A 110,811-nucleotide genomic window follows, 5' to 3' on the forward strand; every position below is an offset into this window, starting at 1 on the left:
ACCGGCGCCGTCTCCTCCCGCCGCTTAACAGCCCGGCGCGAAGAGCGGCCGTGGAGAGACGGGGCGGGCCTCCGAGTGCGTCGTGGTGACGCAGGAGCGCGGCGCATGCTGGGAGTTGTAGTTCACCTCCTCACGCCCCGGCGGCAAGAGCGGGGGGTCGCCACCCCCAGCGAGGACAACAAGTCCCGGCGTGCCCCGCGCGGCCCGGCGTGTGGTCCCCCGCCCCGCGGGACGCTGAGGGGCGGCACTGAGGGCAGCGGTGGCGCAGGGCGGGAGGCGGGGTGGTCCGAGCGAGTGCCGGGCCAGGCTGCGTGAGGCCGAGCGGGGAGAGAGGGGCAGCCGGTGTGGCAAAAAGAGATTGCTCCCCGTGCAGTGATTGATCTAGCTCAGTCCTAATGATGGGGCAACCTCACCTCTTGTTCCTCTTTCTCCCTCTTGACATTACTGCCATGGTTTCCCCCCGGGTTGACGGGAAAGGGGACAGAAGAGCCACCGGCCCTTGGCCAGGGCAGCGTTTCTACATCTGCGCCAGCCCAGCACGGTTCAAATTCCACATGACCTTGGCTCTTGCTCTCTGTTGACGTTGTAGCGACACATCAAAGCTGGTCTTCCCCTCTTAAGAGAAATCTGAGGAAATAGTAACTTCCAGGAGTCGTGAGATTATCTTGATTCTGACACGGACTTCGCTTTTAGAACTGGAATAAGGTTATAACTTTCATTTGTTGTGTAGGAGGTGCTGGTTAATGTTTCTAGAACTACTGAAAATGTTTGTTTAAATCCGCTACTGCCTAACTTCCCATGAAGATGTCACCATTGCGGTGAGATGTCAGAGAAAGATAATCCAGTTCTCCTTTGTGTTTCTTTTAGGGATTATTTAAAAGTCTCCCCCTTTAAGTGAAGCTAAAAATCATAGTTTTTCCTGCTCATCGAGTATGCCACATATGTCCCCTCCTTTCAAGAGACCTGTAAACCAAAATTATATGTACATGCAGTCACCCATTCACATCCATGAATTTGCTGTCACTTCACCAAATCAAACCACAGTTCTCTCTTTTTCAGGAACAGACTGCTCCAGCCTGGGTCGCCCACAGGGTCACAGGTTCTGGGAGCAAACCTGTTCTGGCCTGGGCGCCTCTCTGCCTGCTCCGGCATGGGGTCCTCCCCGGGCTGCAGGTGGATCTTTGCTCCACCATGGACCTCCATGGGCTGCAGGGGCACAGCCGGCCTCACCGGGCTGCACCACGGGCTGCACCACGGGCTGCACCACGGGCTGCACCACGGGCTGCACCACGGGCTGCAGGGGAATCTCTGCTCCGGCAGCTGGAGCACCTCCTGCCCCTCCTTCTTCACTGACCTTGGTGTCTGCGGGTTGTTTCTCCCACATATTCTCACTCCTCTCATCCAGCTGCTGTTGCACAACAGTTTTTTCCCCACATTAAATATGTTACCACAGAGGTGCTACCAGTATCACTGATGGGCTCAGCTTTGTTCAGCGGTGGGTCCATCTTGGAGCTGCCTGGCCTTGGCTCTATCAGACATGGGAGAAGCTTCTAGTAGCTTCCCACAGAAGCCACCCTGCTACCAAAACCTTGCCATGCAAACCCAATGCACATAATGTTATGTATATTTTATCTAGGACTTTTCTTCAAACCAAAGTTAAATTATATGAACACAGACACATCCACCCCACTAGATATCATTTCATGTGTTAATGTACTAGAAATCTGTACCAACATCAATGATGGTGCATTTGGGATAAGTGAGCTACAGTGCGGATATTGTTATTTTTCAGAGCCCATGAAATAACACAAAAGAAAAAAAAATATTCGTGTTGGACAGATGAGATTTTCTAATCACTGAAGTTCAGAAATAAGGTTGTTCATACAAATCTAACTTGTTCTATCCAGTTCCTTACGTGTATACGCACAACATGGAGTTACAGAAGTGAGAATAGCGCAACCGTTCCCTGAAGATGATGGAAAAACTCACTGGCGATATCATTATCATCTTTTATCCATTATTTTGCAACACTTGCTCACTGCATACCATCAAAATGCTACATTTAATACTTTCTCCTATGATGCTCAGCACAGATCAAGCTTTTCACATCTTCTCATGCAGTGTGTATGACGCGCTAAGATGTGTTTTGGGGGTGGAGGAAAGAGGGTGGTCAGGCCATTCAGCAAGAAAGGGGCTGCAGCACAAGGCTGGTGAGCAGGCATGTAGAGGGCCTCTGCCAAGCAGCGCACCAGACCATGGGTCGGGTCAAAGCAGGAGCATTTGACTTGCTTCCATAGAGCAGCAAGGCTGTGCAATGGTGTAAATCAGAAAGATCAAGACCAGCAAAAACAAGAGAGATGCGGATGCTGAGGGCACAGGCCTTATTTTCAGGGTGTGAGAGCTAATGTGTCTAGACTAACCAGATGTTTTGCAGCAGTCAGTTAACTGGTGTTTATGTTTGTGCAGCAAGACCAGGTGAGGAATGTGATTATCCCTCCTTCACCAGGAAGAGGATTGAGGCTGAAATAGATGTTCAAAGTATCAACGTATTTCAGATGTGCCTCCTTTTTTTTCAGATGTGCCTTGGCCTCCTTTTCAGCCAGTGTATAGGAAAAATCTCATGTTTCTCTTGCATTTAATTTATTCGTAGCATAGCTTTCACTGATGTCAGGTGCAGCTGCTCAGCACTTTGACAAATGTACATTTAGTTACCCTCAGGCAGCCAGCAGAAGGAAGAATAGAATCTTTGACTAGCTGTAGAAAAAATATTTAAATGATCTCCCCGTAACCACATGGAAATTATGTTATATAAACTCTGTATTCTAGTCCAGAAAAGGAATTTCAGCCACTTTAACGAGATTATCTTTTCTCCTTTTCCAGGTCCTTGCATCATTCATGGCCTCCTGTTTGTTTATCATCTGCACCATGCATTAATGTAACAGGAGTCTTGCTGAAGGCTATTGTTGTAAATAAGGATTGTTAAAATGAATATGCACAAGAAGAGTAAGTTAAAATAATCCAGGCAGTTTTTGTTCTCCAACATCCTAATCTTTTAATCCTTTTCTAGGCACATACAATATCTTCAAAGGTGACTGGCAACCATGCCAACTATTGTGGTCAAAACAACATATAGGGGCTTGACTGCCTGTCACTTGTACCCCAGAAGCTGGCCAGGTAGTGACAGTTCATGCAGAAGGAGCAAAATGTAGCTCTTTCCTCTCTTCAAAATGCACTTGGTGACCTTCCCCCCACTACCTTTCCTTTGGCATTAATATATTTCTGTTTCCCAGGGCAGGAGTAGGGAGAACATCTTCCTTCCACCCCTTTCCCTCTGTGTTATGATGATGTGCATCACACTGTCAGCTCTTTGGGGAAGGACTCTGGCGTAGGTCTCACCACAGCAGGACCATGATCCCAGACTGGGACCTCCATATGCCACCATAATGCTAAATATGGAGAGAGCTCATTCACATCCATCTACAATTCACAGCAAGTTAACGCCACCAGACTCCTCAGAGGAGATGGGCAGACAGTGAGGGACAGAGCATCTAAATATGGTTTTTTGTGACAATTCAGCTCCAGCTTTTGTTTTGGAGCCATCAGTTTTTCCCCAGTTCTTGGCTGACTTAAATGAACAATATGGACTATTTAAATAAAGATGATAGGCATAAGAGGGATGATAAAATTCTGTTTATGTAAATTTAGAAAATAACAAATTACACAACCAAACTGTATCTGTGACTGCAGCCAAGGACTTCTCCTGGACGTGTTGCAATTGCATTCCAGCTTTAGCAGAGCCTTTAAGAGTAAATACTGGCAGTATTATTGTGTTCCAGAAGAGGGTGCTAAAACATAATACTTATTACAAAAACTGCAAAGCTGCGCAATTGCTCAATTCCATGCTTCCCCCAGGATAAAATTTATTGTGGTATAGTTTTTATTTTACATGCTCATAGCTGGCAATGTAATACAAGTTTTAGCTTTACCTGTACAGACATGTTACACCAGTTTCAAAAACTAAAAGCATAGAAAAAACTACATTACAGAAAGAACTAATCATACCAGAGAAAAACAAGAGGACAAACATTAAATTCTGTTTTGATAAATTACAAAATCTTTTTGCTTTAGCTTGATACTGGGATTTGATTCAACACAGTTTTATTAGTGAGAGTTCTTAAGCACTCACTAAGAGTTAACAAAAATTCTGTCGCATTAACCTCTTAACTCCCCACGATGTCACTAGCAGAACCGAGATCTTTAGATACATAGTCATTGTCCTGTGCCAATAAAACTAGAAAAAGAATGGATAACAGGAGGAAGATAACCTCTTCCATCTCAGCTCAGGGAAAGAAGAGACATTTTGCCGTTGAGTTGGACAGATACTACTGACAGGACAATTTAGTGAAACAGGCAGGTCCTGAGTTTAAATCCCAAGTTTTGGAGGAGATCGTGATCAAGAGCAGTGATTTGCAATGGGGAATATGGCTCATTTCACTTTTCTTTCTTTATCCTGCTGATTGAAACTTAGCAGGAGTTGAGAGCTGCCAGTAGCTGGCTGATCAGTGGTACGTTGTCTATCTTGTTCCTTGCTGAGCTGCAAACCCAGTGGGACCTGACAGCTTCGAAGTCATTGCAACTCAAAGGTTCTGTTCCTAAGATGCAGAGATATTCAAAACATGACTGAATACAGACCTGGGCAGCCAGCTCTAGGTAGCCCTGCTTGAGCAGTTGAGTTGGACCAGGTGACCTCCAGAGGTCCCTGCCAACCTCAACCAGTCCGTGATTCTGTAAGTTAGGTAGCTTGTGATGAGGTCCAAGCTACAACAGCCCCTACACCAGCAGGACTCAAGCTAACTCCCTGTGGCATTTCAGCATGAACAGTAGTTGTTGTGTAACAGCAACACCCCAGAATGAAGTCCTGGTTAAATTGCCTCCACTTACTCTCCGTGTTACCAGAGAATTTCAGCTGGAACTAAGCAATTCCATTTTTCCACATGTTGATTTATTTTTCTGCCTTGCCTGTCGGCACAACGTGCTGTTCAGCAACCACTCAAAGCTAGCATGCCTGGTAGAGATCCAACTAAATATATGGCATTGCCCTCCATACAAAACAGATGAATCCAAATCCTGCCACAGCCCTTAAATCTCTAAATTCAGGTCATTAGATAGGCTTTAAAAATATCCGTAATACTATTACATCTTCTTTTAAATGCCACCAGAATCCTATTTGCTTCCTATGTGTGTCTTCATTGGAGACATTATTGTTTTGATAAAAAATAAAATTGCTAGTACAAAAGGAAAGGACATTAATTAATATTAATATAATGTGTCAGGTACAAGGAACTCGAAAAATTAGAAATGTGACATCTTTACCAAACTTGAACATCTGTTTCCTTTCTGTTTTAGATAAAGAAAAGCAAGATTAAAGAAAAAAAATGTTTTGTATTGCCATGTTCTTATGTCTGAATTTGGCTTGACAATCTAACTCCACCCTGTTTGAACTAAAAAGAAATTGGAATAAAAATTGTGGGGCTGAAGCATTCCAATGCACTGAGTCACTACCATGTTTCTCTGTCTTCCAAAATGCTCCTTGGTCTACAGCATCTAAAGAGTAAACTCTTGGACAAAAAGGAAAATATTCTGCTTAGGTAACAACTTTTTGGGGGATGGAATGGCTACAGAAAAAGTATTTCTCTTAAGTATTTCAAGATGGTCTGTACTAACAGAGAAATAATTAAATGAATAACCTATCAAAAAGATGAATTAGAGGAAAGGCTGACAGGTTGACCTCAGGAATTGTGGCAGTTTAGTGTAGACTAACATGCCAGAATTTGGAAGCTCAAGCAAGCAAGTCTACGTCTATAAAAGTGGGCTACAAGTTACATGAGGACACGCTTTCACGTGAAGTTTCTGAAAGTATGATTTCTGGGCAGGCAGCCCTGGGAAGACAGCCATTCTCACAATCTTTGGTGTATCTCTGCCTCTTGGTCCAAGAGAAAGCAAGGGGTGAAGTAGTGCATGGACAAAGAGCCTACCAGGAAGGAAGTCTCAAGGTTCAGAACATCAGTGCTACATTATGGACAAATATAGCCTGTCTGTACATCAAGCACACTTCGATTTGTGAAGGTATTACCTGTCCTGCACCACACATGGTCCCCTTAGCTTATTTCCCCTGCTTGTGCCACTGAAACCAGGAAAGACTATTCTCTGAGCCCTGGGCAACAAAATCCTGAACAGCCAGAACTGAGAGGGCAGCAATGGGAGTGTGTGTACGAACATGTCATTTTTGACAAGTCCTCATTGACAAAATAAAATAAAAATGAATAATTTTAATATTTAAAGAAGATTATTTTGATTTCACATGCCAAAGACTGCTTTATTGAAAACAGGGGAAAATAAGCAGGACATTTTCAACAAGCTTCAATAGTTCAAATAAATGTTTAATAGGAGGTATAACGCTTTTTTAGCATTTAGAAAAAAAAAAATCAGTTTTGAAGGCATGAAATTTTGTCCTTGTGCCACCAAGCACAAAGCCTCTCATCTTCCACAACATTTTTCTGGTTAATACCAGTGGTGGAGTTGGGGTCAGTATCTCTTGCTCTGTGTGATTTTTTGCCTTTTCTAGCCAGCCTAAATAAACAGTTGCTTATCAATTCCTCCTTAACAGACAGATTTCCAGGGAGCTGCCACAGCTAGATGGTGGAGTGACATTGATCTCGCTTTGGCACGGTGCATGGAGGATTCAAGGCTTCAGGTCAGAGGACTTCAACTGCAAATACGAGTGCTGGGCTATAGACCAAACCCTCTGTTAAATACAGCCAGTCACGTTAGGGTCATGGTAGCCAGCCAATGTCCTTGACTGCTCCCAAACTGGCCTGTCATGGAATCATAGGATAGTTTGGGTTGGAAGGGACCTTCAAAGGTCATCCAGTCCAACCCCCCTGCAACGAGCAGGGACATCTCCAACTAGATCAGGTTGCTCAGAGCCCTGTCCAGCCTGGCCTTGAATGTCTCCAGGGATGGGGCCTCTGCCATCTCTCCGGGCAACCTGGGCCAGTGTTTCACCACACTTATTGTAAAAAAATTCTTCCTCATGTCTAACCTGAATCTCTCCTCCTTTACTTTAAAACCATTACCCCTTGTCCTGTTGCAACAGGCCCTGCTAAAAAGTCTGTCCCCATCTTTCTTATAGGCCCCTTTTAAGCACTGAAAGGCTGCAATAAAGCCTCCCCAGAGGCTTCTCTTCTCCAGGCCTCAACCTCAACTCTCTCAACCTGTCCTCAAAGGAGAAGTGTTCCAGCCCCCAATCAATTTTTGTGGCCCTCCTCTGGACCCTCTACAACAGATCCATGTCTTTCCTGTACGGAGGGCTCCAGAGCTGCTCCAGGTGGCTTCTCACCAGAGCAGAGTACAGGGGCAGAATCACTTCCCTCAACCTTCTGGCCATGCTCCTTTAGGTGCAGCCCAAGATATGATACACCTGGTCACATCAGGATCATGGTAGCCAGTCTTTGTGTGCTCTCAAATCAGCCTGTCAATGGAGACTCCTCTGAATTGAATCTTCCCAACAGTTTTTGTGAAAGGCCGGTGGCCCCTATCCACAGTGTCACCTAGGGTGGTGACACACCATCTCTAACCTCTTCCCTTGCCCAGCTATCGCATTCCCACCTCCCTGCGGTTGCTCAGCGCCATCTCCCCATCCTCTTCGCACTCCCCCCGGCCAGGTGCACGGCGGGGACCCAGAGGAGCCCAACCAGCACACCGCAGCGATGCCGCCGGCAGCCGGGATCCGGCCCCCCCTGCCCTGCGGCCGCCGGCTGGGCCGGGGAGGAGGCGGCGCCGGGGAGGAGGCGGCGCCTTATAGCGGGGGCGCGGCGGGCAGCGCCGGCAGAGCCGCGCCGGCCGATACCCTGGACAGCGCCTCGCCGCCATGGTGAGTGTCCCCCCCCGGCCGCCAACCGGGACCCCCTGTCCCCCCCCGCTCCCCGCCGTCTGCTGTACTCCTGCCCCCCGCTCCCGGGGCTGGATGCAGACGAGCCGCCGCTGCTCCTCTTGCATCCCTGCCCCCGGCTCCTCTGGGGCCAGCTGCAAGCGCGGCCCCGCTGCCCTCCCCGCTTCTCCTACGGGTCAGGTTTGGGGCGTGCTTTTTCGGGGGGTGGGGAGGCACCCCCTCAGCTGCCCCCCCACCCCACAGCGAGGCACCAGTCAGGCGGCGGAGGGAGAGGAGGGACCCCCGTGCACACGCATGCAACATGGGGAGCTGAGCGGGGAGGGCAAAGGGAGGGATGGGGCTGGAGTGGAGGGAGTAAGTGGGGGGCAGCCCCCACACATACGGGTCCCCGGGGGGCTCCGGGAGCGTGGGGTGCACCCGCGGCCCCTCTGCCCTTCCCCGCTCCAAGCAGGTGTATTTTTCTCTATTTTGAGGTATGCTTGAGCATGTTACATAAACAGATTATTCCCAGCAGTATGTTAGTAGAAGGTCTTGTGTTAGTCGTGCAATCTGTAGTGGAACACTTCCTTTTTTTGTCCATGTAACGAATGAACAATAGAGTTTTACATTCCAGTTTAGCATTTATGGCAGTTAAAGTGGAACAATGCAGTCACCTATTTAGCGAGTAGGACCATTTCCCCACAGCACATTGTATCTTTGCAGTCATAGTAACTCCCTCAAAGGAGCTCACCCTGTTTATAAACAGTAATGTATTAAGTGTAACGCTGACCTTACAAAGTAGAACAGTATCATACAGGTATTTTGCAGCTTTAAAGTCTGAGGTACAGTGGGGCTGGATAATTTGTCCAAGCTTGTTGTATGAGAAGCCTGGTACACAATTAACAACAGAACCTAGTTTTTCTTTCATATGATGTAACATTCCTTTTTTTTCAAATGTCTTTGCATCATATATCGTAAATTCTGACTTCCTTGCATAAAAATCAATTTGGATTCCCTCTGCCCTGGTTCGGACATAAATAATATTCAAATTACCTTTCCATTAAGTTACTTGAGTCCTCTCCTATTTAAAGTTTTTGCAATCAACTCAGACTTGGGATGATAAATAGCAGAAGACCCTGTTGAAAAAGACCAGAAATGGTGCAGCAGTTTATTCTATCTAGGACCCCAGAATGACTTTCCACTACATTTTTAAATTTCTATTTCTTATCATCCAGGGTGAGACATAAATACAAAATATGTGACTAAATTACCATAACTGCACAAAGCCTAAGTTAATACTGGCCATTGATAATGTCTTCCTTATGATACAGTGAAGGAAGTTACAAACACACCTGGTGTTCCAGAAGGAAATGTGCATTATTTATCAGAAACTGGTACAGCTAACATACAGGTGCTCAGAAGTGCCAAGTCAACCAGAAAGAAAGTTGAAACCGCTGGAGCCAGTTAAATATTTCACTTTGACTACTTCCAGGACTGAGATTAAGTCAGTTATACTGGTGCAAATTAAGGAAAAAATTGTTGGTAACATAGGCATTTTCAACTCTGTATTTGTAGTAATGGAAATGATAGCTGAGATCTATCCTTAACCTATTATTTCTGGTTCTTAGAGCTGTTTAATTAACCAAAAATTATTTTTGAAGCAGCTGACAGCAGTATCCAGAAATCACCACTCAGAGCTATGCATGTGTTTCTATTAGCAAGTTTTGCTTGTCTGTTTCTTCAATAACCTTAGTGTTGAAAAGTTGCTGAGATTTCACAAGCTTGTTACTCACACATACAAGCATTCTGGGGGGGGAGAATGGCTGATTTGGGAAAATCCTTTAAGTGGTACAAAGGCTAAAGGTTGCTTTGGCCCTGAAATTTTTAGACAGTACCATTGGAGCATTAGCTACCAAAACCAAAATTGAACTTTTGTTGAAAACTGCTGCAATGACACTAATGCAGGGTTAAAAGTTACAGCACATCAATGTCTAAGTGTACCTGGAGCTTGGGGGCAGGAGAACACCCAGACACCGAAGGATACTACCAAAGGTATCAGGACCAAATGAATTACAAACATAGATTTTGGGGCCAATTAATGGGAACAGAATTTTAGTGGTCCCTTCTCTAGTGGCATAGAAAAAAAAGCAGGTGTATGTTGCTAGTATCCCTTCAACTCAGCTGAGAGAGTGTCCTCAGCATCCTGAGTGTTAAATCACTATTATTTGTAGAAAGACGCACAAGGAAAGCTGTTTTTTTGGAACTTCATTTTGCCGAAGCAGCAAACCATGGCCTTCACCAGGCTTTAAGCATTTCCTTGTCATCCTCACCATAGGAGGGCAACCACAGTGGGACGGTTCTTCTGTTTATGTAGTTCATTGCAGCTCTACTTTGGTGAATCTAGGTCAAATAACACTGGCTCAGGATTTGGCTGCACCCTTGAACTTTAAACCGATTATAAATTTTGATTTGTCAGCGTATTTTCCATGGAGTCAAATCCCACTTTTATGGAGTAAGAGAGTGTATAACCTTGCACAGTGCATGGCAACTAATGCTTACAAAGAGGCTAGGTAACACTAAGGTAAGCATAAACAAGAGAATGGTGCGAAGCTGTATTTAATAGGTTCAAGTATCTGTGCCTCTACAATAATTCAGTTACAGAGGGGATATAAAGACAGGAGCTAGAATATCTTTTAAATTCCTTAACAGACTTTGATAACCAGTGTCATCTGAAATCAGTGAAGAAAGACACCTAGCTCTTCTCAGCATTCAGAAGCATCATGGCGACCACATCAGGGTATGATGCTTAATGTGGACATGCATTGATTGCAGGGCATACAGAAAGAGCCCTCGACAGCAACAAATCTCTCTGCTTTGTTGGCAGTAACAACAACAACAAAAACCCCTTGCCTCATCGTCCATTAGTACTTGTTAATCACCCTGAGCACCTCCTGAAAAAGAGTATTGCAAAAACAGTGTTCCAGCCCCTTAATACTGACACACAAACTGCAAGAGGAGGTTTTCTGTAGACAGAGATCAATCCAGCACAAATCCATGGCTTCCAAAAAGAGCCAGTGCTACAGCACCCACTGTCAACAAGATCTCTCCAGCTCCATCAGAGTGAAAAGGTAGCAGACCAGCCACCCTGCCATCCAGAACCATGGCAGCAAGCCAGAGTTTTGCCATCTGATAGAGAATTAATAAGCCGTGAGAAAACATGCTCATAAACTGCCTATAGAACTGACAAAAGGACATAAATACTTGCATAGAAACTCAAGTACAGGCACTGAAGATATTTGCACATGGTGCAGTGACAAAGGAGTGGTTAGAAAAAATACTCCGGGACATGAAGTAAGAGTCAAGTGTTTTGTTTGTATACTTACTTGTAGATACGTGCTTATAAAAACTGGCATGCTGGCCTTGATGTTGATTCCTTTCGCCTCTAGAAAGATCCTTTGATTCTTCAAGAAGGATAATTGTATCTTCATTACAAGCACTCTGACCTGTGAAGATAAGCAGAATCCTGTTGTTCATCAGACACTCGATTTTACATTCATTTAGTTTAATTGCATCTCTTGATTTTATTAAAGAAAGAAGTTAAACAGATGAAAACACTCTACAGTTGAACTTCAGACTCAATTAAAAGTTTGGGGGAAAGAAACCCCAAACCTGCAGTAATATTTTCTTTAGGTATTAGCAAACTCTGGATTAAGGTAAATATAAAGAGCTGTTTTATTCCCTTATTTAAGCCAGCTTCAAGTGTAAATCCCATCAGGTAGGATTTTTGCCTGATTTTTCCACGCTGTGTTTTATGAGAGTTTTTGTTAATCACTGCCTGTAAAATTGATTTAGAAGTCCAGGCACAGATAGACATTTAAAAACAAATCTCTTACGAAGGGAGCCTGTAGTCCATATTCAGTGACAAAGTAGTATGTCAGAAGTGCAGCCTGATTCATAATTAAAGAAGGTAAAGGAGAAGGGAAGGAAATTAGGAGGATGAAACCAAGTGTACCACTGGTTGTTCAGAGCAAGAAAGCTGTTGGGATGACTCTGCCGTGTCTAGGAACTCTGGAGGGCATGAGAAGGATGGCCCATCTGCAACAAAGAAACACCTTGTGAGGCTGTAACTCTGCCAGGTTATAAATGCCACACTTCAGGCTTCAAGTGTATCAAATTTATCAGCCGATTTGTCGGTGCTTGGTGGCAGCTGAGCTTATAAATCCATTACGTGCACACACCCCATAAGGCTTGTCTTATGGGCCACAGTGTCTGACTGACTGCATCTTTACCCACAGGACTGCTGCACAGCTGACAAGTCAAGTTCAATATAGAGTGAATAGTTACATCTTCTGTGGGGTTTCTTATCTGCCTAAGTAACACCAAGAACCACTTTAGTTTTTTTCGGACTAGTTATGCTCAGATCTAGGAGGCTAAGAGGAAAAAATTTACATCCTACATCTTCAAGAATATGATAATTAACTTTATATTGTCATTAATACTGAAAGTACTCTGATTAGATATCAATATAACAACAACTGAGTGATTTTTTTTTTAAATGTTAAGTTCTTCCAGCTAATGTCTTCAAACTGTGTTGCATTTCCTCTTCCTCAGTCAAAACTGACCACGATAAAATATTAATGGTAAAGGTCAGATGTCCCAAACTGAAGGAAATAAAGCTCCATGTGGCAGAAATTACTATATGAAGATGTGTAATTAGAGAATAAAAAATTAAGATTACTTTAATCACTCTAGAGAGAAATTTTGCTTTTTTCTCCCAAGAAGGACAGATATAGAAATGAAACAAGAAGTACTTCTTATTCTGTGCCTATATTTGAAAGCCAAACATAGCAAGAAATTGCAATTGGAAGTAGGGTGGCCGAGTTTTAAATAAATACCCTAAAACCAAGCATAAGGAATACAACGAAACCATTTTTTTCCCAGTTCTTAAAAGCCCCCTAAAGTATGCCAGTCATTAGTTACCGTGCATGACACTTTGCAGCTAGCAAAGACAACATAGTACAGCGACCTAATGAGGGGAGTAACTTACATAAAGAAAAGTCTACAGTTGTTTTTATTTCCCCTGTGTGACAACAACGGATGCAATTTCCAGGCATTTTTGTGTCATTAATGCTGTACCATTCAGCACAGTCATTAGCATTTTGGTTTTAAGAGGAGCCTCAGTCTGGGTGTTTCCATGGTATAGTGGGTTTAAGAGTTTCGGGCTTTCAAATTCCAGTTATACATGGATTAAACTCTAGGATACCCACTGTTGGGGTTAGCGGAGGACGGGAGCTAATTAGCTTGTGCACCCTCTTATCCAGTTCCAAAAGACTGTGCTTTGTTACTGGGGTTTCATACACTTTTAAGAAGAGGTGTCCTTGAAGTTGATTAGCCTGACTTAAGGTTTTTAAAGAGGTAAATTTAGAACTGTTTTGAAGGAGGAGATGTAAGTGAACTTCCATACTTTCTTTTTGTCTTCCTTATTAAGCTTGAAAACCAAATGTCATTTTCTTTCCTTTCCTCACCCAGTCTTCTTTAATCATGATTGAAGTCCAAAACATTAATTAGCATTTGAAATCCAAGTTTTTGGCCTCAAGGATTTAAGGGAGAAATAGAAGAAAAAAAATTAAGGACCAGTTAACGGAACAAGAAGATATTTTCATATTTAAATGTTGGTTTGTGTTCTCAAGTGACACTTTGGAAAACACGCATCGGATTCTGTTTCTTCATTTCCCTACATTACACATGTATTTTCACAGCCAGCTTGAAGTAAAAAAATACTTTGTTTCTTGCATTTGGCTGTAAGCATGGATAAAACTGTTCCAAAAAGCAAAGTGCCTTCAAACTGGCAGGGAATAAATGGTTGGCAAAGTTGTCAAGGGTGATTTCCACGTCAGGAAATTGGCACATCTTTTGGTGAGGGGGTTCTGAATAATACCATCCACACCCACTTTCTCTCCAGTTGCTGGCTGCAGCCAGCCAAGTTACTTCTCTTGCTGTTTATAAGGTCAGGTGTGAAGTTGTGCGAGTTCTGCATCTGCTAGAAGTTGGTATTTGTGGCAGAACACTGTTTTATTGTTTACACAGTTTAATTTTTTCATTGTTTGTCAGTATTCCATGAATTCCAGAGGGAAAACACATGAAGTCTGTTTTCGTATTTGCATGATTACCAATCTATTATTCAAATCTCTTGATGTACAAAGCAGTTTTATCAATTTCCACTGCTGACTGGCTACTCAAAATTACCATCCTGCCCAAATTCAGAAGCTTTTATAGTATGAAAAATATCCCATGCAATGCTTATAGGAACAGCTGCATCTCTCAGCTGTTAGGATTACACAATTTCTTAGTTTTATGGCATTCTCTGCAATTTCCAGAGCTCTTTTCTGGAAGAAGGTTAGTTACATATCCTCTTTAAGATTTGTTTAGTTTTTCTGATACATGTCAAAAGTATCATAGGTTGTTCATGCTCCCCTTTGTGAGATACAGCTTGTGTTTTCTTGGTGCTGAAACACGTTTGAAGCTTGGATCAAAACCAGGCAATTTGTGCAGAAAAATAGGAAAGGTAGCATTTAGTTTTATTCCTCTGCAAAGTAGCAATAGCTTTTCATGTCAGTGAAAAGCAATACTGAGAATCTTAGTTTTAAAGCAGTTATTTCTTTCTTACTGCTGGAGACTTTGTAGGCCTGGATTTTAATAGTATCTGCAAAAAAACCTTGAAAGATAAAGAGACTACAGTGGAGTTATTTTGCTTACAATAACTAAAAGAAAAATTAAAAAATATTCCCCACAGCCTACCCTGGAGGAAAAAGCACCACTTTTTTCCCCTTTTACATGTACTAAATTACCAGCATTTTATTTCAAATCGGGTAGCACTGAAACGTACCCTCAGGACTACATTTAATACATTTTTTTTCACAAAATAATTTATTTTTCATCAAGCAGGAAGTAATTTCCTTCTATTTGCCAGACACCTTTGGGAAATGGCAGAATTCAGATCAGTGTTTTAATGGAAAGAAGCAAAGTTGAAAGCCAAGGCAGAGAACAATGTCACTGAGACAGGTGTAGAAGGGAGAAAAAAACCACAGCACTATCCCGTTTTTCCTCCAGGTGTGTTTTCATGAGTTAAAAGGAGTGTAAGTTTTTAAAAATTCTGGCTTGTTAAGTCTTAGGTCTTGCTGAAACTTGGTATGCATGCTGCAAGCACTCAAAAATACTCAACAACTCCTGAGCATTCAGTAGGATAAGGAACATCCTGATCAGCTAAAACCAAGAAACTCATACCAGTCCCCTAGTCTTCAGCAAATCTGGGGGTTCACGTGCTCTTGTTTCTTTTACAAAGGCATCCCCATACCCCTCAGTGCTTCTCCTGCAAATATGGATGACATTGAAAAGACATGGGTACAAATGTGATTCTCAGCACTTCTCGTTGGATGCAATAGGGTGGTTATTTAAGTGACGAAGACACAATATCGTTGAAACAATGTTGTCATGTAAATTAACAATACTGAGCTAAATAACAAAGCACTCGCTGCAACATGGGCACCTATGTGGCAGAAAGAATAGTGAGTTCATTAAACACCTACGACGCTTCATACATCAATGCAGATTTATAAAAGGTTTGAGAATTTGTTACCTGAAATGGTCTTGTACTTGACTCAATAAGCCAGTTTGGGATACATTTTAATCAACATTCAGTTGATCAGATCTTCAGGTTAATACTGCAGGTAACTGAGTCTAAAGGACGAAGGAGCAATGTGCATAGTCAGAATGAAGGAAGGGTTCAGTTCAGTCAGAGCCCTCAAATAACACAGTGCTTAGACCTAGCTGGGAAACGTACCAAAGAACATATTCAGACATCACCTCCTGGTTTCTTTCTTAGCATCTTCCTAAAACAAATAATTTCCCGTATATAGATTTTTCTTAAGAACTAGGAATAATTGCATTTCTTTAATTTTACTTGCTTACTCAACTCTCATGGCTATCACAGCATTTCTCCCGTACCACATTTACAGATTGCACAGACTTAAACACAGATGTTTATTTCTTACTATAGTCCGTTTTCCACAGGAAGGTCTCTTGTTGCTGCTTTTTTTGTTTGTTTTGGTAACACCTTGATTATTCTCCATTATATTTGAGAACTAGATTTACCGTCATTACCTTTGCCATTTCTGTCAGACAACACACTTTGCTGGAAAACATTCATTCTATGTCTGCTAGTTAGTTTTGCTTCCTTTTTTTGGAGGAGGAGGAGGATAGAACCTTCCCATTTTATCTGTCTTCAAGGATATGTGTAGTTTTACTTACATCGGCTGCAGGTGCCATCAATGCTAATTCTAACTTGTCCTGTAAAACAAATGTACTTATTACATTTACTTGTAAGAGGTTGCCATCTCTTCAAATAGTTATTCCCGACAACACACATTTAATGCAAATGAAACTGTAGTAAAGCTAAAGAGACTTGGAGCATCTGCTTCACTTATTGGAAACTTGACCTCGTGAGGATATTCATTTTCTGGAAAAAGGTACTTGATCAGTGCCTGTGATGTATATATCAGGTCTCAGACGGTTCAAGCTGACCTTGCCAGCAACTCTGTTTTCCTCTTGACAACTGTCTGTCCACTACAGGGCAGCATTGAACCTCATCAATACTTAACCATCAAGGGAAAACAATATTTTTCCACATTATCTCTATCTTTCCTATGGCTGTTTGCTCTACGGATTGATTAATAATTAAATCAGTCCACACAGGTGTGGCAGTCACTGTGGCGCAGCACTCTTGCGTAGGTGATGTCGCATGGAATTCCCAACTTCGATAACACTTGATTTTACAGGTCGGCTTAGGCTGATCCTATCAGATGATGTCCTGGAACGATGAAGAAAGCTGTGTGAAGAGCTTTCTACTGAGAAAGCCCATCTTCTAATACTAGACATAATCAAGAAAACACAAAAGTTATTGCAAGACCAGCGTACCCACTGAAGCAGTGAATGTCTTCTAGCTGTGCTTTCTTTCCATAATATTAGATATTGTGACATGCTTATCACTTGGAATTTTTCTAGTTTTACTTTTCTTCTTTAAATCAGCAGTTACTTGTAAGTGAAGTTCTAGCATCAAACCAATAAATTAGAAGATAAATGTTTTTTAAAACTCAGAAGCTTGAAATCTGTTTGATTTTAAGTTTTATGTACAGATCTTAGGTTTTATAAGCACATATTTTGCCTTAAAACCTCAAGTTTCTTTCCCAGAGTCAGTTATACCCAAAGCTAATTGAAAAGCTTCCTGTACTGAGTTTTTTACCTGCATTCCTGACACAGCAGTTAGACTGTTTTGTACATGGGTAGTGAACTCAAAGTGAAATTGAAAGGCTTTGCATGTGTTGGAAGATTAAGGCTGAAACCTTAGAGGCTTGGATCTGGTCTCTCTAATCCACAGCAGCATGCTACAAACGCCTCCTCCTCTTCCATTCTTTTCCTTCCCCTTTTTCCACTTACATCCCTATAAATAGTTCAGGAAAGGCTCTGTGTATTTGGGCAGCAACTAGGCAAGAAACGCAAATGACTGCAAAACAAGAACAACCTATTTCTCTAATGGGCAAATAAACACAACCAGATTTCCTTCACCTAGACTATAAGAACAAGATCAAATCTATAAATTGAGTGTTGTAACTCTTAAGGCTGTGACTAAAGCAGGCTACAACGTGACCTGTCATACCAAGTGCAGGGCAACAGACAGAAAACGTGCATACACGTTAACCAGCAGTGCTAAGTTACTTTGCCAGATTCCTTCATTCCAAGTTGTGAAGAGGAATTAAAATATAAGGGATCCACTCCTGGCAGTGGATCTGGTGAGTCTGGCCAAGTGAACCATGGCACCTGTGTGGAGTTCTGCTGGTTCCTTCAGCAGCCAGTGCAGCATATACCTGTATGTGTTGGCTTATAATTATGCAATGAACCCACTCCCTTGTAAGTCTCCTGCTTCTTCGAGGTCCATTCCCACATGACAAGGCAAGTGGGACATGTCCTGTTCTATACCTTTTAAATTCAATAACATGAGCAGTTTACACAGCGTGTGTATATATATATATATATATGTATATGTATATACATATCAGGGTAGATTTTGGCACATCGTGCCTTTGGGAAAGTAGTTAGTTCAGTTCCACTAAACGTTTACAGATACAATTTTTCACAAAGGAAATATAGCTGGGCAAAATTCATCTCAGTAACTTTACCCGAAGATTAGATAAGACATTCAATAGAGGGTTTGGGAAACAAAGCAAACACGTGGGCATTACTATAGATTTGATTTCTGTGGTTTTTAATCCCACTTTGTTCCTTCCTGGGTTTTCTGACTTTACAGAGGTCAATAATAATCTTAAATTACAGGTATTCTTTTAAAATATAATTCTAGTTCTACAGTGGCAGTGAAAACACTACTTTAACCTCTAGAGCAGGGGTGTCAAACTAATTTTCAGCGGGACCCACGTCAGCCTTGCAGTTGCCTTCAAAGGGCCGAATGTAATTTCAGGACTGTATAAATGTAGGAGTAGTTACATTTATGCAGTTCTGAAATTACATTCGGCCCTTTGAAGGCAACCATGAGGCTGACATGGCCCCCGTGAAAATGAGTTTGATACCCCTGCTCTAGAGCGTGTGAATTTATGAAAACAAGAACTTGGTGTTTTAGCTCAGTAAAAATGCAGGATGGAAGGAGCTCGGTTTGGGAGCTCTATACTAAAAAATTTACTGCAAAAGCCAGCCAAGGATGTGAACATCTGTCTGCTCCTATTCCAGCTGTGTCAGCAGATGAGATTACCACTTTCAGTCACACAGCACCATCCCTTTGCTGCAGGTCACTGTCCTGCACAGCATCTCACACAAGCTTTGCATAACTTATTTTAAGAGCTCCTATTTGGATAGTTTCAACTAACCAGAGTCACTTTAACAGAAATACAGAGCAGTCATACAACCAGCATCGCCAGGAGGCCTGAGATGGTGTTCCCAGCCCAAAGGAAGCCAACTCTCCAGCCACAACCGAGACTCTCAGGGTGCCTAAAACACAACAGCTCTTTAGCTTAGATTTGGGGTTTATGTTCAGTAAGGAGTTCAGTGCATTTCAATAACTGCATCAAGTGGAGATGGTTTTGCTCATGAGGATGAAAGTATTTTCAGGGTCATTCCTGTTTTCTGAAAAAATAAGGTATCCTGTGCTACAATTGTCTGTGTTCTCCTAGAAGTTTTTATACTTAAAACAATCTTCTGTACACATTCAGTAGCTATGGCAATGTTAAAATACTTTAGAAGGGTGAAATAAATAGTAGTGAACTTCAGAAATTCATAATATGTTGATTATAAATACAGTTAAATGATGCAAACGAAACATGCTGCATTTCATCCACTTTCTTATGTGAAGTACCTGTAGCATTATATATATATTAGAAGCCCATTTTACCTCATACGTCTTGACTGGGTGAATTTGTTGTTGGTTTGAAACAGGTATTAATGACATATATATGTATAGCTGTCAGTTTTTCCAGTAGATCTCAGAGTATTTCTTTTTGTTATATGCTTCACAGGCTGTATTGAACCTTCTAACACTGTTGTCCTTAGCATAAGTATGTCTGTAAAGGGAATTAGCATTGCGAGAAACAGTCTTAATTAAGCAATTAATTAGTTAATATTTCACAAGTTGAGTTTCTGACTTAAGAGTTTTTTGAAGGGCCACTGACAGTTGTCTGTGAAAGACTGTAAGATATAAAGAAAAAACCTAAGACTTTATTTTCTTGTTTATATTTTTATCTTTTATTTTAATTTAATTTACTGTATTATAAAAAAAGGACCCCACAGCCCTACTTTTATGTCTGCCCAGAGGAACTAGACTCCTGCTTTGTCCCCCGCCCCAGCAGGCAAGAGCCCTACAGCCCTGGTACGAGCTGTTAAAGAAAGTCAGGCAAAACTGTTCCGTCGAGGAGAACCCCAGTAAGGGAACAACACGTTTTAGAAAATTCTTTTTTGATCCTCCCTGTCTGTAACAGGAGGAGCAGGCAGTCCCTTGCACATTAATCCCTGCCGTGGGGACACAGTGTTATGTTGCAGACGGCTGGGACGGCAACCAAGAAACCTACTCTTTCAGTATAGAGTGCCCTTTGTCTCACTGGGCGGCCAAGATTGTGGGAAAACCAGAGCTCTTGCCTTTGGGGTCGGGTTTTTTTTTCAAGGTTCATTGTCCAACAAGCCATGAGATCCTGTGCAGAGGCTTAGGATCTTCTATTCATCTTAGATCTTGAAGTTTGTTACAGTAGAAAATTAAGCAGAGATTTTCACAGTACTGGAAAGGATATGTTGTCTGTTTGTCTCTGTTGCTTCCTAAAGAAAAATGGCCAAACATGTCCGCCAAGTACAACATAAAGCCCTGCAAGCATTATACTAATTTATAAAATCAGCTTCTCAGCAGCAACAAAATCTGTCTGCAAATACTGAGGAAAACAAAATTATCATGATGTGGCATACTAAGAAATCTGAGCTGACTTCTAAACTTGTTGCTGTAATTTTCCCCTACCATTTCATTTACTTCCTGTCCCCATATTTTTTCTTTATTGTATGGGTCTAAATTTAGGATGCAAGGTTTTTGCTGAAAAAACTGTGTAGTTGCACATGTGGCACATATTGGGCAGATGCTGTAAACCCAGGCACATTTCTGGGGAACGTTCTGTTCCAAAAGCAAAAACATCTGGTAAATCTAAAGCCTTAAAAGAGTAATTACTCTCCCTTGCTCTGGTAGAATTATTTCCCCATGCTCCTCAAAGTGCAGCTGGCTGTCTTGCCCTTCTATAATGAGAAGTGATACACTGCTTCTTCATTACGGAGTTTGGTTAGGCATCCTTTACCAAGTCGAGTTGTTTGGAAGCAGGTATATTAAGCTGAGCAAGCTTTCAGTTGCTGATGTAAAATTAATTCTGATACTGACCTGTCTTTCCAACCCCTTGTAAAGTCAACAAGAGGTGAACAGATCTTTAAAGAAGCAACCATAACATAATTAACCTCTCTGTAAAAAAAACCTCATTGAAGTTCTTTTCTTGTAACTTAAGGACCTTCCTGTTCCAAATAAAACTTTCTCTTATTCAAGCCAGGACTGGTTCCCAAGGATTGTTGCTTTGCCTGAGAAAGTGATTTATTCACTCAGCCTATTAGAAGGAGGTAGAATTTTTATCTACCCTTTCATTTTCGACTAATTTCTTTTTCGTTTACTCCCTCACAGTCATAAAGTCTTGTCACATCGTCACTTACAGGAATTATGCTCCATCTCAGGTCATACTGTAATTTTAAATATGATTGCTAGAGCAAAGTAAAAACAAGGTCAATAATTGCTACCATTTTCTTGGGAACTGACAGGCCACATCTAAGGTCTCCCTAGAGAAATCTTCTTTAATTACAAGTTAAGCTGTTGTTCCCCTGTGTAGCACATAGAATTGAGCAGGATTACTTTTAAAAGGATTGCACTGATCTGCTTTGGTGACAGTTTTGTTTTGAAATTCTGATAACAAGCAAGAGGATGGATTATAAATATACGGCTCTTGGGAGCATACACAACCGACACATACTGCAAATTGGGCTGCAACAGCCACCCTTCATTTCTGCTTTTAAGGCCACATGAGTCCTATTTTGAGCACTGCCATTGCCATGTTTTATTTTAGTGATTACTTAATATGATTATAAAGACCAGAGCAAAAACAGTTTGGAAGTTCGTGGAAGGAAAATCCTGCCAGCAGTGATTCTAGTAAGGGAGTTTTTCATCCTGGAGACAATGCAACCACTCAGCCTTTTACAAGACAATACAATTTAAAAATGCATAATAGGCTGGATGCTTTCAAGTACTTAAATTATAATTAGATTTTTGGAAACAAAGTGAATATTAATTGGCTCTTAAATCACTTTCGTACTATCCCATAAAACTGTAGTGCAAAAAACCCTCCAAATTCCTTTTCCTTCTACTTAAAAAAAAATAAACAGCTGATCAATTTTGTAAGAGCAGTCTACCTCATGGTGATATATCATCTGGCAGTACCATGGCTGGTGAAATAAGGCTTACCTTATTTTATGTGAGAAATTAAAATTTTCTATGACTCCTGGCAGGTTGAACAGTCCAGAAAAAAAAGAATTATGTCTGAAATAGCTCCCTTACTTACAATGTTTTTATAAAAAATTGTTCTGCCTCTTAGGGCTTACTCACCTTTGATGATGATGGTGCTTCAGCCTGATTTAAGTCCTGACAGAAGCTATAAAGCAGATATTTCTCCACCTAGGTCCTTATTCCCATGTATGGAATGAGGGTGCATAGCACTGAGCAGGACTACAAAACCAAGTGAAAAGAGACCTCTTGTTAAACAGATCTAGAAATCCCAAAGCAGAAAAAACCTAAATATTAGTGCTATTTCTCCAGAAGTCCAAAGCCTGAAGTATGTTGGCTCCCCATCTGAAAACAGCTCAAACTCCCATTTCCTAAAGGAGCACAACATCAACCAACAACTGGTAAGTCTTGAGAGAAGAGCGTTTCTCCAGAGCCTCCTGGCCGCGAAGGCCTGTCATGCAGGATTGAGGTGCTCACAAAGTGCCTGCTTCTGATGGCAAATCCCAAAGCCAGGGACCCTGGTTTCAGGAGTTTTACACCTAGTAAAATGCTGACCTTGTCATGGTTTAGCCCTAGCCAGCAACTAAGCACCACACAGCCACTCATTCACTACCCCTTGGTGGGATGGGGGAGAGAATCAGGAGGGTAAAAGTGAGAAGCCTTGTGTGTTGAGATAAAGACAGTTTAATAGGTAAAGGAAAAGGCAGGTACATAAACCAAGCAAAACAAGGGATTCATTCACCACTTCCCATGGGCAGGCAGGTGTTCAGCCATCTCCAGAAAAGCTGGGCTCCATCACGCATAATGGTGACTTGGGAAAACAAACTCCATTAACTCCAAATGTCCTCCCTCTCTTCTTCTTCCCCCAGCTTTTATTGCTGAACATGACATCATATGGTCTGGAATATCCCTTTGGTTAGTTGGGGTCAGCTGTTCCAGCTGTGTTTCTTTCCAACCTCTCGTGCACCCCAAACCTACTCACTGGTTGATTGGAGTGAGGACCTGAGAAGGCCTTGACTCTGTATAAGCATTGCTTAGCAATAGGTAAAGTATCTCTGTGTTATCGACACTATTTCCAGCATAAATCCAAAACATAGCTCCATGTTACCTACTACAAAGAAAACCAACTCTGAATAGAGTTGGTATGATAATCATGATAATTTTGTTTTCCTCAGTATTTGCAGACAGATTTTGTTGCTGCTGAGAAACTGATTTAAAAAATTAGAGCCAAAACCAGCACAATAACTCACTCTCCAAATAGAACCGCACTAAAGAAATACATGCCGAGTTTTGGTTTTTCTTCACGTTATTGTAAATTTAGCAGTACAAGGCAGAACTTGCTATTCTGCGTCACTGCAACTAGAACCTAACGTTTTCAGAGAGACATCATAACTATGATAGTTTGTGAAGCCTTAAAGTATCAAGAATTAAAACTCAGTCTTTTGGAAAGTGAAGGAAAAATTTTTTTTTAAAAAAAAGGAGTATTTTTTGTTAGTTAGGAAGAGAGAATGAAAACACACACACAAAGCTTTTACAGTTTGATTTTCATGTTATATGACTCTGTTTAGGAAGGTGAATGCTGAGAAAGCCCAAAAGTAAATTTGATTTTTTTCCTTTCATTGCATTGGGTTATCATATATTGCATTTCCCAAAACAACCTCAAGAACAAGAAAATTTTGTCATTCCATAAGCTTTTGTTTTAGAGAACCATCACAGCAGCAAGGGTTGCTTATAGATTCATGCTTGTAAAAACCAAGAAAAACAGTCAGCACTGAGGGCAGATGTTGTAGCTACAGGTAAGGATGAGACAGATTACAGCTCACATGGGGTATGCATCTGCACTGTGGTTGTGCCTATAAGAAGGACGGACTGAGGGTATGTTGTGTGAAAGACTAAGCATAGTTGGTCTCCTTGGGTCAGTCTCCCAGCCTGAGGTGATGAGGTGAAGCCTTGCCTGGAGCACAGAACCTCCTGGAGCAGGTGTGTGCCTCATTCTGCTCCAGGACCAACCACTGCAGGCAGAGAAGCCAAGCCCAAGAAGTACTTTCCTTCCTACTCCATCAGAGGTGAATCCCAGAAAGGGCAGGTTCACCGGTAACAAGAGGTCTCTGTTGCACAGAAATCAAAGGTGTTTAACCTCTGAGAGAAGCATGTGCTCTACATGGCTTTGGTATGTCCTGCTAGCTGTAAGCACTCAGCACATTAACCCAGAGCCTGTGGTTGTTGCTCTGCTTCCCACTCCCCCACCAGAGGGAATGCTGCAGCTACACCACCCTGCATGTGTGTTTTTCCCACTATGACTGACATGAGCGCTGCTGGAAACTGAGCCAAGATGCAGAAGGGAGGCAGGGAAATACGCTGCTTCTCCCATCAGTAAGCCCTCTCCTGTTCCTAGTGCCCCTGTCCACTCCTGACGGACGGTGCCATTTGTACGAAACACAGTGATGAAGGTGCATCGCCACCAACAGCAAGTTGCATCTTGCACCCGTTTCAGCCCACATGAAGAAAGGGAGGCCCTTGCACAGAGCACACTCTTTTGTGGGGCAATGAGCAAGCTCACCAAAGGGCTTCCTCGGTGCAAGGGGGTACGAGTGCCACGAGGGCAGCATAGCAAAGGTTCTGCCTTTAGTATGCCACCGTTTCTCTTAATGGTCTCTGTGAATAATGCCCTGAGAGCCATAAGATGCCCAAGCAGGGAGTTGTTAAGAGAACTCTGTCCCCCGACTCTTATGTAAGCCACCCAAACTGGCAATCCACAGAGGAGGGTGTCAAAGTTTCTCAGCGTTCAAGCCACAGAAGTCACCTGCTTCCCTTTCACCAGAAGAAAAGCACTTTTATTTCGAAAACTGAGGATAACACAGGAACAGATACTGAAGGATGGGTTTGGCTTCTGCTACTAGCCACTTCAGCAGAAATGGGAATTAACTCAAGGCAGGCCTGCAGTAAGTCTCTCTGACCATACTCTTTTCTGTGGAAGTCTCTAGATCTGCCCATGGAAGCTGTTGGTTTGATACTCTCTGTTCTTTCTCCACCCTGGGCAATGAGGAAGGATATTTTCTGGGTCCACAGTTCCTATTGCTTTAATATTTCAGTCTGGTTTGTGGGGAAAGACACTAACAAAAACTATCATCAGCACAAGTGGAACTGCATAAAGGTGGCATTATTCACCAGAGATACATGGAGACCACAGGGGAACTTGGTTTAGGTGCACATTAGCCAAAAGACCAGTTTCTGTCTCCCCAAAGAACAGAGGGATATCATCAAGAGGAAAGACTTCTGCCGAACTGTTGCAATCAAATCTAGCAGGGCAGAGACCGTTTTAAGTTTGAACTTGGGATTTTGTGAAAGGATGAAGAAAACTGCATGAAGAAAGAGGAACTCTGAAATACTATTGCTGAACCTTCAGGGAGCAGCTGGTGGGAGAAACTAATGTAAGAGTGCCACCCTTCCCTACAGCAGAGTATGGTGAAGACCTCCTGCCTGCCTGTACTCTAAGGAAAGCGTAGAAGATTTCAAGATTGCCATTGCTTAAATATATAGTGACCACACCTTTAAACATTCAGGCCACAAAGAAATCCTTTCCCCTCAAAGATCTCAGCACACTGGGACTCATAGACAAGCTATGGGAGGCAGCATGTGGAGCTCCACTCTCCTAGCAATCAGGTAGCATAAGGATAAGAAGAGATCTGATAGCAAATTGCCTTTCCCTATAAAATTAGCCTGAGACTCAGTAGTTTACGTAGTGTCACTGAAGGCACTATGCAGGGTGCCTTTGGAACCCAGCAATACCTCCCCTCCCCCCCCCAAAAAAATAGTGGGAGAAAAGAAGGAGAGGAGGGATTCCCTGTACAGCAGATCCCTAACATCAACCCTTGCAGTCTGCCACAGGGCACAGGGAAGATGATGATGTGATTCTACAGTATGGGATGACATGCTATTGTCCTTATTTTTAAACGCTAACAGGCACAAATGCTGCAGTCCTCAATCCAGAGACTGGAGCAAGGAATATTTTTTTCTGAATCCTCTTCATGGATCTCACAGAAATATTCTTGTTCATTTTAAGATTCTTCTACAAGCCCAGGCTCAATGAAGACAGCTTGCAGTAAGGGTAATTAATGAACAAAACATGAACTAGTTTGGGGGTTTTGGTTTTTTGTGGGTTTTTATTGTTGTTTTAAAAAATGAGATGGAAGCAGCAGTTTGAGCAATGCTTTTTTTTCTATAGGTAAAGCTCAATGGTTTTGAAAATAAAAATACAGCAAATGACTAACATTAAGTTGAAGCAAACCAAGAAAAACAAAACAAAACAAACAAGCTAGCATTTATGCTTTGAAGTGCCATTTTTTCTGGATTCCTTTTCAAACCTGCAGTTTAAATCTGACACATCTCAGCATCATGAGACTAGATTGTTGCTTGGTTGAAGCATGTATGCTAAGAAACTGTGGAGCCCTACAAAAATGCTGGCAAAGCAGGGGTGGTGTGAAGTAAGAACTAGATACTGCACCAGGCTGTTTGTTGTCTTTATTCTTTCAATCATTTAACTGCTTTTTCATGGTACCTATGCCCAAAATTTAGAGCCCAGCTGTCACATGATGTTTGAGTTTCGTAAATTCTTGCGATATCCTTGTTTTCAGTAGTAACAGCACCTGTATTTTTGCATATAACTAAACTTGCCTGAGCACCTAAATCCAGGGAATGTCCTTGAGCCATGCCTTCCTTGCCCTTCCTCCCCTGTGGGATGTGGTTTTCTAAGCCTGGATTTCAGATTGCTGCATACAGACCAAAACTAAGTACTTGTGGTACCACCAAACCCACCACCTTACCATTACCACTAATTCAATGCATACAGCCCTCACCTGTTGTATGGGAGACCAAGCTTCAAACTGCTGTTCTCCCTAACTTGAACTCCTATCTCATATCTTTTTATGATTTCCTTAACCACTTGGACTGGCACATCCTCCTAAGTTTCTGAGCATAGTCAGCCACCACTAGCATCAAAGAAAAGGGAAAAATTGGAACTGAAGTCGTCCATCTCAATGTCTGGATTCTAGTCCCTGCTCAGCCATATACTGAAGTATTTATTGGAGATGCAAGAGTTGCAGTTGAAGAAATGAAGAAAAGTTATTAATGAGTTAACTGCTAGTCTAAGGTTCAGGGCAGGTGGAAGATACAAGCAGAAAGCCCACTGACAGGTTAGACGGAGGGCAGGCACGAACACCGGTACCACAGGAGCACCTGGCACACTGGCTGCTGCTTCTAGACAGGTTGCACTTTCTTATCTGGGCTGTTTTTGCAAAGGGAAAGACTTGCATAGGTACCCAGCTCCAGAGACAGTCATTGGCTGCAAGTTGCAAGCAGAGGGAGGCAACTGGCTATTTAGGTACCACCCTGCAGAAAGGGAGCTCCCACACCCTCTCCGAGCCCATCGGTCTGCACAGTGCAGGGGCCTAGGTCCCCAGGTCGTTTGCCTGGTGTAGGGAGCTTGGACATCTCACTTGGGACCACGGAGATCATCCAGACCCCTCAGCATCGCAAACCACAACACTATACTTCAGACCCCTTTGAAGATTTAACTCTTCCTTGCAAGATATGTTCAAGTAGAGAGAACGCAGAACTAAAAAACAGGACAAAACTGAAGAAATTCAGTTTACCTGTGTAAGTAGCATCTTTTAGCATGCTCCTGGTAACTTAGGCAAGTCAAATGTTCTGCTTCAGGTTTGGTGCAGATATTGCTGGCGGCCTACTGCTTTCCTTTGAGCATTGCTGAACCACATGGTAAAATTATCTGAATAGCAATAAAGAGAATCTTTAGACACAAGTGCCCTCACTTCAAAATTACAGGCATGTAGGTGAAAAATATATATTTCAGGAAGAAAAAAAAAATCCTCTGTCAAGTCACCTAGACAGTTCAAATGCAGTAACTACTGAAGACAAAACCTCTGACTACATTTAGCTGTGCCTTTCCATGCTTACTGAACTTCACACCCTTCTATTCATTTTTCGTACCAGAAATTGCTAGCCAGTCTTCTTATTGAGGAAGCCACTGAAAAACACAGCATTGTCTTGCAAGCAGGGTAACCTGAGCAGCTACCAAAGCAAAATCTGTGAGCTTTCCTTTGCAGCTACCTTCCCCTTTTATTTTTTCACCCTCAGTAACACCAGCATCAACTTGGCTTTCTCTGCAGTGACTAAATCAGCACAGGAGAAGGTGTTCAGTGCTTCTGGCTGTAATCACTGTTCAAACAGCTGCTCTCAACCCCCTCTAGAGAAAACCAGCTGGCTTGATGAATCAGCTCCCCCACCAACTTACTCTGCCAGATAACAGGCAGGCCTGCAAGCTACCAGCCTTGCATAAGATGCCAACCTGCAGTCATTAATTTCCAAATACATGCAAAAATAACCCTCAGCTGCAAGGATCTTGCCCTTTTTGTCACAAAAAGTGCAGAATTTGGTAATATCAACTGGAAAATATCCCGACTTTTGCATGTATGCATGCAAGCTTTAGCAGTGGAATAGAGTGTATATTGCATAGTATGAGAAAAATAATAGGAATAAAATATAATCTGGATGAAAAACATTAAAAATCAAATAAATTGTTTCCAGACCAGATATGGCTTTTACTGAAATCTTACAGAAATACTAAGTGTTTCTCAAGTATCAACAGTACTATTCTTCATTACTTTTGGAACTGCTCTTGAAGTCTTTTAAATAATTTGCTGACTAGAATAACATCTTTTTCTCCTGGAGTGCTTAAAGTTTATTGTGAAAAGTTTCACACGAAAGGAAATAGGAAGATATGAAGACTATTCATTTTTTATTTTGTGTGCTAAATTGGGATCAGGATCAGCCTTATTTTTTTCTTCATTATACTGTGTTTTTCATACAGAGATTTTTGCATTAAATTAAAACATATTGTACAACTTGCATTTTCAAAACCAAAGAGATAGATCTCTCTTCTCTTGGAACCCATAATAACTGTATCTTCATATGGAGTCATCGGTGTTCTTTCTATTAGCTATTCTAGGTTATCTTCTGCAAAATAGGAGCATTACCAAACAATGTTCACATATTATCTGGGCACCTCACTGGACCCGGACCACTAGCAGAGCTTCCCTTGCTGCAGTACTGCTCAGCTTCAGTCACTTCTGCCATACCAAATTACATGCCGTCATAGGACAAATCCAGTTACAAAAGTCTGTTGGCTTCACAATACTGCTTGTTGGGAAGGAATCAGGCAGTGAGATTGCTACACTAGCAAAAACATTCTGCATGGATGCATCTTACATTGGCAAAAGAGCCCTTCAGGCAGCCCAGTTTGTTTCAAAAAGATGGACCCAATTTCAAAACAGTATTTTTCACTATGGCAACACGTTACAATTGCACAAAAATTTACAAAACAATTAAAAAAAAATTGAAACTCTATGCCCGGCCCTTTCAAGTGGTAGGAGTTTCATTCATGGGCAGTTCACTGTTGCAGAGATACAGTCATTTCAAATTTGGTCCATCTTTTTGAAATACCCTGTAATGTCCCAGAACATGGGACACAGACATTACCATATCAGATAAGGAGTCCAGTTTCTGTTTCTTGAAACAATTAATCTGAGATGCTAAAAAAGAAGATCTGAAATAATGTCCCTTCTAGCTAATTTCCTTCCTTCCCCGTGCATCCATCGGACGTAGCAGCAGTCTCATCACCCAGCTAGCTGTCTATCTCATAAGCTCACTCCACCTTGTTCTTGCTCTCAGTGAGATTATCTAGCAATGAGTTTCATATATTAATTATAAATTACATAAAGTAACAGTTTAATATCAATTTCTGGATGTCCTGCCTCCCATTTCATTGACTATCCCCCTTGTTCTAATGACAAAAGACATATCAACCTCTGGCTCACCTTTCTACCTTCAGCTTCATATTTCTCCACTGCTTTCTATAAGTATCGTTATACACATATTTCCCCTACAGATATAACACACAAATCACAGAAGATAAAGATGACAAAAACCCTAGAAGTTGGTCTAAAACAATCTGGTGATGAATTGTCCCCTATTGTACATCTTTGTTCCAGATTAATTTTAAATGCTCCAAACAATAAAAAAAGCTAAAAAAATAATTTTATGAGCAGTCATGACACAGTCCTGAGGTTTATCTTTGGCTTCACTTTGTTACATTTCACCCCCTATTTCAGCCATTCTGTAGCCAACACTATAGTTTTCCAATACTTCTTTAATATTTGTGTGTTTAAATATGTGCAGGCATCTAAAATGAGTTTCTTTAAACACGCTGGTAAATTCAGATTAATTCCAGTACTGCTCAGTCACTAACTATTTACAGAGCAGAAATCTTCAAGCAATTAAGGAAAAGTTGCCATCTAAATAATAAAAATCGCCATACAGTTAATATATGTATCTTCTATCATGGTTGTTTCAAATATCATATTAGCTTCCAGGAGCTCTATCAGAAAGCAGAGGCTGGCACCCATTTCTGTTTTTTGTTTGAAGCCTGAAATAAGATCTCTTTTTGTACGGAGTATTATAATTTCTGTATAGCTGTGTAACAACAAGAAATAAATTATCTTGGTTTTTTTTGAGATACTGAATGACATTCAAGGTTTTTGCATGGAAAAAAACTTCACTAATACAAAAGGTTTCCAGATAGAATAAGTAAGATTGAATGCAGTTTACCCATTTGTGGGAAGTTTACTTCAGAAAGCCATTTAAAAATCCACAAAATCAAATGAAAAGCCTCACAAACATACCTCATAATGTATGCCTATATTTAATGATTGCCTTTTGTTTGCCTTTTAATCACAGTTATTGTCAGTACTTTATACAGCAGTACTTTAAAAAGTACTTCATGCACGCCCAGATCAGAAAACCCTGGTATTGCCATCTCTGAACTTCAAGGAGCCTTTGATTTTAGAATATCCATCCTTAGACTAACATAGGTTATGGAAACCCCATGCATGTGGGCAAATTCTCCTTCTGGACCTCAGATTTTCAGTGATTTCCCCAATCTGCTGGTGGCCATTTCTGGTCCCAAGTGATCAAACAAGTTATTTTGGCTATAAGCTCCTTGTTTCTAGACTGTGGTATTAGTTCCCTAAGGTAGTGGTTGGGAGATTTTTGAAGGTTGTCACTGGGAACAATAGCAGACAGGGACATGTCCATCCACTTGCTTCCGTAAAAGAAAGGAGATTTTCATGCTTACATTGGATCCAGGTAGCCTGGTTTTTATAGCTGTATAAAGATTAACTTAAACCACTTGAGGCAGTGTTTTCAGGGGGCAGTAGATAATCCTTAAAGATCATTGGTATTCTGACAAATCAAAGGTATTGTGATACCTGCACTGTTTAAATACCATGTGCATAATTTCTGCACAGCTTATACTACTTTTACTAAAACTATTAGGAAACCAGTAGACATTGGTCTCTCAGTGAAGTCCAACACTAACAAAGCTATATAAACAAAGAAAGAGAAATTATATTTTCCATACCTTTTGACTTTGAAATTGTGCTTTAAGTGCAATCAGAATGAAAACAGTAATTCACATATGCGCACCATGCTACTTATTCACTTGTTTCAATTTCTTTTGCAAAATGTTGAAACTCATTAGAGATCTCTGTATTGCTTTATCATCATTGGCTTTATGCTCCCTCCTCATCTTTCCTAAGGTCTTTTTCATAGGTGTAGGCAAATAGATCTTCCACAAATCTGTCTGAAATCCTGCCAAACTGCTGGCATTGCCAATGCCAAGAGCAATGTCCTGTAAAACAGAAGGAAAAACATGAAATACACATTAATCTTTAGCCTTGTAACTCAAATACCTGCATTGATAAAGGCTGTTACAGTGATTTTCCAGAGAGGAGTTGTCTGAGTATGTAGTTTTATTTAGGCTTTTAATATTTGCTTTTCTTCAGAAATACAACAGATCATGTTGAGCAAGACATTTGCATCTAGTTGGCCCAGAGGCACTATTAAGGACATGTTCTAAAACCCAGAAATATGGTATGGTCTCTTGTAGTGGTGTTGACAGGAAGGCAACAAGACTATTCAAACAAAATGACCTTTCTTTTTTAAAGCAAGAATTTTTTTTCTCCAAAATACTAGTACTAGTATTAGGTATATAAACAAGTGTATTGTCTTTAACAACCTTGTAAATCTATTTCTTGTAAATCTCTGATTTTGTTTCTGTAAACTAAGATAAGCTGTAAAAAAGCTAAAAGGGAGGCAAATACTGGGACATTTGTTTCTTCTGCTGTACCTCCTATAAAAAATTCTGTTCTCAAATTACCAATGAAAGCAAACCAGGCACCAAATGGACCTGGTGCTAATTAAGACAGACTGGAGCAGGGCTGGGAGCTGCTACGAATCCCCACTGTGTCATTTAAGCACATTCATAAGGAGGTAGATTTAACTTTAGACTGGCTCATCTATTCAGCATGACATCTGCTCATCCTAGCCAGGTGTAAGAGGTCAACTGTCACAAGTTGCATCAAAATGGTAACCTGTGAAAAAAGCAATCTTGGTATATTTTGCAGACAACACCAAGTTGGGTGGGAGTGCTGATCTGCTTGAGGGTAGGAAGGCTCTACACGAGGATCTGGATGAGCTGGATAGATGGACCAAGGCTGATTGTATGAGGTTCAACAAGGCCAAATGCCAGGTCCTGCACTTGGGTCACAACAAACCCAGGCAGCACTCCAGGCTTGGGGAAAAGTGGCTGGAAAGGTACCTGGAGGAAAAGAACGTGGGAGTGTCAGTCGACAGCCGGCTGAACATGAGCCAGAAGTGTGCCCAGATGGCCAAAAAGGCCAACAGCATCCTGGCTTGTATCAAGAATAGCATGACCAGCAGGACTAGGGAAACGATCATACCACTGTACTTGATGCTGGTGAGGCCGCACCTCGAATCCTGTGTTCCTGGGCCCCCCACTACAGGAAAGACATCGGGGTGCTGGAGAGAGTTCAGAGAAGGGCAATGATGGTGGTCAAGGGTCTGGAGCACAAGACTGAGGGAGCTGGGGCTGTTTGGTCTGGAGAAAAGGAGGCTGAGGGGAGACCTGATCGCTGTGTACAACTACTTGAAAGGAGGTTGTAGTGTGGAGGGGGTTGGTCTCTTCTCCCAAGTAACAAGTGATAGGATGAGAGCAAATGGCCTCAAGTTGCAATGGGACAAGGCGTAATAGTTTTAAACTAAAAGAGGGGGGGATTCAGACTAGATATGAGGAAAAAAATTTTTACAGTGGGGGTGGTAAAACATTGGCATGGGTTGCCCAGAGTGGTGGTAGATGCCCCATCCCTGGAAAAATTCAAGGCCAGACTGGATGGGGCTCTGAGCAACCTGAACTAGTTGAAGATATCCCTGCTCTTGCAGGGGGCTTGGACTAGATGGCCTTTGAAAGTCCCTTCCAACCCAAACTATTCCATGGTTCTATGATTCTATGACCTCAGGCTGTGGCAGAGTTGCTTAGGCATCGGCATGCAGGAAGCCACCGCCCAGAACCGGAGTCGAGGAAGAAGGATTTTGGAGAAGCCACCACATCTGACTGAGCGAACAGCTGTGTTGATCATGACTTAGCTCCCAACTTGGTCACCAACAGACACAAACTTGCCAGCTTAGCAGCTTCATTGACTTAGACTTCAAAGTACAATATCTCTGTAATGTATACTTCTTCTTCCTCCCTCCACACATGGCCTGAACTTCATTACTGGAGGTCTGGCTTCTCCTGCAGACGTTTTTAGGAACTCGGAGACTGATTTAGAGAAATCTCAGTTGGCTGACCCCAAAGGTTTCCTTCTTGAAGAGTAAAGCATCTAGATATTCAGCTGAAGCTGTGTCACTAGGCTGGTTGCAATCAGGTAGTTTTGTGAAGCTTACCAAAGGAATTGCCAGCTCCTCTCTACAGAAGAAAAAAAGAAAAAGAAAAAAAAAGAAATCAGTTGAGAAAATATTAAAAAAACAAACAGAAAAGCATGGAGAGAAAAAGACATCCATCACAGATGAGTTTGGTGTGATAATTGTTCTTTTTCACTTGTAAAACCTTAAGTTCTTTTCCTAAAGATTTCTGGTTTAGGTAGTTTCCAATAACAAGGCCTATAAAGTTATCTAGACCACAGTCCAGTCTAAATAATTTTTTTAAAGAGTTTGGTTTTATCAGTAGACATGATGTTGTGTACTTTGGAAATGCTTGAGCATGACATGCTCTTTGCCAGTTTGTTGGGCTTATTTAATTGTATTCTCTGTATGAGCCATATCACATATCCTTTTTATTTTTTCTAGGAGCACCTGAAAGCTTTTGACCAGGAAGTAAATGCATTTGTGGACTATATGTTTGGTCCTCGAGGTAAGCTGGTCCACCTACAGCCCTTTTAGGAAATAATACCTATCCAGATTACCACTCAAAAATATTCTAATAAATAGAAACAGTCAAAATCTTATATCTGGATAATTTCTCATTGAAAATGTGGACAAGGCAGAATCATAGTATTTGCAGGAACATACCATTATTGTAGGAAATATATCAATACACTGCATTTATAGGAAGTCAATAGATTTTTGAGTGTTAGACATAGTATTATCTGTCATACAAATTAAAACAAATCACAGATTGTACTGAAGATGAGAGAAGAAATTAAACTGATTTTTTAAAAAAATTATTTATAAATAGGCATATTTTGTGCCTTTGTTCACGGGTATCAGCTGGACTTTGTACACAAATTTACCTGAATGTTTGCTTTTTAACTAGCAGACCAAGTCCTTTGAATCAGGGAACAGAAACCATATATATACATGCCCATCAGTTGCATCTCTTAAGAAGTGGTCTTACAATTTGGTGTTAGTCAATATTATTCTGGATAGGAGATTATCTAGGCTCAAAGCAAAATGAGAAACAGCGAAATAGCTATATAGTTCTGCAAGACAGCATTTTTCCAGGGTAATCTTCATCTGCAGAGTATTGTCTGCTGTTACGCAAAATTAATGAATATTGAATTGCAGGAGTTAAATCTAATTAATTGGTTACCTGTTTCATTCCTGAAAGAAATAAAGGTGATCAACAATGGACAGACTTTAATAAAATTATGATAAAGTAATAAGCACTCCTCAGTTGAGTATAAAGAGTGGCAAGCCATTGGTGCAAAACCATCTACCCTCTGCACCTGAAAAGGGCTGAATCTACTCAGACACCAACTGTCCAAAGGTATACAGAAACCTGAATCAAAATGTTTCTAAACCTCGCTGATAAAAGCCTGATACTTTTAAAGAGCCTGGGAGGCCTGCCATTCATTTCAAAGGAGCCAAGATTTCACCCCAAGGGTCTGGCACATCACAGCCAGTGGCCTTCAATGAGTTTATTCATAGAGCAGTCAGAGCTTCTGAGTGCCTGCTCCTTCCCCTGCTCTAGTCCAGTGCTTTCACATTGTAGTTTTATTCGCTGCCTTGGTCTCAAATTCGGATGCTGTGTGGGTCTGACATAGTAAAAATAATCCTTTCTCCTGTTTACAGCATACTTTTATACTACTTGAACATGGAGATCAAACTGTCAGTCAACAGAAATACTTTTGATCTCTCCTCCTTCTGAAATATATTCCCTTTCCTCCCTTCCTGCCACATAAAAACCTCCTCTTCTTGTCATTCAAGGATAAATGTAAGTGGAAACAAAATAGTCACTGCCATTTATAAATCACTTTCTGCTATTAACCCTTCAAGGTACCAAGGTAGGGCTGGAAACTAATCGGTAATAGTATATGTTTTAATAATTTCTCTCAAAATGGAAATAGTCTAGATCTTAAATATACCTGACATGCTGATCTGAACATGCACATTAGTTCTGCTTTTGCATGGATCAGCCCACACTCATGTGGCCACTCACAGCACAGTAAAAACCTTCTGAAGGAGTACTGGGGAAGCATTTAATGATGTTTAGTTTGTGTTCTCATCTCTTCCAATTTTTCTCTTTGACCAAACATGCTGTTTCGTTATCTGCTGATGGCAGTTGGCCTTTGTGCAAGTAACCTTTATGCACCAAGTGTTGCAATCCTCAGATGGGGAGACTTTTCTTTAGATCATGGCCTTGCTGACATGATTGCTTTCTACATCTCCATTTAGGATAACAATTAAATTAAATTCTTATGTTCCTAAAATGTACACTAGATCAACACTCACATGCAGAACCTTTACCTGTGACTCCTGTCTCCTGTTTAGAGCCTTTATGGGAGGAGAAACTGGAGCCCACACAGGAGCAGAATGCCCTCAAAAACATCCATTCCAGAGCTTCACATGTGGCTTGTGGACTTTAAGAGGGCTGTTGGGAGTGTTTTACTCTCACACTGAGGTGATCTTAAATAGGCATTGAGATCTGAAAAGAGAAAACAGGCACTCTAGCTTGGTAACGCACAGCAAAGCAAGGCCACCCCAAAGGAAGGATGGTGCTCTGTCATAGATGGTTGTGCTGCTGTGACTGCTTTAATCCTACACCTCTCCTCTCCTAGAGGTTTTTGGGAGTTCAGAAGGGAGACTCAAAACCAGGGGAGCACCAGACCTCCACAGTAAATTAGGTGTGGTTAAAAGTCTTTCCTGCGAAATAGCTTACAGCCCATGCAGCGCCCAAATCCAGCACGAGTGTTACAGCCACTGTGACGGAAGCAAGGTGGCAAACAGAGGCAGAGTGGACTGAGAAATCAAGCTGATGTTCATAGACCTGTTCATAAGCAGCTTACTCTAACTCAAATTTTCACTTTACGTATACCTGTATATCTATCTATCTATCTGAGGAAATAATAGTCAGAAAGAATACAGTACAGCAAAATTGCAATGGGCAACAGCTTTCTAAATGCTTGGGCACATTTAGTTTGTGCATCATCCATTGCCCAGTCCTTTCCAAACTCAACACAGGTGGAAAAATTGTAAAATGTTTTTTCACGCACTGTGAATACTTTTTCATCTGTTACAATTTTTAACATGATCTTGGTCTCTGTAAAAAATAAACTAAGTAATTTAAAACAGTTTCTAAGAACAGAAAGAACTACTGTGACCTGCACAATAGCTACTCACTGACTTACTTCTTCACTTATTTTGTAAATCATTACAGATTTAAATTAACCTTTTTGAAAAACTAGCCATGATGCCCCCTGTTCTTTTCATACATAAATGTCTGAAGATTGTTACTGTGGAAAATTTACTCTAAGTTTTGCTTCATCTTAGGGAAAAAAAAAACCCACACTCCTTTTGCTCATGACATCCAGTTGCTCATAGGACAATGAAGCCGTGCCTCCAGATTGGCATCTAGGATTAGGCTTTGCTCATATACACTGAACTATCTGATTACTGCCAATGAGATTACTTGTGTGAATAAAGCAAGTGGGATTTGACCTTAATATTTCATTTCGGGACTGTGAAAATGGAACAGAATCTATGAGAAGGCAAGCCGTTGCCTTGTCAAACATATTTAATAATCAAAGTAAACACTTCCCCATTTGTTTTTCATATTTAATGTTTTTGAAAAATCCTCTCCTTGTGCAAATGTTTCCTAGCAAATGGTATATACATTCATACTTATATTACAAATGCAGAATTAAAATAATATATGAACTGGCAACTTTACATTTGTACTTTATATCTGCAAATTGTCCACTGAGCAGATTTAAGATATGATTTAATTACATATTAAGTCAAAACATTAAATTAAATAAGCATATAGGAATGATTTTTTCATTTTTTCTTTCCTGTTAAAATGAGGAGATTTAAGTGACCTTAAATTATCAAGAAATTCCATACAGTTTTCACCACACATTCTCTGAATTAGTCTGCAGTTTTAGGGTGGTAAAAGCAATGAATAGAGCCCTTAATGTGAGCAGGACACAGCAGATTCCCTCTCACGCTTTTAGCAGACTTTTTTCATTATGTAATCTGCCTGATTTTAGCAATACCTTACCATAGCCTTCTTAATTGCCTGCTGCCTGTGTTTCTTTTCAGACACCAGGGTCAGAGGATGGTTCCTTTTGGACTCTTACCTTCCCACATTTTTCCTTACTGGAGCGTACCTACTCTGCATATGGCTGGGCAACAAGTTCATGAAGGACAGACCTCCTTTCTCCCTCAGAGTTCACCTCATTGTTTATAACCTTGGGATCACACTGCTCTCCTTGTACATGCTCATAGAGGTAAGCGTTCCTCCACGCAGTGGGGCTGAGAAAGGTGAGCAATGCACAGTTTTTAGCAGAAATATCTTAGCAACAGATAGTTTTGCTAGGAAATTCAACATCACAAGCAAAGTAAATTTAAGAAAAGTCCCTTAGCAATTGGATGGTGAGTTGTACTGTACTGTCTCAGCACAAATTTGAATCTGCAGCAGTCGCTCAGCTCAAAACCAGGCCTATACCTCATTCTTCAGCACCCGTGAGTACACCCACAGATTGGGCTTTATTTGTATGACTGTCTATGGAAAGATTTTTCTATGTACAAATACCCACGCTGAAATGTGAGCAGATTTATAGATGAGAGTAAGTACTGATTTATTTATGGTCTTGGCAGTTCAATGTTGTTTTTCTGCTCTCCTGACTAAAAAGCTTCCATCATATAGTTAGACAGTAGTAACATGAAGCAGAAGACAGATGATGAAAACCTGCCACTTCAGACAAAAGCAAGTGCTACAGGGATTTGGAGCCTGAACATGGTCACACAGATTATTTCCCGAGTACTTATCAGGAAGGAATATGCTCACAGAAATCAGGACCCATTCATAGCCAGAAGAAAGGTTTGAATGTATCTGGTGATTTTGCAACAGCAAGGGACTCAAAGAGCTCTTGTCAGCAAAGACACATGTATTTTCACGTCCCCAGTGAGGAGCAGAAGCCAGAAGTCACTATTTTTATATTATATGGGAGGTCCCCATTCTCAGCCTTGTGATTGAGGTAGTTTTGATATTCAACCATTAACCTCCATCACTTGCAGCCCTGAAAAAAACCCACTAAAAGACAAAAACCACAAAACATTTTCCTGACTTGGCTTAAAAATTGACCCCAGGCATAAGAAGCCCTAGCTGAAGTATGTGCTTGATTTCATGGTGCGACCTGTGGAAGTGTTGCTGCCTTGCCTGCACAGCCCTGAGCATTTCTTGCTCCCTGGGCTCCAATCCACAACAACAGTTTCCATGAGAAAAACAAGGACCAACAGTTCTGACAGCTGGAGAAGAAACCTTGCAGAAGCCAAACAAGACCCCCAAAATTTCAAGTTTTAAATTAATTTGAGCTAAACACCAGGCGACTGGTCTGTTTAAAAGGCTGAACAGCAGTTTAGGTCTGGGCCTTTGTGCAAAGGACCGATTGTGCTACACAGAGCTTTGTCCTGGTCAAGGCTCCATCTGGTTTCAGAGATTGCCACGGCTTTTCGAGAGTGCAGGATCTAGCCCAGAGCAAAGGAGAAACCAGCACAATTGCTGGAAGGTTTGATGACTCCATACTGATAGTCCTCCAGAATTTAAATCAGAGCTTTGATGTTTAAATCCCCATTCTGCTTGAAGGTATACAGATCACTGTGTTCAGTAAGAGGACTCAGCAAAAAGGATTAACTGAATAGAAAACAAAAATACTGCTCCCTTCCCCTGCAGACTGCCACCAGAATAGAAAACAAAAATACTGCTCCCTTCCCCTGCAGACTGCCACAAGCAAATGAATCGACAAAGAGGATTTTAGCAGGTCTCATTTACATTAATGAAATGGACTTGTTCTTTTGTCACTCTCATATCCTTGTAGGAATTGTGTTGAGCCAGCTCCCAGCCAGCTGCCTCACTGCCCTTTTCTTCCAGAGGCTAACTTTGCGGCAGTTGTGTTAGTCCTCAGATTAGTTCCTTTAAACCCTGATTCTGTAGCTGGTGACTGTTGATCTCTGCCTCCGAGGCTGCAGCTGGACATGGCTGCTGGTGGCTCACAGGTCCATATTCTGTGTTTGTTGGGAACCCAGGAGACATCACAGCTAATCTGCACTACCAGCTATTTTATTGCAGATTTCGCTCTTGGCTCTGGACTGTCAGCCAGGCTGGTTTTACACTGTACAAAACACTCTTCCATAACATTGGCTCTGTATTTTTTCATAGTCTACTTGTCTGGTTCCGATCACAGCTTCGGCTGTGAAGGAGCAGAAAATAAGTTGAGTCTTGCAGACCTGCCTGAGGTAGCTTGCACATCCCTGCTGAAGGAAAACAGGCAAATGGGAGAGGGAAATGACTCAACATTTCAAAATGCTTCATTTCCAAAGCTTCTCTCTGACCCTTATTCTCTCTGTCTTTTATGAACAGTAAGCTCTTTAAGGCAAGAGTTACCTATATTTGGAGCATCCTGCACAGTGGTTTCTTATGTAAATATAGCTGATCCCTCCAGTGAGTATGATTCAGGATTAATTCCTAGTTAGAGACATCTATAACAGTTGTCTTATCCTCCATCGTCCTACTGGACCTGAACCCCTCTGGTCTCTTAACAGACATAAACCATAAAATAGTAAGCTCTATTATAGAGATAAACCACCAAAAATAATAATAAAAAACCCCATTATTAGTATTGTTCTTATTTGTTCTTGATTTTGTTTATAAGGTGCCACACACCTTTTCTTGTGATTGCTCCAGAATGGAGTGGGTACTTCTTAGACATTCAAAAGAAAAAGATCTCTTTCAAAAGAAAGAGTGTATCTCCAAATGCAGACTGTTCCACATGATGGCTTTAATAAGAAACATGATAAACCAACTGATGGGGTACCTGTGCTGCAATTCTTCATCTCCTCACCTTCATCCCCTGAGCTAGTTTAGCTGTCCCTTGACTGCAGTTGATTTGTACAACCTCAAGGCAAGAAGACAAAGGTTATAGCAAGGAGTCATAACAAAAGGACTGTTTTTATAATGAATCTCCAAGGGCAGATTCCTCTTTTGAGATAGAGCTCCATGCACTGCACCATGGGCATGCAGTATCTGGGAGCCGATTCTAGCTCCATGAGGTCTGAGGTCAACCAATCCCTTAAAGTACTTGGAGGAATAGCTCCAGGACAACTCTAAGACATGCCATTAGCATAAGGTCAGATACTTCTACTATCCCCTAGGGACAAGGTCTAAATAAAACCAGCTCTGCCCAGCTGCCCTCAACTTACTGAGATGTCTCAAAATCTTTATGTCACAGAGGAGTTAGGAGCCTTTGAAGGCCTCACAGAAGGGCAGGCTATTGGACCTTGATTTAGACTTCTGAGTTAGGCAAACAGATTTTTTTTGAAGTCAAAGGCTCTTACCTCTGCCCATGGAATATAATGGAAAAGTGGAGCACTTGGTTTTGGAGCAGTGCTTTTTTCAAGTACCTGAAGCTTAGACACATTATCTGCTTAAATTAGTCAAGCTTCAGGGGCACTGTCAAGGGGCCAGCAGACAATCCTTATACCGTTGCCACTACAAGAGAAGCCTGCATCAAATGTTTATTATTGTTTGTGTACTCTTCTGCACCATTAAGTGTTCATAGACCCAGATCAAGCCTACTGATCTAACAATTTCCAGTAACATTGTCAAAAATCTGCATAAAGAAAAACCACTACCTTTTTATTCTAATAAAAATCAAAACTTTTAGCAAAACTTTTAGAAAAATGTGCCTTTCCTCTGCAAAAAACTTTTCCTAAGATCTTAAAAGTGCCAACTATGAGCAGGAAATCAGCTTACTGTGAAAAGCAATCAGGTCTTTGTGTATTTTAAAATTATTTCATGTGCAAGTCAGCTCACAAACCACACTCCCAGGGATGCAGTCTGAGGCACCGGAGGCCAGGATAAGGTTTTGAAGTTTACCACAAGATAAAACTGTCATGACTCCAATGATAAATTAAAACTGGAAACAATGGAGACCAGTGCTGATCTCTGAACTGTGAAATTACTCAGGCGAGGATACTCTCATTAATAGGAAAAGTCATAATCTCTACCATGGTCTTAGGCTGCTTTCCCCAGCAATAAGGATCACCTCTGCCCTATTTACATTAAATCTCAGCTAGCCATCAAGCTCTCATCCAAGTCCTTTTGTTGATCAGGCACTGAGAAAACCAGGACACTGGCACTATCTGGGTCAGATTAAAAAGGAGATGATCCAGTGATATGTGTCACTAGCGTAGGGGTGGTGTGATGTCTCAAGCTGCCTGTATCCCCAGGTAGCTTCACAAACTTAATACAAATTCATAGGATTTGGAAGCAAGCAACCACATCCATGTGGGGAAGCAGGACCTGCATGTGAGGACTCCTCAATTCAGAGCAAAAGTGAAAGAGCTGAATTTCACAAGTATTGCAAGACCAGTGCATTACCCTTTTTAGTGAAGCCATAAGAAAAAAAAAAAAAAAAAAAAGGTAAATTACCTTCACTTTCTAGGAGCTGACCATTCATCCGACAGTAAGTAAAATTTCTGAACTGTAGTAATGACTCACAGATCTATAGGTGCCAAGATGACATGAGGATTTCCAGGAGTACCAGAATTGCCTTCATTGTATCCTCTGATAGCAGGGAAAGGTCAGAACCACCATGCTGGCACAATCAGAGCCACCAGACATCATTTTTAGCCCTACACATTGCAACTGGGATAACATCTCAGAAATTGCTAGAAAGTCCAGTATAATACCTGAATTTGGGATAGCTGTGGACAAAATGAAAGGAACAAAACAAAAAAGAGAGTACTTCAACTCTCCTGATGTGATAAAAATTTGCTTCCTAACTGTGCAAATGCTAAAAACATAGAGCTTGAATAGCAGAAGGTCTAAGTAAAATTTTAACAGTGCAGGTGATGAGGAAATGTAAAAAAAAAAAAATACATAGATGCTAGTTGATTTGACTATCCTGGAATTTTATTATAGAAATCCAACTTCAACATAATAATACTTTATTTTTTAAAAATATTGTAATAAATTATTTAGTTCTTCATTAATTGTCCAGAATTTAGCAAATGTAAATTTAGCAGAGAAGCAAGTAATGATTCTAGAACAATAAGAACTGGTGCTTGAGGTGAAAGCTTCCTTTGAAGCAATTCTTTAATTAGGACAGAAAGACTATCTTAACCTTAAGGGAGCAAGAGGAAAAGAACAAAGTGAGAAAACAGAATCAATCAGGTGTTCTTTTCTATAATCTAGAAAAACGGAGAAGTGAGAAAGATAAACTAGTCAGCAAAAGGTCACTGACAGTGCAGTGTAAAGTGGTGAAACGTTCGGAAAAAAATAAATAGGTTTTCTGAGCAAGTAAGATCTTCATCTGGATAGAGTTAAATTCCCAGGTGTTCTTCGATCTTAATCAGATAATTTGTTTGGAGAACTGAGGAGCTGACTTTGCTGTTCTCACCTGCAGTTATTCTAACTGGACATGTTGTCCTCACTTCTCACTTTTGATCCTCTGAGTTCTCCCTCTCTTTTCTACTGACCTTTCTGAGCTCTGCATTTAGGTGAAACATTTAGCCTGCTCATGAAAAAGGCAGTGCTCTGGATCTCACCTGCCCAATTCAAATAGACTGCACTAGAACTTTGCTAGAAATCAAGAGTAATATATTATATGATGAAGTTTTTTTCACATGTGCAAAGATTTCGATACAACCATTTCAAAGTAATGAATGGAAGCTATTCAGAATGGGACATGTAATCAAAGATTCATCAAAAATAAGCCTAGAAGGGATTTGTTTTAGCCTGTTTCACTATTCCAGACAACAGCAACACACAAAAGAATCAGCATTCATAAGTTCAAGTGATTTTGATGTGATTAGTTCACTAATCCTTCTAGCAGTCTCTCATTTACGTAAGAGGCATTAAATGGAACTGCCTAGGAGTTTCTCAACAACATGACTTTACATTTGAAATAGTTTTTGTTGAAAGAAAAAAAAATCGTTTATCGAAATTATGAACTTTCTAGCCTCCAAAAAAAGAAGAAAGCATGGGACCACTTAGTTTCTCTGCTCTGGAATAACCAGGTTCTTTCTAGTTAGGATGCCCAGACAGGTTGAGAGACCCATCAGGGAGCCCAGCTGTACATATTGCAGGTCAGGATAGCAAACCCCAGTCGGTGTATTACAGGATTAGCTAATCTTTTTTTGAGCCACCACACATGTAATTATTTGACCTCTAGCTACACCCATGGAGAGATGCAGAGCCTTACCAAGGAGTAGCACAAAGCACGCACTTTACACTTCTGTCTCCATGAAAAAATATCTCAGCTGCATCATAAGGAGGGACAACAAAATATTTTAATTGTGAAAAATCTTGTGTTTCCTATTCAGCATCTGTTTAATGTTTGGCAGAACAGCACTATTAAGTAACACTACATTTAGGGAAACTGAGGCACTGACCAAGCAGCAGGATCGGAACTAAGCTCCTGGAATCCTCCAGCCCTGGGCTGGACCATCTAGGCCACACTACTTCCCTACGGGGTTTATGGGCTTGCCAGACTGCACCTTATTTGAGATCTTTCAGACAGAAGACCAGCAATCTGGAAACACAGGCTGTTCTGCATCTCCGCTGTCCATTTAAAATCTGGGATTATACCACAACTCTTAGAGGCTCGTCCAAAAATAGTCAGCCTATATAGAAAAATATTCCTCAAATATCGTTCACAGATGATTTTACTATTGAATGTCGTAGCCAGAAAACCCATCTCAAAGCTTTTTAGGTATTGCTTAAGATTGATTTAATGATAGATCAAGGATGATTAACAGTATCTTCCTCTGTTCATCTACTTATTACATGAAAGCACAATAGCCTTAGGAGCATTGCGACATGCCTTTGCCCAGCCTCTTGGGGATGGGGAGGCAATTCAGATGTTGCATGCTTGTGGAATTGTGCTGTGTTACAGTCAAGGAGCTGATTTTTCCCTTTAAGAACTGAAAAAGGAAAGTCAGGTGATGAATATCTGGCCTCTGTTTTTAGACACTGGTCATCTTCTGAGGCATTTCATTCTAAAATTCACTTAAAATAAAAAATGCGACTGACCCGAACCTTTACTTAGGCTCGTTTTCCTTGGGATCTGACCTGGATGCAACTGTTTTAGGGCTATTTTGTCCAAGTCTAGAGATCTAGGGAGGAGTTGCTGTTGACAAGCACTAGCAAAAATCTCCTCCTACAGCCAAGGGAACTAGATGATTCACAGCTCTGCAAGTTAGACCCTTCTTTCCACTACGTAGATTAGTCCCCTTCATTTAGCAAGCCCTCCATTTCTTGAGGACAGTGGTCAGATCAAGGTGTTTTAATTGGCCTGAGGGCTGGAGTCCAACAGAAAACCCAGTAAAACATCATATACCTAATACTGGCAAAAGGCTTCTTGCTCCATTTTTTTCCACAAGAAGGACACTAGTGCTCATCATAGAATCACAAAATATCTCAAATTGGAAGACACCCATAAGAATCATTGAGTCCAACTCCCTGTTGCTCACAGGACTACCTAAAACCAAACCATATGACTAAATGCATCATCCAGACCTCCCACTCTGAACTTTTGAGAGGAATTCCAATTGTTGGAATACTAATTTCAATAATCGGTTTTGGCTTTCTCTTCTGAACTGTTTCACAGATACCAAGGTGTTTTACAAGCCTGTTTAGCTTGGCTCTGATAGGGAAAAATCAAGGTAGATCAAGATGGACATTACAGTCATGAACCAGAATCAAAGAGGATCCTTCTGGAGGGTAAAGTGGTACATGTGAAGCTTTGCTAAAGCGTTGATTTTGGAATTATAACTAGGACCTAAAAATTTTGTGAAAATAAATAGGGAACAGAAGTATAAATACTAGCATAAATAAGTGAACTAAAATATTAGAAAGGTGTGTGTGTGGGAAGATCTGTGCATGTCACTGAGACTGCAAACACCAACCCTCTCTCTGGGTAACCTGAAAATATTCCAAATGTCTTATAAGGCTTGCTCATCTTCCAGGTGCTGGTGCCTCACCCTCTGTCTTTCTCCTTCCCTGGGACAAGGCGAAACACCTTGTTGCTTCCAGGCATTTTGTCTCTACGAAAGCCCAACATGCACATAGCTTTTTCTACAACTCAAAAAGCACAAAGAAACCACAGTCAGTAGAAATAAGACTATCCATTCAGAAAAATCACATTCCTTTCTAGTATACCTGTAGAGGACAGATGCAGGAACAAGCTACAGCTGTGAGATTTTTCAGGCTGAAAACTTGAAATGAGCAGGGCACAGGTCCTTGGGTCCGGGCTGTTGGTGCTTAGTTTGCTACTCAGCAAGGTGAGAGGCTTTTGCACCATTTTCTGGCACCTGCTGCTCCATCCTGTCCATCCCCTGCTGAGATTTCTTACAGAGGAACCAGCTCTTATTCCTGAACAATGTGATTTCCCATTTAATAATTAAAAAAAAAAGGGCAAGAGTTAGAGGCTACAGTAAAGCAAGTGTTGTGAATCCTTGTGCTGCTTATATTCAACCAGATGAGTAATTTGTTAAGAACATTAGAGCAACAGCAAAATCTAAAAACTCAACTAATAACAGGATGTTGATATTTAGTAGCAATTTTTCACAAGGCAGCATTTTCCTCTTTACGTGATCTGTTTTTCTAAATAGCTGTAAACAATGCGTGTGTTAATATTATTTTCAGGATAGCTTGCCAAGAATGCAAAGCATTCGAAGAATTGTTTTCCAAAGAGAGAGAATTTGTATTGTGAGAGAGGATTTCTCATTTCTTTTATACATTCTGCACTTGCACCATCTCTGCATTAACACCACCATCAGCTCTGCGGAGTCAAGAGAGTGCTCAGCATGTGAAAGTGAACACGACTGAAACAGTAGAAATAACATATGAGTTTGGTATTAGAGAGAGACGTGGTAACTGAACATCTTGTGTCGGGGTACCAGCTAATGTTCCAGATATACAGCTGGCTCATTTAGTACCATTGGGTAAGCTGCTTACCTTCCACATCATTGATAGCTGACATGAAAATCACGGCCTCACATCACCAGGATCCCCCAAAAGTACCCTCTGCCTTCCAAGTTTCCTTGTGAATTCTCTATTAGGAAGTTAGCCAGAAATCTTGGAAATTATCTTGCAAAGCAGAGCAGTCAAAACTCAAAGTGGATTCTCCTCTTTTCCCTAAAGGAAACTCAACTGCATGTAAGGTACCAACAATAAAGAACATAAATGTTGAGCTACAGAAAAGCTGACATGAAATAGTAAGGTTAAGACAGTCAAAACAGATCTTCAATACTGGCTGTTGAAACACAGACATGAAGCAGAGAAAATTCTTCTGCCAAGTCAAACGACCAGAAAATAGGCACACAGTACAATTTGCAAATCTAGTTTATACAAAATCACAGAAGAACAAACAAAAGAAGAAAGCAAAGAAAACCCTGCAGACAGAGAGAGGGGTATTCTTATCCCAAAGCTTGTTTTCTGTTTGCATGCTGACCAATTGTGACAAGTTACAGATTTCTCAAATGCCAAGTTAAAATTTTGTTATATCAAAAAGAAATAATTATTTATTTTATTTCTTAGTCTTTAAGGGTTTTATCATTTCATTTCCCAATGTAAGAACTATGAATAGAATCCTTGAAAAAAATCTTGTGATATGACCAAGCAGGCCGGTTCAAAGCAGCACCAGCAGGAAAGTTTCCAAACCTGTAGCGCACGCACACACACACACAAAAAACAACACACAAAGAAAGAGATTTTGGAAAAATCTGTCTATTATAATCATATACAAATCATAACATTTGCTAAAGAAATTAATCAAAAGTTTTAAAACTGCAGGTTTTTCTAGCAAATTTCTGTGAATCAACCTTTCACCTACTGTAGCAGAGGATTTATGAGGTTAGACATCTTCAGCAAAGCAAAAAATGACTCAGTAGTTAAGGGAAAACTAAAAAAAAAAAGATTGAAAGAGTAAAGTGTGTCTGCAACGGGAACCTGAAAACAAGCAAATCCCCAAAAATGCATTAAAAGAGAAATGAAAAAGTTTGACCAATTTAAGCATAGAAAAGACATTAATTCACAGAGAATGATGAAATTGTTTTAATTAATCTTGGAACAAAATGATTAAAATTACTTACCTCTCATAAGGTAAAATTGTTTAAGAACTATAAATAAATATAAATATCTAAATATAATATACATTATATATAATAAATATAATATAAATACGTATAAATAAAAATGTTATAGGCACATCATATCACAGACCTAAATTAAAAACAGCATATAAAATATTAATATAACAAAACACAAACTTTATCTCTTATGTTAACAAAACAATAGAGTGCATTTACAGTGGCTATTTATAGTTTCTCAGTAAAATCTGGAAAAAAGGTCCTCCCTAGTCTATGACATCCCCTTGTACAAGAAGGGAAAAGCAATTGCCTCTTCTTCATTTGTTTTTAGGGTTTTGAGATTTTGGGGGCTATGATTTCAACTCCCTGCAATCTCAAAAGTCAGAGATGGCCCCACTACCACCACTTCCCACCAAGAAAGCCAATGAGAATTTCATTATAAATTACTGAAAAAAGTAAAATAGCAAGAGGCAATACGATTTACTTCCTGCCCCTATAAGCACAATTAGCCACAGAGGTTTCTGGCAGAGCTGTTCATGCCTGTGTTTGAGGCTATGCCTTGCCAAAGCTCCCAGATGTCACCACTGCAGCCTGCTGACATGCAGGATGTTGCCTCCAGAAGAGCTTCTGGTACTTCAGCACAATCTAACCATATGGCCACCAGCCAATAACAAGATGACAATTCCATTTTCTTGAGCATTTCTCAAGTAACAAGATAGAGTTGAGAGCAAATCTTTAACAACAGCCTGTCAATGATGCCGTACCTGCCTACTCTAAGTCTCAGTTTGGGGATCCCTCATTCACCTCTCCATTGGAGAGAAAATCTAAGGCAGGAGAGTGCACATGGAAGGCACTGAAAGGAGCTACCCATAAAAGCAACCATGCAGTAACATCTCCCCTGTCTCTCATGAAGCTGCTACCTATTGCCAGCTACGGCGTAGGCACAGATTTGGGGACCAAGGACACACCACAGGAGGGACCACTGGGGAGCTGCATGCCCTCTGCCTCCTACTCAGAAAACAGAAATTACTCTTTTTCCACTCAGCTGCTTTTTGAAAGATAATACGGAGATGAAGTGGCATTATTGGCTTTTCAGCACATCTGAGAGTTCACAGAATCACCATAGAATGTCCTGAGCTGGAAGGGACCCACAAGGACCATCGAGTCCAACTCCTGTCCCTACATATGACAACCCCCAAATTCACACCCTGTTGCCTCCCCTTCCCACCCACCTGCCACAGCAGGGAAGGGAAAGGAGCCCAGATGTCCCAGCCCTATGCACCTGTAGGCACAACACCTGAGCAGAGACCAACTTGGAAAGACAAGTTGTGATCTCAGCTGCACTGAGCACTTGTTTGAGGACGTCTAGGCTGGGTTTTAGTTGTTTCCCCTGTTTTTAGACTGCGGTCCCATCCTGTTCGGTTTGGCAACCTCTGGCACACACTGTAGGTGAATCCATCGAAACACAGGTTGTTCCAAACAGGACTGGGTTTGTTTCAGTTGTTCTACAGTAGTGATCTGCAAAACACTCCTTGTTCATCTCTTCATCTCTCTCTGCAATCTAGAAGATTCACTGTCAAGTATTTTGGCCACATATGCTAGCTGTGTTGGAATTACACGGACAATCACAGAATTGCAATTCAGAGGAAAAAGAATACAAGACCCTGGCTCTCTAGGTTTTATTATTTTTAAATGGGAATTTATAATAAGCATTTGGGGCTACTTGCTCTTTCTCTAGATAAAATTATTATTATTATTAATATTATATATTTATTCTAGAAATTAATTTCGATCACTGAGAATATCTCTGCTTTGCTTTTTATGTAGACTGTCACACATTCAGCACAGGAGGCTATTTTTCAGTCTGAACTGGACGGCAAAGTCTGTTTGTACAGACACCAACACACACCTTCCCTGTGAACGTAGTGCCAGAGTTGAAAGCAACCCACTTCTTAAAGCACCTTGCAACATGACTTGCAGTGTAACACTTTGACATACTTCTCCCACCATTGCTGACTGGAGAGAGAGAGACAGACCCCAGAACATGAATTACTCAGTTTAGCCCCAAAAACCACTTTTCACACATTCAAGAATATGCAAGACCTTTTTAAAAATCAGTAGAATCTACACAGTATTTATAGACAACAGATTATATTCCCTATTCCAAAAAGGCTACTGAATGCTTTAGGTCGTCGTTACTACAAAAATATTACACATCAAAAGCCACCATCTGACTTGCTAGAAACCTTCTGCTCCACCACAGTGTGGTAGCCTGACATTTCATTGCTTTGTCTGCTTGCCAGTATGACACACACTGAATCTAAAGAAATTGCTTGTATGTCTATTAATTTCTCCATTCAGCACTGTATCTGTTCTCCTTTGCTTCCTGCTGCATTTAACAGTGTAGGATAAAGAGATGTATATGGCATTAGGAAATATTTCTCCCATTGCACTACTTTGGATTTGCCTTCTGGTTTTTTGCTTGGCATTGGGGAGTTTTTTCTCACAGACAGTTTTGTACCAGCAGCTGTGTTAAGCTCTCTTGATACTGCTTCAAGGCAGAGATACAATATTCAAGCATGAGCTTTAGAGTGAGGATCACTGCACTAAGTCACAAGAGATTTTAGTGGATGCTCTGAAGGCTGTGAAGTCAGAGAAATGTAAAAGATGCCTTTCCCATTTCAAAATAGAAGATATTAGTAAGTTGTCTGGTTTAAAAGCATCAGTTCTTGGAAGGAGTGGGAACCTACTGTGCATCTGTGCTGCTTTTTTCAATAAACACAGAACCACTGCAGAGGTAAAAACTACTACATCTGTTCATGAACATAATTGCTGTGTTTTCTGTTCCAGCTCATCCTTGCCACATGGGAAGGAGGATACAACCTGCAGTGCCAGAACCTGCACAGCGCAGGGGATGCTGACATCCGGGTGAGTGACAGCAGCAGCTCAGCCCCCATGGCAGCCCTACCCTCTGCATCCTTGGTACAACGCTTCTTACTGATGGCAATCTTTAATATGAGGGTTTTAATCAGGTTGTCTGACAGCTGGTAGCCATCAAGAAGTGTTCTCTTTCTGATTCAATACTAATACATCCTTGCTATAGAAAGCATGACAGTATTTTGAAAACCCATATAACAAGATCTGTGATCAAAATGGCATTGCCTGACTATTGAAACAGAGAATATGAATCATTTAAGAAACTGAGACAAAAAAATCAATCGCCTAAAATGTAACACGTTGGGCTCAAGCTAGAAACTGATTTAAGCCCAACTCTAAACTTTGGAAAACTGCAGAGGCATTGTGCTGGCTTGGCTCATCTCTAGTTTCAAACCTTATTTCTGCATCACAGCAATTCCATGTGTTAACTTTCTATCATTCCCCACATCACGCTTGCTTTCCAGGTAACGTTAGAACTGAAGGGCAGAAAGATTGGTTAACTTGTATGGTTTTCCTCAATCCTCAATATTTGTCTGTGTCTTCACAAGGAAATATGTTTCCCCCCCTTTCTGTTTAAACTAACTGTAACTGTCCAGGAACATATCCTGAGCTCTGATAAAGTGCCTCAACTCTAGAGGAGGGTCTGTTCCATTGTGCTTGGAATATTTAAAAAGAAGAAGCTGCCAGCAAAATTTGATTGCTGCCAATGAAGTATTAAAGGTAGAACCCTTAAAAAAGAAAAAACAAACCAAACCACACAACTGTATCTTTGATGAAAAAATGTATTAGAAAACCTTTCGTCAAAGTTTATATCTCTTAAATTATCTTTAGACGATACATTCATACAATCACATTAAAAACGAAGTCTTTTTTCTAGACTGCTTCATTCAAAAGGGAAATAAAGTTGAAGCCAGAGCTCGTGGTCCTCCTTCAATAGGACATTAATGCCTTTTGGGAAGTTGCATGCCTAGGCACTGATGAAGTATAGCCTTATTTAAGCCCTTTTACGGACAGATATTGATCTCCTGCTCCTTTGTTCTTGCTTGTACAGGTAGCCAAGGTGCTGTGGTGGTATTATTTTTCCAAAGCAATTGAATTCACGGACACTATCTTCTTTGTACTGAGAAAGAAAACCAGCCAGATCACCTTCCTTCATGTGTATCACCATGCCACTATGTTTAACATTTGGTGGTGTGTTCTGAACTGGATACCTTGTGGGCAAAGTAAGTCTCTTCGCTTCATCACCTGGGGCGTAAGCCACCCGCTTGCTGCTGGAGGGGAATCACATCACCATGCACAGCAAGTGTGCCACTGTGCTATGGGATCGCACCTTTAAGGTTCAGAGCCTTTCGGAGCTGCTCAACACTTGCAAACTGCAGTAAAGTTACAAGCACGGTTAAAAGCACAGGCCAAAAATATCCAAGTGCCAGGCCCTAGATTTTCCACTTAGCTGCCACTACCTCTTGTGTTTACTTCTCTTCAAACCACTTTTAGGCAGGATAACACTACTGACTGGTACACAAGAGCAACCACACACAAGACCTACTCCAAAAGTAGGGGTAGGAGGAAATCATGACCCTAGTAAAGTCAGTGTCAATCATAACAAATAAATTCAGCAGCGTTTTTACAAATTTGACTCCTGTATGCATCAATCTGACGTTCTGCTTTAACAAGACACTTTCCTTACATAATCACTAATTAAAACACTAGTTTGAGTTTATTTTGTTTTACATGAGAATACGTCTCATTCAAGTAGTAGAACTACTGAAAAGCCAGAACTGATCGATACAGTCTTACATTCCATATTGAAATAGCAGAAGTAGCAGCATCCTTTGCTTTATATTTGGGGTTCAATATATTTCACAATAATAATATTTAAATGATTTGGCTCTTAGGAAGATGTTGTAATTGTCATTTCCCCACCCTGTTGAGATGGAGAAAGTATATGGTGCCACAGGCTGGTCCCTTGTCATTTGTATACTAACATTGGCATTTGTGTCCAAAAAGCAGAGAAATACTTCAGGTGTCTCACAACACGCACACTTTTCCAGGGCTTCATACAGCCAGAGGCTTCCTGTGGCATTGTTATCAGAGTTGGGAAGAAAGCTATTAAAGGGAGTCACCTCAGTTCACTGTAAGATTTTGTAAAGCAACTTGTTGCAGCTGTTTTTCAGAAAAAAAAGCAGAATTCACATTTGTTAGCACTTGCTATGGACAGCACAAAATCAAAGTAAATCACTGTTATAGGTAGAAGCATAGGTCAAGGATTTCACAGCAATTGCAAGCTATTTCTACAGAGATGTAAACAAATTGGCAGAGACTTGTATTTTCTATTGTATCTGAACATAATCCCCACACTTTGCGCTAGCTTTGCACTGTTACAATTAACAGAGTGGAAAAATCGGTAGTAATTAATCAGCTAAAAAACCAAAACAATTACCGAGACCATCTTGTAGTTGTCAAGTACTGCCATCAAACACACGAGCATACACTAGACAGAGTAGTGCTGCTACTTCTCAACAGTCCGTAAGGTACAGAGGGTAATTCATTTGCTCTAGAATTAGTGTTTACTGAGTGTAGCTAATCAGAGTGGTAAGGTATTATTCTGGGGTGAAATTCTGCAAATCTGCAATCTAGCAGAAGAGCCACTGAAGAAGATGAGAGTGGTGCTCAAACACAGCCATACGAGGCCAGTTTAATTCAAAATAAAGCCCCTACTACTACATCAGGGAGAAGAAGAGCAGGTGCCTCCCAGGGCGCTGAGCTGTGGCACCAGCAGCACAGTCACCCACAGCAGCATCTAAAGCTTGCAGTGATAATGGAGAGACTCATGCAAATAACATTTGGGAGGGCAACAAAAGCAATAACCTGTAAAACAACAGAATATAAAAGGAAAGTGGAGAGAATGAAAAAATATGGGATGAAAATACAACATTTGACATGAGAAAAACCCTACAGGAAGTATCATTTAGTTTGTTGGTTGCCCCTAGGACAGCATCGCTTCACATCAGGAATGTCTTTAGCAAAGAATAAGCAGAGAGGGAAGATTTACCATATGCAGGAGACATTGCTAACAATAATATCTTCTCTCACTTTTTAGTAGTTGGTATACAAAACTTTTCCCTTATTGGATTTTTGCAGGTTTCTTTGGACCCACTTTGAATAGCTTTATCCACGTGCTCATGTATTCTTATTATGGACTGTCAGTCATCCCTTCTATGCGCAAGTATCTATGGTGGAAGAAATACCTCACTCAGGCACAATTGGTATGTATCTGTCTTAATCTCATTTTTAACAACCAGAAATCCTTCAAAATACCAGAGAGGAAAAAATTAATGATAGATAAATACTGTCATTTTCAGAATTAAGCTAGTTAGAATTAAAATATAACAAAGCTATTGTGCAGAATAAGTCAAGAGTACAGCTTAGTATAATTTTATAAACAAAATAATGCTGAGAAATATTTTCTACAATACCGTAGAAACTCTACAGTCCATAAATCATCATTATTTTTGATCTGTTATGTAGAAAATGGACAGTGCTTAATCATGGCAAATGGACCGATTAAAAAGTTCTAAAAACTGACAGAGCCAGCTCCAAGACAGACCCACCACTGGCCAAAGCTGAGCCCATCAGCAAAGTGGGGGGTACCTCTGTGGTATCATATTTAATAAAGAGTAAAAAAAGCTGCACAGCAGCTGTAAGAGAGGAACGAGAAGGTGTGAACAAAACAGTCCAACAGACCCTTGACAAGGTCAGAGCACAGAAGGATGGGACGAGGAACAGAGATTCCCCTGCAGCCCATGGTGAGGCTGGCTGTCCCCTTGAAGCCCATGGAGGTTCACAGTGGAGTAGATACCTACTCTGCAGCCCATGGAAGACCCCACACTGCAGCAAGTGGACATGCCCTGAAGGAAGCTACAGCCTGTGGAGTGAAGCCCATATAGAAACAGGGTCGTGGCAGGAGCTATGACCTGTGGCAAAGAGCCCAGGCTACAGCAGGTTTGCTGGAAGAACCTGTGGCCTCTGGGGGACCCACGATGGAGCAGTCTCTTCCCAAAGGACTGCACCCTGTGAAAAGGACCTATACTGGAGCAGTTCTTCAAGAACTGCAGCCCGTGGGAAGGACCCACATTGGAGAAGTTCATGGAGGACTGTCTCCCTTGAGAGGGACCACACACTGGAGCAGGTGAGGAGCATGAGGTGGAAGAAGCAGCAGAACCAAAGCAATATGGACTGACTGCAACACTCATTCCTCATCCTCCTACACCACTTGGGGAAAGGAGGTAGAAGAGTGAGAAGTTGAACCTGGGAAGAAACAGGGGCTTATGGGAAGGTGTTTTGAGTTTGGATTTATTTCGCACTATCCTTCTCCATTATTAATTGGCAATAAAATCATCTTCCTGAAGTCAAGTCTGTTTTGACTGTGGTGGTAATTGGTAAGTTTTACCAATTACCCTCCCTGTTCTTGTCTCAAGCCACAAGTTTCTTCATCTTATTTTCTCTCCCTGCTCTACCGATGAAAGGAAGTGAGAGAGCAGCTGAGTGGGCACCTGGCAGCCAACCAAGGTTAGCTCACCACATTGTGGTACAACTACAAAATGCAAAATGATGTAAACAAACTCTTAGACAAGACAGAAGTTGTCCAACTTCTAGAAGTCTACTACAGCAGTTGCTGTACCCAAAGAGCTGAGCCACTTCAAAAGCTTCTACCAACAAGACAAGGCTTGATGTGAAATAAAGTTCTTTTCACTTTTTTATTTTAGGGCCTGTTTGTATTATTTTGGAGTTCAGATGTTTGCAGTAAGCTTAAAAACAACTGTGTAGAAACGTGTTCAGCAAATGCTTCTCCTCTGAGCTGAGCCCACCCCTACAGCTGAAACTTGCTGCCCTGTTTGAAACACACCAGCATGCTGAAGCTGGGGAGAATCAGATGCCCTATGGGTCACAGTCCTAAGTACAGACAGCATTCTACAATTCTTTCTCCAGCTCATTTTTTCCTCATTTGTCCCCATCTTAACTCCATTAATGCAAACGCCACCATATCTGAACTCATTTTTAGAAATCTCTGACCCCTCAGATTTTTTATAATTTCATTAGACTGCCATTTTAACTTAACTCTCACAATATATCCACAGGTTCAGAAAGGCATAGTTTTCAGGAATACTCAAACTTTCAAAGAGCAGGACTAGGTGACATTATTACATCTGATTTAGGTAGCACTGACCCTTTCTCAGCAAATACTCACGCATGATCTTTCTTCCACAGATCCAGTTTCTGCTCACTATTGTGCACACACTCAGCGCAGCTGTGAAGCCATGTGGATTCCCATTTGGCTGCCTCATGTTCCAGTCTTCCTATATGGCCACACTGGTCATTCTCTTCATAAACTTCTACGTTAAGGTAAGCAGTCTTCCAAGAGCTTTCTGACAAGAACAGGGAGAAAAAAGAACTTTTTAGGTAGCAGTCTTGATGAACTCACATGTAGAATGAGTGTCAGTATTTAAAATATTTTTGTATTAAAATATGTGTTGGTTAAGAATGATAGATGCAGCACTGTCTGCAAGAGACAGTCATTCAGTAATGATGACCTCTCCATCCCACGTCAGCTCTTCTGCACTTGTATACCAAGTCAGGTACCACACTCAGGACTTAAGAGGTCTGAATTTGCTCTGTTGAGTAACTTTTTGAGTCCTCCTCCCTCCTTTGAAAAAAGAAACAAGCAACTCTATCTTTGCATTGTTTGTTTCCCACCTTTTCTATCAGGGACTGCTCCAGCCTGCATGCACACATAGAGCTTGTAGTGAAAAGGGCTAAAAATCTTTTTTGATGCCAAGAAGTATTACAGTAATACTAGTAAGGTAATACCACCCACAGCAGTAAATATAATACTATTCCCTTAATGCAGTCTGAAGCAAATACATACACCTGCATCAATAAACACCAGACAGCTCCATTTTACAGTTAACCATAAGTAGTGCGTAGGGGGCACTAAATAAATCCAAGTAGTTACTTTGGATTTTGCTTTTATAGACATACTGGAAAACACCTTCGAGAACAGCTGTAAATGAAACCCCTGTCACAACAGAAATCAAGAACGGTTTCCATAAGGACTACTTCGCTGCTGCCAATGGATCCCTGCACAATAAGAAAGCACAATAAGTATAGCATTTCTTATGTGTTTGGGGCTTTTTTCTAAAAAAAAAAAAAAAAAAAAAAAAAAAAAAAAAAAAAAAAAAAAAAAAAAAAAAAAAAGAAGAAAAAAAAGACTGAATTATAAGCTTTAGCTTAAAGCCTATTTGATTGCATTTATCAATTCTTTGTACCAGACACTTATTAATGTACTGCTATTTAGGTTTTAACAAAACGAGTAAAATTATTTGTCCTGTCAAAGATCACCATAGGAACAAGGAGACCAAGATGTTCCTCATATGAAAAGGAAAGTCTTAAGTCTTTCTGATCTCTAACGCTGACACAAAAACACCTTATAAAATAACTTGATGGATAAATCCATCAATGCCTTCAAAATGTTAGGACTCTGTTCAGACTAACGAGCTGAGCACTTTTTGTGCATGTGAGAGGTATTGAGGCAATGCTCTGCAGTGCACCCAACACATTCAGCTAAACTGTGACCAAGGTCAGGAAAACAAAACCAAGCAGAGAATCATAACTTTCCCATCACCATACCCCTTTTCTGGCTTCCTCAAAGTCATTACCCCAAAGCACGTTCCCTTCTGTGGACACCAGCGGGGTGCAGCCATCCCTTTGGTGCTGAGGGAACCCTGGGGAAGGACATAGCAGTGGGCAGAGCCCAGGTGCACCATCCCAGAACCTGCACACAGACATGTGCCATGCTCACTTGCTTACCCATGTGCAGCCTGACTCAAACACCAGGAGCTTGCTATTTCAGTGGCCTGGACTGGTAGCACCTGGAGCCGCCCAGTATGGTATTTAGAATACATGATGTTACACGATTATGTCGGGTTTTGAACTCCAATGAGAGCAAAGCAAGTCCCTTTGGATGTGCTAAATTAATAGGAGTTCTGACTGAATGGATTTTGAAAGGAAATGGGAGCTCAGCAATTTAATGAAGATAAATCCTTTGAGAGTAAATGCGCACAAAGTTAATCCTATACAAACACTGCTAATTTGAGGCAAACTGACATGCCAAATGTTAATAGACTGGAAGATGCAGAAAACCTTAAAAGTGAATTCAGCAGTGAGCCAAGTACATTATATTGGAACTTCTGTGCTAGGTGAGTCTTATTCAGACTGGAGAAACAGATGGGACTGAAGCACAATCCTCTGCAGGGAAAGCAAACAGGTATTTGTTGTCTGCAGCTCTAACAGTGTGTCTCTCATGGGAGCCAGTCACCATCTTTGCTGCTTCTTCTAGCTGCATCTACCTACCACTTAAATGATTAGAAGTGACTACCCAAAGTTAGCTTTGGGGATCTGCCCCTCACTCTTTTCTCATTTAGCCCCCTTCAAAGTCTCTACTAAAAGTGAACACAGCCTTTTTCCTCTCCCTTTTCCTAGTTCTGGTGTCTTCCAATCTGCTGTGTATAAATTCTCTCAATGGAGAATCATAGAATCATTGGGTAGTTTGGGTTGGAAGGCACCTTCAAAGGTCACCTAGTCCGAACCCCTGCAATGAGCAGGGACATCTTCAACTAGATTGGGTTGCTCAGAGCCCTGTCCAGCCTGGCCTGGAATGTCTCCAGGGATGGGGCATCTACCACCTCTCCAGGCAACCAGGGCCAGCGTTTCACCACCCTCATAATAAAAAAACCAAACACCTCTTCCTTATATCTAGTCTAAATCTCCCCTATTTTACTTGCAACAGACCCACAAAAACACCTTTCAGAGTCACCCCAGCCCATCGAGCCCCCCAGACCAAGGCAGTTCTGTAAAGGGATGATGTCCTCTCTCTCCCATCACCCCGCAGGATCCCAGGGTGGGAAGGGGACAAACCATACGCCCAGCCAGCACCACGCGGCTGCAGAGGGCCCCCACAGAGAGGATGCTGTCCCAAATCCTGCTCCTCCAATTCTTCTCCACCACCTCCCAGGGCCAGTTAACCCCTTTAGATGATCTGTCATTGGGGAGTCTTGGAGACTGCAGGTGCCAAGGCAGGAAGGTTTGTCCCAGGGAGTGGTGGGGCTGTAGGGCAGCCAGCCTCGCTGGGAGCAGCCTGAGAGACTGCAGCCACAAGGGCTGGTGGATAGAAAGGGGCTGAGGAAGTGGCACAGGATGGGGGAAGAACAGGCTGGTTTGTCCAGCAAAAGCAAGAGGAGAAAGAAGTACAGAGAAGGGTTCAGTTTGAACTTGTGCTTGAAAGTTCCACTGGATACCCTCTGTCTCCAGTCCGTTCCATTTCCTGCTTCATTACAATGTGGACAAAGCCCTTCTGCTCTGGCAGAAAACTGAAAACCCCATAGTTCTGCAGCACAGGCAGGACATTTGAGCAGTCTGGCTGCTAAACTGCATCATCGTGAACTGGAGAATCAAAATAACTGCAATATTCAAACACTTTTAACACCACCACAGACATATATCTACCTGGTGCATAGTCGCATTTACTCTCTCTTCATGAAGCCAGTCACAACAAAAGTCAATATTTGCTTTATTTAACATTTGATAAGGAGGGAAGGCAGCAACCAAAAAAACACCACCACACACCAACAAGCCAACCAAAACAAACCCACAGCCAGAAAGCCTGGACTGTGTGCATACACTAGTTCCCACTGGCCCTGCCGGAAACTTTGCTTTGCAGACCTCTCTGTTTGATACTGTAAAACAAGTTGTAAGAAATCAGCAAGTAGAACTAAAGGTATTGTACATGGCCCCATGTAAAGGGAGAGCTTCAGAGCTCTCATGTCAGTTTGGTGCTGGAAACCAGAGCAAGGGCAGAAGAAATCAAAAGAGCCAACAAAGTAGCACGCAAGGTGAATGTCTGAACCATTCATCTAAGGCAGGCAATAAAGTGGTTGTGTGGCCCGGTGTGGGTTTCGGGCTGAGCAGAGTCCATAATCTTTTGCCGGCAAAACATGCATTCGACTATCAAGGTGGACAATGTCAGCGTGCTAAGTGTTGAAGTTTACTACAGCAACCAAACCCACAGATACTGTCTCTTTTGCTTTGTTGAAACCTCATTAAAAAAAAAAAAAAAAAAAAAAAAAGAGAGAAAGAAATAAATGCCTTACTTGAAACTCAAAGGGCTGGGGGGGGGGAAAGGAGTGGGGGGAAGGGGGAAGTTAAAAAACGCAAAAAAAAACCAAGACGGTCTCACCTTGCAGATCCAGATCAGCCAGGAAGGCTGGAATCAGGTATGTTTTAAATTCTTCAGATCTGTCTTAACATCTTCAAAATGCTGCAACTTTGAAGAAAGAGAAGCGTTGACTTTTTAAACTGATTTTCCTGTAATACATAACACTGTAAATAAACAAATTTTACTATCAGAGTGCCTCTCCTCCCCTTTATTTATGGCATCGAATAGCTGGGAGGTAGCTAGCTGAGACTACTTTTGTTGTGAAACCTTTTCAGAAAGCTCTTAGGACACTTAGCTCAGATTGAGAAACAAATTTACACACGAACTCCACGCACACCAATGTAAAAGCTCTAATGTGTTTTTTGGACTGTGCTGGCTGTGCTCTGTCCTCGTTGACTGGGCAGACGGCATTTCCACATACACACACAATAACTAGGTTGACAGGAAACATGCTGCATCTGCATGCTGCAGAAAACTGTTTACTACACTTCTTACTTGAGATATCTTTCTCTTGTAGACTGAACATCCCTGTCCCTCCCAGGCAGTCCTGCTTCTTAACAGTGGCTCCATAGGCAACACACTTTTTCTCCTCTTTTATTTCAGACGCATGAATTACATGATGTGAGCACTTCATACCAAGCTGCCAGTGGAGAGAAAAAACACACTTTCAGCCCAAACTTAAACAGACTTATTAAAACTATGCTGTATGGTTCTGCTGTCTCCCTGTTCCCAGGCTCTCTTGTCTTGCAGATTTAGGCTGATGAGATCCTTTTCATTCATCTGTCATAACTGGGTAAAAAGAGCAGTCTTGACTTTGATGGAGAAAAATTCCAAATACTGCACAGGAGGAAGATCATCGCATCCCACTCATTACTTCAACTGAATCAGACTCTTAGTTTTTATTCACGTTTAATTTCATGCACTCTGTAGTGCCCCCCACACACCAAAAACATCTCTAGATTTTGCTGTGCATGAGAGTGTGAGGGCACAATGAAACTTAACTGGATTATCACAGCTGAGATATGGTGGAGATACAATTTACAGAACACTAGCTCTCCATCTAAACATTCCTAGCTGTGGCAAATGATCTTGTTTACCAGTATTTGCCAAGATGTGGAATCCTGTCAGTCCAGACTTCTGTACTGGCAACGCAGCTTCTTATGCCTACTGTTTATGCTATATAAAGGTTTAAAAATATCTCATTTGGGAATTTTACTTGACAAAAATAAGTAAATAAATCAGCAGTCAACACAGCCTAGAGAGAAGCACGTGAATTTACAGCTAATCCTGTGCAGACCTGGCAGGTATGAGAGGCTTTTCATTAAAACACATCTCCTGAAAGATGACAGATGGAGAGTTTAGTTTGTTTCACCAAAGAAGAGAACGGAAATCATGTTTCTCCACATGCCACAGGAGTGAGCTAGTCACTTCAACAGCAGGAAAACTCAAAGCATCATACAGCAACCTTCCCCTTCACGAAGAGAATCCCAACTGAAAAAGCGTTCCTGGATTGAACCGTTCATCTTACCAATAGTTTCCAGTCCATCAAACAGAGAAACAGCTTGCAAAGGAATCATTGACACCTGACTCCAGCCACTAAGGGAAGCCTGGAAATTGTTAAGATACTGAAACAGACAACGTTAAAGCAGAGATGCTCTGAGGTTACCATATTCACTCTCAAATGGGTAATGAGTCCATTGCTTCTCTCACCATCAAACCCTCATAAAACACAATCTCAAACTTGGCTAGAGCAGTTCTGAGTGCTGCTGTACAGCCATGTACTGCATGTTACCACGCAGAGGTGGCATCTAGCACTGTAGATGGAAAAAGTCAGTGTTATTCCTGGAAGGAGATAAGAGCTGTAATAGCTGATAAAGGCAAAGAGGATCCAGTCTGGAGGCTGCTCCTACCAACAAATAGGCAGAGAAAGGATTCTGGCCACTGTATGTTCACAGGGCACTTCAAGCTACATTCATGGTAAGTTACAGTCTCCATATTTGATCTATTTGCATGGACCACCAGTCCTTAAATAGTTTAGAAGGAAATTCCACATTCTGTCAGCTGAAAATGAAGTATGTCAGGCACATTTCCACTTGGACCACTCCAGAGGAACGGGAGAGGAGGAAGCACCTCATCCAGCCCAACAGGCAAAATCACAACTGAACAATGCCTGCCTTCACTAAAGAATGTTTGTTGTGTGGAAAAAAACTAACAAACAAACCAAACAAAAAACACAAACAAAAAGTGTTTTGTCAAGCTCATCTTCCAGCAATACTCCAAACATTAAGGCAGTACCAATCACCTTTCTAATGTGCTTTCAGGGCATTGCCATACCTCTGAACGCATACAAGAGTTTTAAGCAGCCAGCAGCTCCTCTTTGCTACAGAGCACCCAAGCCTAGGAAAGGCACTCATACCCACAGCAAGCCTAAAGATTCTCAGATAAATACGTCCCTTGGTTACGTGTCAGCATGGACTAAGGAGAAATTGCAGATTGGTGAAGGCACCAGATACTGCACTGAGGTTCCCTGCAGCACTTCTAATATCACTCGTGATCTCCATAACAGTTTGCTACAATGGTTCTCCTAAATTTCTGTTGTTTGTGAACTGTGTTGGTGACAAGTACTGAAACCTATTCTTTTCCAAAATAAGACAGTCGGTCAAATCAATATTTTTCCTACAAATACTTTAAAGGGGCTTAGATACTTGTACCAAGGTACATAAGCAACTTCCCCACTTGCAAAAGAGTTTCCTTGAATATGGTCGAGTCCACCTTTCATCTCAGTTTCTGAAGAAAAACCAAAGTAAGCAGAAGGGAACAGCTATGTTGACCCACAAAACATCAAGTCCCATGGGTGCTTTGAACCTCCTTCAGCCACAAATAACCAGCATAAAACACAAGTCTAGCAGCACTTCCTACATTTGCAAATGAAGGTTGAAGCAGCCAAACCTGCACCAGGACAGGATTCAAAATTACTTCCAATTCATTTACTGTGAAATAAGACACTCATCACAAGATATATCTGCCACTCTAGTTGGCTCCAAGGCAAGATTACTCATTCAGGTAAGTCAGGCTGATAGCCGACAGCTTTGTAAAGACTATGGTATCAGAATCCAATACATAAAAAGGATAGCTCCACAGTCTAATGCCCAAATAGCTATTGTTACAAGGAGTCATTATGGTCAAGAACAAGGGCTGTTCTCTAACAGGATACTGGAGTTTTAAGGAGTTACGTTTAACTAACATTCCAATTTGCAGTTTCTAGACTTGGATATGGCACCCATTGAAATACCATATATGTAGCATTTCATCCAACTTAATTTTGAACTGGACCGAACTACCAAGTCAATTAGCACTTTTTTCCAATCACACAGTACTGTAGCTGGGAACTGCCAGTTCTCCATACACAGCCCCACTACCTGTAAAAGTTTGTTTTTTGAATGAAGCAAAGGTTGCAATCACTTGCTTGTTCAAAGCTCATGTTTACATACCAGGTTATCCTTTGATTCTCAGATTGATTCCTCCATTGTCTCTCTTCTCAGTTTTCTACCACCAGATCCCAACTGAAAACAATCTCAAAAATATCATGTCTTTCATATCAAAAATATAAACACAGGGGAAGATGTGCAAACAATCGACCCCGCAGTTTTGGGCTCACCAGAGGTTGTGTGGGGGGGACAGAGAAGTAAAGCAGAACAGAGAAAGCTATTGAGTTTGATTCACTGGTTTTGGGTATAATTAGCCTACCAAACAATTAAGAGGAAGGAATGAGCTTTACTATGGCCCTTCTAGGAACACTGGAATTAAAGAAGAGAAAGCAGGCTGCTTATACATGCCAAGACTCAGCTTTAGAAGGTTTCTCTCCCAGCCTGTCTACAAGTAATGCTTTCTCAACTCTTATGCACAATAAACAGAAAACACCCTGTAATATATGAGCAGGAGAGGCTCTGTTACTGTATTTGTTTCCAATATACAACGATTCTCAGCTGTTCTTGGAAATGAGTCTGTTTTCCAGTGCACCACTATTTTAGACACAGCCCTACCATTTGCAGAAGCAGGACCTGTCCCAGCACACTCCAGCCCGCACCAGCACACCTTGAGAGCAGGGCAAGCTGACCCCAGGCCAGGGCAAACACAACACACAGGTCTTCTGGTGACTTCACCCGTTTCCAGCCACAGAGGACACCTCTTTCACTGGTGTTGTGCAGCCTTCATACGGCCTTGCCACTGGGTAACAGTAGCCCTCTAGACCTTGGGTAAACCATTACATTGATACAGAACATGCAGGTAAACAAGCACTTGACACAGCATCATCCCCTGAAAGTTATATGGCATAAAGATAACAGGGGTTATAACAGGGTTTAATATTAAACTGATTAAGAGCTTAAAAATGCATGAAGCAGTTGTCCTTAACTTGCACTTTCTATTTCCCATTTCCTTTTCTGGCTACTGATGTATGATTTTTGCACTTCAGGACCCACATCATCTTTGCCATTCTGGCTCAGAAGAACAGACTGAAAATTAAGTTTTATCCATTCACACTGAAAGAGAAAAAATAAAAGAAATAGCTGGATAAATAACACTTAGAGTGTAAGTCAGCAGCCAAGGGAAACCTGCCAAGGTCAACTACCTACCTTCCAAAAGGAAATGTTAGAATAACCCAGTTACAGGGCTGCACTGCCAATACATCATCTGCAAAAGCCAAATGGACTTAAGACCTTCAGGGGATTTCAGCTCGGACATGCTAAACTGACTCAACAGTGCAGGAAACAGTATAGGATGGGCTGGAAGAGTCATTTCTACCCCAGATGCTGTCTCCAAACACATCTGCTACTGGCCACAGACGGAAAGACCATTAGAAAAGACTAAAACTTCCAGTATGGCCTCCCAGCTTGGACAGTTCACAGGTTACCAAGCTAGAACTCCCTGAGCTTTAGGTAAAATGTTTTATATGAAGAGATAGAAGAAAAAGTGCAGGCATAAAAGACATCTAAGCTGTATGTCATCTCTTTTTCCTATCCCATACCTATCACTAAAAGTAGCCCTTTAGAGTTCAAACATTTCCAATAAAACAGTTACTATTAAGTGTTATTAATTGTTATTAACAGTTATTATTAAGTTATTAAGTTTAAGGAGAAAATTCTTTACTTTGAGGGTGCCAGAGCACTGTAACAGGCTGCCCAGAGAGGTTGTGGAGTCTCCTCTGGACACATTCAAGATCCGCCTGGACACGTTCCTGGATGAACCACTAGTAGGTGGGTTGGAGTAGATGATCTCCAAAGGTCCCTTCCAACCCTAACCATTCTGTGATTCTGTGAAGCGTGGGTGCATAAAACATGATTTTTTTTTAATAAAAGGTCCTGATTTATCTTTTATCCAAACCCTCTGAAGAGCTCAATACTCACCTTCCAAGCTTTGTAGTGACAGGTTACATGGGGATTCAACAGTAAGACATAGCGTGCAGTCTTGTTTCTGTAAATTATACACTTGGATGAAAAAAGTCCCAAAATTGTTTACAGTCACAGGAGATGCAAAGAGAGCATCCTGCTAGCACACACGAAGGGTGGGGAAATGTAGGGAAACAAGACTCGCTGCACAGCTACTCCATTTTGCTGACAAAGCTTAAATGCTTAGCATCTCTAATGTAGAGAAATAAAGCCATCAAACATCTAAGAAGTGAAAGATGAACCATTATCGTCATAGTTTAAAAAAAAAAAAAAAAATCCATAAACCAGCGAGCCATTACACTTCACCCTGTCTCTATTTCAAACCTTCCTTTTGGGCAGCAAGCTTATTGCAGATGCAGACAAGCAAGCCCAGATTGGCCAAGGTAACATGCACCCTAAAGGAGACAACATATGCCCCAAAGATGCAGGTTAACAATGTGGTTTCTGTGGCTTTGCTGAATTCAATATACAAGAGCAGCCACAGTGTGGGAATCTCCTCTCACTTCTTATGTCTTTAGGCCTGGTTGCATCCATCATGTTTGGCCACGTCATGGGGAATAAAACCATGGGATGCAGCGTTTAGCCAGGACCTACTGAAAGATTCACCCTGGTACTTAAAACTGGGAGAAACATTGCTCAAAGCATCACCTTATGTTCAGTAGTGTGAACTCTGAGTTATGACAACAAGCAACAAAGCTGTTCAAGCCTTCACCACAGTCCTACACCCAGAACTTTGCATTACTACTCAGGGAGTAAAAGCCCCAAATGGTTTTCTGTTTTGGCCCTGCCACAGCCAGGCAATAAGAAAGGATGCCCAGATCACTCAGGCTGATAACTGAAAATGACACTGCTGATGCAATCACAATGTAACGCCACACTAGTGGGACACAAGACATGCTGAAAACTGTTACTGGGCTACAAGACTGAACAGCTTTACCAGGCACAGGCAGAGCTGTTCACAGAAGTTATAGCTTCATTTCCCAAAAGATGCAGCCACTTTGGCTTGGTGACTTGAGAGACTGGATTCAGACAGCAACTGGAAAGACCCTGAAGAGCAGTAGGAGGATGCAGCATAGTCAGGTCACCAGGACCAGCTCTCAAAGTAGTAAGTGGATGTGAAATCACAGCTTCCGCCCTTCACATTATGAACAGGGAAGGGCAGGCTAGTGGATCTGGAGCTTTGTGAAGGGCAGGGATGAAGAGGTCCATTCTTTTAAACCAGCCAAGAAGGAAAAGTGCCACCTGCCCCTTGAAGTGAGTGAAGGTAGAGCCTCGACTCATGACAGCTCCAGTCAGGGCTACATAAGATAAAAGAATAAGCATAAACTCCATAAAATTATTAAGTGATAGTAAGAGCAGCTTCTCATTGTTCTCTGTGCTGGCACTACCCTGGCATGGTCTTCTTGAGAAGGAACAGTTTCAGCTCCCCAAAGACATTCTGTGGTGAAACAAACCCTGGCAGAAGTGGGCTTTTGTCATGAAGGTACATTGTGTACAGGGAACGATTCCCTTGACTCCAGCCCACACAGCAATCTGAGGTCAGTTTTATTAATATCAGTAGACAGAAACATGCCACGTTCCCACAAATTCATTAAGATGCACTAGAGCATGTGAAGTCTGCCACAGTGTTAAAGGCAGTTTATGAAGATCAACCATAACTTAGGGAACTCTGTCAAAGCAAAGGATGATACTAAGTAGTGTGGTTTATCTGCTGCTCTTGTTCAAGGGACCTTTGACACTATTTTATCTAAACCTAACGTTGTTCACCATACTCTAAACTCGCCTCAAAACTAATTGTCACTGGTTGTAAAAATAATTTCTCCAGCTTCACTTGCCATTTTCTCCACAATATTCCAAGATTCTTGCCCTCCACTGTCTCCACTTCACCATCGGGCATCTGGCCAATATCCAGTAGATGCCTTTGTGCTTTCACCTCTGCAATCCAGAATTGGGTGGCTCTGGTTTCAAGCCAGCAGTTCCCACATGGCTGCATGCACACAAGAAAGGCTACTTTTAACATGCCCCATGCAGGGTATACAGGACTCTAGAGCACCTTTGTGGACATGCACAATGCATCAATTTGAGAAAAATGAGAAGACTTAACCTATGCAAACAATATTTTACTTCGAATCAATCAATTAATGCTTTTACATTGGATAAAGGTATTAGCAGAATACTCAAAGAAAGCCAGTATATGCATCAGCTTTGGTGGGTAAATAATGGTATTTAGTTCGTTTTCTATTTCTTTGATATTTAATGGACCCATCTTGCAATTTTGCAGAAAAACTTGATGTTATCAACACAGGAGTCAAAACTGGACCACTGACCAGTATGTATAGTTTTCAGGCAAAAAAGGCTTAATAACAGTGTTATTTTCTTTACTTTTTTCTTCTTTTCATTTAAAAATAGATTAACATATCCTTCACAGGACCATCTTCTCTATGCTGCTTAATGTGCTCAAATCTTAAGAGCAGTAACGAATCCAAGGGTTTGCTAGTCAGAAGGAACAATGAACACGTTGTTTTCTAGTGCCTTCTTCACTGGCGGTTCATACTGCAGAGAAGGAAAAAAAAGCAAGTCATGAAAAACATTTCAAAAGTTTATACAAACATATATCATTTAAGAAACAGAGCTTTAAAGATCCTAGAAGCATATTTAGACTCAGCTTTTAATTCTCAAGCATCCCGCCTGGAACAAGGTGCTGCAGAATGAACAGCTCCCACGATATGATTGCCTCTTCCTCAGCCCTGCCCCTCTTTAAAAAATGTCCTTCATCAGGAGCACCTGTGGTAGGGGAAAGGTCTGTGATTCCAGATTTGACAACAAGGGGAAACAAGCCCTCGATTTTCAGCATCTTTTCTAAAATCCCTGGTCTAGTCTACCGTAGCAACTGCAGACATGGCTGTCCCTTTGACCCAGGGAGCTTTCCTCAGCCCCAAGCAGTGCAGACACATGGCATAACACACATCACAGCAATCCCCTAGTCTTACTGTGGGAATGCCAAATCCCCAATGCCACGAGGTCTGTACACAAAAGCTGGAACAGCAGCAGTAGCAAATATACATAGGCATGCACACATGATGGTATAGACAAGATGGAAACTAAGTATTGTATCAAAGATAATAGAGTATTCTGCTTAACCCGCAAATTAAAGAGGGCATACACTAGTGATTAGACTCTGAAGAGTTTAAGAACTTAAACAGAATATATAACTGGGATCTAAGGTAAATAAATAAATTTGGGTTTTAGAAATCAAATTTGAAGGCATCAAGGCTAGATGTTGCCAGACCCAAAAAGCAGATGAGAGAAAGCATGCAAGGTGTTGTTAGGGTGTAGATCTCCTAGGCACAGGATGTCATGAATACACAACTACAAAGGCAAGTTGGACAAAGTGACAGAAGAGAACTGGATTAAGGGTCACTAGCTACACAGAAATGAGCCTCAGGATGAAGGAATCCCCAAGATAGGAAAGCCAGGAGAAGCATCACTACCTAATGGTCCTTGTCCTTACCTCCTCCCTTAGGCAAGTGCTTTTTGACCACTTTCCCTGGTCCCTAGCAGGGCAAACACAGCTTTTTTGATGCTTTCCATGCATCAGGACCAGGGGTTCCATGAAAAAAAAAAAATAGCCCCACAGATCAGCTAACTGGAGGTTTCCCCTCCCAGGACTTCAGCTTCATTTTCTCACTTCCAACACTTTTGAGTCAAGCCACAGCTTGGAGTCTACTACCCATACAAAGCTGCTTGCATACTGCACGTACCGTTGTATTCTGGGTGGTGCTGGCAAAACTCTCTGCTGATTCACCCAGGGCCGAATCAACAGACTGAATTCTGGAAGAAAAGTGAGCTTGGCTAGTTTATCTATGAAGCAGTAGTACTCACTGATAAAACTTAAACAGAGCTATTTATCAATAAAAATGAACCTGAGGATTCCCCCTTTTTGCCCAGCATTTGCACCAACAGTAGCTCTTATCTAGGAAATGGTTACCTCCTTCCACCTCCTCTGACCCCCCTAATACAGATGTGACCAAAGGGTGCACCTTGTTGCAGATTCCAGTGCAGATCTCTTGAGGTGTATGCCTCTCCTGCACAACTTCCCATGCAGAGCGCCCATCGCTGCACTCTAGTCCCAATTCAAAAGCCTCATGAAGCTGCAAAAGCTCCATCAATGAACACCAAGTAAAGATGCCATACTGGGTTCAGAATATTTCCCAATACACCAGCAAGAATACCACCAGCCCAACTAGTGCCCTCTTTAACCATCAGAAGACTTGTGAGCATGCAGAACAGCTGGCAGACACATACCTTTGCTTTTGCTGGTTGCAGAATGAATTCAGTTTGAACAACTGTGTGTTCCAGAAGTCCTAAAAAGAGCCCCAGAGAAAACCCCCATTACTTGGGAAGAAGTACCTTGTGGGCTGGCACACAAGAAGCTGTACACACCACTGCATCCTTCTCCATGTTTGTCAAGATTTGGGTTTCCTTCTCAAGATTGGCAAGCTCTTCAGCAACAATCTTCTGTAAGGTGTCCAGCTTACTGAGCCTAGTAATGGAGAACAGAAACAAGTCTGACACTTTAAGGTACAGCAGCACAAGGTGAATTTCAACTCCTCAGCACCAAACCTACCTTTAGGCAGAAACAAACATCCTTGCTAGACTACGTGGGAAAGTTTTGGTCTCTGGTATCTCACAGAGCATGTGAATAGCTGTACTACCTCAAACTGAAGATTAATTTAGCTAAATAGCCTGACTCGAATAACAGGCCATAATGGAGGCCCAGGATAGAGCATACAACAGGGTTCCCAGAGCAATACTTGCCCAGCACAGTCTCCCAGCCTGTGGGGATTTCAGCAGAGATTTCCCAAGCTGAAGACAGCATCTTCGCAGAAATAAACCTTTGATGGGTTTTACCACCATGGGTTTGATATACACATACAGTGCCCTCACAAGATGCCAGTGATTTCTAAATCTGAACCAGCAATAACCTTATTCAATTGGGTTAGCTACCTTTCCCCTAGCAGTAGGATGCCAAGGCATCATCTGATACTGATTTTAGAAACTACCCTTCTGGGGTAGAACGGATTGGGCACAGCTCTGTCCTCACTATCCTATAGTTCTGGTTGGCTCCAGGTTACATAGTTAATAACATCAAAGCACGGCAACAGCTCACCACCATCAACTCTTACCTTCCACCCCAAAACACGCCCTGGTTTTGGTTTTGGAACACAAACTTCTCCATGACAAGCAAATTCTGCTCATAGATATTCTACCACTACTAGGGATTTCATGTTTTAAAGGCTATTATTTCATACTATGTTTGGTCTAAATCCTGCAAGCTGAATACGTATGGAGACCTGATAGACTTACATCTCAGGCTGTGCTTGTATTTTGCTTATAACAAAATCCATAACTATTGTACTCGAGTCTTTTATTTAGCTCCTAACTGAGAAATTTGACAGCTCATAAAGCAAAATGACCTGCTTAAAGCCCTTTCTGGTAAGCTCGTGTAAAGTCCACTATAGCTGGCATTTGTTTCATGCACATGGAAACAATCTACAGAAATTAGTCTATAACAGACCCCTGACTTTTCTTCTCCCTCACTTCATCAAGTAAATCAGAGTCTGTCTTTTTTCTTAAAAATCCTAGAAATAGAAGCTACGAAGTGTAACAAGAGGGTTGCTTGCTTTGCGTTAATTAATCTATCCACTCTCCTCTTAAAGGAAAAGTGAGACAAATCACAGGAGCTACACTTCTGAAACTCTTCTTACAGAAAAGCAGAAGAGACACCAATACACAAGCTATTTTGACCTACAAACCAAAATAAGCGCAGCAGCTTACTGTCAGGTTCACTTACAAAGAGGTATTCCTTTTCATATCAAAACTGACAGTCAGCTGAAGCTGTTTTCAGCCAGCAGCAGACGGCTTACCTGCTCTCAAGTATCTGGTTCAGCAGGGTGGACACATTCTTCTCTGAAGCCCTCAGGGCGTTCTGCGCTGTGGTCTCCATCCTTTTGTACCGGGACTAACCACAGGACACACCATTAGGAATGGGCAATGGCCCAAGGCAAAACCTAGAAGTCTAGTTTGCAAAGTGTTTCCCTGGAAGGCAAACCCCTCTGTGGGCTGCTGTTCAGCTTAGTGTAAACCATCATAAGTCATATTTAAACTGAAGGGAGATGAGACATAGCCAGGATACTGCAAATATGAACTGATTCCGTTCAACCAGACTGTTTACACCAACACACCTCTATGTAACCTATGCAACTTCAGATCACGGTCGTGCTATCCAGCCAGCAAAGAAGTGAGTTTCACCCATACTCCACCACACTGAATGACCGCATAAAAACAGGTCTTTGTTAGTACCACTTCAGATCAGCATTAATGCAAACTGTACATTTTAGTCATAACTGATTTGTAAATGCAACCACTTACGTCCCTGATTCAAGGATTTAGTGCCAAAAGTTTAGTGTGAACACCTAGCACCAACTCAAAATAAACAGGTTTGCATGATACAAAGTGATGACCCAGTATAAATCTGCCCTGCTGTGTCTGGTTTGTTCAAAGCTTTTAAACACAAGATTTTGTGATGGGTCAGATACTGTCCTCTAATACTAAACTTGGTTTAATGCCCACATTACTTGTTATAGCTAAATTAACAGCAGCAGCTGATTGCTTGCACTGCATCTCAAGCATGTCTATACAGTTGAGTGAACCAAGAATATACAGCTTATACATTACTAATTGTGCAACCAACACCCCCACATACCATTGATCTCAAAGATACATGTGTGTCCTTATGGGTCTAAACATGTTCTAGTCATCAGGTGCAGCCTGTATTGATTTCTGGTTTTCATTATGAAAAAGTTCCATAGTCTTACATCACAGTGAAACTGCTCTGTGTTCCAAAAGGGAGTTTTTGTATTTTTGATACATGCTCATGAGGACAACAACCCACAGCTCCAACGTAGGTACACTGTCAGTACACTGAGTTACCTTTCCCTTCCCTCTGAGTATTTAAAAAGCTTAACCAAATCTGATACTCCAACACATAGATAAGACCAAAAGAAAAACAAACCAAAACAAACTAACTAAAGCTTCCTTTACACCTCTCCCATAACACTTCTTGGAGTATGCAGGTTGTGCAGAATACTTCTAAGAGCTCCAGGCTAAGAGGTGCTGCAGCCAAAAAAAACCCTGTTATTATATAGATGGGATATTTACTTCACTACCCTGGTGATAAAAAGAATTTCATGTACTATGAGAAAATGCCACACACAGTGCACATGTTAAGAGAGCACACATTACCCACAATGACTTCTTTAGTTGGCCGATAAAGTTTTCAAATGCAGCAGTCATCCCTGAATCACTGAAGTCTTCATTTAGCATCTTGGAAAAAAATGCATTATCCACACTATCATCCATTTCCTGACCTAGGAGAGAGTGTATGCCAGTTAGTGCCGTGCTGGAGGGCTTATTGGAATATAAATGCTTCTGCTACTGAAGGATTCATCATTCACGTGAATGACATTTGTTACAGAGCTGGAATTTGACTCTTGCTCTTCTTGAGCTCACGAGCAGGAGGGAAACTGCCTCAAAATGCATCGAGAAAGACATGTTAGAAAGCAGCATGGAAGAAGCAGCACAATACTAACCAAACACAAGGAGCAACATATTTACAGTTAATGAGGCAAAAGCACAGCACAAGGGAGAAAAAACCAAAAAACAAGCAAAAAAAACCCCACACCAAAAAAACCCCGCAACAAATCAGGCTACTCTTTTCCTGTTTTCTACTTATTTGTTGCAAGGAAGGCCTAACCCCCTTCTGTTCAGTGTTAGCAGTGCTTTGCAGTTACTTTGTCCATTATCTGCATGCTTTTTTCAGATTGTCTGGGGGGTTGGTTGTTTGTTTGTAGGGGTTTGGGGTTTTTTGGTTTTGTTTATTTGTTTGTTTGGGTTTGTTTGGTTGGTTTGGGGTTGTTGTTGTTGTTGTTTTGTTTTGATAGCTCTGGACAATCACTATTTAGAGAGACCTGAAAGCGCTATTGAGCAGCTTCCCAAGCAGATTGTGGTTAGGGAATCCAAATATGCTGTTCACATCTCTACATAAGTGGTCTCCAATGGGAGTGCCACCATGTGCCTTCTGCTACATTTTGGAGAAGATATTCTCCCTACAGATACCCCTCTTCAAGCTTCCATATGACTGTGATTTCTTCCATCAAAACAGAAATACTGAAAGCATTTAAATACTTCACATTAATTGCCAATCTGACTTTACCTGGTTGGAACTCCTCTTCATTCTCTACTGAATCAAAAAGCTTCCCTGGTTTATGGGAAATGTCAGAGGACAGATTACTTGTTTCCCAACTGGACAATTTAGGCTTTTTTATGATAGTGCCGCTTAATATATCTAGAAAGAGAATAGATATTTCAGAACGGACCCATTCTTTTGCATGAGGTACATAGGAACACCTAACAGCTATTCAAACAAGAGCCACCACTGGAGTCCTGTATGAAAGCAGGCAACTTTATTTTAGGGCCTGACATCACAATTATAGGACAGAACAAGACTTCCCCAGCAAGCTTCTTCCCTCACAAAAGCAGGCAACTAGACTGCCTAGTGCTATGCAGGTAACTGGAAAGCTATATATCTCCATCTTAAAGACAAATTCATTTCTTGCCCCACTATTCTCACCAGAAAGAAAACCCTTCCCCAGCTCCTTCCCCTTCTCTTTTCCAGCCCAAGCTCACAATCTGTTTATGCTCATTTGTTCATGAGCTTATTTCAGCTGCTGCTTTAAATATATAAACATAGATATCTATCTATCTATCTATATATATCTATCTATATCTATCTATCTATATATATATATCTCAATACATAGGAGAGAGAAAAACTATTCATACCTGTAATAGCCTGCTTTTCTGCAGCTTCACTAGAGTTCCCACACAATTACTTTTAACCCAGGAAAACACTTAGGAACACAGTGAGGGAGGCTCCAGAGCACATTTTAAGGAAAACTTGAAAAAAAATAATCCCTTTGTTTCACTGTTCACTTTCTTGAGCTCAATGAGGTGCCTGTGTTTGACCAACCACCTCTCTGGATTCTCCATAGGGCAAGAAGGTGGTAGAGTCCAGGAGAACAGGGACAGATTGACCATGAGGAGCACACTGAAGTAGATAGAGCGTTCAAAGAGCAAGTGTTCAAATGCAGTCACAGACCACACCTGAAATTTCTGAACATAACCCTCCTTCTGCCTTTGCATAGTATCAACTCCTCTCCAATTGTACAGTAAACAATGTTAAAAATCAAGTCTTCAGCACTTTTCTTTCCCCACAATTAAGCAAATGTATTGGTGCAGTGAAGGTCTATTCTGCAAATGCTGGACAGGTAAGAGACATATCAGAAATACGAACACAAGAAAGGGAATGTTTTTTTTCCCCCTGAGACTAAAGCTTCAGCGACTCAGTTCATAGTCACAATAATAACTTTAAGACAGTCTCGGCTCAGAACTACATCAGCATTGGAAATATTAGGATAAAGACAGCCCATTGCTGCTTGACTTTCTTGAAGTTCAGTTGTTTCCAATCAGAAAGAGAATGCGTTGCAGTTTTGAATTAGTTTGTGCAAGTTCAGTTCCATTAAAGAAATGTCCTTAAATGCTACTTAGCTAAAAAAGCTACAGCAGTAATAAGCATCAGCACCAGTCACCATTTACAGAAAGCTTATAAAATGGTCTACATCTATATTGTTAGGTATAAAGAAAGTCAGCTTTCAGAGGTACTGATTTTGCAAGTTAAAGTTGTGCTGCACTTTCAAATAATTAAAAAATAGTTTTCGTGTTTTTTCTCTTTTGCGAACTTTTTTTTTTTTTTTTTTTTTTTTTTTTTTTTTTTTTTGAGTCACTAGTTCGTAAATCCCCAGGTCTGAATAGCTGTGCTAATAGTAAGGACAGGATTTACGGGTTAGTGATGAATTCAGGAATGTATATAAAAGCATCTTGCCATAGCCTGTCACAATACAGAAAGCAGAGAAATTGAAGATATTTGTTATGCAAAAAGTATCTTTCAAATATCAAAAAGCATCCTTCAAATATCAAAAAGCACAGTGCCTACTTGTCCTTGAAAGATAACGACAACTCCATCAACACCCCTTTCTACTTTTTAAACAGCTCTTCCATGTTATCAAGACTAACAAACCTGAATCCTTCCGCTTAGAACTTTCTTCTTCTCTTGACGATTTGCCAGATGCATCAAGAAACTTCTAAGGAGATAAGGACAACAAAGTAAGAAGATACGCACTCTGCACTGCAGAGTAGTTGTCAGGGACATGTCAAGTTACAGGAAGCAAAGCCAAACAATGCACTGTTTTTAGATGAGAAGTAGCCTGAGAGCAGACTCAAAGGCTGTATACTGCACCTGCGTGGCCTCCGCATCGCTGGAAGAGCCCTTGTCAGGCACATCAAGTAATAGTGGACTTCCTTCAATCTCTGAGGGTGTTTCATCTGCATGAGAGATCAGTCAAACAACACAGGCAATAGAGGTTGTATCCTGTATTGACTAGAAACCTCAATTTAATGACATATGTAGGGGAGGGGGGAAAAAAAAAAAAAAAGAAAGAAAATAAACCACCACCCTCTCCTTTATCACTTCACTTTATCACTTCACACAGGGAAGATACAGTGGCTCAAACTCAGTCCAAAGGCTGTTTTACTTCTGGCTGCCAGTTAAGTTCATTCCTTCACCCCTCATTAGCCTCTGCTCAAGAGATATTCTCTACAAACAATATCCAGTCCTCATAGCAATTACTAGAAATATTATGAGGTAGAATGCTTATGAAGAAAGCATGAAGGAAAAAGGAAAACAAAAAAACAAAAACTACCACACACAAACCAACCAACCAACCAAACACCCAAAACCACACATTCACACATATCAAAACAACTTTTCTAATGCATTGAAAAAGAAAAAAAGAAATACCAGCAAGATTCACTGTAGGCAAATCGTCTCCCTTGGAGCTGGATGTGCTTTTTTTCCCTAGCATCTCCTTTTGAGCTTTTTGTCTTGATGCTCTCTGATAAAACAAAACCAAGTCTAAGTATGTATTTTATTTAAAGATCACTACACAGAAGTGGGGTTTTAGGTTGTTTCTCTGGGGAGAGGGTTCTTCTAGTGTGGTTTGGTTTTAAACACACTAAGAGCAGAGATACACTTGAAATATGCCTAACATACTGATAATTTCCTCCAACATGAAAGGAGATCTGTGCCCTGAAGTTCAATGCGCAAGTTCTCCCTTTAGCCATTAGGGTCATACAGTAGATGAAGCTTTTCATAAGCAGAACCAAAGCATTTTAAGTCAAGAGAAAAAACAAAAGGATTTCAGGAGAAAACAAAAGTTTTTAATACAGGTACCAGCTCTGGAATTTTTTTTCCCAAAACTTTCTGTATTTATGTGGGGATCTTTCCAAAACATTTGATACACAGTATACAATGGCTGGGCACTGGAAAAATCTGGCATTGCTGAATTGTGTTTTATTTTGCTCCATGTATGCCTGGTCCGCTAATTCACCCATTAGTATAATCCATAGTTAGTTTTCACAGAACTATATCTGAAAGTGGAAGACAGTCCATGAACTAGGACTCAGCATCAGCATAGGATTGGAATAAAAACCCTGAAGATTGCCAGCAAAATGCAAAGGAGAACATGAGCTTTCTCAAGGCACCATCTAGCAGGACAGGTCAGAGGACAGTGTGGGGACACAGCCTGGTAGGACCCAACTGGGATTTCTGCAGGTATTTGAATAGGCAGCTCTAGCTCTTGGTATAGCCCCAAAGCCAAATTTGTTCCTGTTGGAGTGACACCTGCATCAGCCCAAGCAGGTTCCAGCAAGCACACCAATTCCTGCCCAATTTTCCAGCTATCACAGGTAAATATTATAGTTTTAGAACAACTTAGGCCTCACGCACTGTTGTTTCTATGAAATTTCACGTTTTCCTAATATCTCCTTGTTTCCCCAGCCTCCAGTAGACCAACACAGTTTCAGCAACACTTAGTAGACAAATTTGCCCATCAGAACATTTAAGAAGAAAGATAACACCAATTTATTTAATTCCCATTCATTTGTACATGCTTTGCACATGTAATGTTTTTAAATCTGAGGCACACAAGTATGACAGCTCCTTACCTTCTTCATCTGGTCATCACTGCCACTACTTGCAGAAGACATTGGAAGCACTGCAAAGAGACAAGCTTAACTCATTACTGACAACATGACTGTGTGCCTTACCCAGTTAAGGTCTGCATCATGGCTAACTCAGTTTACAGTTTGTTTTTCTAGGCATTTACAAGAGAAAACCTCACAACACTTGCATTAAGCTTGGAAATCCCTTTCTAACAAAGCTTCTAAATGATGCAAGGGTACACAACTTGCTGCATCCAGAGCAGTTGCCAAAAAAAGAGGCAGGCTCAGCAGCTTGTCCAGTGGTCCCCAAGCCCCAGCTGGTATGCACAGGCTGGCACTGGAGTAAGAACTCCTCCTCCCACGGAAACAGAGTATAAAGTCTAATTTCTCCCTCAACTTTCTTTTGCTTTTTCATCACTATAGAAATCAACAGCTACCTGAGCAAGACTCATCCTCCATGAGGGGACAGAGGGATCCCAACTCTTTCAGAACAATTTAGTTTGAATTTGGAGGTCCCAGCAGCCAACACAGCCATGGACCATGACCACAGGGGAGCTTTGCTGTTGGTCAGGCATAAGCAAAGAATGGTATCAGAGATCACCACATCTGATTTTGTAAATCACTCAGAGGATAATTGGCTGATCAGCATATAAAAAGTACCATGGTCTGCAAACTGTGGTTTTTCAAGGTTTATTCCCCAAGTCAATGGCATTTCTGGAGAGATGAGGAGTGGAAAGTTCCACAGTGAAAGTATGGCAGCTCCAAAGAGATCTTCCTCCTCTTGTGTTCGAGAACACCAATGCAGCCACCAGCTCAGCACCCGTGGGCCCTTCAGCCACATTACACAGAGTGCCCAATTTCCACCTGGACATTTGAACCTCAATACATTCACCAGAGGGAAGGGGACAGGAGACCTTTTTTTTTTTTTTCAAGCATAAGGATCTGTGATCCACCTCCTCCACAGGGCACCCCTCCCTGCTGGCCTTGAGCTTGGCCTCTCCCGCTCAGACCAGGACTCAGCCAAATCTTCCTTCTCGAACCACCATCAGCCACTTCCTTATCTGCAGTGCAGTATGTCATGATAGCTAAGCGTCAACAGGGGAGCAAGCTTACCTTTTAATCTGCTTCTCACCCTGGGTCTTTTTCGGGTATAGTCAAGGGATTTTGGCAATGGCTGTTTCTGAGAGTCAAGGATCCAGCTTTTTTCACTCTGACCAGTGCTTGTATTTTCATTGTTGCTTTCAGAAAAAAGATGCTTCCTGTAATTGGACTAAAGACGCTATTAAGAGTGAGTCCTGCTCAGTCAGCTCCCTGTGTCCACCCAGAAGCCCCCCAGCCGTTCCCCTTCATTCACTACCAAATTATTCCATTTCTTCGTCCCCACAGTGCAATACTCAAAATATTCTGAGCTGTGAAATCTGCCAAAACAGCAACAGTTAACTGTCAAGCAAACAGTGTAAAAACCCTCGAGAAGCAGATGCTTGCCCTTTGCCAACATGGGGCTTACAGTATCCTCCATCCTCATCTCTCCCTCCTTCCTGTGTCCAGATAAAAGAACTCTCACGAGGAGGGAAGCCTCCGCATGCCTGAGCTGCAGCCAAGAGCACAGCCAGAAAAAAATGAACAGAGACATTCACTCGCTGCTCTGGCAGCCCTGGTGCATCCTTGGCACTGCTTTCAGTGGCAACAAGCAGACCATTTGGAGGCTACGAGGCTCACATTCCTCCACCTCCACGCTGGGTAAGCCTTAAACTTCAGCCTCTTTAAGGTTGTAACCGGATTCATACAGTTGGATACACACAGCAATCAAAGGCTCTAGGGATGAAAAAGCAAAGACGACCTACCTGCCTTCTCTCAAGCTTGTTTGATTCCTCATTCTTGTTTCTTGTTTCATAATTCCTGCCAAGTAACGCATAAAGACCGAGTTAGACTCACAGATGCTCCGACAGGACATTGCAGTAGTGCAGAAGAGGCACAGCCAAATAGCAATGGCAGGGGGCTCCTTAAGAGATTAGAAGGAGGACTAAACTGTTAATGTACAGTCAGTAGTCAAGTCTTCCTTCTTTGGTTGTTTTCTGAAAGTAGCAATCCAGGAATATCTGGAAATTAGCACCTTGTAAAAGAAAAAAAAAAAAATAGGCTATGTGCCTAGAGGTGGTATATCCCTGGCAGCTTGCTGTAACTGTAGGTCATCAAAGCAAAGCAGAGGGTTCAAGAATTCTCAAAAATTAAATCAGTAATTTAAGCACATGATCAGAGAAGGGGGATATTTCAGAGGTAAAGTGGACAGGAGTCATTATTCTCTCTAGTAACTTCCATATTCTCAGGTAATGTTTAAATATTAGTATTGATAACTTTCACAGATCCTGTGGCAACTAAGCAAGGAACTACAGGGTGTTTCAAAAAGATAGACTCAATTTGAAATCACTATGTCTCTGCAACCACAAACTGCCCATGAATGAAACTCTTACAGTCCATACAGCAGGTGGAGGGAACATAGAGTATTATAAAAAGGTTACTAAAACTTGATAACTCATTAAACCGTTTGTACATTTTTGTGTAATTATAACACCTTGTATTTTATTAGAAACATCACATAGCCTTTTTGATCCTGACTTAAAACAGCTTAAATAAGGCAAAGAACTCTTCTTTCGCAGAGCAAAAGGTTCATAAATGGTGCATGTATAATCCTGTACCTCTGCTTTTGTGAGGAAGCTTTCTGGCCAAGAATCTTTCCTTTGGCTTCAGCAACCTAAAAGAGAAGCAGGTCCCCATAAAATAATCTACAAAATTAAAATGTATCAGAACTCAGAAGGGCTAGAGAAGGAATGGAGTACAAGCCTAGCATGGAAACTCAAATTTTTAATGGACTGGGATTTGTTGATTGAAACAGTGTCCTAAATTATAATGGACAAGCATTTGTCTTCTTAAACAGAGTTACTTTCTCTTTTCCTTGCTTTATGAATAATGCTCATTTTAAGCAATAACATCATAAAAACCCATCATTTTCAGCAATGACATCACTAGAAGTAGCAGGATGCAAGTGCAGCACAAAGTACTTGGACAGCCTTTGGACAGGGCTGCTGGGACGCTGGGCACAGTATCACGAAGTAGGGTTTTATGCTGACACCCAGTGGCAGTAGCAAGGATTGGACGGTCTCCAGTTCAGAACGGAAATTTGAGATGTCCCATTCAGCATCCATCACCTCTGAATTATAATAACAGCACCAGCACTGGGGAAGAGGCTGAAAGCCAAAGGGTTTGTACAGTGGAGCCACGTCAATGGAAACCATCAGGAGCAAGTTTTCAGCTTCCAGGGAAAACCTGCACTGGTCAAAATTTCAAAGCAGGCAGAGCAACTCATTTTTATTCATTTTTTTCTAACAGCCTGCAAATATAAGTCAAGCAGAATTTCCAAATAAAGTTTTGTAAGGACTGGCTTTGACCAGGGATTTCCAGCATGCCAAGTGTGGCTCAAAACAGATTTCAGTCTCTTCTGTACAAAGCGAAGGATGCTCAGCAATCTCCTTTCAATATTCAGTGAAATGCAAACAGAAGTTGGGCTTCAATCGCAAAGATATCCCACAGCCTCACTCCAGCAACAGCTCAAATTCCTATTGCAGTTGGTTTTATCATACAGTACACACCACAAGATTCGAGAAGCAATGAGCACTCTCTCTGCCTCTAAAAAATATTTCTTTGTATAACACCATACGGAAACACAGGAACCTCAGATTCCCAGATGCCTGTTTTGCTGTAACAGCTATTCCTGCAGGAAGAGAGATCCACTGCTTCAAGTCACTACTCTCCTTTAGCTGCTGAGCTGGGACCATAATGCAGGTCCTAACAGCTACTATCTCAACTTTACCTTTTCATGACTTGCAGAGTCCGAGTTTTCAAAGTCATAGATTTCCTTCCTGCAAGACAACATTTATGTGGCAGTGACATACAATCATTAAGCGTCACCTTATAGAACTACACTAAGAATACAGGGGAATAACATGGTTTGTTTCTGTCCCTCCCTACCCCCTCCGCCCCGCCTCAAACTCCATTATGCACTAAACACTCAAATACTTTCTATGCCTAAAAATGTTGTTTTCTCAGGAACGGAGAAGGAAGGACAGAGGAGGAAGGACACACACACGCACACAAAAATAAACTTGTTCCTTTCCTACTTAATCTCTATTAGTTTATATCACTGTCTGTCTTGGTTTTCACTCTTCCAATTGTAAATTTTTAATTTCAAGAGAAATATTCGAAAGATACAAACAAGCTAGCTTATAACTGTTTATGTAGTGGACATTTTGTTCCCACGTCGCTAATAATAGTTACGTGGTAGGAAGAAATCATGAATGAAAAGATAGTTCCAGAAGCACTTAAGAGGAAAAAAAAATCCATTTAATTTCCTTCTGAAAATTCAAGCATTTAACATTTGTTCTCTAATTGCTTCTCTGTATGCATCTAGATTTTGTTTTCATCTCTTCCAACATTTATTTATTTTAAATGTTAATTACTGTGCCTTTATTTCTTTCTCCAAATTGTAACTGTTTAAAAAATCCTACAATTATTGCTCAACATACACTACAGCCTCCCCTTCTTACTAGTTAAAGAATAGGAAGACTGAAGAACTGAGCTTTTCTCCTTAAAGCTTCCTGAAGGAAAGAAATGCTCATTTTCATGTCAAACACTAGAGGGAGCAGAACGACCGAACTAAGACCTTCTGCATCTCAAACTTCAGAAGTTCTACTCCTTTTTTACCACTAGTATTTGCTGCATCAAGTTATTTAATCATAAAACCCAAAACCTGTAGTGATGAAGTTTTGCATAATTTTTTCCTATTATCATCTACAAGCAATCAAAAAAAAAAGTTATCTAAACATTCAGGGTTTTTTTAAGCTAAGAGTCAGCAGACTGAAGCAGGACACCCAAAGAAGCCCTGGAACAGCCAGAACTGCAGCAGGAACCCTCACATACAGGTCATTTGCTCTCCTGCCTAGCAGCAGACATTGACTTGCCCACAACACTTGGGAGAGAGCACAAGAGGAAGGCGCAAGACAGACTTGCAGTGTCACAGGCTGCATATGGCCCGCAAACCCTCGAGTGCTTCTGTCCACAGTGTCACTAGCTTCAAACATGAGGAGACAGATGTATACAGGTAAGGGAGGGGGACAAACTCAGAAAGAGCCCCTCCTGAAACTCTAGAGCATGAGGTCCTGAAAAACTGGGACAATATCAGAAAAAGCTTAGGTATTTGTGAATGAAGCTGCCACTCATCACTTAACTCACTGGAGGATGTGAGGATTGTACTTGGGTGAGGAAAAGTGGAAAAGCCAATGTGACAGTATCAGAGGTAAGGGCATTCTGGAAGACCAGAGTTGGTTTCTGAAGTCTTTATTGCTTTGGGGACCCAAAGTTTCCCAGTGAGACAGGTTATGACCCTCCATAGTCTCCTGCTTGTTTTGCTGTCTGTTCTGTTCAGACAGCCCACACTGTGGGCACTACCCTCCCCCCATTAGTGCTAGAAATGGTCTAAAACCACCTGGTACACCAGACCCTGCATGGGCACAGGGCTTGTGTGTCATACCTGCCTTCAGTCTTCTGCTTGGCCAAACTTTTTCTTCTGTTTCTTGTTACCCGGGTAGCATCCTTCTGGAAAGAAAAGAATTGCAGGATCTAAAACCATGATACACAGAGTCACGTTCTTATCCTAGATGCTGCTAAAAGCAGAGATAAGGAGTGCCAGGAAACTTTGTTTCTCCTATCACAACAACCATCCAGCTGCAATTGTTCCTGCCAGGTTCAAGTATGAGAGTCCTGGAGCTGAAACTGGGTAGCCAAAAGGGATGAGAATACAGAAAGAAGTAGTTCAAAAGCTTTGAGTTCATTGTGCAGTGGGCAAGTGTTACAAAACCTTTGAACTGTTAGTTAAAAAATAATTTTAAAAAAATCTATTTAAACCTAGTACCTGGATATGTAAACCTGGACATATCAACAGAAATTTAAGTGTTCAAGTTGCATAAGAAACGTAACTACGGATAGGTCTCAGTCACTTGCTAGTTTACCCAGGTTGCAAGCACCTATGCCAGGAGTACAGAGAGATCTAATGTGAGAGGATCATTAGAGGTCAGATATACAACTGTATAAACCTGTCTGTAGACTTCCAAGATTTGCTTCCATTCAGGAAACAAACTACTGCTCTTGCAGACCGTGCATAAGCCTTGCAACATGCAAGTTTGTCCCACACAGGGCCAGGCTGGTTGCCCACAGACCACGCTCCTGGACCCAAGCACAGCACACTGCTCCCAGCGGGTATATATGCTGAATAAACTCAGCTGAGCTTGAATTACTTGGTTGGGCCATGTTAGAATGAGGTTGGCAGCTGTTGCCTCTGCAGCTTGCTCCTGGTGCTAAATGGCACCATGTTACCATGGGCTCAGGACACCACTCAAGGGCAGGAATGGGTCAACCCATCCTAGTTTTCTTCTGCAACTCCACCAGAGTATCTCTTCCCTGCCCCATGTCTTTTCACTCAGGTGGGCCCCAAGGCAAACATACCTTTGGCTTTGACTCCTCCATTGGTTGTTCTTCTAGTGGCTTCTCACTGGGAACAAGAGGACACATGAGGGGAATGCAGTGCTGAGGGGCTGTTCATTTAAAGCGCAAAGAATCGGTTTGTGAAGTACTAAGAAGGAAAAAAAAACACCACTTGCACCAATTACCATCAAAGCAGTGGTTTAAAGGCATGTAGGGAAGAAAGCTAAGTGGTAGCTCTACAGAAGTCCAACTCATTAACTATGAGAAGTGCTGTGCTGCAAAGCTCTGAAAAAAAAGTATTACTAATGCCAAGATGAACTCAAATTCACATGATCTTTCACAAAATTCATGGTCCTCATTATGAGTAGCTACATATCTGGTGAGCTCCAGTTACACAGCTGAAGTCAAAATGTTTGCCATACAGCTGTATGTTCATCTTATATTTGGATTAAATCAATGATGAGAAAGAAAAAAGTCATGTCAGTGTAGCAGCCAAGCCAGTAACCAAACTGTTTTTCAACTCCAAAGTGCTGTAACTCTGGGCAACCAGCCTTGCTAGCCAAGGTGGCACAACAGAATCTTTTTTTTCATTTAATAATTGATGGAATAAACCTCAATCACATGCTTTAAAACCCCAGGGGAGGGAAAACAAAATAAACAAAAAGCACACCTTGCAACTTTTTCTTTGCAAGACACTCACCTAGGCTTAGCTTTCATCCTTGGAGATGGAGTTTTGGACTTTTTTGCTGAAGGAGGCAAGGAAACTACAGCTTCACCCTCTGCAGCTACTATGAAATGCTTTATCTGCTTTTTCTGTAAGGCCTACAAAAGCAGAGCCTTCACCATGTCACCTGAGTGACACTTAACTGGGTCAGACTTAAGGAACTGAAGGGATCCATGCCTGACCTGAGCCTTGGTTAGTATCTTCCACATCAGTCTGCTGGCTCATTGTAGTCACGGTAACACCAGAGTTAACCATTTTCTGCTCAGAGACATGAAATCATGAACAGAACATGCATATGACTAATAAAGAAGTAGGGTTCTTTTAGGAACAGAGGCTTTCAGTGCTAGCCTATGGCAACAGCTGGACGACAAGCTCATCATTAGCCACACAAAGATATTTTAGCTTATCTGTAAATGATACTATGACCTTCTTACTAAGAGCATCCCACTATCCCCTTTTAAGAGAGAGTAAGACTTTTTTTCCTTTGTTTTTAAAGCAGTTCAGTTTTTCCAAAATTGAAGCTCTGGAGGAAAGTATGCATGCTGACTTCCCACTGATACAAGGTGAAGTTTGAAAACATTGTCAGATCTGGGTACAAACTTGTTTTCTTTGAAAACAGGTTTTAACCACACATATAAAAAAAGCAGACTAGATTAAGGGGGGAAAGGGGCACAACAGCTGTTTCACCATACACCAAACACTTACTGCTACAGTGCCTGTTAACTGCTGGCTGTGCTGAGAGGCTTTGTCTGATAGAGTCTCTGTGTTTTCAGAGTTTGAAGGATCTTTCCCCTGCTGTGGATCAGTTGACTCTGGTATCACTGTAGAAGAGCAATGGGGTGAGAATGTCATTGCAGTAACTGAACACACACACACACACACACACTTCCCTTTCCATTCTTACACACTTGCATAAAAGCATAACAGTACAACTTATCATAATGGGCACAACCATCTCAAGATCATGTTTAATAGAACAAAAATATCAAACATCTCCAAATTAGCCAGTGCAGAACTGCAATTCTAAATAAACCAGCATCTTCAGCCTGCCCCTTTCTAAGCCCCTCATAATACAAAAAAAAAGTATAAGTTTATCATCTTCTTACTACCTTGATTCTTAGCTCTGGAAGACATGAAACAACCCTTTGTGTCCAGCTAAAGCAACAGACCAGCGGGGCCTTCCGCCACTTCTGTTTCCCTGCACTGAATCTCTACCAGCCACTGAAAAAAACATTTCACTACAGATGAACTACCTTCTGCCCTTCGTACTCCTTGATTGCTCCATGAAGTAGTACCCACCTTGTACTTCTGTGTATGCTTAATGGTGGACACTGATGAATGGGCTTCCCCCTCACCTGCACCTCCATAATCTGGAGGACTTCCATTTTAGCTCCTTTTGGGTTGTAACTGGGAGGAAATGGGAAGGACTACTGGAGAAGTTACCGTCTCAAACATCTAGAGCTGAAAGTAGCCCTTCTGAGTATTCACCTAGAGGAATCTGAAACATACACTAACTAAGAGGAAAGTAAAAATTTGCTTTTAACACAAGCCCAGAAAGAACGCTACCTAAGGACTCTTCAAACTTGTGATTCATTTGCTGAGACGGTAGGTGGTAAGAGTAGAAAGAGAGCTGTGAGTCCGTTGCCTTAGAATACTTGGAAAGATCTGTTAAGCAAATTACACTAAGCAATAAACCACACAAAAAATAATCACTTTAAAAACTGAAGTACAGGAAATTTTGCAGCGAGGACATATCCCAGCCTTCAAAGATAAAAGATCACTATACAAAAAAAAGCCACCTCCTGAGTCATTTGATACTGAAATTGAGCTGAGGAAACATTTCCTGTTTAAGACAAATTTTGATCATGCGTGCCTCTTGCTTTTGTGCTGAAAACAGCTTTTCCTTAAAATGTGGGTCACAGCTTTGGTGGGAAGAATTTCAAAGCAGGGCAGAAGGACAGGAAGGAGCTACTTTCTCTTCCTCTTGGGAACAACAGCCCCCAGTATCTCCAGGGCATCATCTGCTCTGTGTGGGGTAATGGGACCAGAGCACACCATTCCCCATCACATAGAATCATGTAGGTTGGAAGAGACCATCAAGGTCATTGAGTACAACCATTAACCTTACTCCGGCACTAAACCACATCCCTAAGATCCTCATCTATATGTCTTTTAAACACCTCCAGGTATGGTGGCTCAACTGCTTCCCTGGACAGCCTGTTTCAATGACAACCCTTTCCATGAAGAATTTTTTCCTAATACCCAATCTAAACCTACCCAGCACGACTTGAGGCCATTTCCTCTCGTCCTATCAATTGCTGCTTGAGAGAAGAGACAAATACCCTCCCGTCAGATCATGTTGTCAGAAAGAAAGAGAAGTCACCTCCCTGAAGGAATCCTTGGTAGAAGCTGCACCACCACACACCCGCTGTGCAGAGGAGAGTGAGCACATTAAAGTGCCAAGGTGCAAGCACTGGTCCATCAGAGGACCTGTGCTTTCATGGACACAGATGCCACTGTCCCCTCCTGCGGGGAGTCTCCCCCACAGGCACCTGCACAGCACAGCCAGACCAGGAACCATGCATGCTGATATTAAATTGGAATAATTTAAATGTAATAAAATAATAATTTAAAAGTCCACCTGCTTCAATCTGCTTGACTTGCTTCCCAGCATGGATGGACTCCTCTTCAGACACATTTATCTGTTGGTGTGAATTAATCTTATGTGAAAGTGACCATAAAAAAAGTAGAACCATTATCTAGTAAAGTCAGGTACTTAATAACAAAACTAATAGTTATTAATCACCAGCAAAAAATCACTGGCAAATCATTGGATGCTAGTTGAGTTGACCATTTGGAAATGTCTCAGCTCCTACAAGGATAAATGACAGATGCTATACTATGTCTATTTACTGTCATGTAAGGTTTTCTGCAAACCCTGTGGATAAATCAAAAGTATAAAAAAAATAACCATATTAACATTTATTAAAAAAAAATTAAACACCACAGCACATCCACATCCCACATGTCTTTATATTAGCTTATAAAAACCTTGAAGTTTCAAAAGTACTCTACTTTTAAACTAGAAGTACTATCTACAAAGTCAATCTAAGATTTGTGTCTTGCAGCATCCCTTTTCTCTTGTTCAGGTTCTTGTGTCACAATTTGCTCATCCTGCACAATGTAACACTTCGAGCTAGTGTAAGAGCATGTTTACACTCCAAGTTATGCAATTACATGCCATAGGCTTTATTTCCTATTTCACAACCTCAGCAAAATCATATCATACTGAATTTATTAACAAACCAGTTTAACCTTCCAGCTTCTAAACCATAAATCAGAGTCCCTTGAAACTTATTTCCTCAAGTCTCTAATCTCTCTCTCAGGCCAAAGCTAAGAACACCTGTACAGAGAGTCACAAATCTTCAAGGGGAAGACAGACACATAATAAACAGACACTTAAACAAAAAACCAAAACACACAACACTGAATGTTTTTGCAAAGTGTATATGAAGTAAAATATAGTTTAGGAAAAAAAAAAACACACAAAAAACAACAACAACAAAAAAAACACACAAAAAACCAACCAACCAACACACAAACACCAAACAAACAAAAAAACCAAAAACCAAACAAAAACAAAAACCCCTCATACTAAGAGCTTACCATCATTTTTTCATCTCCCAGGACTTTTCTAAGTATACTTAAGATTTCAAACTCAGCACTGAAAGATATTTTGATTTTTGTTGCTTCTGTTTTGTTAAGAGTCGCAGGAATTTTCATATAAATTTTAACAACCTTTTCTCCATCATCCTCTGCATTTAAAAAAAAAAAAAAAAAAGGGCTTTTTTAGAGAAAGACATTTAGTCTGTCACTCCCAAAAAACACTGAAATAAGTGTTGTTTTGTTTTTTTTTTTTTTTTAAAGTCTCTTTTGCATCTTGCCCATACATTTCCCATTACTCTGTTCACTCATTTCTTTCTCATTGGGCCTAGATGATTATGCTGTTTCCTGGCACATTTATAAATGACCCCTCAACATGTCCTGCTTGGGCAGGAAGGGAAGGTTATTGTGCTAAATGGGCTCACAGACAGTCAGACAAGCAGAGCTGGTGCAAGGTGACCAAAGTGCACAAAAGGAAAGAGGGGAGACACAAGAATTCTCCGCAGTGATGGTGAGATTTATAGGTTGGCTCCACGTGTCTTGTGGACCCACAGCCAAACAGAGGATAACGCTGGTTGGAAAACCTTACCCTTCAGGCTGTAACTGCTGACCGCGTCTTTCGACAGCCGCACAGAGTCCCAAAGAGCACCCTTTGAAAACCAAAATCACTGCATCAGAAAGGGCTGAGCAGGTCTCTGAGGCACTAGATATCTAACCCAAGGCCACCTGGGCTTTGCTCTTACCTCATTACTGTCCACATAGAAAGTCACGCTCTGGCTGCCGGTGTTGAAGTCAATCCAGAACTCCTCCAGCTTCTCATCCGACGGCTTCTTCACCTGGGGAAGCACAAGAACGGCGCTGCCATTCGCAGAAAAAAAAAAAAAGGCAAACAAAAAAAAAACCCAACAAAAAAACCACCCACAACCATACCAAACACACACACCACACCCACAACTGCCATCTCATTCTCAGTTTTCCTTAACAAGATGAAATTGGAAAAAAGCTGCCCTACATATGTGTGTACACATATGCATACCTTACAGAAATAAAGAGTTGGGATCAAGCTGTGAGTTGCCCGCCTACCACTCACCCAACCATACCCACAAAGTCAGACATCCCTCTATGCCAGCCAAGGGAAAGGTGATACACAAACGCTCGCATGTTGTGGCAGGAAAGAGCCTGTGAAAGTTTTCTGTGTTTCTGAGCACTTCAAATAAGCAGAAGGAGTGGAACCAGCTTCCATCGACTTGGTTTTGACTCAATACAACTGTCAGGAACAGTTCCGCATCTATGTTTGCTTAAAGACCATTAATGCAAGCTGCAGGATCTGTAACTATGACCTCTCCTGCACAGGCATCAGGCTAATCTTGTTTTCTGATAGTCTGGGAGCAGCTCTGCTGGAGGAATCAGAGTTGCCCTGTCCTCCTGTTTCCTTTGAGAGATCTCTCTTCTGTCACCACCAGGAAGAGAAGCTTCGCCTCTATCATTTGGCTGATACGAAAGCAAAGTCAGCAGCAGTAAGTTGGGAACTATGTGACACACAAGCAAAATTTCCAACTAGAATAGATTACACTTTACATCCTAGGAAATGAAGCTCTTTAACAAAAAACAATGAGGAAAAAAGAAAAAATATATATCAGAGAAAGCAACATTTTAACAGCAGTAACACTGTGGGGAAGGTGTCACAGTATTAAGGACTATTACCTCTTTCATGTCAGCAAAAGCAGATCTACAAGGAAATGAATAGACTCTGGAAGAAAAGCAGACTTCACATGATATATTCAACATTGGAGTCTGACATTATGAAAGATAAAATCATTAAGATTGGTTACTAACCTTATTGTTCAAAAAAGAATTAATAAATTTTTAAAAAGAATTAATATATCAATAATAAATAATAAATTAATAAATTTAAAAAATAATTAATAAATTCCTAGAAGTAAATTAAGCTTGGAAAAGCTTAGAGAATATAGTATTTTAGTAGTGATGCATTGTATACCTTGATTTTACTTTCAAGAGAACCACAGTTAAAATGAATAATCTTTCTTAAGAACTTAATTATTCACATGTGGTATAATTTTTTTAAATATAACCCAAGTAAGTTTATAATCCTAGTTTTTCCCCCTTCCAGTACTGATTGCACCAGTTTAGTCTGTTGGTTCACAGCTTACCTTCTGTCATCCCCAAGCCTTTCATTTAGCTGGTTAAGAAATTTTCTGCAGTCCTTCAAGACAAATGATATCTTATTAAAAAAACAGGCTACATTTCTTTTGCAAATATTTGTTTTATTAGGCTACTCCAGTTATAAGCTTTTAACTAGTCAGCGTGATGCCAAAGGCCACTGGGGAAGAAATGCTCAAGTTGCTACAAATGGTTCGACTCAAGTTATGACCAGCAAACCTCCAAACAAAAACCACAAACATGAATTTATTTATGTTTTAGAAGTGAAACAACTTGGAAGTTGGAGCTATTTTACTATTTTGGGTTTTTTTCTTAATCTGGTAAATATAAAACACCACCTCCTCCCACCCCCCCCAAAAAAAAAAAAACAAAAACCACACACCAAAAAACCAACACCACAACACAAACAAACAAACAAACAATCTATCCGCAACCAGCTAAATAACTTCAGGTATTTACAAAAATCAGTAGAAACTGATTTTTTTGTAAGAAGTAGGAACTTCTTACAAGGACATTCTGACTGAACTCAACCAAAACTAGCCCCTATACAGACTTGTGAAGTATGTTGTTTTCAAAATAAGGGCCCTCACCGTCTCAAATTCTCTATCCTTGATCTCTTTGAAAGCTTCAGCAAGATAGTTATCTTCAAACCAGTGGTGAACAAGGTCATCCCTCCATTTTTTGGTCATTAACCTACAAAGTGCTTCTGAAAGGGCAACCTGAAGGTCATAATCTATGTGGTAAACATAAGCACAGGATAAATATTCCCCCCCCAGCATAACAGAGCGTTATAGCATTGCTACTCTTGCACAAATACACTGCAGAGCCATATTCATCAGCTAGCTCCAGCTTCACCTAGGACAACAGCAGAAGGTAACAGCCAAGCGTTGGCTCCGGCCGCCCTCAGCTACCCCCAGCACAGTGAGGTCGAGGTGGGGAGCACTCCTAACCAAGGTACACATGCATGTGTCAGGAGATGTTCTTGGGAACAAGGGAGGGGATGAGAGCAAAGCCTCATCGCCGGCTCACTAGGATTATACTTCATGTATCATGGTAATACCCTAGAAAGTGTTATTACTAGGAGAAAACAAAAAATATTTTGCTCAAAAAGCTATAAATCTCATAACCAAAGTTTGTCCGCATCATGACAAAGTAGTTAACATTTATTTTTTAAAGACTAACAGCCAGTGTACTTAGTAAACACGTACATAAAGCTGATCTAAATACCTTTCTATGTAAACCAGTTTAGCTTTTCTTATTAGTTAATACAAATTATGAATACTGACCAGAAAGAACTAATGCATTGTTGCATTTAACAATTTTTGATTAATATTTTCTCAAAGTACCATCTGACTGATTTTCCTCCCCCAAAAATTAACTCTTGACAAGGAAATAATTTAGATTTATCTATAATAAATAAGCAGAGGAAGCAATGCCAGAGAACCCCACCTTCATAAGAATAACCACTAAATACTTCTTACCACCAACCTCCAGTATAGTTTTTGCAAGGTCTTTCCTGAAAAAAAAACATAATGCAATGAATTTAAGTGGAAATAACTTAAACTCTCATTGCAGGGAAGATGGCATTTAGCTACAGGAGTTGGAGGGAAAAAAATCACTTACGTGAGCGAGCACATCTCTTCAGACAGAGGGAATTTCTTTCTCTCCTCCCGTGAGACACTGTCAAGTATAGAGTTGAGAGTCCTCAAAGCCTTTCTCCCCACACAGAAGGGGCAGAACAAGAAGGGAAAGGATTTACTAATGTTTCTCACATCTTTAATCTAATTACACACACTTCTGTGCACAAGCATCTGTACTTTCTTCTCCTAGGAGTCTTACCTCCTGCCGCAGAGCACAGCAAATATTTGCTTCTGTCACTAGATTCCCTAGTTCAGGTAGAAATAAATTCACCAGTTCTTTCTTCCCTAGAAAAATTGTTTGAAAGGTTACACCTGGTAATGAGCTGGTCTCCGTATAAAAGACAGGCGAAGCAACTCCAGTTTGTGGTGTTGAAGGAGTAAAAATATCCCAGCTGGGGATTCATTTTAAAACAAAGCTTCCAACCATCTAATCCTAGACAGAAAAGGGAACTGGTAACTCCTCTGTAAAAAAAGGCTTCAATTATTTTAACTGCTGACCTGGGTAGCTATTTAAATAGAGACAGAAAGGAGAAAGTAGTGAGTGTCACGAGGATGGAACCAGGCTCTTCTCGGTGACAACCAACAGTAAGACAAGGGGTAATGGGTTCAAGCTGGAACACAAGAGGTTCCACTTAAATGTGAGAAGAAACTTCTTCTCAGTGAGGGTGACGGAACACTGGAACAGGCTGCCCAGGGGGGTTGTGGAGTCTCCTTCTCTGGAGACATTCAAAACCCGCCTGGACGCCTTCCTGTGTAACCTCACCTAGGTGTTCCTGCTCCGGCAGGGGGATTGGACTAGATGATCTTTCGAGGTCCCTTCCAATCCCTAACATTCTGTGACTCTGTGAGGTAGGTGCTAACCGCAACAGATAAAACTGTAATATACAGCTTTTGACAGAGTCAACAGAGCAAACCACTAGCATATTAACCTGAACATGCTTGTGCCCACTCTGCTCCCACTAGAATAAGCTACAAGGATGAATAAGCTCCAGTCACCCAGCCCACAGTGTAATCCTTTGTTTTTACATGACTTGTGAGCCTGGATGTCTGACCACACAGACACTTATTCCTTTCAAGCACCTGCTCCCCTGCCCTAATGGAAATGCTGCTGCAGTCACAGTCGAAATCTTGCCACTGAAATGAAAGATCGACAAACATCCCTCCGCCTAGTCAGGAGGGCTGAAGAAGTTACCACACTGTTCCGCAGAGGTGGTTGCCTTCAGCAAGGGAATAACATCTGAAGCCACTAGGGAAAGATAGGCAAGAGCAGACTGTCTAGCTTCACGATCCTTTTAGAAGCACCATGTACTCCAACCAAGTGAAATACTTGATGCTGACCATTTAAACAAGATATCACAGCTAGATTATTATCTTTGTTCAGCATACTCAAAACCAGCAAACAAAGAGAAAGACTAAAAGTGTTTGTGCTCTGAAGTGTTAGTGAGCATTAACTGGACAGAAATTAGCAGGAAGATTTAAAGAAAACATCAAAGAGAGGAGGAGGCAGGGAATGGAGGGGAGAAGAGAAAGCATTTCTGTTCAAACGGAATTAAGAAATGTGCTCCTGAAACTGAGATTCAGGATATTGAGGAAGAGAAAAAAAAAAATACTGACCTTCATTGCTGCACTTGCAAATCACCTGATGGAAAAAGTAAAGGAAGCCTTTGTTAACACACCACAACCCAAGAAGAGCAGTAGTCAAAATGCTGAGGTGTTTATGCCCCCACAGTCACACCTTTCAGGGGCTAAAATAGCATTTAAAAAAAAAAAAAAAATCATTGTACCCACATCAGAAAAAGCAGTGCCACCTGTTACAAGTATGTCATGTATGGTCACCCCGATGATACAGGTTGGCATTATGCAGAAATGGTAAAGGGAGTGAAGCGCCCACTCCCCCTGGGGATTTCATCAGTGCTCAAGAGTGCAGTGCCCTCAGGTTCCCAGGAAAACCCACATTGTGGCATTGCTTTGTTACTTTCATTGCATATATGGGCCTATGTAAAAATACATTTTATGTTTACATGCTGCAGTATTAGATATCATAACATATGGTACCTGGAGAGTGTTTAAGAAATAAATTTTAAGAAAACCCAAACAAGCACAAACCAAAAAAACCCCACAAATAAAACAACACTTCAATCCTCCACAGTGAAAATATATGGAAGAAATGGGCCAGGAAGACAAAGAAATCAAATCTTGACAAATAAACAACCCATAGATTATTTCATATAATTTCAATGTGGTTAGTAGGGCAAGAAGAAAATTTCATTTTGCTCAAATATCTTTAATCAAGTCTCCTAAAGAAAAAAAATTCTGATGCACAAAGTTTCAGCTTGGGGAAAGAAGCTAAAAGCATTTTTCCTACTGAAAATTTACATTGCTAGGCTTCCAATACCTTTAAAGTTATGAATATTTAAAATCAAAGTCTAAATGCAAATTGTGAGCAGCTCAGATTATTCCTTAAAACAGCTGTTTCAAACATCACGCAAACAAATTGCCAGGACCACCTTGGCAAAACCATCTGCACATCAGGTGCAACTCAGTGGTGGCAGTAACTTCTATTTTTCAACAAGGGCTTCAGCACAAAAGCTTTTGTTTACAAAATGCATCACAACATCTTGTACATTTTCCTACAAAAACAAAGACTTTGCTTCATGTTAGAAAACACTGCAGCCCCATGGCAGCTTCTCCCAGGTGCATCCAATCTCAGCCTAATGCCAGCCCAGAGCAGGCTCCTGGGCACTGCCCATCCCCACCAGCAGCCCAGGCTTAGCCCTAGAGCACAAGGTCTGTGTAACTATTAATTTTTTAAACAGAAAGCTGTTCGTTAATAATGGCTTTCTTATCCAATAAAGGCAACCCTTCTGCCCTCTTGATGCACATACGTACCAATGCAGAGTCAAAGAAGTCTTCAAGAAGTGACATCAAAAATTTATTCTTTTCTGGGTCAATGACGGTCACAAATGCTCTTGCTCTTTCAAACCAAGATACCAGGTAAAAGTTAAAAGAATCAGTTAAAATCTGGGAAGAAGAGTTAATAATTCTTAAACTAGGTATATCATCAGAAAACCTTATGCACATAAACCGGGGCAGGGGGAGGGCATGCTGTCCTTGAACTTCAGATTCATCTACTGTGTCAAAAGTTACATTGCATTTAGGAGTTCAAACTTTGCTAAGAGAACATGAAGAGTGTCACCCTCACACCCACTCAAGAGGACTTATCCCACCCCCAGCCCTTCTTACATCCTCCTTTCTCATCTCAAAGCACCCACTCCTGGTGCTTAGGACCTCCTTGACACAATGCCCAGTGCTAGTAGCATCGTAACACTTGTGGAAATTTCTAGAGGACATCAATATATTTTAAAAATTCACCAAGCTTTTTTGAAGTCATTATTTAAATACTTTATGTTATTAAACATATTGCACATCATCATACACCTACGACTAATTAAAATTCTATGCTTCACTGGAGGTATAGAGCTGAAATTGGTGAAACTTCATTAATAATCTCTCCATACAGGAATTCTGAGCAAATATATCCCTGAAAATCTTGACTACGTGGCAGGATTACAACACTTCAGACTGAGGATTCCTTGGTACAACTCTGCTAACAGCGAGCAAGCGTTAACTGTTTCCTCCTAGCTCTGCTAGATCCAGGTATTACTCATCTTCAGCACAAGAGCATTTCTGCTACTACAAGTATTACCAGCTGAAATCAGTATTCTGCCATTGTGCCAGAAGATAAAATGCAATTACAAACTAAACGCATCTGGTTTACCATATATCTGAAAAAGGACCTTCATAAACAGTATGTCAGTTTTAAAAATTATGAACTGACAAACAGCTCATCATTTCTATTAATAAAATCGTATTTTGCTGGAGCACTTAAAATGCATTTACAAGTTTTGTATCATTTCACAAATGGAACTCACCAAAACCCATTCTCTCCTTCCATTTTCAGCTTTAAAAAAACCCACCTAAACCCATGCTAATAAGTGAAGCCATGATGGTAGCTGCTGTAGTGAAAGTAACACAATGAAAGTAAACCTTTTTTTCCCCACTCAGCTCATGCAATATATTAAAAAAATATTTCATTTCTGCATGGCCAACAAGCCATCCTCTAGTTCTCACTTCCTCAGAATTCTTTTCCTGATGCAAGCAACCTTAAATTACATTAGTAACTTGTATGCAGTATTATACTCATCTTTTCTACCAGTCCTTGCTCAACAAATAAGCTTGTCCCTTCTTGAAGATCACTTTTGAAGTAGAGCTGAATACATTTCAGCAGCAGCGAAACATTCTGGAATTCATTCTTGTCCAGCTCCTACAAGAACACAGAGCACCGTGCTTCAATAGTCTGATACTCATAAAGCTGGGCATTAAAATGGTTAAGATTATTTATGGTACTCACCTTTCTCAGTGCTTTGTCCAGATGGCTGAAGAGAGATTCACTGTATTTCTGGGGAGGCTCTATTTCTCTCTCTTGAAGCAGTTCACTTATTTTCTGAAATCCCTTCCCCTTAAAAGCATCAGTGAGCAGGGATTCAAGCTGCAGAGGGAGGGGAAGCAAACAATTAGCGAGTAAAATAAGTGAGCATTTGAATTGTTGCAGCACTAATTATAAGAAAATATTTGTAATGTTATTTTAAAAGTTGTAAGCTTTTTGTTTGTTTTCACTCTGTTTCTCTACTTTCATTTTACTGTTACATCTGAAGGTGAAACATCAGTCTTAATCTCCAAAAGGGACAGAACCTTTAAAACTGAGTAATCTTAAAAGATACCAAATAAGGAAAGAGGCAACTCCTTTTAGTACACTCGGTCTGCTATCCTTACCATGTCCCACAGCTATTACAATCATTTCTTCCTGCTTACTAAGGAAAAGATTAAGGAGCCTGCTGCACTTCCCACGTTACATTAAATTACTAAAAACTCTAGGTCATCCCATATCTGCTTTAAAATGCACCTTTAAATACATATATAACTATTTGTAAGATAAAGCTAAGGATGCATTTAAAATATATTTACATAGTCTTCTGCTCTGGCTGTCATGTTCCCATTCACCTCTCTATTCCATTCTTTACTTTTTTCTTCCTTTAAAAAGAAAAAAAGAAAGAAAAATACAGGGGAAAGGAGGAGGAAAAACAAAACAGAACACGCGCTTTTTTTTGCCCCAAAGCTAAAGACCATTTACTCACTCTATCTTTCCCAAAGGACTGTTTTTATTTATTTATTTCCTATAGAAAGTTTAAGAATCCACACACGCTTCCAAACGTGAGGTTTACCAAAGCCACGACCACAAGAAGCCGTAGCAGAGCCCCGGGAAGGGGGAGAACCATGCTGTTTGTCTGTCTGTCTGTCCTTCCCTCCATCCATCCATCCCTCCATCCCCCGGCCTGGCTGCCGGTTCCCCGCCACAGGGAGCGGCGCTTACCTGGGCCATAGCGCGGGAGCGACGGGGCAGGGGGGGCTCCAGCACCGCGGCCACCCGGGGAGGGGAAGATGCTGGGGCTGGTTCACCACCCCTCCCCGCCCCCGCCTGACCCTCGCACGACCACTACTGGATACACACGTGTTTAGGGTGAAGGGGAGACACTCACCAGCACTTCCCACGACTTCCAGCACCCTCCCCAGCAAATCTAACACTGTCCCCAGCTCTACTAGAAGAAAAACAACAAAAAGCCGATTTTCGCACTCGCACTAAAAAGCCGCACCTGTGCGGCAGGCGGCAGCTGGGAAGGGTCCGTCTGCACACAGGTGATGTCGTTTGACACCCCGTCCGAGCAGGCGGGTGCAAAAGAGGAGCCCAGCAGCCCAGGGGGGCTGTTTTCCGTCGGGGTTCTTCTACGACAGGCTGGATTTTATTTTGTAAAGCTAAAGGTCGAGAGCAAGCTATCCTTTTGCTGAGGGGAAAATTCAGTAAATTTCTACTGGGGACTAGAAGCAAATACAAAAAATCCTTTAGAACAGCTGGTATTATTTAAAGGGTTATAGGAGACCTGGACATTCAACGATTTGGTCTCCATAACGTGATGTATACTTCATTTTTCTTTCTGAGATGTAAAAAGCAAGCTTTTTTGGGTTTTTTTTGTTGGTTTTTTTTTTTTAAGGGGGAGGGGGAAAGTGTACAATCAGCTATTTCTTCCCAAAAGAAAGAGGTAACAAAAACGTTACCTGTAATTCTCTAGTAAGTTGAAATATGCTAATCAATAATATCACACTGATTCTAGTTTAGTGTTTAAAACCTTGTGTTGTTTAGCACAGCGTACAGGGGTGACACGCTTAACTACACTTAATTCATTTACATCTGAATCTAGGGAGCGGTTTATTTGTGCGGTCCCTTCGACTCCATCCAGGGGCTTCTCAACCTGAAGGCAAGTCCGAACCGCGCTCAGCCCCACACAGTAGGGGCATGGGGACAGGCTCCCCTCCGGTCCTCCACCCGCAGGAGCGAGCGGTGGAGCCCGGGTACTACCGTATCAGCCTTCCAGATCCTGCTCCAATTTGCAGAGGTCACGGTTCCCTGTTGCAAGGGGAAGATTCGAGCAAGACCCTCTGGGCTGCTTCCCACGTCCAGGTAAAGGCAGCGGAGCCCGCTTGGGGAGCAGACCCTGCCCGCCCCGGGGGAGGGGGTGCGGCGGCTGCCCCGCCTGCGGGGCCGGCTGGGAACCCTCTCCCCGGGGCCGCCCCGACGGCATAAAAAAGCGGGAGTCGCCGCCCGCCGCTGCCCCCCGGCATGAAGCTCACCTGGGACATCAACGACCCCAAACTGCCGCAGGTACCGGGCGGGGGGCGCGGTGGAACCTCTGTAGCTGGCCGTAACGCGGGGTCAGGAGGATGGGGTGCCACGGGAAAAAAACCTGCCCTCTGAGCTGCTTTTTATGGCTGGTTTGCTTCTGCACCTTTTCAAATGTAATCGTGTGGCTCTTGATGGGCTGCAGTAGTCCTCACATTACCTGTAATAAAAATATGGATTTGATACAGAGCTTTGGCTAGCTGTATATGAACTCCTGAAACAGTCTGCAGCTCTACTGTTTGGCCAGTTCCCCTCCCTTTCATTCTCCAGTTAAAGAAATGTTGAAGACACTTGGATTTATTATTTTCTGCTACTATAAATCAAACTATCTAAATATTTAAGCTGTTCCTTGATGTGACATTTTGTTGTCAATGAGAATTCCACTTTTTTTCTAGTTGTGAGCTCCAAATACATTGTTAATTCACAACTTTTTTCACCTTAGAGTTCGTTTAATTTTACAGGGCCCATGCAATTACAGAGTGCCTTAATGCTGTAAATGGTGGTAGTTTACCTGCATGCACTAGGATTGCTCACATGTGGTAGATATATATGTATATGCTAAATGAGTGTTGCAGGAACACTTTACTTGCACTGTAAATATTTGGAGTTTAAAATCTTAGTCATTCTTTTATTTTCTGGTAACTATATTTTAGTAAGGATCTCCAGAAAGCCAGTGAAACCCCAAATTGAAATGGTCTTTCTCTGAACCGCTATGCATATAATGGAAGTATATTTGCAATGGCAATTTTTAAAATTTCTAGGTTTTGGCAGAAGCCTTATTCAATTCATACTAGATGCACTTTAAGAAACTATTCTTTAGCCAAAACTTCTAGTTTCCAGCCTGCAGATGCACAGTCCCACAACAAGAACAACTTAATGGCATGCATGAGCAGGGTAGCTTCTGATGTGTCTGGGTGCATGGGTGGTAGTAAGTTTGTTCTGTAAGTAAATAAGTTCAGTAAGTTCTGGTAATGAGGCTGGTATCTTACAGCTGGGTAACCCCGATGCAAAGAGGCATCTGTGACAACGGACCATGTTATTGTAGATTAAGATTGAAAGGATCCCAACTTTCTTTTGAGACATGGAAACTTGGACTGTCTTGCCACTTTTAGAGAGCATTTCTGAATAAGCTTTTCTTTCAGTATTTTTTCTGCTGTTTGGGTAGCCATAGAAAAAGCCCTTTTTCTCCAATTATGTATTTTGTAACAGGCCAAAACCACTAAGTTGCAATTCCCTGCTAATATTCTCTTGCTCTCTTCCTCGCTGCTTTGCTCTCTCAACCCCGCTTGCCCCGCCACAGGAGCCCAAGTACTTCGACACCTTCCAGGAATGGCCCGACGGCTACGTGCGGTTCATCTACTCCAGCGACGAGAAGAACGCGCAGAGACACCTCAGTGGCTGGGCCATGCGCAACACCAACAACCACAACTGCCAGATCCTGAAGAAGTCCTGCCTGGGGGTGGTGGTGTGTGCCAGGAGCTGTGCCCTGCCCGGTGGAGCCCGGCTGCAGCTTCGCCCGGCCATATGCGACAAGGCTCGGCAGAAGCAGCAAAGTGAGAGGCGGTGATGCCCAAGAGGGGCCCGTTTTTCTTTCAGCTGGGCTCGGTTCCTAAACTGGGATCGCTTATCGCAATGAGTGTGATGAATATACAGGATATTTCAAAAAGATGGACCCAACGTGTTACAACTACACAAATTTACACACAGTTTAATCAGTTTTCAAGTTTTAGTGACCTTTTTATAAATGCTCTATGATCCCTCCACCTATTGTACAGACTGTAAGAGTTTCATTCATGGGCAGTTTCTGGTTGCAGAGGTACAGTGATTTCAAATTGGGTCCATCTTTTTGAGATACCTTGTATTTAGTTCTGAATTTTGTCAATATCTTCAATAACTTCAGGGGAAATGGATCTACAGTCCTTTCACTCATTTGCATTTATATCAAGTATACCGCGCTAGTCCACACCGTTCAGCTGCGCTTGGTAGTCTATGTTGCATTTCCTCGAATATCATATTTTAATCTGAATTTCAGTGAAGGCTGCTCTTGAGCAGTGTTTACGCTCTGATGACATCCTCACCTTTAACCAGTGTCTTCAGTAGTTTCTTTATCTCTGTTCACAGAGAAAGCCTGCCCAAACTGTAACTCAGCCCTTGAGCTGATTCCTTGCCGAGGACACAGTGGCTACCCAGTCACTAACTTCTGGAGGCTTGATGGCAAAGCAATATTTTTCCAGGTAAAAAGCACACATGCACGCACACATGCACACACACATATATAAACAGTATATCTCTCTATATAAATGATATCTTTATATGTAGAGAGATTTCTTTCTCCCTCCCATTTTTTCTTCTCTTTGTACATAACACTGAGCACGATGAGCACAGTGGACTCCTGGTCCACATCTGAATTCCTCTGTAGTACAGACATGGCAATAACAAATAGAACAATAACACTTAGCTGTCTCTTTAAAAACAGCACTTGAGAGTTAGCTATATGCAAAATTTAACCATAACATAATTACAGATGTCTAAAATTCTCCTGTTTACAGTAAATAGATATGAACAAAAATGTTGTCCTGCACCCTGGTGCATCTGACAACTGAATTTCAACTGAGGACCTAATATTTGTTTCCTATTAAAGTAAGTAAATGAAGAAAGAAAAGTCTTCCTTAAATTGTCCAAGTTGCAAAGTGAAAATTCTACTTCATGTGAAAATAACCTTTAAATTTTAAGAGGACTTAAAATGCTTGCCAGAAAAAAAAAGGAAACTTATAAAGATAAATTTTGACATTTCATATTGATTTGTTCTTTTTCAGCAACATCAGGACAAAAATTTCACAAAAAGTTGCTGTTCTATGAGATAACATTCTCTATTGGATGATTTTGGGGTTTTTTGCCTGACCCGCACTGCAGTGAAGTCTATATTCTCTAGTCAGTAAATGGAAGCAAACTGGCCATATACCCCAATTCTCACCTGTATTATTACTATTCAGATATTCTGTTACACACATGCAAAACCTGAAGATTTTTACCATTAAAATAGTTGATATATCCTCGCTTAGAAGTTAATTTCTATTTGAGAACGGACAGCATTTTAAAAGCAATTTTAAGTTTCCTACTTTGTATTAGGGACTATATGCAGGTCCACTTAGGGGAATGTTATGGGTAAGGACGTACAGAATATATTGTTCCATCATAAATCAGCATAGGTTTGGATATATAGATCCATATATCCAGAGATGTTTCAATAGCAGAGCATTTCTGGATGGCTTTCCAGGGTATACTTTTCGGTCCTACTCAAGGTGTTTACTGTTTTTAGAGTAGAGACTATTTGTCATCCGGTGGCATTAAAGCTCTTTAAAGCCTACTTATACTGTTTAGTGGTGGCTGTTATAAAGCCTAACTGAGATCCTGGACTGCAGAAAACCAAACAAGCTAACTTTAGAACCAAGGGAAAAGAAAGATTATAATCAGCTATTCCTGAATGTCACAAACATAGGTAGCACCTTTGCTGCTTCATCAGCTCTGCAGTCCTCACTGACTTCTCCCTTACTTTTTCTATCTACATGCAAATAATGATTTATTTATTTATTTTATATTTAACCCCTCCTTGTTGTTTAGTTTCTCCTCCCCATTCTCTTATGCCAAACTACAGACCATGTCATGGCAACCTCTCATTCTCCTTATTGCATTTTTTCTTCTCTTACTCCCTTCTAGTTCACATCTAACTCTCTCCTAAACCTAATTTAGGCAAAAGGAGTCCATGACCACCCCAGGCCAGAGAGCAAATTGGAGGCAGAGGCAAGACGAAGTGCAATTAAGAAGCAAATCTCCTTTTCTCACCATTCCCAGAAAAAGAGACCTTTAAACTCAGAGGTAAGTCAAGATTTTTTAGTCAATTAAAAAGGTGCTATAATCACATACTAGGGATCCCAGGGCAAAGACAAGCTTTACACCACGCTACATCTGTTCATTTGAGACTGAAATAAGCAATATTTCAAGCGCTGAGATGTGTGTGTACAGGCAGTATTAATTCCCGAATCTCAAACATCTTCTTGTCCTTGTCAGGTAGGAAGATACTATGACAGCAGTGGTTACACCAGTAACTTACAGAATCTGCCCTGCATGGATGGCCCGGAAAGGGCTGGTATCATCACAGACAGCAATTTTTCAATTCCAGCCCAGTCTAACTCTTCACTGCAAAATGCTGACCTCTACAAAGCATCTTATGACTCAGCCACCTTCCAAGAGGAGCAGCTATTGCCATACCCAAAGTGCCCGAATCCAAGGATCTATGTGCCCAGGCCATGCAGCTATGAGTTCGGAGTTCCCACCTTTATGAGCTCCACCCCTTACTCAGCATTTTACAAAGATCTGACAGGTCCTGCCATCGATGCCGATCCCCTCAGTTTGAGTGGATCTCACTACAACGCTGCGACCACCCATGATAAGAGCTTTGATAACCCTGGCAGACATTATGGACTGAAACCAGCTTGGGGGAAAACTGGTGGTGGGGACCGGAGTGACTATGGACAGGTGCCAATGAGCGCTAACCACCCTTACTGTGGTGCAGACTACCCCTGCAGGTACAGTCTCAGCCCCTCTCCCATAGCCCCACCATTGCAAACTGTCATCACAACCACCACCAAGGTGTCCTACCAGGCCTACAAGCCATCCGCGCTGAAATACAGTGACGACCTCTGTGATATGAAAAACCTTCAGAGCTATACCCACATGGCAGAAAATGTCTCTGGTGCTATCTATTCAGGGATGAAGATCCAGGAGGACTTTGGGATGATAAAGTCGGCGTTGCTCTACCAGCATGACCCAGTCCCCACAAAGTCAGAACCAACCGAGAGTGTGGAGACCTATCGGTATGGGCAACCACTGGGGAACAGCTATGATGAGTATGAAGGCCAGATCTTAAGATTTGAGAGTGCTGAATATTGACTAAATGTTGCCTAAATGGTAAATACATGCACATGGGAAAATACATTCTTGTGCTGCCATGTAAACACTAAGCCCAGTGATTTGTGATTTACGGAGAGGTGAGGAAGAAGTACATCATGACAGTTTATCTCCCAAAAATGCCATTCTGGAGCTGTGCTGAGTGAAGCATACTTCACACAAAATTTCAAACGAACCCCACCTAGTCTCTAAAATAGCACAAGGAGTTGAGCCCCAAACATGCCTGGGAGAAAGCAATATGGAGGCACAGCACCTTTGAAAGTCAGCAGCCTCCTCTGATGGGGGATGCAAACTGCCTGTAGTCACAACTCCTGCCAGATGCCTCTAGCTTGGAAAGAAAACGCTCCATTTGTAAAAAAGAAAATGCCTACTAGGTAATGGAAAAAAATAGATGAAGGAAGGTGGCTATAGTTTATAGTCAACTGAAAGAAAGAAAAGAAATTGAAGCAAGTCCATTTGCAGAATAACTTACCTGAAGGGTCCATTCACCTGCCATGATCCATTTAATGAATAGAAAGACCAGCTAAGTTTCTCTGAAACGAGAAATGAAAAATCTGCATGCTAACTTCATGTTGCTTTTTGATCTCCTGCATCAGGAGTACAGACTGTCCAACCTTTCTGTGCAAAAGAGGAAGCCCAGGCATAGCCCCATTACCACCACTAGGAACTAACCCCCTGCAACACTTGACCTGGAGGCAAGAAGTCTCAGGCGATCCCCACGAAGAACACGTGGCATCGTGTGGGTGTCAGGGTTGCATATTTGGTTCTGAAAATCATTACCAGTGAAACTGCTTTTTGTCTAAAGGGGTCAGGCAAGCTGGTCAGATCAATACGGCACAGACATTACTGTAGAAACTTGCTTTACCTATGAATTACGACTCCATCCTGTCTAAAAATGCAATGGCCTAGCTGCTTAGCAGTACAGGTTGGCATTTAATGCACCTTTCTGGCTTGCCTTTCTGCACTGCACCTCCATTAGATCTTTCTCCTTCCTCCAAAGGACTTTTCCTAGCCACTTTTCACTCTGCTGTCATAATTCCCCTGACAGTACTGTTCTTCTGGAAATGATGCAACCAGCAAACTGAGAGGTCAGAAAACAAGATTTCTAGACACCCTGAGCTAAACAAAAAAAATGTAAGGACTTGCATCCCCAAATTCTCAGCTAATTGGAATAATTCTCCAGTAGACCAAGAAGAAAAAATGGAGGAGTATTGCTGGTTTAAAACTCAGGTACTTTGAAAGCTGTCTAATACTGAGGAATGGAACCCATACCCGAACCACACATGCTGAGCAAGTGAGCTATGTACACACCCCTGGTCAGGGTGACAGAATTCCTTATGATTAAGTTATCAAATATCCATACCTTTTTGGACATTCAAATATTTTGGAAAATCTGGTTTTTGTATATTTTTGCTATGCTTTGAGTAAGAGTATACTAATGTATCCTTTCAATAAACAAGAAATCACAGTTAAAAACAAGGCACCATGTAAACCGGTTGGCTTTGACATATGGAACCTTGTAATGCTATCATCAAACTGCTAAACAAATCTTACTTGCAAAACACGCTGTACAAATACCTGAGTTTTTAAAATTACTATTTCAGAATCACAGAATTTCTGGTGTAGTTTACTTTCTTTTTGTATTTTTATGAAAACAGTGTGTGCACTCTGATACGTGAAATTGAGCCCCACAGGAATTTAGCTAATAGCATCCTGTTTCAGTAGTGGATTTTTCAGCATTTTAAAAATTCAAGTCACGTGAAGCTGTAATTTACAAAAAGACTAACTGAATTCATTTGCAGCAAGCTTACCTTGTCTTTTAGGGTATTTGCTGTATACCTCACTGGGCTCTTGTTAAACTCTCCTGGCAATTCTTCTACCAGGTGTTTTAAAATACTGACAAGGATCAATTCAGGTGAGCAGCATCAAATTGATAATTAGCTCATATAGTAACCTTAAAAAAAAAAAAAAAGTTATGGCCCAGAAAGACTGATGCAAAGTTTTAGAGTTTAGAAATGTCTTACACTATGCCCACTCACAGAACAGAGATTTCTCATCTGTACTCCAAATCATACGGAGATGTGTGGTGTGTCAGATAAAAATTAAGATTTACAGCTAAGTTTAAAATAAGTATATTGGAGGGAAATAAGGCCAAACAAAATGACTAAAAAATCTGCAAATTTTCACAGCAGATGCAAAAGTCAAGGAAAATTTTAAAGCCATAAGTTGCTCCATTTTATACTGGTTTTAGAGGAGTTAGATAACAACAACTCAAGCTTCAAATGTATTAAAACAGTAAGACAAACTGTGGGGGTTTGTGCTGTTAATATTACTGGTATAAAACTTGTCATTTTAGCTGTATGCTTAAATCATTATGCTATGTTCTTAAACACAGCCATTTAAGTGTAACTTTGTATATCAGTTAAGAAAATGCAGCCAATTGTGTAAGATGCTACTTTTTGGGTGTGGACTTATTTCTAATAAACGTGACAGCTGCTTAAGCAAGGTAAAAAGCTATGGTAGAGACTATGTTACTGCATGATGTGTAGCACTAGAACAAATAAAACCACTCTAGAGGTTATTGCAGTCTTTCTTCACTCCCTTTCATGCACAAGTGTCTGGGACGAGATAGCTGTACGTTACCTTTTACAGATAAAAGATCAGATGGATAAAGTCTAGTGCTGTACATAGTTTATAAAATACATAAATTTAAAGGCAACGTGAGCTTCTCTAACAAAAAAGCTGAAATTGAATGCCTCCTTGTTGGTTTATATAGCTGCAGAATTGACTTTAAAAGTGTGTTTCTCAAGCAAAGCCATGTCCTGAAGAAAAACACGCTCCCTTCAGTCCCTGAGTAAGCTGCTTCCCTTCCATTAATCACCCCATTCAAGTGCAGTTTCTGGTCCTGCCTCGAGCACATGAGAGGAACTCCGCGAATTCCAGTTGAAGCCACAGAGGGAGGGGGGAAAGAGGTGCTTTCAAACCTTGGCCACCTGTGGCTCCAGCTTAATATGGACTACAAGGGCCCTACTGAGGTAAAGTGCCATCTGTCCCCATGCTGATGCTGCCCTTTATGCCAAAAAAGCAGCCTTTTAATGGTAAAGTTTAAAAGCCCAAGTGTGGAATGGCTGCGCCCCAGAGACAAGAGGCTGCTTGACAACGTTTTTCAACTGCATACCGACTGAACGCAGCCGTATGTTACACACCTGATGGGTGCACCTACATGTGGGCATCATTTTGTGGTCCTGCCTCCTCCTGGGAGGACAGAGCCTGGCACACAGTCTCACTCCACAGCCACATGTGCCCACCCAGTCCTGCCAAAGACCTCCAGTGAGAGACGGAGCAATTCACTTAGCCCTTGCTCCTCTTCCAAAAGCGGGTTACCTCTGGACTTTTCAAATGCACTAAATGCTACAAACGAGGCATGCAGAAACTTGACTGTTTTGTGCGTAATGAGCTTGAAGTAGCTGGTCTCCTCATGTGGGGTACAGACTACCATTTTTAAATACAGAGGCAAGCTTTTCTTGAAACTCTATGAGTGGAAACCAGAGCTACTCTATGAACACTGACAATGCAAAAGAGCAGAATATGATTTCTGAGCCTATTGCTTTTTGGGTTTTGTTGTTTTGGGGTTTGTTGGTTGGTTGGTCAGTTCGGGCTTTTGTTTTGGTTTGTTTGTTTTTCTGGGGGTTTTCTGGTTTGGTTTGTTTTGTTTGTTTTCTGGATTTCTAGGCATTTTTCTTTTTGTCTTTTTGGGGGAAGCTATCTAATCCAATCGAGTTACTCCCATTCACAAAAGTAGACCATGTTTCTTGAGAGACAGCATTTAGCAGGATGCACAATGCGGTTCTAGAGGTGCATTTAGAAAGTTCATGTCATTCCCACCCTTATCAGTAGCAGTCACATGCAGATAAAAAGGGAAAAACAGGGACATTTAATGTTGGAGTAGTTCTTCCCCAACACACAGAGTGAAAAGTTAGTGCAGGCAGGTTAAACTCCTCTACCTGAAAAGTAATGAGACTGGCATCTGGTGGTTTCCTGTGTCTGGTTAACTGCCTTAGGTGTTCTAGCAGTATAAAGTAAATATCTGCCTGTCATTGATGAGCAAAGGGAGGGTGAACCTGTTACCATTTATGCAGCGCTACAGCTGGGATTGTGCAAAATTGAGAGTGCATTTCAACACACCACCTTCACAGGCTTACAAGAGCTCATATGCAACACAAAGATCAGTGGGATGATACAGGCGCGAGTAAGTATCACACAGAAACATGACCTCTTTGGATCGAACTCATTCAAACAAACAGAAACCAAACCAAGTTTAACACTACCTCTGTTAGCTTCAGTATGCATGCTGGCACTTATGATGGCGTTTGGGAGAAGCTGGTTTCGGGTACTCACACTGGCATTTGAGCAAAGCATCGACACCTTTAAGGACCAAAACCAAAGCAGGTTCTTTCAACAGAAAATTAGCAGCCAGTCTGCTTGTGTTGTTGTGTAAAATGAGCAGGCAAGCAGGTGCATGAAGATGTTTTTGGAGGTCCTCTCACAAGGTTCACAAACATCACTGCAGCTCCCAGGCCTGTTTGTTCCAGCCTGTTGCCTTTCCTTTGGTTTCCTGGTTCATAGTATGAGCACCTCTCTCCTGTCTTTATGACAAAATGAAGTGTTAAGTGACAGGGTTGCAGTGCTCGTCCTGCAACTCCGCACCATGTTGCAGTTCGCTTTAAACATTGGCAAGCTCTGTCTACGGCCTTTCTGTCTTCACACACGTGAACTGTTGGGGAGCATTACAGAAGGGACCAAAACTTGACAGACACAAGGTCCCAGTGACAGAATTCAGACTTCGGTGCTGCACCTCTGCAAAACCGATGCTGAAATTATTTAAACATCAGACCCCTTGCTTGTGCCAGATCTCTTATAAATGACTATAATTAGACTGGAAATGCTACAGAAGAACATTATTTTAGAGCCTTCCCAGACAAGAACATTAAAGTAGCTGTAGCTTCCTTCCCTTACATAGTCTCATCTCTTTGGAGAAGGGCTTAGTTTCACAAACCAGGCTTACAGGCCATGTAACACTCAGGCACACAAGCCCAGGAAGATCCCAAGATGACTCACATTAGTCCCACAGCCCTGCATGTGAAGGTGGTGGAGAGTTATCTATGGAAATGGGATGGCAGCACCAGAAGAGGAGGAAGCCCATCACTGGGAAGGAAGGGCAGCTGTGGGACAAGACTAAGCTGAAGAGATGGAAAGAACACGAGGGTAGGGAGGGGACATCACAGGGCAACTGCTGCACTGTTTCCACTGACGGCAGAGAGGTACTTCCACCCACATAATATATACGTGACAGTGTTCAAACACACCCTTACAGGTGAACGCATGGTTAAATTCTTTGTTATGTATGGTCAGCTCCTATTGAATCTCTGCCTGAATTCTGCCCGTGTGGGTGAGGGTACCTGCTCCCTTCTCACGTTCAAGTTTCACCTTTGAACTTCATTTTACCTGGGAGGCACCTCTGATGTTTTATTTCAATAAAGGAAATGGGCATATTCTGTTTCAGAAAATATAATGTTGTTTTCATTTACTTTCATTTCAGTACACTCTGTGTGAGTGGTTGAATCCCTTGGATTCCAGAAAACCGATTCCCATAGCCCCACATTCCACACAGTTGACTTGAGGTAGAAGCAATTAATCTGTCAACAGTGCTTAAACCATCATAAAGCTACCACAGCAGTTAACGAGGAATGGGGAAAAAAAAAAAAAAAGAAATTATAATTAATACAGCTTCCCATTTTTGCTCAGCAAGCCTGAGCTGCCAGCTTGGTGAAGCAGATCCGAATCTGAATTTATAAATCAATTTGCAGCCTTTCCCTCCATGGTGCCACTAGTAGTTACCATATTGAGATCATCTCCTCCTTTTCTTGCCTCTCGCTCTCAAAAACATTAAAAAACAAGAAGCTCAAACTCGTGCTGGGAATTAAAGCCTAAAATGAGGCTTCAGTGCCAGAATTAATCTCTGACTCAGTCACTATGCAATTTTTATTAACCACACCTTCTGTACACACTGGAGAAAGGTGGGTTACAAAGGACCAAGAAGAAACTTCATTACTATAACAGAAACATATATATTTTAGAATACATATAGCATTCAAAGATTTGTCCCTGCATCAATATTAGCAACGTGCATTTTAAGAAACTGCTTACAATAAGTAACAAAACACTAGGGGGAAAAAACCTTCAGGCTTCATTACAGCTATGAATATTACATATCTGAATTTCTTTTCGAATCCTAAGTATGCTCTGGCTTAGCTGGTAGCTTCATTTAATGTATAATTATCAACAGTAAAGACACTCTCAAGACGATCTGGTGTGTTGTGGTGCCACCCT

The 110,811-nt window shown here is 41.4% G+C and overlaps 4 protein-coding genes across 4 annotated transcripts in view; 2 read left to right on the forward strand and 2 right to left on the reverse strand.

Moving 5' to 3' along the window:
- The window catches only part of SMIM13 (small integral membrane protein 13), a 13,127-nt gene extending 13,080 nt beyond the window's left edge, over nt 1–47 (reverse strand). Inside the window, exon 1 of the mRNA XM_065628616.1 lies at nt 1–47. This exon is cut by the window's left edge and continues 409 nt beyond it. The gene's annotated coding sequence lies outside the window, so the exon portion shown is untranslated.
- A 7,722-nt stretch (nt 48–7,769) lies between these two features.
- ELOVL2 (ELOVL fatty acid elongase 2) lies at nt 7,770–60,395 on the forward strand. The gene is given in 12 exon segments (XM_065629460.1): nt 7,770–7,790; nt 7,793–7,828; nt 7,831–7,902; nt 7,904–7,933; nt 34,338–34,401; nt 38,031–38,218; nt 50,934–51,011; nt 52,072–52,243; nt 54,162–54,286; nt 56,289–56,423; nt 57,054–57,182; nt 60,320–60,395. Coding segments are annotated over 11 exon segments (1,050 nt in total). The 3' UTR covers nt 60,320–60,395.
- Nucleotides 60,396–68,231: 7,836 nt separating this feature from the next.
- On the reverse strand, nt 68,232–95,741 carry SYCP2L (synaptonemal complex protein 2 like). The gene is made up of 29 exons (XM_065629842.1): nt 95,550–95,741; nt 94,275–94,299; nt 92,860–92,945; nt 92,644–92,732; nt 92,502–92,536; nt 91,611–91,753; nt 91,011–91,063; nt 90,544–90,589; nt 89,583–89,675; nt 89,429–89,489; nt 88,843–88,991; nt 87,818–87,878; nt 85,882–85,997; nt 83,503–83,567; nt 81,787–81,835; nt 80,615–80,670; nt 79,763–79,817; nt 79,032–79,188; nt 77,922–77,971; nt 76,717–76,810; nt 76,156–76,241; nt 75,937–76,000; nt 74,014–74,145; nt 73,044–73,168; nt 71,666–71,760; nt 70,182–70,281; nt 70,044–70,102; nt 69,500–69,569; nt 68,232–68,291 (listed from the first exon to the last, which is right to left on the reverse strand). Exons 1-29 carry the CDS (start codon nt 95,739–95,741, stop codon nt 68,232–68,234), a joined length of 2,466 nt encoding a protein of 821 aa, XP_065485914.1.
- Nucleotides 95,742–99,393: 3,652 nt separating this feature from the next.
- On the forward strand, nt 99,394–104,403 carry GCM2 (glial cells missing transcription factor 2). The gene is made up of 5 exons (XM_065630027.1): nt 99,394–99,435; nt 100,754–101,006; nt 101,575–101,687; nt 103,204–103,329; nt 103,522–104,403. Exons 1-5 carry the CDS (start codon nt 99,394–99,396, stop codon nt 104,401–104,403), a joined length of 1,416 nt encoding a protein of 471 aa, XP_065486099.1.
- Nucleotides 104,404–110,811: the final 6,408 nt, after the last annotated feature.

Source organism: Caloenas nicobarica, chromosome 2 (genome assembly GCF_036013445.1).
Source record: "Caloenas nicobarica isolate bCalNic1 chromosome 2, bCalNic1.hap1, whole genome shotgun sequence".
NCBI classification, from domain to species: domain Eukaryota; kingdom Metazoa; phylum Chordata; class Aves; order Columbiformes; family Columbidae; genus Caloenas; species Caloenas nicobarica.

Bases quoted from the DNA above. Each gene is read 5' to 3' on its own strand.
- SYCP2L (XM_065629842.1), bottom strand. From the start codon at position 95,741: ATGTGCATAAGGTTTTCTGATGATATACCTAGTTTAAGAATTATTAAC. The intron at 92,537-92,643 runs GTAAGTGATTTT...TTTTTTTTTCAG, and splicing joins GAAGAGATGTGCTCGCTCAC to GAAAGACCTTGCAAAAACTA. The intron at 81,836-83,502 runs GTATGACACACA...GTTGTCTTGCAG, and splicing joins AAGCAGAAGACTGAAGGCAG to GAAGGAAATCTATGACTTTG.
- GCM2 (XM_065630027.1), top strand. From the start codon at position 99,394: ATGAAGCTCACCTGGGACATCAACGACCCCAAACTGCCGCAG. The intron at 99,436-100,753 runs GTACCGGGCGGG...GCCCCGCCACAG, and splicing joins ACGACCCCAAACTGCCGCAG to GAGCCCAAGTACTTCGACAC. The intron at 101,688-103,203 runs GTAAAAAGCACA...AACCTAATTTAG, and splicing joins GCAAAGCAATATTTTTCCAG to GCAAAAGGAGTCCATGACCA.